General features: G+C 44.0%; 4 protein-coding genes across 16 annotated transcripts; 1 reads left to right on the plus strand and 3 right to left on the minus strand.

Annotated features, from left to right (window-relative positions):
• The first annotated feature begins 34,922 nt into the window (after nt 1–34,922).
• tardbpa (TAR DNA binding protein a) lies at nt 34,923–40,065 on the plus strand. 3 transcript variants are annotated; one of them, XR_006032699.1, is made up of 7 exons: nt 34,926–35,749; nt 36,051–36,214; nt 36,313–36,453; nt 36,715–36,885; nt 37,043–37,127; nt 38,061–38,207; nt 39,188–40,065. XR_006032699.1 is itself a non-coding variant. In XM_042097048.1 (6 exons), the coding sequence occupies exons 1-6, from the start codon at nt 35,509–35,511 to the stop codon at nt 38,153–38,155; spliced, it is 897 nt and encodes a 298-aa protein (XP_041952982.1). In that variant the 5' UTR covers nt 34,925–35,508; the 3' UTR covers nt 38,156–39,058. The 3 variants fall into 3 exon arrangements, 2 of the variants coding, with proteins under 2 accessions (XP_041952981.1, XP_041952982.1); XM_042097048.1 differs by lacking the exon at nt 39,188–40,065 and having other exon boundaries at nt 34,925–35,749; nt 38,061–39,058; XM_042097047.1 differs by lacking the exon at nt 39,188–40,065 and having other exon boundaries at nt 34,923–35,749; nt 37,043–38,204.
• Nucleotides 40,066–40,160: 95 nt separating this feature from the next.
• On the minus strand, nt 40,161–42,001 carry sst6 (somatostatin 6). The gene is made up of 3 exons (XM_042097062.1): nt 41,930–42,001; nt 41,276–41,468; nt 40,161–40,938 (listed from the first exon to the last, which is right to left on the minus strand). The coding sequence occupies exons 2-3, from the start codon at nt 41,429–41,431 to the stop codon at nt 40,744–40,746; spliced, it is 351 nt and encodes a 116-aa protein (XP_041952996.1). The 5' UTR covers nt 41,432–41,468; nt 41,930–42,001; the 3' UTR covers nt 40,161–40,743.
• Nucleotides 42,002–44,124: 2,123 nt separating this feature from the next.
• On the minus strand, nt 44,125–51,175 carry pgd (phosphogluconate dehydrogenase). Its single transcript, XM_042097045.1, has 13 exons — nt 51,025–51,175; nt 50,172–50,247; nt 49,861–50,040; nt 49,705–49,770; nt 49,488–49,606; nt 49,245–49,314; nt 49,017–49,151; nt 48,652–48,841; nt 46,799–46,929; nt 46,529–46,662; nt 45,714–45,813; nt 45,208–45,330; nt 44,125–44,784 (listed from the first exon to the last, which is right to left on the minus strand). Exons 1-13 carry the CDS (start codon nt 51,117–51,119, stop codon nt 44,665–44,667), a joined length of 1,539 nt encoding a protein of 512 aa, XP_041952979.1. The 5' UTR covers nt 51,120–51,175; the 3' UTR covers nt 44,125–44,664.
• A 1,711-nt stretch (nt 51,176–52,886) lies between these two features.
• kif1b (kinesin family member 1B) lies at nt 52,887–121,483 on the minus strand. 11 transcript variants are annotated; one of them, XM_042097023.1, is made up of 50 exons: nt 121,177–121,463; nt 119,355–119,504; nt 102,261–102,337; nt 101,912–102,091; nt 101,361–101,426; nt 100,695–100,873; nt 99,412–99,523; nt 98,538–98,615; nt 97,961–98,026; nt 97,644–97,661; nt 97,115–97,190; nt 96,620–96,698; nt 96,300–96,442; nt 95,640–95,681; nt 94,836–94,895; nt 93,244–93,377; nt 90,540–90,619; nt 89,399–89,474; nt 87,588–87,667; nt 86,946–87,052; nt 86,399–86,482; nt 86,031–86,211; nt 85,760–85,832; nt 76,165–76,267; nt 75,185–75,333; nt 73,936–74,114; nt 73,033–73,179; nt 71,615–71,866; nt 69,870–69,988; nt 69,453–69,538; nt 68,855–68,984; nt 67,929–68,079; nt 67,571–67,661; nt 66,990–67,108; nt 66,611–66,666; nt 64,248–64,356; nt 64,032–64,098; nt 63,811–63,895; nt 63,507–63,612; nt 61,393–61,507; nt 61,024–61,157; nt 60,860–60,921; nt 60,376–60,521; nt 57,534–57,776; nt 57,311–57,382; nt 57,000–57,121; nt 56,544–56,696; nt 56,182–56,374; nt 55,864–55,982; nt 52,887–55,642 (listed from the first exon to the last, which is right to left on the minus strand). In XM_042097023.1, the coding sequence occupies exons 2-50, from the start codon at nt 119,458–119,460 to the stop codon at nt 55,600–55,602; spliced, it is 5,448 nt and encodes a 1,815-aa protein (XP_041952957.1). In that variant the 5' UTR covers nt 119,461–119,504; nt 121,177–121,463; the 3' UTR covers nt 52,887–55,599. The 11 variants fall into 11 exon arrangements, with proteins under 11 accessions (XP_041952957.1, XP_041952960.1, XP_041952962.1 ...); XM_042097026.1 differs by lacking the exon at nt 95,640–95,681; XM_042097028.1 differs by lacking the exon at nt 94,836–94,895.
• Between the last annotated feature and the right edge of the window lie 413 nt (nt 121,484–121,896).

Genomic DNA, 121,896 nt, shown 5'->3' on the forward strand with positions numbered 1-121,896 from the left:
CCATATGTAAGGCCTACCCAGAGACTGCTACTGATTTCCAAGCAAAGGCAATATTAGCTGAGCATCAGTTCCGCCATCCACTTCATCTGTGTTTACCTGTGTCTCCAAGCGACAACTGTGGTGATGACCTAGCATATCTATCCAGTGATAATATGCTAAGTGTGTAACAAACAGGAACCTGACCTGTCCTGGAGCATGCTGGGAAAATGTCCTACCTCTGCACTCACACACACACACACACATACACACACACACACACACACACACACACACACACACACACACACACACACACACACACACACCCTCTCACACTCTAAGCCCCCCAAGTGTCACGCTGGAAATCCTCCGTCAAATAAAACAAAGTGGGGGCCACATTGATGCTCTGTCTTGTTTTATATGATGGCTTGAAATAAATGAACTTTAAATGGAACCTTGGCAAGAGCATGGGGTATTGATCTGTCCGAGCTCAGAGCTGGAGTTTAAGGGCACATCTCTCTCTCTCTCTCTCTCTCTCTCTCTCTTTCCCACCCCCCTCTCTCTCTCTCTCTCTCTATCTGGGCAGGCCTGTAACCGGAGTAATGAAATTGATTGGGCCAAGGAAGGGTGACAAGGCAGCAGAGTCAAGCCCTTGATGTAAGGAAACAAGAGTGGCATCTAATTGGGGTGTAATATAGGTCTTTAGAGGACATTAAGCACAGGAGCGGTGGGGACGTGAGGCCACTTCACAGAAGGCAAGGGGTGGAGAGGACTGCACAGCATCCCTTTGACACTCTGTGGTCAGTTGTGGTTTGTTGACTGACTACCTAATTGACAAAAAAAACTGCAGATCAGCAAAGAGCCACATGGTATTATTGCTGTGTCAGTGAGTTGTATCGGAGCATTCTTTTCAAATAAAACAGATGTGCGTGTCATATACTGTATGTTTTGGTGTTAAACATTTTAAGGCTTCATTTGGTCTTTATTGTAAACTTTTGAGCAATGTCACTGTCAGTCATAAGACCGAAGGTGTTTATTACCTACTCTATGTCAACCAAAGGCCTTAGGGTTGATCAATTCAGAGGGTCCCGACTCCCGACTGTGATACATCTAAGTCTGTGTGTCACATGGGCATAGTGAGGGAACATCAGACAAATACAAATGGCCTAAAGAAATATTCGCACTTTGTCCATGATCCCAAGACACACTATACATTACCCCACCACCACTTCAGTGCTGTCTATGTGCGGCCCCATGCCTGTCATCCTCTAATGTTGTACACAGTTCTGTACACTGGTGCACTGGTCCTCCGTGACACCATACAGGCGAGGCACATTCGTCTTCTATGCAGAACAAGTCTCACTCAACATTGAGGGGGAAAAAGTTATGGCGCATTACAAGCACTTAGTGCAGTGATATCAAGGTTCACCTCTGATTTCCAATCTCGGGCCAGGACGAGGGGTTGGGGGGGCACCATTAAAAAGCCATTACAAGTCCGTATTTCATATTCCAGACCCATGTTTCAAGGTGTTAAAAGCTCAATGTATATTTCCGCTATATTTAAGCTGTGGGACATCCGAGTGGCACAGGCACCTCGCTGGTAGCCATTGACCTTGGCCCCGACAGCCTTCATTAGCTTTTAGACACTTATCAGTCATAACTGGGCTTGTCCTCTCCACCAAGCTTCCTCCTTCACTTCACTTAGGCAGGCAAATAATGGGCGAAATCCATTTATCAGCCATTTCCAACAAGTGCGCGACATTAAGGAAGTACCTGCTTTTTTCACTTTAAGTGTGGCCAGCGCACCCTCTAAAAGATCACCGCACTCTCCAGGCCTGGCCAAGGCAGGCCGCTCTCACGAAAATGGCTTCGGTTTATGTTTTGTATTTATTTATTTAATTTCAATCAGAGCCATTTTAGTTTTAAGTGTCTTTAAATATTTATCCCGCCAGATTTTTTTTTCTTCTTGCGGTGAGATTTCTGTTTATGAGCACTATGTGGGGCCTCACTCTATTTTTTGTTCCTAAACGCATCTCTATTTTGTTATGATTATTTAATGCGGGCTGCTACTTTATACTCACATGTCTAGGAAAACATTGATCCTGGACGCAAATGAATCTAATTATGGACCCCTCTCCTCTGTGCATGATATTGACTTGTTGTGAAAGGTGCTTCTCCGGTTGGGGGAAATGTCTTTGGAATGCAAGGTGCAAAGCTTGCCCTGACAAAGCTAACTTTTCACCATTAAATGGTCAAAATGCAAAACAGAGGGGTCAGGAACGGATGCCACCTGCATACAAAGCAGACAGGTGGAGCTGCTATGAATCTAAGCTGCTGTACAAGCGTAAGCAACTGCAGGTGTTTGATGCAGTCTGTGTATATTTTCCTCCTCTCTCTTTCACTTCCTCTCTCTCTCTCTCTTGCTTTCTGAGCATCCATTTTGCACCTTTGCCAAAGCATCAGTGATGCACTTTGCTGAGTCTGAGCAAAGCACTGCATTAAGCATACAGTGGGGGCGATGCATCATCTCAACCCTGTAACAATTCAAGAGGAGGAGGAGCCGGGAGGAACATAAAAGCCACACTCTTCTTCTCTCTTGCATCTCTTGGGCGCTGAGCTGTCAATCCGCAGAACAAGGCCCAGGCCGGGAGAACCGGCTCTGCACCATTAGCAGAATAACTTAAGCAAAGCTAGAACCTCTGTTCTCGACACAGAAAACCGATGTTTCGTCCCAATTGCCAGGGAAGTGGCCTAAGCAGGCACTTGAGTCACCTCGCATTTGTGTCGATGCCGTGTCCCACGGTGGCACCCCCCACCATCACTACCCCCCCACCCCCACCCCCACCCCCACCCCTGGCACTCCATGAGCGCCTTTTGACGCCAAGCCGTCCCTTTCAACAATTTTCAACAAACCAAATTTCTAAATATTCCATGGCTTTGCTTGTAACCGATTTCTGTTTGAAATGGTCATGATTATTTCATTCTGTAACATTAATGGAAGTACATTTAAGGGGGTGGTGGGTGGTTAGTCGGGCATTTGCAATTCATATTCCCTTGCATGATTACATTAAGAGTGTGTTCTGTCGCGTTTGATTAATGTATCTTATTTTACACAAAACCGGATTAAAATATGAAAACTGACAGAAATGAGGCCATTACAAAGAATGATCAATTTTTAATAAACTACTCCAGAAAGGGAAAAAATGAAGTGGTGTATGCAAGGAGCTGCTCAGAAATTCAGCAATCACAAATTTGCAACATTCACAATCAGTGTTTGACGGCAGAAGACGTAACTAGGCGCCTATGTTTCCAGAGTCTGTGCTGGAACACAAGGCCCAATTAACATGAAAGCTTCTCAAGCAGAGTGCATTAAGTTGATGGTGGAGGAATGAGAAATTCTATTGACTGACTGCATGCGAAGTGGGTCTGCATGTACACAAGTGTTTTTACGTGTATTATTCCTCTGTGTGCCGAGTATGTAAAACACTGTTTTAAAAATCCAGTCAGATCAGTTATATTTAAAACATGGCCTGCGACCCGTGCATGCACAAACCTCACAGGGAAAAGATATGTTTGGAAGCAAATGCGTATCTCACTATGCATGTGGTTGGAAATAAACACAAATAAAAAAACAGAACTAAATTCCAACACATCTTGTCATTCAATAGCCTTTAATAATATGGCCAATCACTTGTAACCATCAGCAAAACATTTCCTGTGTGTTTGATATTACATATGTGTGATATTTGTATAGAGATTATCGTCTCGACAAACAAAACAAACACAGTGACTGGGCCCATTTAACCTGAAAACTTTTGCTCCATTCACTTTTCAAAGTAAATTACATTTCCAACAACAAATAGAGAGAGTGTGTGCACGCATGTGTGTGTGTGTGTGTGTGTGTGTGTGTGTGCGTGAGTCAGTGTGTGAATCTGTGCAGTGGTTCACGCCGGTTTTCCAATTCCTCTATCAGCCATTTAGCCTGACCGTGGGTGACTGTGAATTAAAAAGGTGGGCCTTTATGCGCGACCCCGCCGCACAAAAGGCTACGTCCATAACTTACCCAGACAGGCGGCCCATTAGCCCTCAGAGCCAGGCCATCTTTACATAATACGCTCCTGACTAATCACTGGGCACCGGAGTCGCGCCGCACGTACATCATGTCAGTGCTCTGACATTTTGGGGAGGAATTAGACAATTGCTCAAGACTGCACTCTGTGCTACAGTTAGTGGCACACAGAGATATGCAGCTTTGCCCTCTGTGTGCAGTTGTGCTGGAGTAAGTGCATTTGCCATGAGGTGCGTTTCTCAACAATTTTTTTGTATTTGTTATGTTTCACACACAGACTGAATACATATGTGTGTTTCAGACAAGCTTTGAGAGATCTGTGTTGAAGAGCAATGAGGCCATGGAACAACAGGACTTTCTCTTCTCTCTCTGGAACAGAACAGTAACTTTTAGCTTCTGGACCAGGCTGAGGTGAAATATGGCACTCGAGTCCTCATGTTCTACTTATCAAGTCCCCTGCCTCCTCCAGTCTCAGACAGAGTATCAGCAAAGCATCTGGAGATGGTTCGCATGCGAGGGCCTCCTGTCCTTAAAAGCACACGTGTGAGTGTGACACTGATTAATAAAATTGCTTCCAAAAAGCCAGTTATTAATGTGGAAGATTGATTCTTTCTTTTCTTTCTTTCTTTCTTCACTTCTTTCTTTTTTTTTACTTCAGGACAGCAGGCAGGCGTCAACAACAATGTGTGATTTGCTAACAGGAACCACATGGGTGGAGAGAGGTCACCACCGTGCTACAAGACACGGCGCTCCCAGCGAGAAAACCAGAGTCAGCTGCCTGCTGGAAGGAGTGAGCCTTCTCCTGGAGGATCTCTGCATCCCCAGCTGCGGGATACGCTGGGAGCACGACACAGGGAAGAGCAAGAGCACAGCAGTTCCACAGTGTCCTAGTTTAGCCTGACTGAGGTACCAATACCCTAGTATGGCCATGTTAGAGAGAGAGAGAGAGAGAGAGAGAGAGAGAGAGAGAGAGAGAGAGAGAGAGAGAGAGAAAGAGAGGGTTTCCATAGTCTGAGATCTATCTGAAAGATAAAGAAACACTTTCTGGAACCGATTAGGAAAGGTACTGTATACTCATAACTGTGCAGTTGTGGCAGTTGTGATACTGCATGATAGAGCAACATTTTTTCAAAAAAATCTTAGTAAGTCTTACCATCAAAGGATCTATTCTAAAAAAAAACACACACACATACAGTATAAATTATGATGAATCAGTTCGGTTCACAACAAGTTCACTTCTTCAAACAAGTTGCCTCACAATAGCTCTCTTTAGTGCTCAGAGCAGTAAAAGGTGATGAAGCTTGTGCCCATGTGGGGAAGGAGTATGGTCTTTATATCTTGGACATATCTGAGGTTGTAATGTGTGCTTGGAGAGGGCCTACATCTGTCTATGATCTCTCTATGTATCATTCCTTTTCACAATAAATGTCAACAGGCCCGAGTCTCTTTTATATGTTTTGGTCTTGTCCTTCACATTTTCAAAGTTGTATCCATGGTCCTGAATATACCCCTCTGGAACTACAGAGCGAGTGACACTGATTCTGCCATTTCAACTACAATAAGACTTAAAACACATTCTTCCATAGACTCACAAAAATTAATTTCTATCAATTAAACCTCGCTACTATTCTCTTATCAGTGTAGATTTATTGTTGGGTAGCCTAATTTATTGTGATGTCCAAGTCCAACATTACTGTTTCTTTCACGCATGCAGTGAGTGATTTGGATGAGTCAGACAAGCTTGCCTGTCTTCAGCTTAAAGTTAAATGAATACCATCGAAATTCTAATCAGTAAAAGCCTATTTTTAGCGGACATTTGTTCATACAGTGTTGGCTACCTCAACTCAACAAGCTAACATCCTAACATCCTAACCTAAGTTTAGCTGTAACTGATGTCTCACTGATGAACTGATGTTCACACCTCATTTACATCTCGAATTCTTTCAGGGCCGCACAAAAGTACCTACCCTGAGGGCTAGTCCACACGTATCAAACCGATCTTTTTTCCCTCCGTCTTCCCTGGAACCGTATCAAGCATATTCGTGTCCAAGCGGATCCATCTCAACACGACTCAACACGTTACTTCATATCCTAGGCCTATAGGTGGCACTGTTTCTGTTACAGAAATTGACCAAAGCTTGCGCACTGTAGGCTATACAAACAGACAGAATAGGCTACGACGAAAATGGCTAGTGCAAGGAAACCAGAATTGTTTGTGTGGACTGATAGTGAACTGTCAACTGTAGTCAACTGTAAAACTAATAAACCTAATTTTTACGGTTTGTGAAGGGTGCAGTCCCGTCCTTTATTTGGCTAATGCAGGTACAAATAATCTCCTTTACTTTCTTTAGTTGTAGTAGTCTGCGATTCACGTGAGTTTTGGCTATCACCGCAAGTGCATAGGCTACTAAACACTAGGCCTACCCAAGTTCTAGGCTATTCCGTCGGCACATAATATTGCTATAATACCTTCGTTAGTAACAGTCAGATACTTTTGCCTGCATCAAATCGCACATTTGCATTTAGTGCGCATCTACCATAGGCTTAACATGAGTTCTAAGTGTCTTTGTATGCTCATATCTGACTTCACTAGACTATGAATGCATCTATTTATGTTGTAAGACATGTAAATGAATGACACCGGCACTACGCACAAATAAATTTAAACTTACACCGCACTTCCCTAATAACTTCTGACTAGTTCTCTCGCGTCACTGACAGTAGCTAGAATGCATCAAGAAAACACAGGGAAAACACTGTTCAGTCCACAATGTCATGATAAGCTATTGGCGCTGCGCAGCACCAGTTGTGATATTTATCCTACTGAGTGTAATCGTAGGTAATGTCATGTATGAAAACTAGTATTGTTAGGCAATACTATAAGTGTCAAGTCCAGGGCAGCTGAGGTGTGGCGATGACATCATCAATATGCAAGTATGCGGTTTCGCCGTCCAAACGAACTAGCAAGCGCTACGGTTTCAGATTTTTCCACAATGGGACCAGGTTTCAAAAAAGTGTGGTTTCGGGCAGTGCATTTACAGGATTCGTTTGGACGATCGGCCAAGACGATACAAAACCTGTGTGTTTAACCCAAAAAGCGTCTCCGTGTGGACAGGGCCTGAGGCAGGTACTCCGTTCGGCCCCGTAGAAGTTCCCGGAACGTCGCGTTACCGAGCCGTTCGTGTAAAGGAAACACGCACAAACATTCCCGTTCCAGGTGTGGAACAAGGCCCAGTTCCCTGAAAGCATCTTAAGCCTAAGAGCGTCGTAAAGTCTCTTACTTTCCCGAAACCATCGTAGCTTAAGAGCGTTGTGAAAACACTCTTAGATCTACGAGTGCTCCAGAGTTAGGCGGGTCAATATATGAAAAAAAAAACACCTAACCTCAAAAGTTGGTTTTTCAACTGATTATGATGCCTTTAGATGTACTTAATAACATATTAAAAATCTAGTAAAATCTGACCTCAGTAAAGGGGTCATTTTCAAGATGGCGTCCAAGATGGCCACCAGAAGCTAATTTGGGATGTCTTGAATTTCCCCTTGAGGATCAATAAAGTATCTACCTATCTATCTATCTATCTGAAGCATTAATCAACCTAGGAAAGTGTTTTTCATGTTTAATCAGATTTAGAGGTCACTGATTCATATATGTCACACTAAAGTATCAGTTCATAATTTTCAAAGACTTATAATTTTCAAGATGGCATCCAAGATGGCCACCAGAAGCTAATTTTGGCTATTAGGCATTATTCAGCCTAGGAAAGTGTTTTTCATGTTTAATCAGATTTAGCGGTCACTGAGTCATATATGTCACACTAAAGTATCAGATCATCATTTTCAAAGACTTAGAATCTTCAAGATGGCGTCCAAGATGGCCACCGGAAGCTAATTTTGCCTATATCTGACGCATTTTTCAGCCTAGGAAAGTGTTTTTCGTGTTTAATCAGATTTAGCGGTCACTGAATCATATATGTCACACTAAAGTATCAGATCATCATTTTCAAAGACTTAGAATTTTCAAGATGGCGTCCAAGATGGCCACCAGAGGCTAATTTTGGCTATATCTGAAGCATTATTCAGCCTAGGAAAGTGTTTTTCATGTTTTATCAGATTAAGAGGTCACTGATGACTCTTCATCTCCACCTTTTTTAGTGTTCTTATAGTAGGACCTGAGAATGCATGATGTTTTCTCTCTCAGTGTCACCATGCCTTCAAAAGCTTTCCCTTCTGTGAAACATATGTCATTCCCGTACCGCTCCCTCAGTTTAGCTTTCAGATACTGATCACCGAATGGAATGGAATCAACCTCAATCAAATACTCTTTCATGTTAGATCCAAGTACAGAGACAGACAACTGTAGCCTAGAAATCTAGACGCACCCTAGCGGCGGCAAATTAATTTGCTCAGCCTGTACGTCTAGTATCAAACCATAGGGATTTCTATTGGCTGACGCCGTGGACAGCGCTCTATTTTGTTAGAGAGTCTTAAGGCGGGCTACATTTCAATGATATAGGATGGGCCGCCAGGCTAAGACAACTGTTCTTAATTGTGTGCATTTCTGCAAGACACTCCGCTGTTTGTGTAGAAGATATGGATTACCTTGCACTGCTGCCTGTGGAACGTGTCCAAATGAACAATGTGACAATCCACACAAGTTCCTTTCAGAGGAGTCAGAGGATGATGAATAATGATATAATAATTATTTCTGATCTACTTATGCATATAGTTTAAGATTCAGTTTAATTAGCTCCACCCTAATGATAGATGCCAACAATTATTGCTCTACACAAATATACAATGCATGCCTATACAGTACATGGGTCATGGTTCATTAAAGTCATAAAACAGCCACTTACTCGCAAACTCTACATTACAATTCTTGAATTTCCCCTTGAGGATCAATAAAGTATCTATCTATCTATCTATCTATCTCTACATATTGTACATGAAATATAACATTAATCAACAAAATAACATTTCCATCTTCCTCCACACCAAGCATAATACATACTCTATTCTGTATAGGCAAATATAGTGTAAAGCCGATACATTTTGGCATATACAGTCCAGGGAAAACAAATGAAACACCCTAAAATATATATTTTCTGAAAGCATATAATCTGTAGATAAGATATAGCACCATTTAAAACATGTCCCATCCTCCATGCCATGAACAATGCATTGCCCCCTATTCTGTATAGGTGAATCTAGTGTAAAGGGGATACATTTTAGCCTACATTGTCCAGGCAAAACAGATTAAACACCCCAAACCATATATTTTCTAAAAGCATATAACCTCTAGATGAGATATAACACCAGTTAAGACATGTCTTATCTTCCTCCATGCCATGGAGATGGTTAATAATCCTGTATTGCATTTGCTCTGTATTAAAACACATGGATTTTAATTTATGGCTGAAAAAGGTAGAGCATTGAAACATTTTCAATTTTAACATTTAAAATCCTATTCCTGTTTAAATTGACTATCATTTGATATCAATTTCACCCCTGTAGGCTGAATAGTAATTGAGATATAGCCATTCTAACCTGTTGACAGCCATTTTGGCGGCCATTTTGAAAATGACCCCTTTCCCAAGGTCAGATTTAACTAGATTTTTAGTATGTTATTTAGCATGTCCAACAGTACCAGAATCCATTAAAAAACCTTTTGTATCAATTTTTTTGACGTTGAACCCTATATTGACCCGCCTAAGTACTCGTTACCGGCTAGTCTTCTCACTGAGGTCACCAACAGGGCATAGGCCTACAGAGGAATTACAACTTAGAATACATAATCCAATTTACGTTCCCATTCTTTATTGTGTTTACCTAATGAATCAGATTTTAGCGTGCAAAATAGCATAGCTATTTAATGGTAGGCTAATAATAATATGTGATAATCATAATAATGTGATGAAAAGCAGACAAAAATGCAATCAAGTTATGAAACAAGACGTTGCCAGAATAGTTTGCCATTATCTTTGCTATAGTGAAGGCTATATTTTATTAGGCCTATGAGGTAAAAGCAGAGAAAGGAACATGTGGTTTAGTCTGTAGCCTACTGCATCAAAATCTAAGCCTAACCATTTCCTCACTTTCTTACTCGACTTCTTTCTTATCTTCAAACATGTTCTTAAGTGACACCGCGAAAAAGTATTGCATGGTGCAATCTAATCTTAAATAATTACAATTATTTATGTATGTGTGTGGTATATAACCTAGTCTACTTGGGATGCTGGGCCCAGGACTATACTGTAGTTTTGGACTGAATAAGATCAACGTTACACATTTTTAGATGCGAGAAGATGAGGATGGGTTACTCTGTGAGATTTACTTAACTTGCTTTGCTTTGTAAACCTGACGTGATCGAGACAATCCATGGAATACAGTAACTCATGTAGTTTAAGCTATTATTGAAGTATTCAGAAAGAACACAATGTTTTTGTGTGAGTGCATGAGTATGTGTGTGTGTGTGTGTGACAGCTTGCATATACAGTATCTCTGTGAAATAAACCAGTTCATACAGAGCCCTTTAAGTGGCAGTGATAGTGTAGCTACCGATGGCAAGGCGCTAAAAGCCATAGCCTAACATAACATGATCTAATTGCATTAATGAAAACATTATATGCACCTTTCATGTCCTACATTAGAGGTCTTTTCTGGCTGATTGGATTAGCTATTCATATTACTTTTATGTCTCCCCAAAGGGTATACTACAACTAAATTATTGAAAGATAACTTGTGAATTAGGACTCTGGTTGCAGATTTTTGTTTTTAAACTTTACAAAAAAAAATGGCTCCCTGTTCAGCAGGATGTGAGTTAAGGCCTGCATAAGTGTTCTGAAGTATTATCTTCCTTCATCCTATTCCATTAGTCCTAAACTAATGTGTGAATGACTGGGCAGCCAACATTGAAAAATTGAAGGTGGCAAAGGAACTAGCATGTTCCTTAGTGGTTGAATGATAACAGAATCAATGCAATGAGACATCAAGACGTGACTCTTACCCCCCCCCCCCCCCCCCCCTCTCTCTCTGTCTCTGCTAAAGGAACTGTGTAATTCAGTACATGTGCTATTACCATTTAGCTATTTTTCTACCAAGAAAATGACTTCAGAGGAGTAGTGGGAGGATAAACTCACATGAAATGATAACAGGAGGATAATTGAGCAGCTTAAAAACAGGAATCTAATTGTGCAAGTCCCTCTGGGGGCTAATATTGAACTATCTTATAATAGGCCCCGTAATATTCTCCCTGTGATTTATTGCTAAATCCCAGTATTTTTCAATACATTATAGTTTCTAAATTGTGTTTAAATTGAGTGTGGATGGGCTGAGACCATTAGGAGATGCAGAAATGAAGATGTTATTTAAATATTCATGCAGTCTGTACCTTATTATTGAATCTGAACACTAACAAAATCAATATTAAGTGCAGTTTGACATAAATGTATTTATGAATTTCGACTATCTAAGTACAGCATTTTTTCACTTAAAAAAAAAAAAAACGGAGAGTATAATGTTGCCGTGATATCAAAACAGAGTGTCGGTGTGCATTAGAGGGCCAGGCTGTTGAGTTGTATCCGTGAAAACTCAGGGGCGTCCGAGGAAAAACGCTTACTGGGCAGAAATGTCGCGTTTTACAAACATCACTCAATTTACAGCCCTGTGTTACATTGTGTTGGCCTGCCACATGTAGTGGTTGAGTTGAGATGTGGTTGTCTTGTTTGTCCGAACGATAAGCTCATAGCCACCCTGCTTGCATTAGGGACCCAGGGATTGGGGATGGCGTGTGTAACTTGCAATTAAAGCTGATGTTTCCATGTGGCCTCACCTGCCTTTTCCCTCTCTGTTGTTGTCACTCTGTCGTTTTTATTTAAAAACACTGTGACCAAAAATCCAATCAGCACCAAGAGTTAGGGAAAAGGTCTGAAATGGTAATCTGATTTGTGTTCTCCCTCTCTCTCTCTCTCTCTCTCTCTCTCTCTTTCTCTCTCTCTCTCTATTTCTCTCCCCCTGTCTCTCTGTGTCCTTTCCCTGTGATTCAAAACTCCTCTGTGCAAAAATCCCTGTTTTTTTCCAGTTTATTTAGGCAGACACTTCTGTGTTTCTTATCCAAAGTATATAACATAACTCAGCTTGGATCAAATTGAAGTGAAAGCAATTTACATAAGTCCTTTTAATGGCTTTTTGTCCTTTTGTTTATAGAAAATCTTGCGAACGTTAAAAGGCTCTTTATTGGGGCAGAGCCATGTCTCTGGATGCAAGATGATGCAGTAAAAAGCTACGAGGGCTAAAAAAGCACGGCATCAATCCTGAGAAAGCGAAAGATACCATAAATCAGACATCGCACAGACCCCCCCACACCACACACACACACACACCCCACACCCCACCTCTGCCTTTAAAATCATCTAAACAGATTCAAAGAGCCCGATTCCGTTTCAGGCTGTCTATAAGCACATCTTGTAAAATCTTTATGCATAGAGAATACAGTGTCAAAGTCCCGAAGTATGAATTCGAAGGCAGGCCTAGTTGCAGGCCTCTTATTTCTAGTTCTCCTATGCACACCGGTAGGTTGTTTTTCTTTATTATCTCCAATTCTACTTCTAATTAGATGAAATAGCATCCTCATTTCTGTAACATTCACATCCGCCCAGAAGGAACAGGCAAGGAAAAACAGGTCAACAAGCTCAGAACTAGCCCCATACACTTACGAACTCCATGTCATCACTTTCTCCCGTAAGAGCAGCGTCCCGCGCTGTCCACCACCAACACCGCCACCAGCCCCCCGCCCCCCCCCCCCCCCACCCCCACCCCCTTCAGTTCAGCCGAGCACTGGTCAGGATGCTGATGTGAGCGGCCATGTCAGCTTGGACAGTAATGCACAAAGTGGGGACGACAGGAGCAGGATTGTTCATAGAGCAAGGAGAGCACGAGTGGCAGGCCAACACATCAAAACAAAAACAGGCTGCTGAGGATTCAGCTCCTGCCCATCCTTTTTTAGCCTTGCGTGGACCTTCAGAGAGAGCAGAGCAGTGAGCACAGAGAGGAGAAAGAAAAGATGAACATTAACTTTTTGAATTATGCTCATATAGATGTTATGATAAATATATGTTATAATACACCACATCAACATGTAAGATGATGGGGCTCTGCTTTGTTTTCTAAGAGTAGTGTTTAAGGCCATAGTTGACATCAGGTATTTCCAAAAAGTGCCGTGGCATCATATGCATCATCTTGTTAGACTACCCTGTTCCAAAGGGTAAATTAAATCATAAAAAAATACTCGTCAGTCCAAATGAGGGAACAGAACAATGTAGCAAACAGGCTTCATTACAGATGAGCAGCCTTCCAGCCAGCCAGCCAGCCTTGCTATATCAGTTCCAAATTCCACCCCTTTATCCTCATCATACATCTCTTTGTATCCTTGGGCTTTGAAAAAAAGAAACATAAAGCAACAAAGTGATGGAAAGGATGCAATCTGTCACTTCCTGTATTATCAGATAAAAGTCTTTAAAAGGCAAAAGGTCCACAGATGCTCCTTTTATCAGCCTGCATTCTTTAAGGCTGGGCCCCAGGATTAGCAATCTAAAGAACTATATATTACTCGCAGAAGAGCTTAGTGAGCAGAAAGCAGGCCTTCCAAACATAAGTCAATTTATATTAGAATTTCTATACACGCATTTTCTTGTTACCGTCAATATGCAAAAATGGTGCTTACTAACAAATAATGCATAATACACCGGTGCGGGCACATCAATAACTGCATCTGAGCTTTAAGAGAAAATGCAAAAAGGGGAGTGCATAAAGATGGGTCATATAAAATATATAACACATTACACACGAAAACATCAAAAATATGAAGCTTGCTCTTGGCTCGCCAGGCAGCCGGCCATTTATCTCAGCACAGACTGTGGCTCAAAAGGAAATAAATAGCTTCCTGTCTGCTCCCGTATTTCATTGAGTTACGCAGTTAGGCCTACTCTTTATGGACGACTCTTACACACAGACCTCCAGAGGAGAGGATGGTGGCGTTGGAGGTGGGGGGGAGAGGGGGATAGAGAATGAGATAGAGAAAGGGAGAAGGAGGGAGAGTAAGAGAGTAAGTGAGAGAAAGAAAGCTAAAGTGAAAATGGGGGGATGTATGATACAAGGTACTAAATTGTCTTATTCACACATCCTGTCAGGGAGTTATCCTATTATGTACATACACACAGACACAGCAGTGATACTCTCCATAGAAAGTCTCTGCATGATTGGCAAGCACAAGCAGGCCTGCTGTTTATTTAAGGTTAAAAAATCACCAGTATGTCTCAGTCAGTGTGGCTGCTTTACCAGAATTCTGAACCAAGATTTATGTCCACATTTTCACCTTGTTTAAATGGAAACCTTTAAAGCTTTGTCTATGTACATGATTCCCATGAAACAATGATTCCCATAACACAAATCACTACACATTTTTGACAAGGCAGTAGATTTGGCTGAACAAATGAAACGGAACCATGGAACGATTAGATAACCTTAGCCAGGCCCAAAATAATGACAATAAATTAGATGAATGAAATTTTCCACAGCTCTCATATTGTGAACTGTTTGGAAATCAGCAGGCTGAAGTGTTTGAACCTTTTTTCCAGCAATTTAGGACAGATGTCTCTCCCCACACATTCACGCTGGTTAGGAAAGAAGCTGTTTACCAGCTGATGGTGTGTGTGTGCGTGAATGTGTGTGAGTGTGTGTGTATGTGTGTGTGTGTGTGTGTGTGTGTGTGTGTGTGTGTGTGTATGTGTGTGTGTGTGTGTGTGTATGTATGTATGTATCTGTGTGTGTGTGTGTGTATGTATGTATGTAGTGTGTGTGTGTGTGTGTGTGTGTGTGTGTGTGTGTGTGTGTGTGTGTGTGTGTGTGTGTGTGTGTGTGTGTGTGTGTGTTGGGGGGGGGGGGGGGGGGTTACCAGATCTTTCCTCCCACTGGTCTGACATTCAAGAGCTCTCAATTATGTATGAACAGCAAGCAATATCCTTTACCATCAAGCCCACACAACATATTCCATCTTCCAGGGCACAGATGCCCAATCAAATCCTGGGCATAATTATGACTTATTAAAAATGAGCCTGCACATGTTATTAGTGGGACTGTAGTTGGTCTCAGTGGCTGGAATTAATGCACTCTGCCGGATGAGAACTGTTCCCATTGTCAAGTCAAGCAAGACAGACAGGTTTGTGAATTCGGAAGCCCCCATGGTAGCAAGTTTAAGGGGTGGAACATGATTGCAAATAATCAGACGTGCTCATTAGTCCGAACGCACCTCAGCGGATGGACACGGAATTAAATGTGGGTGATGAGAAGAGATCTTCACTAAAAGAGGGTCATACAACAGAACAACACTGTTGCCTGGCTTCTATCAGCATCAATAAAACATTTCTCTGGGCGTTGCATCCTCTGTGGAAACATACACAATAAACAACTTCAGTGCTAAAAGGAACACGGCAGCAGCAGTGATGGTGGAGGTGGGCGAATCATGTCTTACTGGAAAGCCCAGTTTCTGCCATTCAGTCGAATGCCCTTCCGTGAGTGTCGAGCCTCGCTGTATATATGCCACGCAATTGTAGTGGGAGTACACAACCCAGCAGAGGCGAAAAACATCTCAAACAGCATGTTTATCTCCCTCGCAACATGCAGGCATCAAATATAAATGAGAACACCATCCATTATTTCAGCCTCCAAATGGCAAAATCTGGATTATGCTTGGAGTATCCTTCTGTTTTAAAATAAATAAATAAAAAGAGGCACTCAAGTAGGGGCCTTTTTTTTTTCTTTGTTTCTCTTTCCCCCTTCTCCTCCTGAGGTCACAGTGCTGTGAACGTGTGTGTGCTGTGCTGCTTGCAGAGGCGCCCAAGAAGCTCTCTAACATCAGATATAAATAAATGAAAACTTTTCAATTAGGCGCTGCTTCTTTTTTGTTAATTCAAATGATTTTGTCACATTTCCGGGGAGAGCATTAATCATTCACGAGACTTCCTCTCTTTCGATGCATCCCCTTCCCAGGTGACTTCCCCCCCCCCCTTCAGAAATGTTCCAATTTTCCAACCAAGTCATGTCAGATGTGATTTTTGTGCAAAGTCGGTAATTAAAAGTAGCATCAATCTGATGTGAAAAAAAGCCTTGAAAAATTTAGTATGAAGAGACAAATGGAAAAATGCACGCTGAAACAAGGGAAAGCGTCTCTACATTCATAGTTTTACAATAAATAATGGATGTTTTTCACTGAATAACAACCTCCCCTCCTGCTTCCCCCTCTCCACTTTAGCACTGTTTGTGCCAGTCCCTATTCTGTTGTTTTTAAAGATTTGTGAAAATGGATGTGTTGTTTTCCTTTGTTTCTCAAACACATGTACATAGTGCAGCTGAGCTAGTCAAATGGATTTGCCATCTTGGCAGAGGGGAGACTAGTGTGGGAAGCACTTTTATCTGCTTGTACTTTTCCCCATGGATTTGCTTAGGGTGTGATATATGTCCTCGGATGTTTGTACATATACTTGAGGTACGGGTAGGAGGGAATACCAAATCAATGCAAAGAAAGGTACATAGGAATGAGTTTGATTAATTCTAAGAGGTGAAATCAAACTTCTACAACTTACTTTTATCATAAAGAAATCTCTCAAGTTAAAATGGTGTGGTGATCCTTCATATCAAACCTCCATCCTGTAGCTACTTGACCTCAAAACATAAATACTCCACAGAACAATACAACTGAAAGCAAAACAAGCAGATGTTAATCTAAACATAACGGACACATATCTCTTGGAGGGGGGAAAACGGCTAGTCTCAGGTTTCAGGACTACTAGGAAAAAAAGTTAATAGCACTAGAGTGTCGCTGTGCTTTTTTTGCCCTATGGCCATTGCCAATAAGCACAACAAAGCCATCTCCAAACCCGGGTGAACTCATTTGAGGGAGCACAGGGAGGAGCTGACTCTCCTGACAGCTGACCTGCTCTTTTCATTATTTGTGACGCGTGGAACAAACAACTTTGCTCCTCTTTGCAGCGTTTCACACAATTTAATTACTCTGTAATTCATTATGTGGGGTAAAAAGGGGACTGACCTCACGCAAACCTATATTTGCTTTTTAGGTTTTGTTAATGAGTTATGCGCTAATTAGCTCGCTCCTCTTTGTGAGAGGCTGATCTGAGGGTTCATGTTTTTGTTTGCTTGGGTTGATGAAAGTGTTGCATATTTGCAACTGTAACACAGAGGAAAACTTTTTGTCTTCATTAAGGCAAGACAATTAAGAGTTTGCCATGCAACAGAAGTACATACACTTTATTTAGGCTATACCACCTAGAGGTGATAAGTAGAGGTGATCAGAAAATACTGTCTATATAGTTTTCCAAAGAGAAAAAATGTCAAAAAATAATTTGTTTCATATTTATCCACTCATCTTTGTTTTTAACTGTATAATTGATCAACCCCATTAAACAGAGTGCAACAAAGCCAACATAAAACCTAGGGCAGAGGAACAGTAGCATTCTCCTCCTTCATCTTGTCTGATGTGTCCTTTGGCAGACTTCCCTACTGTATTATGTACATTAGTAAGGAAATGTGTGGTAACTTAACAAATGCACACACGGAAACCAAAGGCACAGAATGTATTAAATTAATGCTCTCTTTTGCCTTGGGGCAAAAATGAAAAGGGACCCCCCTATGAGTTCATTTTTCACGGCTTTGGTTATGTATTCAACACCCTAATTGAATTTCAATGTAAGTTTTACAAAGTCTTTATTATAGTGACTCTTGATGCAAATGGAATGTGATCTATCTGGGGACCCTTGGCCATTAAGTCATTTCATTGTGACATGCACTTTCTGCTCACCTCATGCTTTTAGGCGTATTCTTCCTCATCTAAACTGTCAAGCTTTTTTCCCCTTTAGTTATGGCTGTTTATGTGAACCCTTCCCAACAAAGTATCCTGAATTAGATTAATGTAACAGGATTCATGTGATCTAGTGGCACAAAGGTACTATTCCTTAAAAACAGGCACGAAGGTACTATTCCTGAACATTTGAGCTTTTCTCTAGGTACCACCTCTAAAATTTCCCCTTAAAAACACCCCATGAATGTGTTTTGTACATCCAAAGCTGGTATCACAAAGGTACAAACATACAGAACAAAGGTTCTGTATTCTTAGCCTGGTTCTGAAAGAAAAATAGCTGGTTGTAACTTAAGTTACTCCATTCAAAGAAGTGCAAATATGCCATTGATGAGGGCATCTCCTTGAATGCAGCGATTGCCTACTCCACTCTCACACAGGGATAATAATGGATGCCTTAAGTAAGGTTATAATGTGCCATTTAAGTATGCATGACATGCACAAATATATATATAGAATGAGCAGAGTGCCCTAGAAAACCCTAAAACACGAGCACACAAATGGGGATGCCAGCAAAGTTGGTAGGTGCTTATGCGCATAAACACAGGGGCAAAAATGTGAAAGGTTCACCTCACTGACAATAGCATGGCTTGGTAAGACTGGTGTCAATGTTCTGAACTTTTCAAAATCTCATCTCACCCACTCAGTCAGTTCTGTTTTGATGTTCGCCTTGAAAATGTCACCATGTCTGTTTCGAATAGTCATCTGTGTTCGCACTCTTTTCGTCCTCGGCTTCCAGGGCCGTAAACAAAACACATGCGTGGGTAAAACGCTGGAGAGGGAGGCTTTCTTTCAGCCGTCCCTGCGTATCTGTCCGCACTCCTGCTATTAATTGTTCTCGTTGGCTCTGAAAGACATTATCAATCCCCTCACAGCTCGGCGAGAGCGGAGGAATGTCCTCCCTTTAACTTCTCTATGGTATATATTTGCTGCAAATATGAAACACCAGTGCCTGATAATCCATTGTCACAAGTCAACAGACCACATGGAGGCTGGCGAGTTTGTGTGTGTGTGTGTGTGTGTGTGACTGATGTAACTCTCTCTGTCTCCACCTAGTGCTTCAACTGCTGGCCTCAGTAGCAGCTATCATACTAACACATGCACACACAAACTAACACATGCAAATATATACACACAAATAAACAACACACATACAGAGAGAGGGGGGGCACATGTATGTGACATTCTGTCTGTGCTGACAATCTCATGTTATGGTAAGGCATGCATCAAGAGTACATTTGGTCACATTTTAAATGCAAGGAAATATTAACAATAGAAGTATAGGTAGCAGAGTTACCTATACTTCTATTCTTCAAAAAGCCTCTATAGTTATTCGTTTCTGTACACTTTTATGTGTGCCTTCTAATTTTTATTTCATTTTACTTTTAATCCTGCATTGCCTCCCTATTTTACCCTATGTTCAGTGCTTTGAGTATATGATAAAGCGCTCTACGAATAAAATGTATTATTATTATTATTATTATTATTATTATATTTATTATTGTTTCTTACTAATTAATTTCCCTCACGGTTTATGTTTATGATTGTTATCATTCTGTTCGTTCTATTTAGTTTATTAATAATTGCTTTTTTATTTAAGACGTAAGACTTTATTATAAACTGTTAATTTGAATGTTAATGTAATGTTTATTGATGTCATTGTAAGTCACTTTGGACAAAAGAACCATACACATAAACATAGAAGTGCACGTTTTAGACAGGTTAATGGCCCAGATATAAAAAGTCCCATTCTGTAAGGCCAGTTCCCTGTTTCTCTGACGACTGTCCCAAGAGGGACCATCTGAGAAGTTGCCCCCTGTCGGGTTCCAAGTGTTCCTAGCTCTTTCCTAAAGATGACCAAAAACAGGATGACTACATCTCAAAAATAGACTTTCCAGTCCATCATTAATTGTGGTTGAGTGCATGTGTGTGCGTGTGTGTGTTCGTGTGACTCTTAGTTCGTACAGGGTGTGTGTGTGTGTTAGTGTGTGTATGTGTGTATACTTGTGTACACTCCCTGAAACTGAGACTGATTTTGCCAGATAAACGAGGGAAAGCTGCTTGACCCAATATTTCCTCCCCTGTTTTGTCAGGAAAGGGAAGGTTATTGTAAACGAAGGTTAAGAGTAAATAATTCCTCCGTTTCCATGGCAAAAACGCAAACACGGCTGTCCGAAAACAAAGGATGAAAAGACAATAAATCCTGTGACTGTCAATTTTGTTTAGTTTTAGGGGTCTTTTGCGGGGAATTTTCATTTCAAAACAAAAGGTGCGTCCATTTTTCCACAGAAGTCGGAAATCAGATGTTTAACTTTCTTTTTTTGGTCGTCTTTTTCTTAACAGGGCCGGTTTCAACATGTGTATTTTCCTGGCAGAGCTGCACTGATCCTGTAATGGATATGGTAACATTTTGCCATTGTGTCAGGAGATGTGCGTCGTGTTATTGTTTTTAAGGCCTTGTCAAGCTCTTGTCTTCGTGACTTGTTCTGAATGCTTTCCAAACATTTAAGCACATTTTGAAGTTGAATCTCTGCATGCCCATCACAAACCTGACAGCCCATTTACACTGGCAGACTTTGGTGACATATCCCCAACACAAGCGTGGAACACTACTAGAAAGTGACATAAAAAAAAAGGATCCATAACAGCTACACCGACTCAGTCATGTACTCCCCTCTATCCCCAGGAGAGGCGCTTGTTGGAGATGTGGTCGCGCCACTCGTCATGCTTAATGCAAGAGCTAACAGCCGAGTCCTCAGCAGTGTGTCGCCCTAGTGTGTGTGCAGCGTCGCAGTAGATTACCGGGGCTCTGTTGGCCTCTGCGAGACATGATTATTAAGAAGTAGTATTTTATCTTGGCACTTTGTGCCGTCTTTGTTTGCGCTCTTCCCAAGCCTGCGGATAAAAGAGCAGCCTTCTGATTAAGATCTAATTGTGAACATTCAGCGGGCCTTATTATCAGCCTGTTGCCTTATGCCAAGCAGTTAGGGGGCTTTGTTAGTGTTGGCAAAGTGCTGCGAGAGACTAATTCGGCTACCAGTGCGGTGCAGAAGTGCCGGGAAAGGCAGCCACATAGGTGGCATAAGAAACAAGCCCCCACCAATCTGTATCCCCCCCATCACCCCCCCCCACACCCCAACCCCCTCCCCCCAAACCCCTCTCTGTTCGACATCAACAGCAAGAAACAACAACAACAGCTACAACAACAAGCAGGAATTGATGGCGAGCGTTTATTATCTGCTTTAATTGCTCGTCATCTGGAGGATCTGACAGTTGTGGTTAATGAGAGGGAGAGAGGAGGTGCGGATGGCTGGCAGAGGGGGCTGCATGGCAGGCAAGCAGCATGAGGAGGGGGTGGGGGGGAGGTGAGGAGAGGAGAGGAGTGGAGAGGAGAGGTGAAGCGGGCAGGTCTGGAAGCCTGGCGCAGAGATGGCGACGGGCGCAGGGCGAGCTAATCATTTGTTAATCAAAATATCAGTGGGGGAAAAAAGGCTTAAGTTGTGTTTTCAAGGGCTCTCCAAGCGTCTTGTTAACCTGGATGTCATTAATACAAACAAACACACATGCACGCACACACACACACATTCGCACACACATGTTCACAAAGGGGAATTAGCGCCTGTGAATAATCAGATGGTTAACACACACAGGATATCGCTGAAATTGAGCCCCTTCCTCAATTTCTCATCTGGGCTGCAGACCTGGTTGCAGGCCAAGTGAGACCTCCCTGGCACTGTACAGTATCACGCACACACGCGCACGCGCACACACACACACACACACACACACGCACACACACACACACACACACACACACACACACACACACACACACACACACACACACACACACACACTCACACCAAGCAGAGTTCAGGAGTCCAAGTATGAGAATCAGACCCAAATTAACAAGGCCTCAGCCTTTGGATATTCTTGCAGCCTTATGCAAACAGACAAACATTGGACGATACTTTAGAAGATGAGAGAGGGTATTTGATTTCGAAGTAGAGTATCCTTTACACCATAAGAATAAAGTGATTATATTGCAGACAAATGTGATCTGGCTCCACTATAGCAAGCCAAAATGGAAGGCTGACATGAGAAAGAGAAACAATGGTTTGACCTTTTGAACTTTCTATTACAGTTTTCCACTGAGTGCTTTCATAAATAAAAATAATACTTGGTCTTGCATTAGCAGGAAGGAAATGTAGGATACGTTAGTACTGTTCCTGTAATCAACAGGAAATGGAGGATTACAGATAACTTGACATGATAATATCATTCTATGAATGACTAGTATAAGGAAACTTTTCTGTAGAACTTTAGTGGAACTATTTTTACTGCTGACCTACTGTATCTGAACTAACAGAAACTGCACAAAAACACTGTTCCGTGAACTACTTCCTTACTTCATTGTGATGTGGGCAGTTTGTTGCAGTTCCACCTCATTTGAAATATAAAAAACAGGTTTCCAAGCTCTGGTTCTCACAAAATACATACAGTATAGAGCAATACTGATCTGACTCCCCATCTTCAGTATGCCTGATCAAGTTTCAAAAGCAAATCTATTTCCAAACCTTCAGCATACATATAGTACTGTAGCCATATTATACCATGGATTCTGTTACTTGAATCACTTGTGCACTGAGAACTAATTAGATCCAGAGAAGAGGGGGGGGGGGGGGGGTTGCTAGCGCATGGAGAGACACAAACCTTTCTGCGTAACATGTAAATACTATCAGTGTTTGGGAGAGCAGGCAGAGATATTCTCACAGTCTCAAGCCGGTGGGGAAGCTGAATTACTCTGCTCACCACCAATGCCTATTGCAGGCTCAGGGAGGGAAAAATGCATATTCAGCCTTTTCCTCACCAAGAGAAAGGGTAATGCCAGTAGGCAACACTCTCCCCCCAACACCCCCCCCCCCCCCCTCCCTCAAAGCAAAACCACCACCGCTAATCTCATTCACAAATTTCCCATTCAGAAAGCCGGGCATCTCTTAAACATGGCACTTCCGCCATGCAAGTCATTTCTCCAGCACTGATCCCACCACAGCACACATGGGAACAATTAGGGGTGCAAGCGCGCGCGCAAGTTTGGCGAGAGTCCCTAGCAACCAGCTGCATCTGTTTTTGTTTACCTTCACGTGCTCACTCGATAATGCCATGAGCACATCTGCTACTGTGCAACGTCACCGTGGTTACATGCATGGTTGACCCGTGATTCTGTAATTACCCGGCAAGTGAGATGAAGAGGTAGCGCAGAACCGCTGGGCCCCTACATCCCAATCCAGTCTCTCCCTCTCCCTCTCTCTTTCCCTCTTTCTCTTTCTCCCTCTATCTCTCTTTCTCTTCTCTTCTCTCTCTTCTTCTCTCTCTCACACACATTCCTTATCTTTCTCTCTCCATCTCTCCCTCTCTCTGTCTCTCTCTCTTTCTCCATAACATCCCTCCATCCCTTCCTCCCTGCTTCTAAACACGCTTGTTCTTCTTCTCCCTCCACTGGGAGGACTTGAGGAAGTACATCGTGGGGAACCAACGCTGTGACCAGAGGCAGAGATCCTCGACAACAACATTACAATCTGTGACCTGTACCGCATGTTACAAGGCCAAGGATATCTGGAGATTTGGTCATTGGCTTACTTATATTTGGAAGCCGCCAAATCCCAGCCAGGTAAGAGTAAACTTTCCTAAACGACCCCCCCCCCCCCCCCCCCCCCCCCCCAAACACACACACACACCTCATCCATATGTTGTGCAGCAGATGAACCTCTGAAACGTATTAACCTGAGTGTTCTAAATAAGCGTGGTGTGACAGGATGATAATTATTTTAAGCGAGACGCAGGATCTGAGAGGCGTGTGTGCTTCCCTCCACAGCAGCAGCGTGGGGTTCGGGGTGGCATGTTGAGCGTGTCCCAGATGTGCAAACCATATGCTCTGAATAGAATTTTTAAAAATGGGGGAAAAACACACACACCAACACATGAAAGACACTGTGCCACTGAACAAAGGCTGACACATAGTCTACACAGATAATATAGTGTCTACGGTTAGTCACATGTAAGGCAAAGGATAGCGGTGGTCTTTGGTGGTCTTGTTTAGTTTCCTGTTCACCAGTTTGTGGACCAGATGCCAAACAGTCGCAGACAAGCAAAACATCCTCAACCCCTACCCCTATACTGGACGTGCATAGAAACACAGACACACTCATACCTCTTTTTGATGGCTTTGTTTTGCTTAATGCGAGAGTCAATTGGGTGTCGCGCCTCAAACCAAGGCCAGGCGGGTTTGGTAGTTCCAGCTTGAAGTACTACAGTCAGACCAGGATGAACTCGCACACCAAATACTGGCGATTTATCTTTGATAAGTCCACTTAATTAAATCGACAGCATTTGGTGTGCGACCATTGTTTTGGTACACTATGCAGGAACACTATGCAGGTTTAGGTATTTTTGGCGACTGTAGAGCTCCCTCTAGAGTCGCAATATATTTATATTTTACTCCGCTGTTGTAAATAGCAAACTTAGCGTGACTTATGTCCCTGTACACAATGAAAATGATTTTGTTGTGGAGGTGAAGGATTAACAACAGGCAAAAAATATCTCCAAAGAGCTATATCTACTGACAAGGTAATGTTTCACGATTCTCGCGAGATTTGTCAGGCCGCCGTTCTTGAAGTTGCATGGCTGGATTTCTCGGTAGCAATTCGCTAGGTCTATAGCTAGTTCGTTTACCATCAAATTGGCTTCGTAAAGGTGAAAATCTTGCATAGTGTACCTTTAATGAATTAATATTAAACACCTTTCTGCACTTCAGTGGTGTTGACCGAATATGGCAGCCAAAATGAATAGCCAATTAGATACTTGACCCTACTTGGTCCAGTCTCAGGTGGTGCCATGGTTCACTCAAATTGTGTTTCAGGTGTACTGAAACCATTATGTCTCCATAAGTAATGCCCACAGATATTTCCCTATTGCATATATCTTAGTGGAATTTCAAGGCTGCACTCAAAATACCCGACCATTTGGCCAAAGTAATTGAAATTACTCAAGCATGGACAAAAAGCCCCTTGGAGTCAGATTCCCCTACTGCGCTTCCCTGATACATCTCAGCTGAGGTTCACCGCCAGGCAAGCTACACTGTCTTCGGAAACACACAGTCTCCTGAAAGATCTGTAATTTAAAGATAGATAGATGTGGTTTTCATATATAGTATCTGGGCAAAATGCATCAAAATCTTCAAACATGTTTTATTCTTGTGAAAATATACATTGAAAAGAAGGCCCTGTAATTAAAAGTTGTGTGAAGTCAGTCCTCAAATAATGACTGAAAACATGAACAATGGCACCCTCTGCAGTCAAGATTCAGAACGGCTGGAGCTCAATAGGAACAGTCACTGCAAAACAAGTATAACAACAGAGAAAATGTTCCACTTTTTTCTCTTTCTGTGCAATGTATTTAGACAGGAATCCTAGAGTATCTTAGGCATGCTGCATGTTGCTATTACCACCATCACTCTTCTAAATACCAAACAGGGCCCAGGAGGTGTTTATGCACGTTCCATGGCTCATACTCAACCCAAATGATTGCATGTGTACATTTTTTTCTGAAGAAAAAATGCATTACACTAGGTTAGGTATTTAGTGGTTACGGTATGTTTAGTTTATTCTCCAACTGATTACACAGATGTGAATGGAAATGGCTGCTTAGATGTACTTGATTTGTTCTCTTTTCCAACCTTATTGGAAACATCTTTGTTGTCTTTATCGATGATCAATATCATTTAATCACAAAGTCCACAGACAGCACAAATAATCTTGTTTTTTAAAATGCCATTGCATCTTTGTGCTGTGTTATGCCAAGTCTCTTGTGGAAGCCATACAGGCATCAGGCAATCCTGATCTGCTCTGTGCAAGGTGTCCTGAATCTGTTTCATGTGCAGACATGCTGTACGAAGACATATTTACTGAACTGCTGGCCCCAATCTCTTTGGTGAATGTCTGCCCCCAGGCAGTGGCTGGTAGAGAGGCATAGCCGTGCTTATGCTTGCTGTCATAATCAGCCATCACTGTGGCGACTGTCGCCACCCACTCATCTGTGACGGCAGCGGTGAGGAGAACCTGCTGTCTGTTGTTGCCGTTTTGCTCAACTGGCAAAAAGGTCAGGTCATGTTTTTTTTTTATCTACGTGAATGATTTGAGTTTCTGCTTTGTTTCAGATCTGTGGCCTGCTTGAAATTTAGCGCCACTGTTTATCTTAAGGGTGAAACTTGGATGAGGGGACGGAGCTGTTTATGTGTGCAACTGGCTTTTCTGTGATTGCAGTGAGGGTAGTTCTGGTTTGTCCGTGACGTTACCGGTACCTTTCAAAGGCTGAGGGCTTAAAGAACGAACAGTACTAGATGCTCGGTCACTGATGGAGATCTCAGCCTGTGCAGTTAGGTTGCTTGGGCCAGTTGGTACTGTCTCAAAGTGTATCTCCTCATCTTCAGGTTGCGAGTGTGTAGGTGTGGACAGGGCCCAGTGGTGTGGTTCAGGGACATTTGAATGGTTGAGGACTTGGGGGGATCCATGGTGTTCCACTGAAGAGGTCAATTGCTGTGTATATACTGCTCTTGTGTCCTTTGTCTGCCTTGTGTTCCCATACAGTAGATTTGCTGTGGTCATTTTTGACCTGTGGGGGCTGCTGTCAAGGGATGTAAGCTGGCTAAATGGTGTGACTGCACTTCTTTCTTTCTCATAGTGGGTCTCTGTATTAAAAGAAGGACTGTTCCTTGCAGGTGTACTTGTGTGCAGGATTTCGTTCACGTCCGTGGGTCTTCCATTAGGTTCTTTGGTCACAGAAGAACGTGATGGAACAAGAGTTTGAAGGGAGTCAGCTGTTGAGCTGCCAGGATGCAGTTGCTCGACTGAAGGCCCAGCAGGGGCATCTGACTGATCTGTGGTTGCCATCACTAGCTTGGTGACGAAACCCTTAAAGGGCCCAGGGGTCTGTGGATAAGTGGTGCTGGCTGCCCCTTCCCTCAGCTCCGTCTGTGGCGCATGCAAGGCTGAAGAAGGTGAACCCACCTCTGTGGTCTGCACTTCGTCCACAGTAAATGCGGAGGAAGAGGGGAACTGTGGACTTTGATGAGGTACAGTTAAGGGTTGAAATGGTGTGGTAAAAGGCAAATCTGTGTTGGACACCCATGTCCAGTCTGTGGTCTGAGCCAATGATAACATTGTTTGATGGTGTCTTTGTGTCACACTGATAGTCACTGGTTGTGACACATATGCAAACATAGTGGTGGAGTCTTGTTCAGAAGTAATAGTCTCAGTAGTCTGTGAAGATGTACTGATGGATTTGTCTGGCTCTTGGCTGGCTGACTTGGTGTAAGCCAACAAAATGTTTGAATTTTTTTTACCAATCTGATCATCAGTGTATCTTGGACCATGATTTTTTTGCATGTACTCCAGTGATGATGTCTCAGTAAAAGCAGCAGTCTGATTACCGGTATGTGTTGTCCTTGATGTGACAGCAACATTACTTCTCACAGTTGCTATTGGAGTTGTTAGAGCCGTCTCAGAGGGTCTTGCTTTTTCCTCGGTTTGTGGAGAAGCTGAGAACTCCTGGGGAGACTGATGGGTCATTGCGGAGAATGGGAATTGTGGGTCATACTGTTGACTCAATGTTCTGTCCGGTGTCTGACCCGTTCCTACGGATGTTTGTTTCATGGCTTGTGTCCTCACAGCACTTTCATCCACTACTGGGGATGACTCAGTATGCTCAAAGGCACTGGTGTGGGTTTGCTGCTTACTTGTGAAAGCCTGGCTGGTCTTCAAGGTTGTACTGCCTTTCACATCTGAATGTTGGCTTCCAGTAGGTTTTGCTGTTGTGTAATATTCTTGATTGTATTGAAATTGAGGGGTGACAGGCATTGCAGATGTGGTCATGTTTTTACCTGGAGCTGCTGTTGCTTTTGTCAAAGAGGGGGTGCCCTTGGGAAAGGTCTCTGTAAACATCCCATCAAGACTCAAGAGCTTTGGATGAAGGTGTACAGTAACGATGGACTGTGTAGGAAAAACTGTCAGGGGAAATTCAGGTGTGGAGGAATGCTGTGACTCCACGAGTGCGGGCCTGGATCCTGAGAAAATCACACAAAGTGAAAAATTCAACATTTCAGCTCTTCTGCATTGTGGAGTAGGTTAACAATTGCGGTGTTAGTCGAAAGTCAGTCAAAAGTATTTTTAAGAACTGTATACTCACTCATGCATGGCAGTGTATTCTCCATGGTCCAGTGCATTTTGTGATTTGTCTCTTTAAAGGAAAGTACCACATCTACCCTGAAGAAGGGCTGCAGGAACTCCTTACCCACTTCCTCTGCACAGCTCTGTGTGAGATTTAAAAAAAAAGGTCACCACCACAGGAGCTTTACTTAAAACATTTGCATTTACTCTTTTAGCACTGCATACACTTTTATCCAAAGTGACTTACAAAAATGAGGAATAACGTTCAAGTTTCAATGAAAAGGAGACCTTAGGTAGCGAATAATACTACAGTACATCAATCAATACTATTAGCAGAGGATGAGAGTGCAGAAGTAACAGTCAAAGTGTAGTCAAAGGGGAAAGTGGTAGGAGGAGGCAGAGGAGGGAAGAAGGGAGAGTGCAGGGTACGTGCATGTTAGGTGTGTTGTGTTGTTAGAAGTGTTAGGAGAGGAGGTACCCTCGAAAGAGTTCGATCCTCAAGAGCTTCTTGAAGATAGAGAGGAACATCCCTGCTCTCCTAAACAAGAGCTTCTTGAAAATAGAGAGGGACATCCCTGCTCTCCTAAACAAGGCCTCTGTATATGATCTCATGTGCTGGGCCCTTGCTTCACATACCTTCTTGTGCTGTATGGCTGAGGTAGGGATCACCAGCTGAACAAAGTCACTGTTCTCAGTCCAGGTAAACATGTCTGTCTGGTGCACTACCACACTGCTGATGGTCAGGGTCTCATTCTTATTCCCTCCTCTCTTCGTCAAGCCCATGCGCCGTTTGAAGATGTGCAGCACTGTCTTCTCAGTCACAGACCTGGACACTGCAATGGTAATTCACAATCTAACACATCCCTTGGACACAAATAATGGCATATGCAGTGGCTTAAACATGTCTCATGGTTTTGTGTCGTATTTTAGAATGCATGATCAGCTTTTGTATAATCTCTGTAGAGTATCTGCAATAGGGTTGCCACCTGTCCAGGAAAATAAAAATAATAATCCTGGACACTGAATGTCCCGGATTTTTGTACATGATGCGCAAAATGTGTATTTCAGTTTAATTGAAGCGTGCCTACGTCCATAAACGCAGCCTTATTGGCTCTACAAAAATGACGTAGCATAACATGGGTGGTGGTGGTGGGGGCACGCACCGTGGAGGTTCATTAGAAATGGTAAGGTGGAGACGGAGAGTGTGTGGGACAAGGAGAGACAGAGAAAGGAAAGTTTATTCCACATAAGCAAAAAAGCAGAACCTAATTATGTATTCCCCCTTTTTTCTCAATACTCCCCCCAGGTGTCCACAACTAAAAACTGTTGAAAATATAAATATCTGCTATTAAATAAAGCAATTAACTAAACAAATAACTAGAAATTGTCATTCTTACTAATTTTAGCTATACAATTGTCGCTTAGAATGACGGTTTTTATCTTGGGTTAGATGTGCGAAAGGCACCGTTGCTTACAAACAAAAAGGCCGATTGGATGGTCAAAATGTCCAGGATTTTTGTCAGACACAGGTGGCAACCCTAATCTGCAGTGATGTTTTCAGTAGTTTGATGTTTACCAACCATCTGGGCAAGTAGCCTCCATGCTGTATGCATAATGTCCACTGACCAGCTTGAGAGGTAGGAATTCACCTTTGGTTTCCATTATCTGAAGAACACATACTGATTTGAAATAACAGGAACATTTAAACTTTTGCCATGTATCTAATACAGTAACACTACTGCTGCTGTTGCCCTGAGAATACAGGTCGGCTGTATTTCTTTCAATGGTCACTAGATGGCCACCTTTCCACAAAACTACAGTTGTATATTTGGTCATTCTGAAGGGGGTGAATTGAGAAAATCTAGTGTCTCTCAATAATTTGTTTGAGTAGGCCTAGTTGATTTCATTTGATTGCATTTAATTTCTGTTGATTTTACTTCTTTTTTGTTATATTTAATACAATCTAGCCAACATAGTCTGCATTTATCATCACTTAGAAGAAAATGATTTCCATTTTGAAAACAAGGACAAAGAAATTATATTTAAATTGGATTAGTGGCCTACAATATGTGGCTCTAGGATGCCATTACAAAGTTACTTACCAAAATAGGCCTGAGGATTTCTCTTCTTCGGCCTTGAACGGTGATGTTTGATTGTCTGCGCTCTACATTTACTTGTATAAGACTTGCATCCTCCAGAGCAACCACAAGATTTCCCCTCAGAGCAAGAGACCATTGAAGCTAAGAAAGCATGTATAAAATCCTGATCCAAAATCAATATCCCATACCAAAAGCTTTACATACATACACACTGTTTTCTTTGCATACCTCTTTATTCCAGCTATCCAGTGGGATCTCCCTGGTCACCTTTATAGTTAATTAAAATGAATAATGAATAAATAATTTAATTATATCCTAATCCTATTTGTTAATTATAATTACACTATATATTCAGTTAAAAAACACACCTGTATAAAGGCTGGGTCACACTTGATATGCTCTCGGTTTGGTAGAGATATAGCTGTTGGACACTTCATGACATAGTTGTGTGATCTCCCCCCAAAACGGTGTATTCTCTTAAGCAAATTGAGCTCCATTACATAGCTGCCATGCTGGGGTGGGGGAGAGAATAAGGAATATTCAACTGAATATAACACTTTCTGTCATAAGAAGGACAGAACAGTGACATCTGAATAACTGGTCTAAGCCAGAAACATTTCTATGAACAAAAGAAATAGGTCTCACATTTTGATGACCAACTTCTATTACCTGAAGTTGCAGAACACTCCATTAGAATGACTCTCATAGAAAATGAGATAGAAAAAAGGGGCCACCACAGCTATCTCACCTGAAGTTGTACAAAGCAACCACTGTACATCACTCTGAAGATGTAGTTCTTATCCGGATCCTTATGAAGAGCAAATCCACATGCAGCCAGCTGCTGGTTCAGTTGGTCCAGAGAAGCTAGACTGACTAAAATTAAATGCAGAGAACTAAACTAGCATATAGTGAAGATGCAAAACAGGGCACTGCTAACACTGCAATTAGCGGCAATAATTATTAACGCCAATTGTATCTCTATCTACGAAGGATAATAACCTTGCAACATATTGTTTAACTAACAATAAAGACCATATTGGCCTAAACCAAAAGTAATACACATAAATGTATATGGGGGTAGCGTAGTGGTTAAGGAGCTGGGCAGCATGCAGTAGCCAGAAAAGTTGTGGGTTTAATTCCCGGCTTCTACTGTTGTGCCCTTGAGAAAGGCACTTAACCCCAAATTATTCGAAGGACAATGTAACATGCCCCTGTAATATAATTGACCTATGTAAGTCACTTTGGAAAAAGCGTCTGCTAAATTAATAAATACAATAAATAAATGTAAATATGAACTACAAAGTTATATTACAATGACATGAATAAACTCTTCAGATACCATGAATTTTAAAGCAGAAACCTTTTTCTGAAAATGTGGCATACAACCTCGTAAAAGAGATTCCAGTTATGATTGTGAGTGCAGCACTAACCCTGAAATCGCATCATGCCTGAGAGCCATAGCCTCAGTCCCTCTATTCTCACTCTGTGGATCCAAAGTTCCATGTATTCTGAGAAGCATTCAACATCTCCCTCTACACAATTGATTAATAAAAAAACACAAAGATCAGTAGACTTACTATACATGGGTAGTTTCACAACCTGGGTAAGTGCTTTGTTTCACAAGGCCTTAAAACTAAACCTTATCATTATTTACGATTTGTTTTTAAATCTACATCCATTGAAGGATTTTAAAAAAAATCATGGCAAATGGTCATTGACCAGTTGGAGTGGACATCTGAAAGAAATTTATTTTTTTTCGCCATCAGTATAAGGTTGAATACATACATGTACTGTATAATGTATATGTAGGCTACAATACAATATTTGCAGTGATTATTATTTTTCATTGCATTAACATAATTTAAGTAAGATTGGTTAAGTAAGTTGCATTCATCATATATAATCTACTTTTTGTAGCATATTTCTGAAAAATGTGTTGGAATGGACAAAACTGTTAGATGGAAAACTTAAGTTTCACAACTAGCCTATAGGTATATCAGTTATTATAACATTCAAATTGTATGTGGACATTTTGTTGGTAGGTTGTTACTTGATTTGATGCATATGTGAAGTTTCCTCTGTAAATACATTCAACCAGCTCAGCTGTTTCTGAACTTATGTTTGACAGACATTAGAACTGCATTTCAAATACCCACCTTACATTAAAATTATGATAATTCTCTGCTTTCTTCGACATCACACTTAACATATTACAAAATGTCCTAGTGTGGTCCAGTTACTACCCACAGAAAAAAAAAATTTAGTAGAATGTGCTGAAGTGGTGTAGTTTTAAAAATGAAACGTCAATTTGAGGATGGAAATGACTGAAAGATGTGTTTTGTGTCAACACATACTTTTTCTTCCTCTGATTGTCAAGGAGGTGTTCCTAAATCTAGCCATTAATAAAAACATTAACTTATCCGTGTGTGCAATACGTCAAGTGTTTTCCCTGATTGTGAAACTACCCATGTATCACTTACAAAGGTCGTCAGCGATCATAACCAACACAAAGTAAATGCACTCATGAGTGAAACAATACAAATCTAAATAGAAACAATTGATTTGTGAGCAATTATCACTTTTATATGTGAAAAACATTTTGACAAATGGTTTAGATTATTGGATAGGCTATATCTACAATGTATAGAAACAATAATCAACATATCATAATATAAAACTTAAACACTGAGGAAATAGCCTACCTGAGACTGTAACAGGTGAATCTGCAATCCAATCCCTGTTTTCAACACTCAGTGGGTATCCTGACACAGCCGACACAAAATATCTTAAAGAATAAAATGAAATGAAACATGAAATATATGAAAGAACAATACAACAGCATTTCAGTAACAACAAAAAACTATTTAGATTAGCCTACAAGAAAATTATGAAAATCCCAGACACGGATAGCTCCATGGCACACAAATGTAGTCAATGGTTGAGAGAGACATGGGTCATCAGCATTTAAAGGGGTTCCACACCAGCTGTGTTTGTCTTGACAAATCACAAGTAGGCCTACTACAAAGAACCAGAGGTGTTGCTGTGAGTAGGCCTAGCCTAGCCAGTTAGTTTATTGGTGTAGCCCAGTGGTTCTCAAAGTGTGGGGCGGGCCCCACTACTGGGGAATAGAGACATGAACAAGAGGCCTTTTTTTTGTTAATCTTTAATAATGCCGCTTTCTTTTTGACAAGATCATAGATTCAAAACAAAATAGCCACACCCAAACATAACAGTCATAAACAGACTGGCATATGCGCGGTGGTCATATAGGTCAGATTTTTTTTTTTTTTCTTTTCTTTTTCGCATGTCCAAATTTCCATCAAGGACACTGAAAGGCCGGGGTAGACGAAACTTGGTGGGCATGTAACCCCATATGGATAGCATGAAACCATCGTTTTTCGTTTTGATCTGTAGCCCCCCCGCTGGACTGCACCCCCCGAAAGGAGGGTAGGGCAGACACAGTTTTCTGTGAATATCTCGAGAACCGTAAGGTTTAGGAGGACCATTTTTTTGTATGTTGATCTCAAGGGGCCATGTCAACCCATTCCATAACCACTCATTTCATGTATAGCGCCACCTAGTTAAACACAAAAAAGGAAAAATGAGGTGTTGTAATCGCAGGTATCTGTGACCTAACATAGTCAAATGACACATACTCACACAGTAGACATATGTACGCATGCATGCACATGCACAAACACACATACGCAGGCAAACACACAAGCACGCACACACACACACACACCCACACACACCCACACACATAAACATAAACGTGTACACGCACACATGCACACAATTCAAGAATTTCTCAGAATTATGAACAGGCAAGATGGGGGTGGGGTTGTATAACATGAATTTTACATGTGAAATCTATGAAATAATCATGTTTTGGTACTTGTTGTCTAGCAGATACCAGTGAGAATTGAGTGTGGATAATGCAATTTAGTGAGACAGTTAGAATCATATAGGCATTTCAGCGTGATTTATTTTTGTGGAAAAAATGTGCTGGACTTGGCGGCGGTCATATTTTGTACAGCTCTGCGGTACATCTAGTTAAAATAGCATCTTATCCAGCAGACCAAGACAGGAAATGCAAAGTAGAACCAATTGTTTTTTTTTACATTACCATTTGCCGAGTTCATGGGGTCAGGTGGGGCTTGAAAATTGACAGAAAAGGTTTGAGAACCACTGGTGTAGCCTGTATACGTTTAACAAATACAGGATAATGGATTAAACATTAATTTATTTTGGAAAATGTGCTTGTAGTTATTATTATTATACTGCCTCAATATAAATTGCGCATCCATGGCGTGACGTAGGCCTACCCTACGTTTTTCGCGTCGACACAAATCAAACCAGGACGTACATCGACCGCCGTTGCTAATATAACCGCGTTCATGTCATTTGAATTTCATTGGGTCAGATGCTTGTTCTTAAAATGCGTATCTTGAATGGTCAGTTTCTTCTATATTACCAAAGTCTGTAATATTGTTTTATATTATTCTGGAATATGATGACTCCATTCTCACAATTAAGAATCGATATTTGGTTAAAACGGAAAATGCTGCAAGCCAAACCCTCTTTTTTGTACAGTGGGACCTCCCCAAATGATGATGTAATTCCTTCAATGACACAAGGGTGGCCATTTTGTTAGAAGTTTTAGGGAGCGAATCGAGAAGCTGCCTCCGTTGTTCTACTTTGAATGCAGCAAACCCGCTGAAAAACTTGTGCAACCTTCGTATCAAGATTGCGTTCAAAATCGTTTCAGATTTGCACCGCTGCTCCTGCAAAGAAGCGTACAATTATCTGGTTTCGTGAGCTGGTAAAGAGCGCGAAAAATATCCTGCCATTCATTTCGAAAGCATGGTCATTGTTAGCCGCCTAGCTTGATGGCTTATGCCTCTCATGGCCGCCGGTGGTAGAATTTTATGAAGGAGACTCGTTCAACGCACACACTGCAACCAGATATCCAGTCCGCGCAACAGCGACCTGGAAAGTGATTATTTAAAGACGAGCATTGCCTGCTACAGTTTCATTTATTTGCACGATTTATCTTTGCAGTGTAGCTTAAATTAGCAAGCTAGCCAGTTAGCTACCAGCAACCCTCGCGTAATTTAGTGCGGAGGATCGAGTGGCAGGCCAACCCGTACGGTTAAGGAAAGAGGGTTTTAAGTTGTTAACTAGCTTTTCAAGTCGTTTATTTTCAAAATGGCAGAGTGTTACATTCGTGTTGCTGAGGATGAAAACGAGGAGCCAATGGAGATTCCATCTGAAGACGATGGCACCGTTTTGTTGTCGTCTGTGGCTGCACAGTTCCCCGGAGCCTGCGGCCTGCGATACAGAAACCCTGTGTCTCAATGCATGAGAGGGGTTCGCTTGGTTGAAGGAGTACTCCACGCACCCGATGCTGACTGGGGCAACCTAATTTATGTCGTCAACTACCCCAAAGGTAGAGTGAATTTTATTATGTTTTCAGCCAAAATAATACTGATACAGCTGTCGCTTCTTGGGGTCAACGTTGCGTTCAAATGAACTTGCGTCCTTTGTATTGGGGCCTGTATCTAGCAGATGGGCCATATTGTTGAATGGTTGCTAACGTTACTTCTGCGGCGCTGTTGTCGCTATCAGTTAAAACGCGCAGATTCTTGTTTTGTTTTGTTTCTATTTATTTGTTTTTTCTTCTGTGATAAAAGTGTATTATCAATTTGTTCTATGAAGACTAAATGTATTCTGGTGTCATTCTTGCGCAGATAACAAGAGGAAGATGGACGAGATGGATGCTGCTTCTGCTGTGAAGATAAAGAGGGGCCCCCTGAAGACCTCAGATCTAATTGTTCTCGGCTTGCCTTGGAAAACATCAGAACAAGACCTGAAGGATTATTTTACTACATTTGGTGAAGTCATCATGGTTCAGGTAAGATGATTCACCTTACGCACTGTAATGTTAACTCTGAGGGAATGCAACGAGTATACTCGGACAGAAGTGTGTGATTTACTTGTAATGCTTTACAGGTCAAACGAGATGTTAAAACCGGCAACTCCAAAGGATTTGGCTTTGTAAGATTCACTGAGTATGAAACCCAAGTGAAAGTGATGTCCCAGCGGCACATGATTGATGGAAGATGGTGTGACTGCAAACTGCCAAACTCTAAGGTACAGTAGGCTGCATTACTAACCTGGCATTCCTTCCATTACACTCGTATTCCTTTCTGCAAACATTTATCCAGAATGTCCTGGATTTTCTGACTTCACAATGCATTTTTTATGAAATTGGTCAAAGTTAGTACATTTCCTACAAAAATGAAGGATATTTGTGTACTTATTAGCACTTTCAAACCCAATTTCTGTTTCTACTGCTGGTGTGAAGTGGATAATGGATCGTGTGGTGATATGAATGGTACTGATGTGCTGTAGGCTGGCCCAGATGAGCCCATGAGGAGCAGAAAGGTGTTTGTTGGCCGCTGCACAGAGGACATGACTACTGATGACCTAAGACAGTTCTTCATTCAGTACGGCGAAGTCACAGATGTTTTCATTCCCAAACCCTTCCGGGCCTTTGCCTTTGTCACCTTTGCTGATGACCAGGTAAGTTCAATGGTTGCACTAGAATTCACCTGATTACTTGTATTATTATTATTTTTTTTTTAAGTTTGTCTGCGGAATTGATTCTACTGTGTAATGATCAAGCGTCTTGGTGTGTGTGTGTTTGTCTCCGTGTTTGTCTCCTCTCCCCTCCATGTAGGTTGCTCAGTCCCTGTGCGGTGAAGATTTGATCATCAAGGGGACCAGTGTCCACATCTCCAACGCTGAGCCGAAGCACAGTAATAGTAGGCAAATGATGGATCGTGGGGGTCGTTTTGGGGCTGGATTTGGGGGGCAGGGGTTTGGCAATCGCAGTCCCAATAGCGGGGTAAATTTCGGGGCACTCAGCCTGAACCCAGCCATGATGGCGGCGGCGCAGGCAGCTCTCCAGAGCAGCTGGGGCATGATGGGCATGCTGGCTAACCAGCAGGGCCAGACACCCGCCACCGGTGCCAACGCCACTGCCCAGAGTACCGGTAGCCGTGAGCAGGGTCAGACCTATAGTGGTAGCAACAGCAATTATGGCACCCCAAGCTCAGCTAGCCTGGGATGGGGCACGGGCACCAACTCTGCCTCAGGCAGTGGGTTTAACTCTAGCTTTGGGTCTAGCATGGAGACTAAGTCTAGCTGGGGAATGTAGAGAGGTTTGTTTTTTGTTTGATTTGAGTTTGTTTTCTGAAAGTATTCAAATTTGTAGATTATATGGTACATGGGTAAGTACTTAGAGAGGGAGAGGGAGAGAGAGAGAGCTATTTGTAGTTAGATGCTATGTTCATTGTGTTTCAAAAAGATGCCTAGAAGTTTTGTAAAAGATAAAACAAAATGTTGGTATTCTTGTTAACTAATTCCCTATAAGAGTTATATAGAGTGGTTGAAAAGTTGTGGCGTGGTTAAATGTATTTAGATACATTAATTTTGGTTTCAGTGATTACATTAATTTATTTTGCTATGTACGTCACATGATTTCTGACAAAGTTATTTAAATCACACTCAAATCATCAAATTTAATTTTGCCCTTCCCAGTTCATGTTTTAGATAATGTAACTTAAAACATTATAAACTGACCCTTGGTCAGTTAATTCGGAGACTGATTTGAGTTCTGTTGTGTGTAGTTGCTTTTGCATTTTCGTTTGTTTGAAGCTTTTTTAAGGTGAAGCCTTCACAAATCTCTTCTGCAGTTCATCACCTCTTTTCCAATTTCCCTGGAAGAAGCCCATCGTTGGCCGCAATGTTCGAGCGAGCTCAGTATCAGTACCCCTCTTCCCATGTGTAAATGCTATGCCATCAAAGAACACAGCTTCACTCTGCATTTACTGTGTTAGACGGTGGGTGTTGCCTTTTTATCCCCTTTTCAATGGATGCTTGAGTCAAAAAAAAAGGATTAAGTCTGTCAAAACAAATCAAAAAAATTCTGCTGAGATGAACAATGAGTGAGATGGTGGTGATGGATTGTTGGTTGACGAAGAGTGAGCGACTGGGTATGAACGAACGGACTGAGAGAGAGAGAGCGAGAGAGAGAGACAAGTGAACGCAAGTGTGAAAAGAACTGGGAGGCTGTGAGAAGAAACTGTGTTTGAGCGAGTGTGAGCGGGATCCGCAAGTACGAGTGCTTTTTTTCTCCTTTTTTTTTTTCCCCCTTCTTCCAGGACCAGCTGAAGGACACTACATTTTCAACTTTAGAATTCTATGATCTTTCATCCTTTCCCTTCTATTATCTCTTAATATGACAGGTTAATGAATATAACAAAAGAAATAACATGTAGTGGACTGTTAAGAAAAATCTCTAAGTATTTGTATCCTTTCTGCCTATATATATATATATATACACACATATAATCCGATGTGAATGTTGTATGGCGTGTGCTTATATTCTCCCTGTTACTCGCTTGTTAGTGTGAATATGTGATGTGATGCTGTTGTTTGTGAGAAGGGCGTGGGGGGGGGGGGGTTGCCTGGGGTGTGTGTTTGTTTGGGTGAACTTGAGCTCGAATGTGAAGAGGTGTGGCGAACGAGAGCTATTTCAGTGTGCACATGGTGGATGCCGTGTGGTGGTGGTGGTGACAGTTATGAGAATCCCTATTGATATTTGCTTTTGTTTAGTGTGTGTTTTTGAATGCATTTTATATGTTTTGTGAAATCAAAGGGAACTCTCAAATAAAATTAATTTGAATAGGTATTACGACTACTTGATATTGGCTTATTCTCTGCCTTGTGATTTTCCCTTTTGTGGTTCTTCTCTTCTTTCCTTCTCTTTTGTGGCTTCCATTAATTGAACTGCCCAAACTTATTTAATTCGCATGTGTAGGGACCTTGGACATCGCAGACCCAGATTAACATCAGATCCCAGAGTGAAGGCACTGTTCGGGGAGCTGAAGACTGGAGTTGGTGTTGTGTTGGGTGGGCGACTCTCCCAACATGATCCAACTATGGAGACGCTGCCGAATGCCTTATACCTGAAAAGGGACTTCTACGCATCCATGTATCAAGATTCCCAGGGGAAACCTTTTAATGAAATTTGAAATGGACACTTCCAAATTGGGTGGAGCTCAAAGCAAGTCCCTTTTTAAAATGCGAAGGGCAGGGTTTGGGAGGGGGGGTGTGGGGATGGGTTGATAATCATCGGAAAGGGATTTTTAAAAATTGGGGTAAAAACAAAATGGGAGCGGAATGTCAATGTCTGGTTAATCAGTCCCACTCCAGTGACTCATTTATCTCCGTGACCCGGAAATTCTGTTTTCAGACATTGTTTTTATTGTTTCTCAGCTGTATTTCGCCAGATAATGTTTTTTGGTCTTGCTTTTGAAAGACATTTTTATGTTTGTTTTTTTTTTCCTTCTCAGTAATGTTTTGGTTAAATTTCTCATCACAGTACAGCCATTGGTTATTGTAATTTAAAATGGTGAGATTTTGCAGGTTGCAAAGGCATATTTTTTCATAAAGTAATCTGTAGAACTTTCCTGTCTCTTGTGGTTGGAAATGTTCATGTTGAGTCAGTCAAATGGTCTGAGATTCTAGGCCTGTCTTTGGGAAGTCGATAACGTATGATTGGAATTTCTTAGGCAAGTTTTGGATTTTTGGAGAGGCTAATAAAAGATTTCTGCAGGAATGCCATCACATAATGTATTGAATTTCAAGTCTTATTTTTAGCCCTTCAAAATATAAAATAAACATTTAACTTTGTAACTGCTTGTTGATTTTCTCCGTTTAGATTTTGTTTGGATAAGCTGTAGAAATAATTGTCAAGTACATTTGTAAGAGCCTCTCTGTTATGTTAATTATAGTTTACTAGCAAAACAGTGTTACATTTTGATGATACAAAAGTCGTTGAATCTTTGAATGGGTAAAACATTTAATTTCTGATGGCGGCCGGTACAATAGGACCCCAGTAGCTACCTTTAAAAGGGAGTGAAACAGGAGCTAAAATGGGTTAGTTCGAGGCCTCTCGAAAAATGTCATGATGGAGATGGGGAAATACTATCATGCCTGAGCAAACTTTTACTTTGTAATGGTACCTCAAAGTTGGTCTGATTTCAGTCAGATCAGTTTCTGTGATATATTTGATCCAAACAGTTAAACCATACAAAGAGTTTGAATTTAAAACAGAACTATAGAGATGAGATACACAGATCATATGGATGATGGCAGTTTGATGCTGTTTCACCATGGACAATCATGAATGTGACCAAATCCATGCAAAAACATAAAGGTCCTGCAAGGCCATGCACAGAGTTACAGAAGACAAAGGACTCCAGCAGTAGATGCTGGTTAGTCACATGCTTTCCACTCAGATCCAGAGTGGACACGGACTGCCAAGGTGCACCCACAGCCATCCTCTCCTCGCTAACCCTTTCTTCCCCCCCATCAGCAGGAAGAGAAGGTCTTCCAGAAGAAGTTCTTACAGGGCGAGCGCTCTTGTGGGGTCGGAACAGAGGTCTCCAGGGTACCGTTCAGAAGACCCTCATGGTCGTAGCTGGTCAGGTTCTCCTCTGTCAAGTTCTTCTCTGTCAGGCCAGCCAACATCTTCAACAGCAGCATCCTCTCCTCAACAGCCAAACTCTGGGAAAAGCATTAAGCAGATTTAAAGATCAAACCAAATGGGAGGCATTCTTGCAATAAATAGTGAATAGATATATTTAATTAACAATATTATGGTAATTCAGAAAGCTCAATCCACTTAAGGAGAAAAGAAAGAAAACAAAACTAAATAAAAATGTTGACAATGGGTAGAATGTAGTGTCTAAATAACAAATATCTGCCCTTAATATACTGCTTTGCTGACTGCAACCTTACCACCACCCAACAACTAATAGTCTTCACAACAGTACAGTAAATGAGGCTTTAATTCTCGCCAAATGGAAAGGGGACTATTCCCATAAGTGTGGTGTGGACCCACCTGATTGCTTAGCGGTTTCTCCTGCACAGGCAGTGCTCCGGTCTGGCCTCCACACCACACGATGAGAATCAGAGGGACAAGGCTGGTCAACACTCTCATGGTGATCCAGGCACTCTGTGCTACTGAACAAGTGTCTACTCTGATGAGTACTCCCATGTTTTTATAGACCCTCACACAAGGAGCTCTGACACAGCTGTGGAGATTCATTAGGAATATTTGATTAGTTATCCATTTCAAGGAGTTGTTAGGCATCAGTGTTTTGCTGGAACATAAATTAATACAGTGTAGCAGTTTTCTCTTGCTGGGACAGATGTATTCAACATAACTTCCCTCATCATGAATAAGTAATAGGAAAGTGAGTCAGTCCTTTCCATTATTAACCAGAAGAAAGTTAACTCAGCCTAATTCCAAAATAAGTTATTCAGTGTCTTCTGAGATATGTTTCATTAATTCCTTATCAAAGGGATGTTTTCTTTCACAACAAGAAAAACCGTGATCATCTGGTAACAGTAAATGCAATGCTGAGAGCCATCAGGCTATGCTATCACATTATCAAAACATCTAATCTTATCAACAGTGGCAGATTTAAATAGCATATATTCATATATTACATATATTCAAGAGATGCAGAAATAAATATATACAAACCAGTACCTTTTGAGAGTTAGGTGGCGGTCTTTGTGGACGATTTCACTGGGTCGTGGATGTATCTCAGGAGAAGCACAGTTCATTGTTCTGGGCAGACTTCACTCTGACAGTGCAGCAGCCTATGCATTATTGATCGAGCAGAGCAGGCTGGTGTCCATTTACCCCCCTGCCCCTTCACCTGCTACCGTCTCCTCATGCAAGGGATGATTCAGCAGCATCCATCCACCCACACGCAGCCATTTGAGTGCTCTTAACAAGGTTGTGTTTTTATTTACAGGCCAGGCCTGTGAATTCTCTTCAGGACACCTGACATCATTAAGTGGAACCAAGTCTCTTATTCCTGTACGGGTGTAAATGCAGAGATGCTTTTTCCTGTGCAACTAATTGGAAATGTTTGTGTGTGTGTGGACTTAAACTTAACAGAGCAGACAGGGCATTAACAAAATACAAGACAAAGCAAAGGTTGGGGGGTGGAAGGTAGTCAAAAACAAGCTGGTGAATAGAAACAGCAAGACAGTGCTAAGTGGACCACTGGTGAAGTGTGGGAGAACACAATGTGATGTTGTCACCATGATGTACTTTGTCCTTACAAAGAAATCACAGCTGTTTGTCGAAACCGTGGTTTTGTGTCTTGATTGTGAAGTGGGCAGGATGTTCTCTTGAGTGGAATACACATAAATAGGTGAAGGAGAGAACAATGGCAAATGAGGATAGAGAAAGCAGACACGAGGGCCATATTGGGTATACCTCTGCAAAGGGTGACCATAAAGAACAGGTGGTCAGTGCATTTTCAATAAACGGTGCTAGAACAAAAATCTACTGCAAGTGAAGTATCTGGTGTAAACTGGACTCAATGTAAGCTATCCTGTGAAGTTGACCTGATAAAACAGAATATCTCACAGAAAATATTGTTTATAGTCATTCTAGTCAAGAGAATCCATAACCATAAAGCCATAAACTATACAGCCCCTGAGAGTAGCTTCTGAATGTTCACATGCTTGTGAATAGGTGCTCAATAATTGACATTTCCTCTGCAGGTGTCTTCATTTTGTACAGCCACTGACAGTTGACTGTGAATCCATCTGAGGTGAAGTCTATACCACTGAATACCATGGACTTTTACCTGGCACACAATACACTTCCCTTGGTTTCAATTTAAAAAGGCACACATTACATCGACATATTAAGAACATAGTGCCAATTATGACAATCTACTGCAATTAGTTAGGAGAAATTAAACCATTACACTAGTTTTACACTAATATACAGTATACACACACACACACACACACACACAAGTACATTTGCTAGTTTTATACAATAGACATATTGATGTTCACCTCAAAGACTCAGGTATAAAAAGCACTCCACTCAATTCCAGAGTGCAGGAGGGATATACTGCATCTTCTTTTTCTAAGGTAGTAGTTGAAGCTGCAGCAGCAGTAGCAGTTTTACATTTAATTACTGATAGTGCCTTGTGTAGAAGGGACATAATCAGCAGAGAATGTAAGACACTAACAGCTAAATACAATTTGGGTCAAAGGTCTCCAAGCACTGATGTCATATGACACTGTTGTTAATGCTATATGACTTAGCGCCATCTTCTGGTTAAAGTTCTGCTTACACCTTATACTACATAATCAAAAAAACTGAATCACAGACAAGGGTCTATTTTAGAACCTCAGATGGCACAAAAACCATTACAGCTATAGACCCAATTTATAACAAGATTGCAATGAAACAATCACAATCTAACATTTTTAAATAATATAATATCATTCTATCCATACTTTTAAGGAAAAAACTTTAACTTAACAAATAGTGCAATATAAAATGTTATATCATTTTTATATTTTGTATACCTGTATATTTTCCAAGCATGGTATTATAAAGTATAAGATATCACTCCATATTTATTATAACTTTTTTTAAATTATGCAAAGAAGTTTGACAACAAAGTTTTATTCAGTCTATGATGGTCAAAGATAAGAAGAGATATAGGGTTCCTGAAATGTCATATTCACTCAAAGCAACACAATAAGTGTAAAGTAAATTCCTTTTGTACATATATAGACCACGCTGGTCATGTGTAGCTGAAAATAACTGAACAGTAAAAATGGTAGATAAGACCCAAGCAAAAATACAAAACCTGAAACCCTGTTTACTTGTGAGGCAGCTTGAGTGAAGAGGACAAAAGCTAATTAGAAGGGATTTAAGTCTTTATTTAGCCTAATACAGTGCAATGGTTAACCGTAATCCAGGGTTAACGTTGTGAACTCTGGGGCAAACATGATTGGAGCAACATAGACTGTCAGCAGATACAAATGTGTGTGCGTATTTATGTGTATGTGTGTGTGTGTGTCCACTTTAATGCCCCCCAAACACACACACAAACACACAAATAAACCCCCCTGAACTTCCAACACATGTTTTTCCAGTGACGGAGGGCCTACAAAAGCTATCTATGTCTGGCTACACTACTGAGGAGTTAGGGGGAATGTTTACATTGCACACGTGTACATACTATGATTTTGTCCACTCGGTCATAAATAGATTTCTGAATCAATATCAACACACCTTAAGAAATGTCAATCAGATAAGGATAAAATGGTGGAATTCTCATTGGAAGCATGTTCCTTAAGAGTAGGAATGTCAGATTCCTAGCGCCATCTCTCTGATCCTCAGTGGAAGCTGTATTTTTTTCTTTGACTCCTTTCTCCGTTTAAGTACTCTTGGCCCCTTTAGGCGTTGTAAGATGATGAGGAGACGGTTCCTCCGTGGCCTGTCCAGTTGGTGTGAATGTAGGTCCCAGGGTTGGACAACAGCTCGTAGGTGTGGGCACCAAAGTAGTCCCTCTGAGCCTAATGGGTTTTGCACATACGCACGCACACACACACACACACACACACACACACACACACACACACAGACACAGACACAGACACACACACAAAGTAAGCAACAGACAAAACAAATACTGACTCAGCAGCATAGTAGTTTGTTCAGAATTTTGTCTACAAGGTTATGGCTCTTGCCTTCAACTAAAGAATTTCACTACTATGCCCTCAAATGACCCATCCCCTTAGAAAACACCATCACCAGTTATGACTAACTGATCATGTGACACTTTCTAAGCCCCACGCTCTGCCATATGGTGAGAGGGGCTTTTTGGTGTTAGCCCTTATCTGTCTTTTGTGTGTGTGTGTGTGTGTGTGTGTGTGTGTGTGTGTGTGTGTGTGTGTGTGTGTGTGTGCATGCATATGTGTATGTATTACGTGATTTACCTGCAAGAGGTTGGCTGGAAGCATGTCGTGTCTGTATCCATCATAGAAAGACAGGGCTGTGGTGAAACAGGGCATGGGGATTCCCCGCTGCACTCCGGTGCTTACAGCGCGACGCCAGGACTCCTGCACCATCACACACACACACACACACACACACACACACACACACAAAATGAAAATGGGAACATCAAACTCATCCCTTTCAGAACATTCTCAAGTGTTCAACAACATATGTATTGCAGGCTACACTTAATTCAACACTGAAATGAAATTCAACAATTATTTTTTCATATTTTCACTGAGAAGTCACCACTCAAAGAATGTCAAACGTAAGGTCAACCAATTTACAGTCCCAACGATTAGTTACTACAGGTACAAGTCTGAACAGACTTCTTCACAGTAAGGACAGTCAGTCTCTGTATTTACAGTGGCAGCTGCCAAGTGCTGATCGGGTGAGTGGACTGGTGGTATTTATAGTGAGGGTTGGGCTGCTTCCCCTTCTTTACCTGGCACTCCTGCACCGCATTACTGAAGAAGGTGTCCAGAAGCAAATTCTGCAACTCCGAGTCCCGGTCAAAGGCCTCTTTGATTTTACCCAGGAACACACTGGAGACAAAAACAAGAGAACTGCAGATTTAGAGGAGTCCGAGTGTACAGATGGAGGAACACTGTGTGAATGGCATTCTGTTTTCTGTCGTTTTCTCTCACAGACACCAAGGGCACCGTGGGCAGAAGACTGAGGGACACTTTCTCATGTTGTAACAAAAAAGCCAGCACTTCCACATTCTTCTCTGCCTATGACTTTTCTAGACATGCCTCTTCTTACTTCCTCATGTAGGCCTCCTACTACATTGCATCACACCAGAACAGGAAGGCCAAATCAAATATTCCCTCATTGTGTCACTGTGTCAGTAAATTCTCACTTCATTTCCTCACAGCTACAAAGTTGCTCTATTCACTCATATTTGTAAAAAAAAAAAAAGACTAAACCAAAGTACATAGAAAAATACATTGGTTATTACAAGATAATAATAACTAGCAACAATATTTTGCATATACTGAATAAATACTTACAATACTTATTGTATTTCTGATGAGCTATCAATCAGAAGTATGTCTATGTCCTCCATTCACTCTCAGTAAGTCATTAACTTGCACCATGTCTGTCAGGTGTGGAGCCGTCTGCCGAGTCAGTGTGCCTTTCTCATGGCTGCATGTGATTTACTGAATGACCACATGTCTCTCTTCCGATGGACCTCACAGGCTCTGAGAGTCGGAGTTGTAAGTATGTGTGTGGACAGGGTTGTGCTGTTTTGCCCACCTGCGGATGATGCAGCCCCCTCGCCACATTAGGGCGATGGCACCGTAGTTCAGGGACCAGCCAAACTCTTTGGCCGCCTGCCGGAGGAGCATGAAGCCCTGAGCGTACGAGATGATCTTGGAGGCGTAAAGGGCCTGAGGAACACACACACACACACACACACACACACACACACACATACTTTCAGATCAACACAGCCCAGAAAATGTTAAAAAAATATAAGACCTTAAAGGGAAAGGGGAAACAGGCCAAATCTGAGTCCTTCAGTACCTTCCTGATGTCCTCCAGGAACTGTGCTTTGTTCCCACTGAATGTGGACGCAGGGGGCCCTGAGAGGCTCTTGCTGGCCACCACTCGCTCATCCTTCAGAGAGGACAGACATCTGGCGAAGACAGCTTCTCCTGTTGGGACACACACAGAAAAAAACTCAGTCAGCTCAGAATGTGGCAACACTCTCAATCTGAAAAAGCAGAGTTCAGTGTTAAGTAACCCTCTTTATTCTCTGAATATCTGTATTTTTTTTTAAGCCTGGGAATACCCATACAACCTTTCGGAAAATTTGGGATTTGCTCTGCAGGCCATTGAAGCCCGTATATATGACGTATTATATGACATATTCTCAAAGGTCATCTTTTGTTATTAACTGAGCCCCAGGGCTCATTTCAGAGCATGGGTGGCCACTGTGCAAGTAAACATTCAGGCAGGGACATAAACAGTCAGGGACATAAACAATAGCCCACAATGCCACAAACAATATGATTGCATCAGTCCATTCATCGATGACCATGTCTTTTGTGAGAGGGGCTATAGGCCGTGCCTCTGTGACCAGATACTACCCTTCAGTACCAGAGTAAACATCATACTCAGGGACTTGGCCTTGTATTGTTTCAACTTCTTCATAACCTTGGGAAATTACTGAGGACAGCTGGACTGATGACCCAGTCTGTGGACATTTCAACATTAAGATGACATTAAGGGGTTGCTTCACCATCAGCACACATGGGCTTCAATATTTAATCAACGTTTCACAAGATGACAAACGCCGTCACTGCCGCTCAGGAGCCAACAAGATTAAGGTTACCAGTGACTAAGCACTACTTCTCAGGCCATTGTAAAGAAATGGGTGAGCCACAGTTAAACAAAGCAATGGAGGTCTTAATCTATAAGTGAAGGAAAAGCCAGTAAGCATGACACAGCAAAAACAGTCCCAACACAGTAATGCCAAAATGATGCAAAGTTAAAGTGGGAATGAATAAGGGACCATCAGGCTGAGTGTAGAGAAAGAAACAGCGAGAGAGAGAAAACACCCAGTCACCATGAACTAAGCACCTATCTCTCCCAGGAATGCAACCTACTGAACGCCACACACACACACACACACACACACACACACACACACACACAGTCCCCGCCTGCCTGCTCGCTTTCTGCCCTCTCTCTCTCACTCTCTCTCACTCTCGCTCACTCTCTCTCACTCTCTCTTTCTCTCTCTCTCACTCTGCCACAAACAGACCCTCTCTGCAGCCTGGCATTCTAAGCACAATGCAGCCTTTTGTTTTCCAGCATATAGTGCTGCATAGCAGAAGACCCTGTAGAGGGGTCACTCTCATGCACTACTAATGTAAGCCGGGTGCCAGTTAACACAGCATACCTATTCATATAATTGCACATATGCACAGGTCAGGAGATCTCTTAAAGTTTCATACTTTTAAGTTTTCAGGGCATGAAAGGGGTCTTAGAGGAATGATTTACAGCTAAAAGTTGGCATAGGTCAGGAGTAACATTATCAGCTGGGGCAGACATCCTTAGGGAGGTGGATCAGTGTATCAGTGTGTCCACTTTTGTTGTTTAGGGACACTGTGTGTTAATCACTGACATCACAGCCAGGGTCATTTATGACACTGCCAGCATCACAGCACAAGCCAAAGGCGCAAGAAGAGAGAGTCCAGAAAATCCCACTTATGTCACATCAGGATGAGGTGGTGACCAGCAAAGCCCTCAATCTGCTTAGGGGGAGGCGGCCATCTCATTCATCACGTTCCAATCGCACTGGCTATCCTGAGCCACCGCAGTGGTTACACTAAACAGCCTGGCACTAGGTGTCTGGGGCAGTGGCACCATACCTATGAGGGTGACGGGGGTGCCGTACTCCAGTGCTGAGATGGCGGTCCACTTCCCTGTGCCCTTCTGCCCGGCGCTGTCGCGGATTTTGGGCAGCAGGTGGGTTCCGTCGGCATCCTTGTACTTGAAGATGTTGGCCGTGATCTCGATGAGGAAGGAGTCCAGCTCTGTCTTGTTCCAGTCATCAAAGACCTGAGAGGGCGAGACACAAGTTGTGACGCAATCTTGAATGAGGTGGCAGAAACACGAACTACACAATGACACAAAGGCAATAATGCTATGGGTAAGACAATAAGGAACAAGGAAGTCAGAAAGTAATTCTATACAAAAGGCTGAGATTGCGGAAGATATGCGAGGCGGGACTTACCTGTGCCATCTCGTCATGGTCCATACCCAGAACGTCCTTCATGAGGTGGTAGGCTTCACAAATAAGCTGCATGTCTCCATACTCAATGCCATTGTGGACCATCTTAACAAAATGCCCTGCTCCCTCATCTCCCACCTATGCAATGGTGACAGAAGAGTTCAATTTAACAACCCCCTCCTGTGCCTTAAATATATGAAACCCTTAGAGATTCATCACTACTGTACTTACCCAGTCACAACAAGGTTCACCTGTTCCCACTTTGGCAGCAATGCTCTGGAAGATATCTTTTATGTGAGGCCTGTAGAAAAACAAAATCGTATTGCTTGAAAACATATTTTGCTTACTACAAATATGGCAACTGGTCCATACAGTTAACTAAATTACAGCTCTCTGCAGCGGTTTCCGGACACCATTCATTAACAACATTGTAATTAGCCGTCTGGTCCGTGATGTCATTATATTAGTACTCACCAAGCCTCTTTGTGGCCGCCTGGCATCAGCGATGGTCCATAACGAGCGCCCTCCTCCCCTCCACTCACTCCACTGCCCACAAACAGCAGGTTCTTCTCTTTGAGGCTCCGACAACGGCGCTACAGCACGAGAAAAAACACAAAACAATTGCTCACGTCTTTGCAAGAAAGAGGTTAACATATTCAAAATTTCACGTTAAATGTTGTCGTCAACTCACTGTTGTGTCTCTGTATTCAGAGTTCCCCCCATCGATGATGATATCGCCAGCCTCCAGAAGAGGAACCTGTGAGGAGGGAATGATGAGGTCACCAGAGGATCATCAGCAGTACAAACATTACAGCTTTGGATGCCACTTGCTAGCTGCACCACCTACCAGTTTGTCAATGAAATCATCAACAGCCTGGCCTGCCTTGACCAGAAGGACAATGCGGCGTGGGGTCTTCAGTTTTGACACCATGTCCTCCAGGGACTCGGCACCAATAACCTTGGTACCTTTGGCCTCATTCTGTAAGAAGTCGTGTACCTTGGACACCGTCCTGTTGTATGCACAGACCTGAGCAAGGACAATAATAAGTAAGACTATAGTCCCAAAAAATGCCATGCCAACTTTCAATGAATGACCATGATTGAATATGATGCGACTTGGGACACTTGTTGGCAATATAGCTTTGCCTCTTCACTTACCACAAAACCATGGTCATTCATATTCAGAATCAGATTCTGACCCATTACGGCCAGGCCAATCAAAGCAATATCTGCCCTGTGAAAGCAACAAACATGCATTAACTTCCAGCAAACACAACTGTCAGCAAAGTAGGAAAGTTAACCTACAACTATCGCAACTACTTTGTCATGCTTGCTCATCATTATTATTGGCACGATGAATATAAATGGAATGGTCAGACAAGACCCAGGCTAAACGACAGCGGGTTTTAATCATGGATGAGCTCCAACATCTTAACATATTAGACATTTGCAAATATATCCATCACCAACATCAATAGGTTTGTTAATATATTATATTTATTATCAATATGTCTTCCCTCTACACTTCACATATTTTTACCCAATGCATTTCAGGAAGCTTCTGAAAGGTAGAAGCTATTGTTCCATTCCGACAAGGATATCAACATATAAAAACCTACTCTGGCCCCAAAGATGCGCTCTGTCACGTTTTGAAGTCATATCGCATGATCTCGTTCGGAAATGTGGCTGAGTATCCGATTTGCACATTTAACCTACATTTTGCCGGCAAGGTTTATTTTATGACAAATGAAAATTGCGCAAAACGGGTAACACAACGTAAATTCACGTGTAGCTATTTCAAAATAGTCTGCTTTAGTAAGCTCGTTAAGTAAGTTAGCCTGAAGGCTAGCTTACAATCAACTCGCTTGATGTTAGCCAAACTCCGTTAATGTTAGCTGGCATTTCACTAACTACTGCTGTCAGTGTGATTATTGAAAAGAACATGGTTGCATATGCCATACGTTAATATATGACAAAAAAATCACATTGCAACCAAAGACAGCATACTTACTGTGCCATGGTTGCTGATGGGTTCCGTCTTGAAGTGATACTATCCCACACGGATCTAGCTACTTGTAATACACCCTCCTTTCCGTACTTCCTCATTCAGAGCACCAATGCACGTCTGTGGTGTGGCTAGCAAGAACATCCCATCCCACATCCATGCAAGCGCAACAAGAGAGACCTAGCTGTCACATGACGCATAACAGCCTCAGTCTCTTTTCGTTGTCTCATTGGTTCAGGCATGCTGAGCAGACGACTGAAAAATCTCATTGGTCAATGGCCTCTCAATATTGTTCCAGCTGTATCCACCCATCAAACCTAGGCCATATAGATTAAGACCTACTTGTGAACTGATGTGAACTTCTCTTGTAGGACCATTGATATGAAATAGGTCAATGGTTCAATGCCCTAATTGATGGACTATTAGTTAAAATTAGTTATTAGTGTCTTTCTTACACATAAACAAATGTGGGTTGGTGATACTCAAAAAATATGCATCAACCCACATTGCTCATAGTCCCCCTCTCCAATTTATCCTAATGTAGCCCCTTTCAACAATAAAAACAAAAACAATGCTTGAACGTTCTATTTGGTTCCTAATCTACTTCCTCTGCATTAAGATAACATACGGAATGTTATAACGGAAGCCTTATGGGGCCAACTATGATGCTGATAATGGAACTCTCTTGAAAGGGTCTATGTTTTCCTAAAAAGGTCAAAAAAATCACCGCTCATCTGTTGAGGTGCTGGATTAACAAGTAACTCAATAAAAAGTAAAGAAAAATCTGATTCGTTTTTCACATGTGTTTTTACTCTGCCTGAAGAAGGTCATCTGACCGAAAGCTTGCACATAGAGTAAAAAAACTTGTTTGCAAAGACTTGAGTGTGCGGATTTTTCTTTACTTTCTATATGTTTTCCTAAAAGAAAAAGGAAAGCTTAATTGTTTCAGCCCAAGAGTGTTTTGAATAATGAGACAAGAACAACTTTGTTTATTATTCTGCCAATGCACTGGTTGTACTTTTATTGTTACCTCATTCACTAAACAGTTCAATGGTGCAAGATTACCATACACAGAATTAAGATATCTGCATCACACGTCTAAGCTATACAGCAAATGGATTATAATTATTACAAATACAGGAGACATATTTACACTTTAATTCAAGCTCCAAACAACATGTAGGATATATTTACAAAATAAGTCTGAAAATGAAGCCAATCTGACAAATAATGTACAATGTTAACGTCTTACATTTTATCCTGTTTGCCTCAAAGTCAGTGGGAAAGTACGATTTTATTTATGTATTTTTTTTTCTTTTTGTCCTAAATGATTTTTCTGAAGGGGAAAAGGATGCTTTTCTGCTACTTTAACTTTCCAAAGGCAATATGGGAAGCATTGTGACAGATGAGACAAGAAAGCAATGATATAAAGCTGCTGATGTGTACAGTTAGGCAAAGTCTGATATAATCTTCATACGTTATTACTCCCTGATATTAGTTTTTTTTTTAAATCTAACAAAGTAGCACTCCCTGTAAAACCTTTCTAATACGGCCCAGCAATAATAAAATAAAATCTAGCAAGGTGTTGTACTGTTGAATGGTAAAAATAAAAAACTCAACTGTTTGGTTTAAAACATAGGCCTCAGTGACAGGAAGCACTCAAATAATAAAAAAAGCCTAACATTTCCTGAAGAGATCCATTTCTGGGGTGCCATCATAGCTTATGCCACTCCATGTTGTGAGTTGGTCAACGCTTAAAGTACATTCAGAACCCACGTGAACGGGCTAAACCGGTCACACAGCACGCTACCACTCTCACCCCTTCCCATTCAACCACACCGTCTGTGAGAAACAACTGAAACCAAGTGCAGGTTTGATTTGATCCGTTAGTTAGAACCATTTATTATGTGCAAAGAGCTGCAAACTAATATATACAATGCAAAACAATAAATACAGTCAATGAAATGTCCACTACACATTAGTAACCCAAGCCATTCAAAACCCTTGAAATTCTTTGCTCTGGTGCTTTTTCAAACTGTTCTCAAAGATCATGCTCGTCATAGATTTGCTTCGGTGCCACATGAACAGTGTTTCACCTTAAAATGTATGCAATTTGAGAGAAAATTTATTTTCAGTGCAAACACTTTCCACAGATGTTAAATAAATCCAACAGCTTGGTGAGCCATTAGGCTGGTCAACCCATGGTCAAAACCAACAGCTGTTTTCATCTTTGTTCTGTATAAAATGTCTTTGTGAATGTACAACTGCAAAAGATTCAATGATTCAATGCATATCAATCCCCCTGATTTTTACAGGGTAAATTGCGGCTGAATTGTGTGGCCAGTTGAAGAGATGGTGCCTTTAGATATCCATACAATCAGGACAGTCAGGTTTGAAATGCAGGTCCTACTGGTTGGCTGGCCAGAGTCCTGCTGCAACCTCCGTCTGTGCCCCTCACAAAAACCATCTCTCATGTGGCACAGAATAAAGACAAACCACATAAAAACTACAAATTCAGCTTCAGGTGCTGGATCCACATGGCACTCAGAGCAAGGATTTTCAGAGAAAAAAATAGTAAAATAAGCTCAGAGCATTTTGGTCATCCCTTTTGTTGTCTCCACTCCACTCCGCCACACTAGACACTCTACAGTAGAGTTAAGCATTAGCTTCTTGCATTAGCGACTTCAAAAGAAATCCCATTTTTTTCTAACCAGACAGTGCGGAGACCACCTGAACATCTACTATTTCATTATGCTTGGTAAATGAGCATTTTAAATGTGCAAAACAACATTAAATATCACTGGATAAAAAGGAACGAAAATGCCCTTCTCACAAGTTTTTTTTTCTTTCATTGCAGATTACTTGAATGAATGAGTGGGTAGTATAAAACAACGGTGTTAATAAAAAAATAAATTAACAGTATGAGTACAATAAGGAAATACAAGGATAAGTTTCAAGAATGCTTATAAATCAAGGAATTTGCTGTTAAGTCATCTGGTCTGTCGTGTACTGTATATTCTAAAGGAAATCTGGAAATCTGGCCTGATGCCCCTGGTACAGTACCCAGACTAGGGGATTAGGACTTGGGGTTAACTAGGACCTGAGAATACCACAGGTCAACAGGGAATCTCTCAGATCCTGACTACAAGGTTAATATGATGTTCAATGAAATAACAAGCACATGTTAAGTTGCCAGGTCCTTAAATCCCTGGTGTCTGAGATATTTTGAGAAGTTCTCCCACTATCATCAACAACTCGGGGTGTCAAGTCATATTTCTGCCACTGGATGAGCTACTTTGATCCCAACTTTTTCGCCATCAGTAATATTCCATGATAAGGAAAAAAACGCGTAAGTGCAAAAGGAATGTCAGGTCTTTATAAGTAGTGGTTAAAGCACAGTAATCCTGAAAAGTATGTACAAATGACATTCCCTTCACAGTCTTTTCCTCTTTGTTCTTCTGTACGTTTGTGTTTCGCTATCTAATGCAAGTTGAATGTCTACGATGTTGAGCGCACCGCTGATAACCTGGCTTTGGGGGCAGGGGGAGGGGTGGGGGTGGGGGGGTTGGGAGCTCAATTGCACTGGGGTAGAGGGAGTCTGTTCAATGACGTCTGGGAAAAGTGGATGCGACAATGATGAACATACAAACCTGCTGTCCCTCTGAAACACTCTGCGGTGCCCCTTTCCCCTAATATGTACACAAACTAGGGAGAGAGGATCAGGTAGCTACCTATGCCACCGGGGGAGGCTTGTATAGCATAGCAAGTTTAATGTTGCAGTAACATTGGCGAGAAAGATAGAGGCCCCTTTAGATCTCCTAATTCAGCGCGTCAATTTAGATGATCTATTGATGTAAAAGCTAGACTCCATGAGGTTTACTCAATATCACTAGCAGCAACATTTCATGCACCAACACTCCATTTTACATAGGGGCGAGCGGATTCCCTCCCTCTTATTTTCCTTATACTATTGTTATTATAATTACTTAATTGTTTTCTCCTTCAGACTTCTCATCAATAATGAGTGAGGGTGTTGGCGGGTACTGATAGTGCCCTTCAGATTTTTTTTTTTAGTCAGCAAACCTAAGTCTTCCCCTGAGCACTGCGGCTGTTTTCATGCTGCCAGACGAGGGTTTCTGCCTGACGGATAACACTGATGAGGACGATCTCTACAGATGAATAAAAAAAACAAGAGCAAAGAGAAAGTCTGTTCTTAAGAACCGTGCACACACAAATAGACTACTACAACATGCTACTAGCTAGAAGGTTTCTTTTCCTGTTATGACAAATAATGTAACAGGGCCAAAACAAGAGGGAGGGGTCAGGGACAAATCTAAATGAAAACACGGAAGGCAGGGCAGAGAGAAATCGAGAGAGGAGGGAGAAGAGTGAAGAGGGGGAGAGGAGGAGGACGAAGCAGGTTATTTTGGAACTTAAAAATAAAGTTCATTTGCTGGAGTAGAGACTTAAGCCACAGGTCAACGTACAAGAGAGAGAAAAAAAAAACGTCAATAATCACAAAGATTAATAAGTGTTAACACTTGTTATGTTCAAAGGCCAGCCAGAGTAAGAGGAGGCCTGTTAGTTCTTCATCAAGCCAGAACGCCTCCTCGCCAACTTTGACCTAGAAGAAGAAACAAAACAAAACAAAACAAAAATGAATCCATGATACATAAATCATACACAATCTGCAAACCTATTCCCATATCGCCCTATTAGTATCTTCTTTCCTTATGGTGTTTGAGACCAGGCTTTGTAAGATCATGTCCAAAAGCAGCCACAACACCTGTGCCACTGAATAGTTATCTCATTGTTCTTCATTCAGTCACTTAGGGAAGCGTTTACCTTATTGTTCCTGCCAGCAGTGGGTTGAAGGCATAGAGCCAGTCGTTCATGTCTTTGTCGTTGTTGGCTTGTAACAGGATCCCTCTATGCTTGGTGCACACGGCAAATGTGTTGGGAGTCTGCAGAACAGGATGTGAAAAACAAAATGTACTGTTATTAGAGGACAAAAAAAAAATGTTTTGAGATCACAGACATTTTTTCCTAGAGTCCATGAACACAGCAGATACGACAAATGAAAGAAAGACTTGATGACTTGATCAGTTTGGAGTGAATAATAGCCACTGGGTGACGAGGTCAGTTGTGGGGTCCTGTTCTCACCTTCAGCATGGCCTGCTGGTCTTCGCTGTATTCCACTTGGGCCGTGGACAGGTTGAGCACTCCCCTCTCCACGGGGTCCTTGTCACTGTTGTAGATAAAGACGTAGGGCCGGCGCACCACCACAAAGTGCTTCACCCACGAGTTGGAGCGCGGCTCCATGAAGCTCAGGAATCCCTTCTTGGACACCACCGCCCTGAGTGGAGAAAGTTGCCAGAAAACATTTAGGAAGACTCAAATGTTTTCAGCATTCTCAGCTAGATAACATCAGACTCTACCCTGTGAGCTATGGATGGTTCAATAATTATACACAGATACACAATTTTGAAAGGAAATATGCTCTGCCACATTAGCGGATTGCTTACCCAGGCCTCATCTCCTCTATGTTGGGTACCAGGTTGAGGAACTCATGCTTGCCGGCGCGGGCCAGGTAGGACGTCTCCAGGGTGGGCACCATGGGGAAGTTCTCATAGTCGGAGCAGCCAGGGCTGGAAGCGCGGGAGTTGTTCTCCGGAGTCCTGGCAAAGCAGGAAGGGAAGAGAGTAGGACACTGTCAGACGCTGTGCTCTAGTCTGGTGTTTGTTTTCAGATGATATGCAAAACACTCATGAAATCACAATGTGACAATATGGAATTTTGTTCTGTTCTGTGTATGTTACTTTAAGCAACTTTAAATGAAGTCAGCTGCCTGAGCCTCCTTTAAATAAAGTAGAATGTCACTCTCAGAAATAGACACTCATTGGTCTGAGGGCTTAAGCAAGTGGTAATCGGTGGCAGGTCTGTGGGTGTGTGTGTTGTACGTGCAGGGAAAGGCTGCTTACTTTTGATCCGTGGAGCTGCAGCGAGACTCGGACAGCGAGGGGCAAGTGGAGGAGGGGGTGAGGGTGGCACTGCTGAAGCTGGTGACCGAGGGGTCACGACCCATGGGGGAGATGTCCGAGAGCTGGCAGAGGGGAGGCAGACCGCAGGGGCAAGAGAGAGAGGGAGGTAGAAGAGGAGGACAGAAGAGTGTGGGAAGGGGAAATGGAGACAGGAGAAAAGAGACATACAGCAAGAGAATAAGTCTTAATCAGGATAGGTGATGCTGACTAGGATTGATGGTGGTGTTGGCTGTGAGGACGTTCTAACATACCTTGCAGTCACTGATGCTGTTGCACACCTGGTTGTACTCACTGTTGAAGGTGTGGGTCATGAGACGCAGGCACTATAATAAGATTGATACATGTCAAGACATTACTGACAAGATTCTAGCCCATTCTATTATGTACACGTTATTCTACAAGAATTCATTCATCTCTGTCAATGTGATACAACAACAACATTTAAAAAAAGCAAGAGTCTTCTCTGTCCCCTACCTTGGTGGCCAGCTCTTTCTCCCGGTCCACCAGGCTCTCGATGTCGGCCGAGTCGTAGCCACTGCTCTCGCTGGGTGTAATGGCGCTCTCGAAGGTGGTGCTGGAGATCTGCGAGGAGATGCTGGTGGATGTGCTGAGGGTGCCACTGCTCATGCTGGGCGACAGTGACTCGCTCAGCGACTTGTGGGGCGCCGTCTCAGCTAGCTTCTCACGCAGGAGCAGCAGGTGACGCGTCTTCTCCACCTGCACACACAGAACACCAGGGGGCGGGGCAGGAGCATGGACGAGGGGTGTGAATGATAGAAGATTGTATATGGTTTTAAGCACAGTACAGCCAATGGAAAGAATTATTATTGTCTTGCATGGTGCCATATTGTCGAACAGAATACTCCAGACTGGTTGACACTAGTTTCTGTGAGTGACAAGTGTAAAGAATGTGAAAAGTTTTACATAGATATTCGTATGTGTGTGCACAGTTATGTGTGCTACACTCAGTTTTGACAAATATTCTCTGGACTGATTGACAATGGTTTCTGCAGTAGCCAATTACATTCACTGTGTGTTTTAAAGGTACACTATGCAGGTTTGGGTATATTTACTTTAAACTGAGCTCCCTCTAGTCACGATATATTTATATTTTACTCTGCTGTAGTAAATATCAAACTTCTCTTGACTTATCCCCCCTGTACAAAATGAAAATGCTTTTGTTGTGGAAGTGAAGGATTAACAACAGGCAAAAACTATCTCCAAAGAGATATATCTACTGACAAGGTAATGTCTCTCGCGAGATTTGTCGGGCCGCCGTTCTTGAAGTTGCACGACTCGCTACGTCTATGCTGCATGCTTGCACAACATCTTGCATAGTGTACATTTAAGAGATGCATGTATGTGTGTGTATGTGTCTATTAGAGGGTGGGAGAGAGTCAAAGAGAGACTTTATGAATAGTGTTGGCGTGTGTGTGTGTGTGTGTGTGTGTGTGCATTAGAGAGCAGGAGAGTTTCAAAGAGAGACATTATGAATAGTGGGTGATATGGTGTGTGTGTGTGTGTGTGTGCGCGCGTGTGCATTAGAGCATTGGTTCCCAAAGACTGGGTCGCGACCCACGGGTGGGTCTCAGGAGATTCTATTTGGGTCGCCAGCACAATTTATGTTGTGTAATAGGCCTAACTTATACCATTTAGCAGGAAAGTTTTCTATTAGGATCTAGTTTGTTAACTACAGTCACGGCCCTATGTGCAATTTTGCATTTAGAATAGCTCTGAAACTGGGGGGCGAACGCGTCGCAGAGGGGACAGCGTGGACATCTCACTCGCAAAATGAAACATTTCTGTGGGGCGCCTGCCATGGACCTCGCAGTTGCAAAATGCAAGGGACATGAATCAGCCTTTTTGCACAAACATTAACGGACACCAGCTCTTCATCTTGACTGATTAAAATCTAGTTACCGTGCTGTCAACTAAAGCAGACATGCATATACCAGACATGACTATTCAATTTGCGTAATAGGCTGTAGATATTTTCGATTGTAGATGCACTCTTTAAAGTTAATAGCAACCTCCTCACATTCCTTAATATTTCGGATTTAAAACACACTACAGCAACGCTATTAAACGCTATTATTTCCTCTCGTTTTCCACCTCGTGAACTACAATAACAATACAATAAAGGCGCATTATCTTTAGGCTATTGCGCAAAAGCCTATAGTTCCATTCTTACAACACAGCCGGTCACAATATACCGTGACAGGCGTATCTTTTCGGTAGTCATTTCCAACTTTACACACTGATGATGCTCAAAATGCAACACAACTGTGCTCAAAGCAGGATGAGAAAAAGCTGAGGTTGTGTGTTTGTACAAAACTTTTTTACAGCTTTGAAAATATTTAACATTGCAATGCGCCACCGTATGAAACATTCACATCACAAAAAAAAAAAAAAAAACAGGTTCTCTCATAATTATGAGATAGTTATTTAGGCCTATAGTTTATTTTGTGCAGCTAGGCTACTTGTTCAAGTGGCATTGATGAGTTAAACAGTCACATATTTTCCTACACGTATTATATTGAGAGAAAACTCGTCTTATGTAACCCTTTCGTAAATGGACTGAAGTTGGCTCTAAATATCTACTTTTATCGATTATGCTAACCGTTAGCATCTCTATGGGATTTCTCATAAAGATTAGCCATAAGCTAACACATTGGTTTCTATTCTGTAACTTGAAATGCTAGTCTAAATGATTGCTCTAAAACAAAACATCGAAGGAATTAACTGAGATGTACTCTGTTGGTCTGCTTAGTTTTACAGTGAATCCTAACTAAAGGTTTGAAAGGAACTTCAGATTCAGACTTTCTCTTGGGATGCTGTTAGGTCTATCTTCTCTAATGTAGCTAGCTAGACCATGTCATTGCCACACACAGAATTGGAAATGTGTCATCATAATTATCTCGTAATTATGAGATAATTATCTCGTTGAGATAATTATCTCGTAATTATGAGATAATATGTCAATTATGAGATACTATCTCGTAATTATGAGATAACCTGATTTTGTTTTTTTTTGTCATGTGAATGCAATGCGCCACCGTAGTTTCATGTGTAATTGAGATTGCAGAATTGTGGGAAACTGAGGAACTGCATCACCAATCCCTGTAATTGTAGTGGTAGTAGGCCAGACCTAGTAGGCGCTATTATTTGCTCTGAAGTGAATGGGTCGCGATGGTCTGTCATTTTTAAAAAGTGGGTCCCCAGAAAAAAAGTTTGGGAAACACTGCATTAGAGAGCAGGAGAGTTTCAAAGAGAGACGTTATGAACACTGGATGATATAGTGCGTGTGACCTCTGACCTCATGCAGCTGTTCCAGCTTCTCTAGTTCCCACTGGTGTTCCAGGATCAGGCTGTCCCCCCGAGGCCTCCAGCCCGCCAGGTTCTCCTCCCCACGCACATACGCCACCGAGGTGTCCAGAACCTTCCGTCTCCTTCGCTGCATGCCTACGGTAGAATATTACATACACATGACGATTAATTTCAGGATTAATTACACCTATTGAGGAAATGAATGAGCGTTCACACTGACAAACCATAAGGAAAGTCTTTCCTTGTGCTGATGAATGTCTAAAGTTTGATAGATTTTGATTGGCTGTCAGCTATTTATCATTCTCAAAATTGCCCTCACAATGATCCCCAACAATATTGTTTTTCATGTTGTCTTTAAAGTTTATGTGTGCACATTTTCATAAGCTAGAGCGATACTTTTTTGCTTTATCGTTATGGATATCGTTCTTTGTGTGAACCGCTCTTAATAACCCACTAGTGGCCAGGGATCTTACCTGGACTTCCTGTGTCAGACATCTTGCACAAGCTCAGCTCGTAGATACCAGTCACTCTGTTGCTGTGGGAGAGAAAAAGAGAGGGGAGGGGGGTGAGGCTTTGGGCTTGGACTGTATAGTGCAGAAAAAATACAGTGGATCTCTGTTGATATTGATTCGTTTACCAGTCGGGAGTCTTGGAGTAGCCTGTGCCAAAGAGGTTCCGCAGCGAGCGGGGAGGGGAGATTTTGGCGTCTCTGGAGTAGAACACCATGCAGATGTCTTTGGTAATGATGGCGGGCTGGATGCAGTGGTCAAGCTGTGGGAGGCAGCATACTTTATTAGCACACACATGAAGAAGTGTATCTGAGAAAGAAGCATGAAGGTATGGGATCACAATGAGGAGGGAAAACCAGATGCAAGGCCGTACAACAACAACTGATTGATACTGCATTTTATAAGACCCACAAGAAGCTGTTCAGTTATTGCATGGTTGATTTAAGTTTTTATCTAATGTGTGTAGATGTGATGGGCCCATGGAACAGGAAGCTGACCTCCAGGTATGCAGACAAGGTCATGTAGATCTTCTCTCCGTATGGAGTCACACGGTTGAGCAGGAGAGAGTTGTGCAGAGAGCTGTCCCACACGGCCTCAAAGCGGTAGAAGGTTCTGGAGACCACAGAAGAAACATTCAGATTATTTTGTCTAGACATGGATCTTGATTTTTTGGGGGGGATAGTCTGCTCCACAAGTCTTTGGGTTAGTGCATCTGATTATCAATGTTTGTCTGAATGTTTCTTGAAACAACATCACTGTAAACAGTGTTTTAAAAGGACTAAAAACACTGAGAACAGCAAAGGGTACTAATGGTGAGGGCAATGATTGGTACTTCAGAGGCATCAAGAGTGCCACAGTCAGTGGCGTTTAGTTGCCTGCTGGCCGTTTCATGAGGCCGTTTCATCAAGGAAGCCTGTGAGGTTTAAGCACAAATACTCGAGAAAAAGGAAGCCATTTCCTTTTTTTACAAAACCTCTCTTTTGAAAGAGTCTTCACTTCTTCAATTTATTGCTACACGAGTGAGCCTATTATCACTAAACAGGACTAGCAGAGATATGCCACTGCCCCTCCTTGGCTTCTAGTCAACGTGACCATTATAGCACATTAACATTCTAAGAGAAGCCACACACCCAGCAAAGTCATTAAGCTGTAATGCTGAGAGTCATTTTGGGTAATCATATGGGTGTGGGAGAAAGGGAATGGACTGTAGTCTAAAATGGAACATGAGAGAGAAAGCAACAATGAAATCTGTAACTGTCAAAAACAGACACTGACAGGTTTTAAATAAGTGACTGTGCACCTGAGTGTGTGTGTGTGTGTGTGTGTGTGTGTGTGTGTGTGTGTGTGTGTGTGGTCTGTGACTGACTGATCAGACATGCAGAGAGCATCTGCATCTGTCTACAACTAAAGGTGAAAGTGATGGATTCTGTGCTGATGACTCATCCTCAATCAGTCAGTCAGTCAGCCAGCCAGCCCACCCCACCCCCCATCCCTTCACCCCTTACTGAGCATGTCCAGAATGTCTCAGCACCAACAGAGAACCAATCAGACAACTGATTTACAATGCAGACATATCACTTATTACCAAGCACAAATTATCAGCTAATATATGATAAACTACTGATTGTGAAAAAATGGCTACATCAGTGTTAATGGCACAGTATTCCACTTATATGATTGCCAATCTTGGCAAAAGCATTTGAACGGACAGTGACCAACACTGCAAAAGGACATGGTTGCAACACAAAGGGACAGCTGCCATTTTAAAAGAGGTTAACTACACAAAACATCTAGTACGACTATCAGGTCTGGGAAGGAGCATAAAGGACTTTGTGTAGAAAGTTCTTTATGTCACAAATACCTAGGAATATCCTTATCAATACAGAGCCTGAGCAAAAACAAGAGTCCAGCCGCAGCAAGAAACAGAAAGGAAAAGAAAGGAAGAAAAGCAGACACGTCAGGCAACAGAAAATGTTAAATAAAGCAAATAATTGCATCAAATTAAATAGATAAAAACAAAACATCATACGATGCAATAATGCATAAGCGAGACACAAGAAAAAAGGCAAAACACAAGACAAGCACATGGATGATGATGCATTGGCTACATGATAAACAACGTCAGAAAAAAAATGGATGTTCAATTTGGTTTTTGACCACCAGGTGTCTCTCTTGTCTGAGGACCTTTGCTGTGCTGTTCCTTCTGGACCACCGTCACGATGATATAAATATGTCTCCGCCTCACTACAAAATGTCCTAATCTTAATCATAATCACAAGCGCTACTAAAAATAGAAATAGAAATATATGACTTCATCTGTTTCAAATTAACCATGACAACGCAATTATTCAGAGTATTATTTCGCCTCCTTATTCAAAATCTATTCCGTCTGCATTCCGTCTAACTACAACGGTCAACAGCAATTCTTACAACTACCAGGACACCTGGTTCTATATACAATACACAAACATAATAATCTAATGTATAACTTTACTGTGTAATGCATAGGCATAATGACCCATAAAGAGAGGTTGCTGCTTTGTTGAAAACTATATGTGTCCACTGAAATTGACTGACTGCTTTAATAGTGCGTATCAGGTGTGTTGAGTACCTGTTGGAGTTGTGAGAGGACTTGATGTTTTTGGCTGATATGATGTTGAGTGATAGGACTGCATCTGCTGCAGAATCGTCCACCTCTGCCTTGTTCCTAATTCGACCTGTTCAAGCATCAATTTATCAGTCATTGTATATACTCTTAGTCAGATCATTTGATTATGTTACTGTATACATAATATGGCAGATGAAGATCTGTTAAACCAGAAATCCAAACAGAATGGTGCTATTCACTATCAATCCCTATCCACACGCAGACAGAGCGGAGAGGAAAGAAAATGGGTGCAACGGGTAATACGCACCAACCACCAGCTCCCTGACATCCTTCCAGTGCAGCTCACTGCCCTTCTCATGGATGAGGGTGACCGTGATCCTACGCTGGATACCCTAAAGAACACAACACACACCATTGTATTTCTCAACTAGAGACGTTTGTATAACAGTGCAGGAGATGTTTCCCTACCAGAGATGTTTGTGTAACAGTGCATGCTATGTGTCCTCCCCTCCACTAGGGGGTACTAACCTGATGCAGCAGGTAAGTTCCATGGCAAGGCAAGCCACCTGAGTGATCCACTACAGCTGGGATGTACCTGGAAAAATGAGACACAAGTAAAACTAATTACACACGACAAATCTTTAATGACCTCATACTGAATGTGAAGTTATGTCAGTTAAGTCCGTTTATATAAGAGCAGAATTGATTTCATTTCAGGCCGGCGCTGGATCAGGTCATGCTTACTCTCCAGTTGGCTCCAGCTCGCTGATTTCAAACCACACCAGCAGGTCGTACTTGCTCACACACTGGCCCAGGTTGGACTTGCTGATGGTGTTCAGCTTGGTAGCAGGAACTGGGGAGATAGATGGAGAGAACGGCGCATGAGAAACCAACCAGGAAGGGAAAACAATGACATTACCCACCACGGAGAAGACGGAGCTGTGACTGTGGGTCAGCAAGGGTCACACAACCCAGTGGAAACATAGCCCGCGGCAGGACACCGCAAACCCTTCCCAGCCCACCACGCTGCCTAGCTTAATTTATTAAAACATTGATGAGGCGAGACTCAGTTGCCAAAATCCATACTAGCTGTTACACACTACATTGTCGGGCCATTTCCGAGACAGACAGAAAAGAGCTCCTAAGCACATCTCTGGCTGTTAAGGGGTGAGTAACGTGAGGGGCTGAGATGGGAGATAACGGTGGAAAAACATATTGCTTTTATGTAGCGCTTTTCAAGCCACCCAAAGTGCTTTGTAGAGAAGGGAAATGGATGGTTATGGTGGCTGGTGGATGGAGGTGGTAGGGATTAAAGAAAATGACTTCAGACGCTTTTTATTAGTCTCCATCAGATCCACAGACGGTCTGCAGCCCAGCAAAATCAATGTGTCCTGACGTGGTTTATGTGGACAGCTGACTAGCGAGCCACACTAAACCCTCTGGTTTAACGTCCAGTATCTCTAGTGCAGTACCTGTGTAATGGAGTCGTCACGCCGACAAAACAGAATCATTACAACACCACAACTTCTTTGGAAATCTCGCTGGGGACTACGAGGGAATCCTGCATCTGCTGGGGACCAACTGAGCTAGTGAACACGGAGAAGGCAGCTTCCTTTGCACAAAACATCTGACATCAAACGGCATTACCGAGGGAACGAGACATCAAAGAGTCAGCGACTCTGTGACAATGACACGAGACAGCTGCCAACAGTGGGAATGCTAATATCTACCACTACCTCCAGCTGAGAAGGGGAGTCGACAGAAGGGATAAGCAGCAGAAGAGACTGATCCCTTTTTTATCACTTCACTTCCTTTCTTAACTAACACAGCCAGGGAAGGAGGGAAGGAATCACAGCCATGGCAATATCTGTTACAAACTCCACTCTCATGCCCGCCATACGGCTTAACTACTTCAGGGCAGCAGGGACAGGGACCTTTGGGGGGGGGCACAGCCACTGGGGTACACTAAGCACACATCACGGGGTGGCACTACACAGGGGGCAGCGCGCTCTCGCTCTCTCTACACCCTTGAGTGTGCCAAGCGGTACCAACCATCGTGCTTAGGCAATGCCTGGGCTGGGCTGTTGGGCACGGGCAGGAAGGGGAAGTGGGAGAGCTGGTCGGCGCCGTCCTCCAGGCTGGCCACGGCGGTGGAGGCCAGCGCGTTGGCATGCTCCGAGAGCGTGTCCAACACCTGCCCGTGCACGTACCCGCTCATCAGGTACCTGATCAGCTCGATCTTTCTGGCGTGGTCTGACGTGGGCGGAGGGGGTCATGCAGCATGAGGGGGATGTGGGGTTAGTTGAACGTGATGGAAAAGGGTGGTAGGAGGGGGTGAAAAAAGGAAAACAAAAACATTAAACATGCAAGTGTTATGAAATGAAAAATAAAGATGGAGATAAAGGGTAGTGATAATGGATAATTATGTTCCAGGGTATTGCATTTAGTCCAGAAAATTATAGAGAAAGAATCCATATCTGTTTTTTTAATGTAGCGCCTGGTATGGCTCTCCATGTACCAATGAGATCACAGACTGTAGACAGTCATCACACTTTTGTTTGGATGGTGTTTTTGTTAAGGTTGTGAACTCATCCACCCTGACTGCTAATCGAGTTTACACAGGAGAGGCTCTAGCCCTTAAGGCAACATCCCTTCTGTTTGTGTTTGATTGTCTGACGTGCTTTGCCACCTCTGGTGCTGGGGTTGCTCCAGTCTCTCCCCCTGCTCACACAACCTGCGGCCCTGAACCCCCCTTTGTGATCAGGAGTGCCCAGGAGGGGGAGGAGAGGAGAGGAGAGGCCTGCCCATTCACCGCTTGATCTCGCCCTCATCCCGCTTTAATGACTCATGTAATTACTTATGATAATGCTCAGCATGGAAATGGGAGAGACTGCTCGGGGCCGGGATTATTCAAAGCATGTGTTTAATTATGCAAATAGTACATTCCTCACTCCTCTCCGTACCACTGCTCTGGCTGGAGAACAGCACAAGGGGCAGGACATGGTCCTTTTTTCAAATTTCCATACTTGGACAGGCAGAGATAACAAAAATACTTATATAAAAGTGTGTTTTGGAAAAATAAAAATGGTAAGGCTCTGGTGACCTACCTGGTTTGGACAGAGGCATTGGTGGGGGGTAATACTTCCTTGAGGACTGGATAGGGCTGAGGAGGCAAAAAGAAGACTCATTAGAGGTCATTAACGAATCCATCTGAGGAATAGGGATGCATATTTATGCAAAACATCAAAGCAAACCTCCACTGGAATGTGAAGTGTTCTTATCACTTGTTCACTAACCACAACAGATGCTTTTTCTACTTAACCATGCTCTCTCTTTTCTAGCTGTCTAGCTCTCTCTTTGGCCCATGCCTGAATTCTGAAACGTTTAGCCCTGATGTTAGTCTCCGCAGTGACCCTAACCGGTTTGGTCTTGATGTCCAGATCCATGTGTGCTGTATTGTGGGATACAGCGGTCAGGCTGCCTTACCTGAGGAGATCCTGGCCATGGAAGTGGAGCGGGTGCTGCTGATAGTGGCCGAAAACCTCGAACACTATGGGCTTGGTCTTGATGTACTCGATGAAAGACTCGGTGACCTCCACAGAGACCTGTTTTGGGGCAGAGGAGAGCTCAGGTCAACAGGGATTACATCACCTTGGCGCCCAGATTAATAACATGGGATCAGAGAGTATCTAACACCAAAACACTGGTGATGGCCGAAAGCTGCTTATATAAAAACACTGCCCTTGCCTCACAGTTCAAACCACTTCTTCACAGATTTGTTTTTTTCTTTGGGTGTAGTGAGGTGACATTTCCAGGGCAGGGATATTGATGCTCCTGGTGTTTTTCCATTCCTCTCTTCACACTTTTACGTCCTCCTCCTCCTCCCTCATCTCTTCTCACCCTTTCTTCAGAACTCTCTCTCTTTCTCTCTGTAAAGTTCTCATTCCTCCTTCAGGATTATCTCCCTCTCTCTCTCTCTCTCCTCTCTCTCTCTTCTCTCTCTCTCTGAAGTTCTCACTCTTCGACACGCTCACAGACACAGCAGGCACAAAGGCTGAGTCACTCACATTCTGGACGTGGTAGAAGCCCAGTGGGGTGCCTTTGCCGGTGTTCTTCAGGGGCTCTGTGGAGAAGGCCTCATCATGGCGGTGGAGGAAGCTGCGGGAGAGGACAGAACCAAAGGCCAGTTACCACATTATAATAAATAACACCTCACCTGAACACACTGTTGATAATGGGTTGCCATAGCAATGGTGCCAGTGGTAATAGATAGAAAGATAGATAAATAGAGACAGACAGACAGATAGATACTTTATCTATCCACGTGAAAATGCAGACATCCAGTATCTTATATGACACACATACACACACATAAACAAGAAGAAAAACATTGTAAAGATGGAATCACAATTGTATCAGACTCACTTGAACTGGCAGAAGATGTCGGCGTACTCAGGCAGGATGCCACTAGCCTGCAGGACAGTCACGCGGAAGGTAAAGATGCTGCCCACTTCCAGCTGGCCCGCTAGACCCTCGCCATGGACCAGCTTCCCCTCCACATTGCCCAGCTTCAGGTCTGATGGGGACACAACACAAACGCAAACACACAACTCAGAAACACGAGTCCAGACACGATAGACTAATATAATGCTCTAGCAGGTCAATATGAACTGATCATCATCAACTGATCATGAAATGATCATCAAAGTATTTTATTAAGGTTAAAATAAATAAGTACATAATGTCTGTAAAATCAGTGTTCTAGATGCATTAGTTATTACTTTGGTATGAACATTATGAACAAATTATTTAAAAGGAAGGAATGCAAGCTGATGAAAATGTAAATATAAGTACCTACTAGTAACTAACTAACTAACTATAAAACATGTTTTTGGGCTGTTAGGTTTATGCACGGTCAACCAGCCGGCATGACTGAAACGTTGAGTCAAGAAATACTGCACACTCATCATGTTCCTGAGCTGAAAATACATGTTGGCCATGTTTTATTGAGTGGCCATATGAGGAGCAGATTTGCGGCGTCACTCGCTTTTCTTCGTTGTGGTAACATGGCAGCAACACCACACAAGACATACCACAGAACTTATGATGATACAACCTATACTTCAGTACGAAGACAGGACCACCACTTAACAAAATCCACAGAACTTTTGGACTTTTTTAAGGTCACCTGCACTCCACCCCCCCCCCCCACGTCATTACAATAACTAGGAGCTTTATTTGCTGCATGTCTCGCACATGTCTCATAAAGTTAATCAAACAAAGACACGACAATGTCTGGGCCTTCAATAGGGACATCTGCCCGCATGCCACCACACAAAGCAGGCACCTACCCATTTCATTCATCCTGTTCATCTCCTCTGAGGGTGTAATGACCTCTGAACTTTGACCCTGGCCCTCCACAATGCGCAGCTCCTCCAGAGAGATCCCAGAGCGGGTCATGGCCGTGGTGGAGAAATCGGCCTGTGAAGGGAGGAAGCGAGGGAAGAAGAGACAGAGGAGAAGAGAGATGGAGAGAGAATGTGAAAGTCCACAAGAAATACATTAAGATGGAGAGAGAGAAAGAGAAAGAGAGAGAGAGAGAGAGAGAAAGACAGAGAAAGAGAGAAGTATTAAACAATAGTAAATTGGCCCAGCTGTCCCCTGACATAACAAGTGATAAAGTATTCAGTCAATGGGTAGCAGCACAGGCTAATAGAAATGTCAGGATCTACTTGTTCAACTGAAATTTAGGACAGAGGCCTGAACCTATGTGAACTCTACTCGGGCGCTTCTGCAGTGAAAAAGCCTCAATCCCTCTATTGTTCTGCATTACTGTCTGAAGTGTTTCACAATGTGCTCCTTGGATAAGGAAAACAATGCCATGGAATATGTTACAAACAAGATCCAATTACTTTTAAAGGCAATAAACAGTTGGCCATTCCTACTCACCTTTTTGAAGTACTCGTCATCAAAGGAGATCTTAGCCGTGCCTGACTGCCTTACTCCTGAGCCATAGTCTGGAGCTTCCTCATCAGCTGTGGAGAGTTAACAAAACAATAAACCACACTGCTTGTCTGCACTAATTATTCTCTGAAAGATGTACATTTTCATTCACAAAACAGAATTGCTTCATGGCTAGTTTTCAGTGTTGAATATTTAATTTTGAAATGTATTACCTGAATATATTTAGAATCTAGTACAATGTTGTTGGATACAATCAAACGACATACAGCCAACACCAAAAAGGTATATACAGCCGAATACAGCCAAAAAAATCTAGACATGTTTAATACAAAGACTTTTTCAAATAGCCGCATTGAATCTATCCACAAGTTCAGTGTCCACCGTGAAATGAGCAGCACTGACCTGCAATGGCCTGGACCCCTACACGCAAAAAGCCCCGCACGTCGCCCTTCTCCGTTACTATGGCAACACGGTGCACCAGGGGGACTGAGTATAGCAGGTTGCTCAGGTACACAAAAGCCCTAGAGGAGGTAGAGCAGAGAAAGCCTTTTAGCTATATGTGCAAACACAAACACACACACACACACACCATCAGATTCTACTCTAATGAAGTTAGAGCACGTCAAAGAAACAAACTCATTAGGACACAAGACTCTATTACAAACAGATGTAGCCTATCTACGTGTTACTTGCGATGACTCAAACCCAGTCACAGAAAGGGCAAAGCAATCGTTTAAGTCATTTCATTAGAATGGCCATGAGCGTACTGGGAAAATGGATTAACAGAACAACTAAAAAACAGCTGTACACAGGTCTAGACAAATCAAGCAAAAACTGGAGACACAGTATGGCAAATGATGTTTTTAAACAAAAAGCAGTAAAATAAAATAAGGTGAACATAATTAAAAGAGGTTTTGAGTCTGTTGAATGATATAATCAAGCTACTCAAATCAAGCTATTATGCTCCCTGGTAACAAAGCTGTAGTAGAGGCTTGCATAGCACTAACACTGGCGGATGTGAAGTGATTTGTACAGTGTGTATGTGTGTGGGTGTGAGTATAGAGATATGAGCGCGAGAGAGAGAGAGAGAGAGAGAGAGAGAGAGAGAGAGAGAGAGAGAGAGAGAGAGAGAGCAGGATAGAGAGAGAGAGCAAGAGAGAAAGAAAGAGAGTACCATCCCCCTCCTCCCACGAGATTCAAGGCCATGAGAGGAGGAGAGGAGAAGAAAAGAGTTATCACACTGCCAAACCAGTGAAGTCACAGTGACGCAGATCCCATGATGACAGCACTGAAGGCTACAACACACGACTCTCTCTAGCCTCCCTCTCTATTTCTCTGTCCATCATTCAAGAGACTCAAAATAGCCTTTTATAAATGGAAACCAATGACATCAGTATAGAACACAACAATATAAATATATATATATATACACTGTATATAAAAACATAAAAGCAAATAAAATAATATTACATGGATGTGAAAGCAGGATAGATGAGAAACACGATGAGTAACAGATACAGGAGAACCAATGAGGATAACACACGTGGATGAGTGTGTGAGTGGAGAGGCCCAGCCCAGCCCAGCCCAGCCCAACCCAGCCCAACCCAACCCAACGCACACAGATGGAGACTGGTTAATGCAGCTGGCGAGGACGAGGGGATGGGATGAAGCAACACTCTGGGCACAACAGAAGGGGAGGTGGGGGGTGAGGGTGAGGGGAGGCACTGCCAGCTCTGATCTCCGCTCTGTCTGACTTTGCCACTGACCCTCTGACCTGATGTATTTCTGGCTGAACTAAGACACTAATGGTGTGTAGTGGTCTTTCCTCCCATTCAAACCTGGGACATGTCTCACTTTATATTTTTAAATGTGTTTTAGTATACACGTGTATGATTTTCCCTTAGTTAAGAACATATGTGCTAAAAGTAGTGTGTAGAGTTTTGCTGTATGGCTATGGATGAAACCAGTGCATTGACTCTCAACACTGACCTATGGGTCAACTCCCTCCCTGCTGCTGCTGCAAACATGTACTGAATATGGGCTTGACCTTATGTTTGAGAAGAGCCAGCGCCTCCTCCCTGACCTCCCTCAGCCTCCCTCTCCACCCCCTCCAGCCTCCACCCCTCACAGGCCCATTTAGCACCAACCTTCCCACCAGGGTGAACCAGGGGGATCGGTCGTAGAAGGGGTCCTGGCCGTCGCTGAACAGGTCCGAGCCCTCCTCGGTGCCAGCGTCTGAGCTAGTGTCGTCAACAAAGGCCTCGTCATCCATGAAGTCCTCCATCTCGCTCTGGCGCTCATCGGCCAGCTCAGTGATGTCCGAGTCGGCCGTGGAGAAGGTGGGTGAGGGCGTGCGGTCGGCCAGATGCTCATTCACGCAGCCGTGGAAGATGGGGGAGCTGGTTTGTGTTGGGTGGGGTGGGGTGGGGTGGGGCGGCAACAGAAATGCAGAGCAGTAACAACAGTGGTTAGAAGGAACAAAGAGAGAGAGAGAGAGAGAGAGAGAGAGAGAGAGAGAGAGAGAGAGAGAGAGAGGCAGATAGAGAGAAAAAGTAAGAGAGCGAGAGACAGACAGAAGGAAAGTGAGACTAACAGACAGACAGACGGAGCTCTCATCAACGGTCACAGAGCATGTAAGCAAATGGACATTCCTTCCCAGGGGCAGACATGGAAAAAAGAACTGGCATTCAAGAACATTCCATTAGCACAGAGTAGTCATATTCTCCTAGACCTCACAGTCACGTTTTTTTTTTTTTTTTAAATGGAACCATAGTTTACAATATAATTCTAATTTAAAAAACACAAATGGGTGCCTATGAACATAGCTATGGCAGAGCAAATATGATGTGTGAGTTTGAGATGTGCTCTAATGAAATATATGGATGCTCCAAAACACAATGGCAGGGCAATGTAAGAATCCAGAAATAATAGACAAATAACCAAAGAGTGACACTCAAAATAAACATACTTGAATAAAACATATGTGCTTATAAAAAATGACAATGACAGAGGGGCAAACTAAAAAAAAAAAAATACATGAAACCTTGAATGAAAACAAAATAACTGAAGTACAAATAACAAAGTAAGTCAAAAGAAAAACACCAACTACAACAACATAAGAGGGACAAACACAAAACTGAACAAAGCAAATTATTATTTATAAACTGTGTGTGTGTGTGTGTGTGTGTGTGTGTGTGTGTGTGTGTGTGTGTGTGTGTATACAGTATACATAAACATAAATGAGTGGAAAAGAGGTGGATGTAGATGACCTAAGGCTTGCAGGATAAATGAGCTTAATGAATGATTCATGAAGACCCCCCCTTCACCCCCCTTCTCCTTCCTCCCCTCTGCCTGAGAGAAGGGAGAGCGCACCACCCACCCCTGACTCGGTGTCTCATTAAACACTCTTACATGCTTACGCTTAGAGTCTAAGTAAATACATTACACACACACACACACACACACACACACACACACACACAAACACACACACACACACACACAGATGACTTCAGCAGCATCACAAATCATAGGGCTCATAAGGTCATAGCGAGCAGAGTCCTACCTGCCCACCAGCTTGAACCAGTGGAAGCGGTCGTAGAAGGGGTCGCTGCCCGTCAGTGCCCCCTCGCCGCCTTCCTCCGCTCCCTGGTTGGACGAGGCCATCTCCCCCGCCCGGTCGTACATCTCACGCATCTGTTCCAGACGCTGCCTGCAAACCCACAGCAGAGCATGGTTGGGTCAGTGTCACACAGACTGGACTTTAATAAGGGATTTTATTTACAGAAAATTTACATCTGGAGTGCCAGAGTCAGACTGAGCCTGGCAGAAGGTCACTGGTTCGGTTTCCCAGCGGCCAAAGAACTAATGCATTTTTCAGACTGAAAGTGTAATGAATGGCTACAGCTGGAACTGTCTGCTAAATGGCTACGTATAAATCATAGCCTTTAAATGTAATTCAATGCTGCCATTGTGGGGGAGAAACTTCATTCTGCAATTAGACTAATATGGTTAGGGTCAAAGGCATATTCCACAAAACTCAAAGTTATGGGCCAAGTACAGCGTTGAATGCTGGGCTGTGTGTGTGTGTGTTCAAGTGTAGAATGTTTTTTAATGTTTACCACATGTGCTGGTAAAAAAAAAAAAAAAAAAAAAAAAAAACACATTTTTTAAATTGGGAGAGTCTCTCTTTCATTTGTCTCACTCAGATTTCTTTCCAGCACCTCAGATTAACTGATGGCTGGATGTGATGTGCCTTTTTTGACCATTCATGTGCTCACTCATGTGTTCATTAAGTATTAATAATAATTTGGATTTGTGTAGCGCCTTTCTCCAAACAGAGGAGCCAGGAATGCAATGCACGCAGAAAATAACTGACAAGAAACAGAATTGACAAGAGACAGAGACACTGTTGAAGTGCAGGCCTGCGTAGGCCACTGTGGGTGCAGGCCAGCCGTTCTCTGCTTACTTAAGCTTCTCCAGCGACCAGTAGTGCGTGGCGCCGTTCTTCAGGTCCTGCACCTCCACGGCCACCACGGTGCGGGGGAACGGCCGCAGGTCGCGGTCCTTCTCGGGCTCGGGCGGCAGGAGCTCCGGGGGCAGAGGCGAGTACAGAGTGTCCGTCAGCAGCACAAACTGGAACTGCACCTGCAGCAGGGCAAGATGGAGGGGGCAGCAGGGCAAGATAGAGGGGGCAGCAGGGAGATGGACAGACACAGATGGAAACAGACAAATAGTAAAAAAGAGAGAAGGATAGAGACAGACAAATTGGGGAAAAAGAGAAGAAATTGTATTAGCTCATTCACCTGCTCAGGAGTATGTGTTTTGTGTGAATCTAGCTGTTGGCTCGAGATGCTGTATACACTGATGTATCAAAATGGAGCGTTCTCACTCTCTGCAGTTTTGCTGCACCCGAAACTGTACTACAACCTTCCCCATGGTAATCCTTCAGTTTTTAAATGCTTGATTCTATTCGGCCTCATTTCGGTTCAACCACTTCATCCATATGAATAAATGCAAATTTAGAAATACATTTTTTTTTTTAAATCCTATCACCCACACTGTCATCACACTACTCAGAATCAAAACCCCAGAGCACAAGGCACTTTTTGACTTCCATGAAATATCTTTCGCTCTGCCTGCTGCTAGGGAGGTCTTCTGAGGTAATATCTCCGGAGCGGGGGAAAGGTCGGGGTGTAAATAAAAAGCAAGCAGAGCAAGGGATCGAAAAGCACGGTGGGGAAACGAGAACATTTACTTTCTGTCTGACATTTATGACCTGGCTCCCGGAAGCTGCCATGTTCAGTAATCAGAGGATATATCACTGGCACTCCAGCATAAAGGGAAAGAGTGAAACAGAGGAGAGGGGAGAAGGGGCGAGGCGGAATGATCTAGAAATCCAACTAACAGGGACTGGATTGGGGGGGGGGGGGGGGGGGGGGTACTCTATTCATTAGAGTCTGGACTCCAACCATCAATCAGTGCTGATGAGAAAAAGCAGTTAATGCTTCTAGGGTGTATTTCTCTCCTCCAAAAGCCTGACAAAGATTTAGTTAATAAATGAGAAGATCCACAGTAGCTTGTGTTTAGAATCTGATTTGGTGTAACCATAGAGGCCTGGCATAACCATGATGTTCTTACAGTAGTGTAACAGGTGTGTTTAGCAATGCATTTCACAATATAAGATGGGGTGTAGGCATGTGATGTGTGGGCCATACCTTCTTCTTGAGTTCTACACTGATGGCGTTGGCCTCCTTGAGGTACACAGCATTGCCCCACAGCTGATCGCGCAGCGAGGTGAACTGGTGGTACCTCCACTTCCTGAAGGCCCACTGGGCCAATTCAAACTCATGCTGGGTCCACGGCACTGCAACAATGGGGTCACCACATGAGCTGACCCTTATCAACTCACATATACACTTAAATACCTTAAATTAGGATTCAACACATTTTACCCAAAGACAGTTAAATATTCTGTAATTAATAGAAACCATTCTCTCTTCTCTGGAGCGGGTGCAGTTCACTAGCATTAAGTTGGCAAATGTATTGAGTAAATTGTATCACTGGTGGGTCCTTCGATAATTGCACTTAGGCTTTTCGTTAGTCTAGATCAAATGTTTTTTAATTCCTTATTTGCTATTTGCTTATTTCTTTTCTCTGATTGTCTAAGATTCTGTAAAGTGCCATGAGACATGTGTAATGTTTTGGCGCTCTATAAGTGAAATTAAATTGAAATTGAAATTGCTATGATAAAATGTTATCACTGTCCTTTGAATGTATTTTTGTATCAATTTTTTTTTCCCAACATTATTGCGTTTAAACTAATATATTTTAATATTTTCTACATCTGGCAATACGAGCACCTTTTAGAGTTTTTTGTTTTTTTGTCTGTTGTAGAGGATGCACCTTCCCAGTAGTTGTGTGTGGTGCTAAACCTAAATTACAAAATCTTTTTTCTTTCCTGCTCTGATGAGGGCCATGCAGCCGAAACATTGACAAGTGTGTTTCTGACTTGGCCAAAAATAAACAGGTGTGATAGAGTCCAGTTCTATAAAAATTGTGTGTGCAACCTCATCATTGCTTTTGGGTTGTTAGTTTGGAATCATTTTAGAGTTTATCTGTCAGAAAAACTATGTTACTTGAGCTGTCGATTTGTTTGTGTTGTGAAAGATAATGATGGGACTAGGCTTTAAATTACCTTCCTCCTCCTCCTCCTCTTCCTCCTCTTCATCGGGTGTTTCCGCAGCGAGTGAGCGGGTCTCCACCTGCTTCTGAAGCTCCTGTAACTTGCTCTCGTATACCTGTGGGACACGCGTGGTCAGAGGTGCAAAGAGAAGCAAACACAATGCCCGTCAGTGCACACAGGCCAGCAGAGGCCGTACAGACGGGAACAGACACAACAGCTCAGAGCCGGAGAGGCCTCTGGAACATTCAACAATTAGTCAGAAAGCTCTGCTGGAGGGCTTTGGTATTGAACCTGACAAGTATTATACAGTAGAGGCTCCATTTACTTGCCAATACGGTTTAAAACTAATCAGTAACTAGGGGAGAAGTCCTTTTATGCTTATGGTTATGGGATTTGGCAGACGCTTTTGTCTGAAGCGACTTACAAATAAAACAATACAATAGTTAAATTAACAGTGAACAGTTTTAAAAAGTTGGTAAGACTACATTAATGACAACAGCAATAATAAACAATCATGTCAATGCAATAAATAGCCTAATGAAAATAAACAAATACTATAATATAATATACAAACCATAACTCATAAGATACGCTTAATTAACTACGTGCATGCTGAGGTTTTAATTCAGGTTTGGAATATGGCTCTTTTCAAGCCCACTTCTGATACTATAATATACACATTCTCTTCCATTGTAAGCTCATCCACTAACTCGGCTCAGCAATGTTGAACAGAACTCTACCCAGAGTCAATTTACAGTTTCCCCAGCACCAACTCTGCTCTCAGCCCTCTGGGACTACATGTGAATGGTGAGGAAGATCATGTGAAAGCCGTGCTGTGGAGGGTGTATAGGATGGGTGGATGGATGGTGGTGGTGGTGGTGGTGGTGGCAGTGGTGGTTTGCACTGCGCCTGTGTATCGCTCGTCTAACCCGGAGGGGGCCCCCTCGGACGCCTCCCATCACTTGGTCACCAGCCGGGATGGCGGTGAGCTCATCCTGTTTGTTCAGCTCTGGCAGCAACAGTGTGGCCTTTTGATTCGCTTCCAGAGCGTTAACCCTTTCCTGCCCGCGACACTGGCCCTATCTGCAGAAAAGATGGGCCCAGTCCAGCAGCACAGGCCCTGTTTACAGTGCACGATGCCATGGTGACCACTGTGGCAGAACTAGGGCTGACCCTAATGACGCTTAATTACCATAATGCGACATTAATGAGGCATGACTCTGAGGGAAGCAGTAGGCATGGGAGGGAAAGGGACCATCTGAGAGGCTGTTTACTATGCAGTCATCCAACATAGTTTGGCACGATAAGGACAGCATTACACAGATATCTAGCAGCTATCTGGATCTGCAGTGCTTTGGGTCCACTGAAGCTTACCACTGGACCGCCATTGGAATGAGTAATAATGTGCAATCATTTTTTAAAGTAAAAAAATCAGTACTTGTTCTCACATTAAATGCAATTTTCTTTGGACCAGAAAGTGGAGTTATTTCTTGAGAGCTAATACATCATTTCTGACCAAGACCATGGTGGCTTGATTAGGCTGCTGGCAGTAAGCCTATGCCTTGAACTCTCTGGACAGGCTCTTATTTCTGTCTTCTTTCATTATGTCTAGTTTGGTATTTTTGTCGCCCCTAACTAAATAATTCAGAATGTAATCTTGGGCAACCAGAGTTCACCGAGAAATATGGGTCAGATCAGCATCCATGTTGAAGTCCACCGACTATACCAACATTACCTAGATCCCAAAGACATCAGTAAGCTATCTTTACACACATCTTTGGATACAATTTGGCCAAAGTATGTGTGCACTGACTGGTACAACCTTTGGTTGCAAGTATAAAATGAAGATGGGTAATTAAGCCTTTGAATTAACTTCAGTCTGATCAAAACCACAAATAAAGGGCAACTGTTTGATGAGAGGCACAAGGACACACGTTTTCACTGTGCTGTAACTAAACAAATGTGTACAGTATCCACTTATTTATGGTGGGAAAAACAGGTTGTAAGCTAGCCAGCTAGCCTGTGCTCGTTCACATTACTAGTGGTACAGGAATGGATGCATATGATTTTTTAACAAAACGAAAATATGGACACACGGGTGTATTAACCTTAGTCTACCAGCTTCAAAATGGCCTTCAAAAATAGGCCTAATAATGAGTGAATCAAGGTTGGGAAACTGAATATGATATATGATAATAATAATTATTGCAGTATACCTCAACAAGTCTATAATTAGCTGATGAAGACCACCAATACACAAAGCAATTCAAATATGCCAGTTTATTTGAGTCAAACCTTTTTTTCAGTCAAAAATGTCTGTAGTGTATACTCAGCACATAGTGAAACACAATCGCTGACACCCTTTGTGTTTTGCCTTTAAACCCAGCAGAAGTCCTTGTGAACAAGTTTGTTTCATTGCACAAAAAAGTGCTCTGGCAGCTTTCACAGAAGCATCTTGGCATTGGCCGTCCTGAGGCACTCGTTTTGCCTCGTGGTAAACAGTCAGACAAACAAACAAACACTGAACAGTAAGTATATTATAGATATATATATACTTTCAAAAGAACAATATCACTGTTCATTTTTTACAAGGGCACTAGCATCCTCCTGGTTGTGCTTGGAGTGGCCTTCAGCACCGGTTAACACAGTATTGTTCATTATCAAAGGCAATATTTTTCATGGGGTGGAAACATACAGTACATACTGAAAGGCATGCGTAGATAGTCAGATTGCGAGTGTCCAAGCGCTTATGTAGTCTTGCTCAGAAGCCATGCATAGATTGGGTGAGATGCTAAAGCAGCATTGTGTCCTTTGAGGCACTACACTGGAAGAAGCAACTAAGGCAACATCTTAACTGTGACATAATAGTATTGATTCGTCTGTTTCTTTGTAAAAAAGTCCAGCATAATGTGCTTATCATCATTAACATGGTTCGATTTAGCAGTGGTCCAGACGCAATCATTAAAACATCAATGATTAGGGAAACACTGGAGTTCAATGTTTATAAGGCAGCATAGGAAAGCAAGGGAGCAATAAGGGCAGCTGGGTTCTTAACCCTTCATCTTCTACTGGACCTCACTTCACGGCAAACAAGCTTTGGTTAAACTGTGTGTGTGGGGGCTATGGTACTCCACATATGGACACAGATATTTATGTGCTGGCTGTTACGCTTAAGTTTGAGCACAAGAAAGAAGAAAGTCATTTGTGCGGCTTTTGGACGAGGGCTAGTGAGTAAGAAAACCATGTCCAAAGGTGAAGGTGGGTATGAGCATAAAGAGAAAGATTGCAGCATGTGAAAGAGACAGTGGCATAGCACAGGCAAATTATTCACTCGGTTCAGTGAAACTTATCTAAACTTTCTTGATAATTCAAAAGTACCCCCCCCCCCCCCCCCCCAAAAAAAAAAAGATTCATTCATCCTGAAAACTCTTTGCTCTCCACGCTTTAGACGTGCATAGACTTGTCTTGTTTTCCTTTCAACGTTTTTGGAGAGGAGTTTCTGGAAACCATGGCAACCCTCTGTTAGACTTCCTCCCCTGGGAAGCCCTGTTTTGTGCGCTCCCTCAACGAGAGCCCCCCCCACCCCCCACCCCCTCCGCCACAGAAAATAAATGTGATTCAAATCATGCTGATTGTGAGTGGGGGATTCAGTAGACTGTTCCAGAACATTGCCTACATCTCCATGGGAACAGCATGGCCAACCCCCCCTGCATAACAGTTCATAGTGGTGTTCCAGACAGTGGAGAGGCAACAATGTGAACCAAACCATGACTAGCATAGTCATCTCTTTCCCTTAGAGTGAGGTCTAGTTTTCTCTTTTTAAAAATCTAGTCTTTATAACAGACATATTCACTAATAAATGCCACACTGGATGCAGGGAGCAGATAACATTATGTCATGTGACTGGGTAAAAACTATGCTTCAATCTTCAAAAAAATTGGCAGTCAAACCTCAGAATCCCAACATAAACACTAACAAAATGTCTCTCAGCATCAGTCATTTTCCTATCAATCAAAAACGATTTAACGATCAGATAACAAACTATGACACCGATATGGTAGTTATAGGTGAGGAATTTTGAGGCTCCTAAATCAATCACTTTAGTCATACATTCTATGTGTGGTGCATGGCTGGCAGTTATTAAGGATAGAATACAAAAACAGTGTGGGAGTTCTCCATCTCTATGCCTAGTTTAACTGTTGGGAAGACTACTGTTAGCGATACATTTGCGAATTGCTAAGGCACTTTTTAAAAAAAAAGTTTTTTTGCCTTAAGCACCTCCTCAATATCCTTCATTTACTTCAATAAGGCAGATTCCCAGCTCATAGCATTCCTATATATCAGTCAATGAGTCTAGCCTCAGTTGTTATCTTTTTAAAAAAGACCTCCTGAATTAGGCCACCAGTATCAGTAACTACAGTGAATTAATTACAATAGCTGTCAGGAGAAACAAGTGAACAGACACACATTTGAATAAGCTGCATCTCTGTAACAATATGATCATACCAAACATTCAAAAACACTAAGTTGTGGCTTTTCTTTCCTTAAAGTTCTTGGGCAGCTATTACGGCATCTTTTGGACATCTTCAGGACAAAAATGATTGAATCTAGCAAGAACATTCAATTTTGACCATAACATTGAAATGAGTAGACTTGTCTCAACAAAAGCAGGACCTGCTTCTAGCACCTAGTGATAATATCGAAGTATTTGCTCTTGAATGCCTGCTGCATCAATCAGAACTCCACTATTTCAGGAGGAAACACATCAAAATGGTGGGTGACAATGCAGGTGATAATCAAGATGAAAATCACTTGAAAAAATCATGGAGTAAATAAAACAAATGTGACATTGATCCTAAATATTTTAAAAATAATCCAGGCTTTGCAACACCCCACCTGTTTGTCACCTGTTTGTTTGCGTCCCTTAAAACTGAGCACTCACTTGCTGTTTGAGTCCAAACAACTGTAACAGTCGATTTGAATGGGGAGAGCAACAATCAATATGGCAATACTGAGACTGTCGCATACTGCTGCAATGAGAACCAAGCAAAACACCTAAAACTGACTGTTCAAAACAAAGCTACAGCTGTAGCAGGATTCATTTCAATGAGGACAAGCCATCCAATGCAGTAATGATTCATTCTTTCTATGAAATAGTGGCCATGTTCGTGGCGGGCATGCGTGCGTGCGTGTGTGTACTGTATGCATGTGTGTGTGTGTATGCGTGTGTGTGTGTGCGAACACATGTATGTGTGGCAATATGTATATGTCTGAATGTAAAGATTCTTTAATCCAGCACTTGGGCCCTGTGTCCAGTCTACTCAGCGATGGGTCCTCTGCTCTCACACTGTCGTTTCCCTGCTGGCCTTCAGGTTGGGGGCGGACAGTTGCCGACGCATGCGGGGCGGAGTGTGGAAGTTGTTGCAGTGGGGGGGCTGGTCAGAGCGGGGTTGCTGATGCTGGTGCTGGAGTTGGTGCTGTCCCTGGAAGTGGCCGCTGTTGCTGTTGTTGTGGTTGTAGGGCTGGTATTGCTGATGGTGTTGATGGTGTTGATAGTGATGGTTTTGGTGGTGCCGTGGCTGGTGTTGGTGCTGGTGGTGCTGCTGGTGGTGGTGGTGGTGCTGCTGCTGCTGCTGCTGGGACCTCCTGTCGCCGCTGCTGCTGCTGGACTCTATGTAGCTGACTGGGCGCTGGCGGCTGTTCAGGGAGTTGCTGCGGCCCCGCTCGTGCGACCCCAGGCCCTGGTGGCCGTGCCTGTGGCCCTCGTTGTGACTCTGGCTCCGCTCCAGGTCTCGGCTGCCCCTCCTTTGAAGCGTGGGAGTGGGACTGGGACTGGGCAGAGGCGGAGGGTGCGACTGGACCACGATCGGCCGCCTCTCCTTGGGCTCTCCTCCTCCTCCTCCTTCCCTAATGACGACTCCCAATCCTCCTTCACCTCCGGAGGCACCGTCCTCCTCCGGCAAGTCGTCCTTGGGCACCTTGAGCTCGATCACCTGGCTGTCGGTGATGATGATGTGTGTGCCAGGGCTCCAGGAGTTGCGGTGCTTGGGGTTGCTCTTGAAGGGGAAGCGCAGCTTGCGGTCCTCGGGCGGGATGAAGCGGTGCGGGCCGCTCTGCCTTCTCAGCTGCCGGGTGATCTCCTGCTGCTGGAGGCTCTTGAGGCGCGCCTGCTCCTGACGCATCCATCGCAGCCGGCTGCGCTGCTGGCCTGCCTCCTCATCCTCCTCACCACCTCCTCCTCCGATTTCTCCTCCTCCTCCTCTTCCTCCTCCTTCTCCTCCTCCTCCTCTTGCGCCAGGCTTGGTTGCCCGGTCCGCTTCCCGGAGTAGGCTTGACGGACCTGTGTCCGACCTGGCCTCCACCGGAGCCTTGCCCTCGCTAGAGCTGCGCACACGGCCCTGGACTGGTGGCTTGTCCAGCAGGCTCTCGCCACCGCCGGTGGAGATGAGAGGCAGCACCTTCTCCATCTTGACCATCTTGTTGCGGAGTGCGCGGATCTCCTCGTCCTTTGTGTTATTCTGCTTCTTCACCTCGTGCAGGATATCCTCCAGCTTGTCGATGTGCACCTTCAGGTCGCCCATGTCGGGGAGCCCAAGTCCGAGTCCGAGTGTGCCGCGCCCGTTGGTCGGAGGCGGTAGCAGCGCATCCTCGATGCGCTCATCGCCACCCACGCCCACTGTATCCCACACGTCCCGCGCCACTGCTCGCCACGAGTCCCGCTCGTTGGGGTCCTTCTTGGTGTACGTCGCGCATAGCTCCTTCATCTTCACGATGGCCATGGCCTCGATCTCCTGCCGGCTATGGCGGAAGTCGTTGAGCGCCACCTCGTAGCAGATCTCCTTCACCGCTTGGATCTTCAGGTCCGAGATGGTGACCCACTTGGAGTCCTTGGTGAGGCGACGGCGCTGCGGGACCTTGTACACCTTGACGGGCTCGCGGCGTTTCCCGCTGCTCGGCAGACCGCACTTTTTCACAATGGTCTGCAGCTTGCTGGGCGGCAGCTTCTCCCGCAAGGAGGTAATCAGTCGCCAGCTCTCCTCACACGAGCGCTTATCAGAGTCATCGCCACTATCTGAGTCACCGTCCTTGAGGGGGAACAGAACAAAAACAAAACAAAAAAACAGGGGGGAAAAGTTCCGAACAAAAAGGGAAATTAACATGGAGAAATCCAAACGAAAAGGATGTAGCTGATTTTAATAGAAACAGGTAGTAATATGTAAAATGGGAGCCTAAAAAATTTTGAGGGGCTATGGAAATGTTATCATCTATAGTAAGCGTTTGGAGATTGCAAAACAATCTTTAGACTCTATGGTCTCTTTATAACTGATAGCTGTCCAATATTTCTGACTTAAGTAGAGACTAGATAATTTAGTTTCATTTAAAAACACGAGTCAATGTGTGCCATTATACTACACTATACATTACACGCTAAACTAAATCCGTTCATATGAACACACATTGTGTGGTTGAGAGTAAATTACACCCACACAAGAGGAATATAAAAAGCTGTTAAAAGCTTTGGTAAAAGGCAAGGAAAATATTTTTTGAACAATACGGTCAATATAGCTCCCAAAGTTACATATTAATATTAACGTAAAAGGCAAATATGGCTATAATGGTTTTAACAAAAAAAAAAGTCAACAAAAGGAGGTGGGGGCATGTCCTGGGGGCTAGATGATCTGCCTCACTTCTGCAAAGTTACTCTGAGTACTTCCTGTTTTCCTCCATTTTTGAAACTTCCACCCCACCCTCAAAAAAACATGCTTCAGAAAAAGGGCATGCAAAAAAGGGTAGCTGATCTTATTCGGAGAGCTTATCCCCCGACTTTAAGTCCTTGGGAAAGAAGAGCTGGTTTATAGAGAGGATCTAGCGATAGCAGTGAGGTTAGAAGACACAAGAACTGCATGAGACGTTAGAGGAGGTCGGAGGAGGAGGAGAAGGAGGAGAAGGAGGAGGAAGGGGGAGAAAAACGAGGTGGGGAGAAAAGAAGTGAAGAAGCTAGAAGACAGGGCAGCCTGGAGCTTTTTGGTTAAAAGCGTCGGTTTCATCCAACTACAGTTAGGAAGTTAGTTCAGAGAAAATGCAGTTTCTCATTTCTGGTTCTCTCCTCGTGCGGAGTAGGCAAGGCACAATACTTCAAAATCAGTCAGATCGAGCAGATGCTGTCAAGAGGACAGGACAGGTGGAGGCCTTTTTTTGTGGCAGCGATTAGGTCACGGGTGGAGACGGGTCCATTCATCGTGTGGTGCTCAAGTGAAGATAGTGAGTAGTGTTGGGTGGAGGTTGTGTTTCTACTTGAAGGGATGGGGGGGGGGGGCATAACAAAGACAATGAGGAAAAATCACCATAGCATTGGAGTGCTTGTCATCATTGACTTAACAGACCCCTGAAGGGATGTATGTGTTTGTGCGTGGCTGCGTGCCCACTGCATCCGGCCCCGACACAGACTTTTGGACGACACATGGAATTGCCCGGCAGAAGCCAATGAGAAACCACATTGTCACTACGTCTTGGCAAAAATAAGAACACTACAGCAGAGATCTGTGGTTATCGTCATCACAATGCATTGTAAACACCGGCAACTGCATTGGGAAGCTAAGAACTCAAGATGAAAAACAGAAAGCTAAGCTAAAACAACGACTTTTTAAAAAAAAAGCAGACTTGTCATCAAACCAGCCCAACTTAAGTCTTAAGCCACAAACGCAGTGACACTAGGATAGCGACATAAGGCCTCTTCATAACAAGAAAATCAGGAATCGGTTAAGAGAGAGGACATGCTACACAAACAAAAACCATGCAAAAGCAGCAAACGGAACCAAAGCAATACTCTATGGGCGGGAGCTCCGTTCCCATTTGAAAAAGCCAATGTTAAGGCTTACATTTTCAATTCAGTACAAATTGAAACCTGACTTCGTATTTAGTTTATTCTCAGATGCTGTTGTGCAAGGTTCTGTCTCAAATCTAAGAGAAAATCAACAGGATTTTGATGATAATCCACAACCAATTTCTAATCTTCATCTTTGGCATTGATTACTCAATATCAGTCCATTCTGGGAACAAAGGTGGTATAAGCTTTGACCCTCTTTGTCACCCCTATTAACAGCTATTAACAATTAAGAGAGAGTGGAACTCCATGCAAAGAAGTCAGCCATGCATTGAGAGAGGAGTGCTTAACACACAGCACACACAAATAAAAACACACAATCTCTCAACACACACACACATACACACACACACACACACAAACATAAATACTATAATCTAAGGGAGTCAAGAGAAATCAGAGTGCAGAATTAGTGCTGGTAGGACATCAGAGCCAGTGGGGAGGCTCTGACTAAGATGCTGAGCGACCCACTCATGAAATCATTCTCCACACAGGCAGAATGACCTGCATCAGTGCACTCCCTCCCCTCCCTCTCACAAGGACTTCAGTGATGGACGCAGCAGGTCCCATGTGGAAAAGGACTTAGTTACAGTCACTTTCCACAAAAAAGAGAGATACCACTTTGGATCAGTCTTCTTGAGCTACCAAAATGCTATTCTTGGCTATTGTCATTTTTTGGGATCATATCAGATAGCAGAAGTTCACTGAAGACTAGGAACTTACCAGTCTCTGTTGCTCAAGAAGTTGGTCTGCCTCTTCTTTCTCCTTCTTGTACAAGATCTCCATTTCAGTCAATCTACACACAAAAGGAAACAGTGTAGGTTTTCTTCTGCAATTTTTGCCCAGAAGTATTGAAGCCCGTTTAGAAGATTGCAATGTCACAATGTAAGAGAAGACCGAGAGCACAGAGCCAAGGCCAAAGCGAACACAACCTTGACCTTGACCACAATTTATGTTGGTCATTTAACAGTCGCAATATCAAAACTAGCCATACCTCTTCTCCATCTCCTGTTTCATGTCAATGCCCTGTTTCTCCAGCAGCTCTCTCTGGGCGAAGGTCCAGTCCACAGGCTCGACGGGGGTCTCAGCTGATGGGGTCTTTTCCCTCTCAGCGCGCGCCTGCTCTGGGTGGTTAAAGCGGAATACGTGGTTCTTCCCCATGATGATGCGGTTTCCTTGAAGAGAGTGAACAGACAGATTCTTAGGACAGCTTCGTAGAGACTCAAGACGTTGCCATCAGCTTTTGAGTCTTAAGATTCTCAAGTGAGCTTTGGGATTTATGCCGCATTGGATTGGGAATCAGAGGATGGAGATGGTAGTACGTATGAGTATGGACATCTCTATTAAATAAAGGTGACCTACCTGACCGCAGCTGTACAGCATCAATGACACGTTTGCCATTGACATAAGTTTCAGATCCCTCACAAGGCACCAGCGTGACGATCACTGCAGTACAAAGAGAGCCTTCAGGGTCAGGGTAAAGCAGGCCAGATTCAACACTCAACACAAGAGGCTCCAAAACAACCCATTCATTATTATCCATGTGGTGTACAGATTCCTCTATTTCTCTGTATTTCTCAATGTCAGTCGGTAGAAGAGAACATTGCTGGTATTCCAACAAAGTTTTCTTTTGGTTTTCATGTGTTGGCCTCTTTTTTTTAGAACCATTCAAGAAAACATAGTTTCCACTGAAAACGAACGGTCTGTTAAAAACCACAAGTGTGTTGCGTTGGGACAATCTTATAAAAACATTCTCAAACTGTGAGGTCACTGCAAAGATGACTGAGATCACTCCATCGACCCCACCCAACCCCACTTGAGTTTTGTTTTGCCGTTTGACCACTGCCCCACCCAAACTGTGCTTCAGTTCTTTTTTTTTATAGTGTTATAGTTTTGTTTTCTTTCTTACCATCTCCATTGCCGTTCTTCTCGCTGCAGAAGATGCAGTGCTCCTCTTTGATGTGGGCTCCACTCAGAACAATGTCCTGGCGCCTCTCTGCGTCAGCTTGGCCCACCCTGTCAGGAGGGAAGGCAGCCATTTTAGAGACGGACGGACGGACGGGGGTGGGTGGGGGGGGGGGGCTACGTGCTCACTTCATCCTCCAGGGAGAGTTATCAAGAGGGAAGAAGATTGACAGGGGAGTGGATGGCAGGAGGAAGAACAAAAGAGGCCATCAAAAGAAGACGACACGCTTTTCCAAAAAGCCCCTGCGAGCTGCATAAAAATGCCAATTTAAGCCTGGCAGATAAGAGTCAATTTAAGTTCTGCTTGAAACTTTTGAAGGTTTTGTTTCACCTTTCAGCTTATCAGGGCTGTGTGGCTGATGTAGCCCTTTCAGGCTAATCCCAGGTGGATTTCAAAGGAGCTCCCTGCAAACGGGGTTTAATAGTCCCCAGGAAATGGTAATAACCACAATGAAAGTATTCTATTTTGAGTCACGAGAGATGAGAGTGACGTTCATTTGGGGGATTTCAGAATTACAGAAGTTATGAGCTGCTTTGCCATTGAAGGTAGGTATTACAATATGTCTTCCTGAGCTGTGCTGGATACCTTGTGATGCCATCTTTGATGTAGTACAGTAGACACTCCGACATGAGCGGGTCCTCATTCAGGTTGACCAGGTGAGGAGTCTACAGAGAGGGAAGAGTACCGGGTGGTGATCAGAGGGGTTCAGACCATTTTTAGCAGTGCTGACCTTGATACTGAGCTATCAAACATCAACTGCCCACTAGACACTAAACATTCTGCTTAAAGATAGGTTTGTGGTCCTGGAACGGATGATATTTACATGAGTGAATGTTAACAAGAGTCCCAACTCTAAACACAGTTGACACTACTAAAAAAAAAACTAAATTGTGACAGTCTAAGAGTTCGGAAGGGGGTGTAAGAGACTAGTTCATGAAAGATGTTTGACAACAATCTCATGCCACAGGGACACAAACTGCACAGGATGGGATCTTCACAGGTGAACAGAACTACTCTTTCTTAGACTCTACAAAAGCACTGTAAACAACACCAGTCTAACTCCGCTAAAGCCACCAACCTTCTTGGGTGAAAAGACCCCATTAAAGTCTGCGAAGAGATCACATGGTCTCTCTACGAAAAGCTACGTGATGCACAGACAGCGAGTGAATGCAGGAGAGCAAATGAGATAGAGAAGAAGAAAGAAATGTTAAAAAAGAGGACAAACAAAAACAGTCCACAAAGGCAGTATGTGTAGAACAAAGCAAAAAAGATGGGGGAAAAAACAGTGGTGAGTCATCAGGTTTTGTGGATCTGGATAGGAATGTGTAATATTGTATTGACTGCACTAAAGCACTCAGTGGGATGAAGGTTATTGGGGTAGATAATGAGATGACAGAACTGTGCACCCTCATGATTTAAATCACAGCTGTGTGACACACTGACGCATCCGTTTCCCTGTACGTGAGATGGGTTAGCAAACCTAACATGGGGGGGACAAAGAACACTGCCTGACTAAGTGCATCCATCTATTAGTCTGTCTCTCTGTGTCTGTCACCCACTTTCAATCTTTCTTACTTACTTACTTACTGCCCCCCACTGATCTCTCTCTCTCTCTCTCTCTCTCTCTCTCTCATCACCTTTCCTCACAATAATGTAACCTTTTCTGAACAGTCACTCTTTCTTCCACAATATCTCCTTCACATACTCAGCCTCTAAGTTGCTGTCAGGCATGGCTGTGAAACAAGAACAAGGGGGTTCATTTTCACATACCTCTGAAAGAGAACTCGAAATATACCCGAGGATTGTTATGGCTGAGCACAACCCCTCGAGCACTGCCTAGTTACAACATTCACTACCTATGGATCTGGAGGGTCTTAGAAATGCTTGGTTTTCAGTACCTCTACAACAGCCACGTCAAAACTGCTCTAATGTGGGGAATCTTAGAGAATCTTAACCTATGGGGTCATCTAGAACACCTATGACTGCACACAGAGGGGAAATCAGTAACTTCACTAACCTTGTCCATTGCAAAACTATCAAAGTCTTCACCAAACAGTGATGTTGGTCTTTCGGGATATAGCTATAACATAATTATGGGCATGGAGAAGAAGAGTACATACGGGAAGTGATGTAAGCAAAAAGAAGGAAGTTGACAGTGAAAGCTGAGGGGAGGATATACACGGTGAGAGAGAGAGGTAACTGCTGATGGGCAGACTGTGGTTAGTGAGGCCGCCCAACTCAACACCTCCTCAATAGACAGCACTAGTATCATCGTCTGATTGTATGCAATTCTTATTTAGCGGTGGTTTTCCAGGGAAAATATCTTGTGGGGCTAGAAATTACAGAAAATAAGACCTTAGGTTTGACCAGCGCCTTTTCCCAGAGAGCTCCTTTACCTTTTTCGGAGAGAATACGCCAAGCGTTCCCCCATCCTCTCGGATTGCCACGCCCATTTCAGCCAGGAGGGCCTCCCTGAAGAAGAAACGTTTTGAGAGAGAGAGAGAGAGAGAGAGAGAGAGAGAGAGAGAGAGAGAGAGAGAGAGAGAGAGAGAGAGAGAGAGAGAGAGAGAGAGCAAGAAACATGACATTTAATTATCCTGTGTGGCATTTACAATTGTCAAATTACACCAGCTGCTTCCTGTGCTACACTGGAAGCTTCAGATGTCAACAAAAGATGCCGGTGCCTGGGTGCGTAAGAATAAACTCGATTTCCAATCCCAGTGCTGTCATTCTTCTGAGACACCCGTCTGGACCGAGTGACTGTATTACGGATTATGTCGCTCATCGGGAGGTGTGGAGTCAAAGGGAGCAGCAATAATGCCTGGTGACATTTGCATAGCATGCATAGAATGACATACTGTATGTCTGAGTGTGTGTATGTATATATGCTTGTTTAAGTGTGTGTGTGTGTGTGTGTGTGTGTGTGTGTGTGTGTGTGTGTGTGTGTGTGTGTGTGTGAGAGTAAGGGTGTGTGTGTGTGGGTGTGAGTGTGTGTATTCCTCTTGTACATGTCTCTGCATGGGTCAGGGTGTAATGCAGGGTGCTGCTGCAGCAGCCCACAGAGCCAGGCAGTGACAGGCACCAGCTGGGCCTGTGAAGGCAGGGCAGGAGTAGTGACCCTGGAGTGGGACAGACCGAGAGAGGCAGCGGCGGCGAGCTTCCAGGCAGCTAAAGTGCTACACTCTGGGGGCATGAAAATGGGGGCTCATGAACATGCTCCCAGAGTGTAGCACCACAGCTGCTTGTAAGCTCACTCAACAACCTAGCAACTCCAGCTAGGTAAAACCGATGGTTTATATTTATTTTTTCATACTGACAGTGCTCGGTGACCTTGAGAAATGGAGATCTATGTGAAACTTTGCCTGATTTCTCCTTTAAGTCGGTCATACCATCTTAAATGAATCCAACAGTCGGGATAGTAATTCTAAATGGAAGGAGGTGCACCCTTGCAACAAAAGGGCTTCACCCCATATTTAAAAAAACGGCAGGTCCGGTCATGTAAAACTAGGGGACCCATGTCTCTCTTGTCCATCTTACCTCTCCATTCGGATGGCCTCAGTCTTGCGGAGCTTCTCCTCCCAAGTTTCATTAAGTTCTGCGATAATTTTCTCTGATTCCTGCATGGGAACGGGGGGGGGGGGGGGGGGGGGGGGGGGGTGACAGAGGCATCAGCATTTGGCCCTTCAAATCTGCTGTTATCTAAATTGTTTTTTTTTAATGCTGCACTTATGCACTTAAGGCAAGGGCAAACCTCAAAGTTTAGAGGGCCTGTGCAAAAAAAGATAACAATAACACATACGGTCTAATGATTATACAACATAGGATATACAGTTGCTACGCAGTTTGCCTATGCAAAGTTTTCTTCTGAATTCGTCTGCATTCGAGTTGTGTATTGGGTAAGCTGCAGCTGTAGCTAAATGACAGAAAATGCAATAACTCAGCAGTCAGCAGTTTTCCTTCGAGTATAAAGAACGGTTCCCATCTTGGGTTGCAGAGTCATTGATTTGGACTCACTGCACCCTCCATCAGAGTCCAGTTGCCCAAAACCTTCCTGCAGTGCATTCTGCAGTGGCAGTGACACTAACACTAAGGTTCAACAGTCAGTAAGCTTGAGCAGAAAGTTCTAGATAAAGCATTCACTGGTAAACAGTAAAAGCTCCTGGACCATTGTAAGAGGATTACTGCACTTTTGAATGCTAGAGCATCTGCCAATGAATCGTGATAAAACTGAGGAGAATGCTGGGCACATTCTAAAATGAAAACAGCTAATTTTGAGAGGTTTAGTTTGCATCCGACCTGTATAAAGTTGGGGGGAAATCTGAAACAACAAACTTGAAGTCTAAATTGCTCAGACAGGCAGAAATAGGTGCATATTCTTCAAGCGCTTCCATTGTGTTCCACTATCATTGTTCTGGCTTAAGGGGAAATCTGAACACACTAAGCTACATCCCATCCTGGATCCTCTTCTAAAGGGTTAAACCATCTGTTGTCCTGGAAGGCCGCATTGTTTGCTATCCTTAGCCTTATCGGCTGCACCAGGAATTCTAGAGCACCTTTTCACCGCACGTTTACAGAGAAGAGTGGTGGACGCTATGAACTGAAATGGATGCTTCTCCTTCCCTCGTCCATATTGCTGATCCAAAGTTATATAAGACTGAAACCTGTAGAGTTTGAATGGTTAATGACGTTCCTAATGGGTCTGAGCACCACAGGAAGGAACAGCATGTTACTTTCATGTGCCTAGCCTGAAAATATGTGTGCCATGACATGATCAATCTGAGCCCTCCATATAAGGGTAACTAGACCACATGCATGTGAATAATTTACACCTGCCGGGGTTTTCTCTGACTGAGGATAAACGATTGGTGTGCTGGCTTTGAGTAGACAACTGAATACAGTTGCCACTTAGGGAGAATAGGGTTGTCAAATGTCATGTTGAGAGCCACTGCTAATTACCGACACAGGCACTTGATGAAGAGGAACTCGGAATTGGTAAACACAAATTAAAGGAGTCATCTCGCTCATAGGAAGTGATGAATCATAGCATACTGGACTCTTGTATTCCAAGGGGATAAGAGGACACTTTGCACACATCACACTTTCTAATTTCGTTTTTTTTTTCTCTTTTTTTTTTCCATTTACACGTGTTAGCCACGAAGGCCAGGTCTATTTTCGTCTGATTTCCTCCCTGACTGCGTTGGAAGCTGACGTCACTGGGTGACTGAGTGCCGTGCACCGCTGTATCCATGGAAACTGCAGCTCCTAATGGCTGTACATTTCCTTGCCCTTTCATCGACAACAAGAGGTATAGATGAGTAAAAGCAAGAGTGGAAGCTAGTTAAAGATAAAATGACAGTATACAAGAAAAGCGTACAATTATGGCAATTATGACTAAAATATCAATTAGGACAAGCAACATACTTATTTGAAAAAAAGATCCTCCTCTAAATTGATTAAATGAAAAAGGACAAAACCCAGAACCCAATCAACCACTATATGGGGGAAATTATGACATATGTAACTGGTCACTCCTTTCCTTTCCATTTCAGAGAACTAATAGCCTTTTCACAAATCATCTGCCAACACAACAGCAATGTAAGCAGAGATCAGCCCAGGGACATCTCCCTGAGGTTACCATGGTGATACAGCGCACCCCTTGCATCCTTAATCAGCTGTCTACTCGGTGAGAGATCTTCATTTAAACAGATCTCATCCGGGGCCGACCAAGAAGACCAAGAACACCACATAACTCCACACTTGTGGAAGAATATCTAAAGCCATGCCAATAAGCCAAAAAGTAGTATACATCGCACACTGGAGGGTATATTTTGCTGACTTTATTTGGCGTGAACAATGCGTTTCGCAATTTGCTTCATCAGGTTCACGTTCCCATGCCAATGAGTGTTTTAGCCTTCCACTACTTACTTAATAGGTTCTTTCATGGACCATCATGAGCATAAGGCAGGTTGCTACTGTAAGCTTTAACCTGTAACTGTGACCATACACAATGCAGCAAAGTGGACGACCCTGTTCTTTTGTGAGGTATAATAACCCCAACCCATTTCAGCAGTACTCACAAACCCATTCTTTGATGTGAGTGAGACCCAGTTCTAATCAGTCCCACCAAACTCGATGCGTCACCAAATCCTAGCACCAGGTTATTTGATGTGATCAGTAAGCTACTGAAGGGACACCAGGGTGCCATGGACTACTGGGGGGGGGGGGGGGGTCTGTGAAGTACCTTGAGCCGCTCGATGGCCTCTTCTCCTCCCGGCGTGGACATGATGCGCTCCTGGATGCTGGAGACGGATGTCAGGCCCACCTGGCTGCAGAGCGAGCCAGAGGACGGGGAGGCTGTCAGGGAACCAATAGGGGCTGTGGAGAAATGGCCAGGGCGTTGGTTCTCTGAGGCTAGTAAGTATCTATGCTGACTGTTGTGAATATCTTTCAGGTCTGAGCGACACAGAGGGAAGGCACAGCGAAGATCCACAAGGAGAGGTGGAGACAGGTTTGGAAATGTGGAAGACAGTAATAAGGGAGGTTCGGGAGAGGGAAAGACAAAGAGAGAGAGAGACAGAGAGAGACAAGAGGAGGAGACCATGGTCAGACACAGAGTTTCACGGCAAAGGACACAAACAAACAAACAAACAAACACAAGAGAGCAATGGAGGGCAGTAGTTTTCACTCCAGGCACAAAACTAGCAAATTTGAGGAATGTATGGGTTTGACCTTCAACAAAACCTCATGAAAATAATGCATTTTACAGGTGTACGTTACAGAGGAGTTCTTACAGCCAGAAGGGGCTTATATTCAGGGGTGAAAATGCAGTGTTAAAGTCCTGCCCCTAATGTTGCCCCATGGTTTTTGGCCTGGGTGAAAACTGCCAACACTCTGTCGAGAGAAGAGGGGTGGGGGGGGCATGAGTCTGCAGAGAGGCCAAGGGGAAAGGGTGGGGGAAGGGGACAAAAACAAAACATGCTGCAGAACATCAGGCTTTTGGTGCAGGGAGGTCTTGGTCCTGCACACAGGCACACACAGTCAAATATCCTCTCCAAAACACACACACACACACACACACACCTAACTGTGACCGTGCCCACCATCGCTTCACAGCAGCCAGACAGCATTGGGACACTGAAGCCTTTAAAGCAGTTCAGGTGAGCAGGACAAGCTTTAGCACAGCCAAACCTCCCTCTAGAGCCCTGAGGTTCCAACATCCGTCATTTCATTCACCATCATCGGGAATACGGCCACTCAGACGTCTCTCGGAAAAAATGGAACTCTCCGGAAAAAACAACCGGGTTGACATGACCACTGGGCAGCCATGTATAAGTGTACTGTTACAGTGGCTAAGAAGGTGGCCAGAGAAGGGGGCAACCACAGTATGACCGTTTCACGGCTTGATTTTCTGTTCCATTTTTCTAGCATATGATGAGAGTATGGAGGGGGGTAACCAATTGCATTTTCTGCTTGGTGTACATCAAGAATTCCCAGACAGATGTATACACATTTATATCATTTTGTTGGCACTAATGCCTTGTAGTATTCCAATGGAAAGGATTGACTAAGGCTATATCCTTCGGAAATGTGTATGAAGATAAATTGAGGAGAAACCAGGGAAATAACAATGGAGGAGTCAGAGGAATAGAAACAGGACAGGTATAATTGGGGAAGAACACAACAAAAAGGACAAAGCATTTGCCAGTATCATCTCAGAGAGCACGCCAACAGAGACATACCATTTTCAGGCCAGACATCACACTATTAACCATTAACTGGCTCTAAAACTACCTCTAAAAGTCTAGCCAAACTCAGCACGGCAAAGAAATGCACCTGTCCTTCTGTAGCTCACTGCCTCCATTTGAGAAATCAGAAGAGATTTAACATTGTCACCTGCAATGAACAATTGAGATAACAACACAAGCTTCACTGGCAAGAAAAGGTGAAAGACAAAGATTGAATAGAGGAGGTTATAGGGATAAAATGGGGGACAATGAGAACAAACAGGGGAAAGAGGAAAACAACCAATAAACCAACCAAACACTAAATATTAATATTAATATTAAAATGCTAATAGTTAAATGGGGCCTTCAGAAGCACAGATTAGTAACATAGCAATATTCAAGTATAATCTGTGTTGTGGGACTACAACTAGCATCTTGTCATACTGTTTAAAGTACAGCATTCAATTTGGAGCAAGCGCTAAGCAATCAAAGGGGCATGCTACAGTAGCCTGGCAGCCACCCCCCATCCCCACTCCCACCCCAAACCCCTTCACTAGTCATTTGTCTGGGACTCCCTGTGCTAAAAGCATGGGCGTGAATAAGGCATGCAAAGCCAAGAGGTTCACATTGAGAGGGGCCAGAAGCAATGATCAGCCTACTGGGAGAGAGAGAGAGAGAGAGAGAGAACGAGAGAGAGAGAGAGAGAGAGAGAGAGAGAGAGAGAGAGAGAGAGAGAGAGAGAGAGAGAGAGAGAGAGAAAAAAGAGAGAAAGAAAGAGAAAGAAAAAAAAAGAAAGAGAGAAAGAAAGAAAGAGAAAAAGAGAGAGGGAGAGAGAGATCAAGAAAGAGAAAGCAGGAGTGCAAAAGCGAGAGCGAGAGGTCGATGGTGCAAGGCCCATCACACTTATACACACATTTGCTTCCACCTCCCGGGCACTCATCCCCCATTGGGTCCACTGGAGGAGGAAACACGAGGCAGAACACGAGAAGGGTCAGAGGTCAGAGATCAGAGGTCAGAGCAGGCTGACTGAGACACACACCTGTCCACACCTGGTCAACAGCTCACAGAGGATGAGCAGGAGGGTGGACATGAGACTATACTGTCTGTAGCATGCAGACTTCAGGAATAAACGGTATAATATTAAACGTTCCATCTACATTTCAACAAGACTATGCTGTATTGCTGACTTCTAGAATTCAGATAAACCTGAATGAGTTCCACTTCTTATCACTTAGATGACTTTGACCAAAGGCCCTCTATCAAATAACAATGAGGACCAAAAAATCCTGTCAACAGCTTAAAACTGAGCTCTTTCATGACTAAGTGTTTCTAGTCTCATGCAGAGGGTCTTTAGACAGTCAGGAAGCAGGGTGAATGGAAGACGTGATATTAGCACATCAGAGACGCTGACAATAAAGAGGTAGTTAGAGAGAGAGAATAGGAAGAGGGTGAGACAAGAGAGAGCGCCTTGCCAGTGTGTACCAAGCTTGTGATGGCTCTATATTTCCCGCCTCCCCAACCAAATGGCACGAGGCCCTGGGGCCAACAGAGGGGGCACTGCTGCCCGACTTACTGTCCAGGATATCGCCCAGGCCCTGGGCACGGAGCAGATCCTTGAGGCGGTAGACCTCATCCTTGAGCTCGCGCACCAGCTTGGCGTTGGGGTCCTCGTTGATGACTGCATTGCACTTGATCTGCTTGGCACGGTCTGCATACCTGTGGGCAAGGTAAAGGAGAGAGAGGTGTTGACAGATCCGTCAATTCAGTCGGGGCAGTTGGGGGGGGGCTAAAGAACTGATGAACGCCAGAGAGAATAAGATCAGCGGACTGTAGGTAAAAAAGTAGAGCGTAAAGTAGGGCTCTACAGACAGGGCGTGGGGGGGGGGGGCTTACCGCAGGGTGCTGAGGGTTTCGTCGTAGTTGATGTCGGCCGGACTGAGCGCAGCCACCATAGCGGTTCGGGAGTTTCCACCTAAGCAAACACAACAGTAATGTTAACCCTGTGTCACTCCAAAGCACTGCACGGTTACCATAATAACAAACAAAAACAAAATGCTTAACCTAGCGTCAAATCAGGAATGCCACCGGATGGATAGCATGCATACAGTCAGAGCACGTGAAATATTATCATAAAGAATCTGTGCTGACAGACTATTTGGCAGAATACTACTGCATTGCATTATCAAAACATCAACCAACAGGAGACATGTACAGAACCCTTCGCAGGAGAAAGGCAGAGCTGAGTGCAGATGTGGAAGTGAGGTCAGATTATTGATAAGGAGAATAGCAGCTGACGGCTCTCATCTCACACATCTCTTCTCAGCCAAAACCACAGCTACCCTCCCCCATACACACACACACACAACTCTTTTCCATCTCCTCTCTTACCCAAGTTCTCCCGCAGCAGCCATGTGAGCACAGAATCTCTGTAAGGGATGAAGTCTGACTTCTTCTTCTTCTTGCTCTGTTTTCACACACACACACACACACACACACACACACACACACACACACACACACACACACACACACACACACACACACACACACACACACACACACACACACACACACACACACACACACACACACACACACACACACACAAAATGTAGCCTTTATTCTCTGTTGCAAGAGGAATGGAAGTGGATTACAGGGCCAGAGCTCTGTAGCGTTCAGTGTTAAGAAGAAAGACGAATGGCTGAAATGCATTAAGAGAGTGATGGGTTGATATATGGCATATCTCCATGCTCATCTTCATGTTTCTTCTATGGGTCACACTCTGGGTCACCGTGTCACACATAATGAAGGTTAGGTGGGGTGGGGCAGTGAGGGTCAGAGGTTTATGAGAGTACAGAGAGCAGGAATGAAGGGATTTATTTATTTATTTATCTATGTATTTATTTTGGGGGGTTACCTTGCTGGTACAGTTATCCTGAGCAGGGAAAGCATTGGCAGAGAGAAGAGAAAGAGAGAGCAGTCCACGTTACAGGCAGGAAAAATAAGCATGCACATACACACATCCACGCACACACACACGCACGCACGCACGCACACACACACACGCACGCACGCACGCACGCACGCACGCACACACGCACGCACGCACACACGCACGCACGCACACACACACGCACACACGCACGCACACACACACGCACACACGCACACACGCACACACGCACACACATTTCGCTCATGCTGAGAGGCCAGACTCCCTTGAGAGGTACTCACCACCTCAGCCAGTGCAGAGATAACCTTCCCCAGCGTGGTCAAGGATTTGTTAATGTTGGCTCCCTCCTGTGAAGTCCAAAGAACAACATGATTAGCAGCCTGCTATTTAACTATTATCTCTATTCATGCTTTCCACTCTGGGTGATAACCATGTGGCAACCACAAACATATCCCTAAGCTACCAAGATACCACTAACATGACCCTCGTGTTTGATCCAACAATACTACAACAAACATCAAATTGCTTCCTGTCATATGGCCGTCTGCAGATCTTGACAAACAAGTAGTACTAAGGCACTGCTATGTAAGAACAAATGATTTTATAATAAGAGGGTTAACAAAATGTAAAGCAAACAAGGTGTGGACAGCTTATGTGGTGATTAAACAAGGGCGAGACTAGTGAAGGGACTTGTTATGTCTGAATACATGGGTTACATTAAGGCTACATTAAACGTACCTGAAGTGGTGCATACCTAGATCTACAGTAAACAGGAATGTGGAGGAACACACACACACACACACCTAGATGGAGCTCCCGCGTAAGGAAGTGGCCTTGCAACTGTATTCCGAGTCCTACCTTTAGCCTTGTCCCCTTGGCTCCTGTGGAGTCAGCACGCTCGCTGCCTGCCAGATCCACCAGGCTGATTTTGCTGACCTGAAACAAGAGGAGTTCAGGAGGCCGTCAATGTAAACGCAACTGACACAAAGGTAGAGATACGACAAACACGCCACACCCCATTTCTCTATTTATCTTGAGATCAACCTGTCAATGCATCTGCAGGTCAAATAAGAAAATAATTAAAGGTCAGATCAATCTAGTAAAACAAAAGGGTATTGACTCCTACTTAACCTTCCCCTCAAGTGAAATTTCACAAATTGAGGTGATGTATGAAAACAATCACATCCTACAAACCTTAACATAGCAGTTTGATGAAGACAGATCAAAACAACAACAGTTTGTGAACTACTCGAGGTGAACCTTGTGGTCTGACATTCTGCAGGAGACTGTTATGCGTTGTCGGGGAGCTCTACATTATTCCCAGATCAGGGGGAATGTTGTCATTATAACCAGAGGGAAATAGTTTCCTTCAGGCCTGAAGTGCGGCCAGCGCAGTGACATGTTGACACAATGGCTGCCGTGTGCGTTGAGAGCACAGGCGCTGCTTTGTGCAGCCACACATCCAGACAATGACCCCTACAATGGCAGGAAGAGTGGGAAGCTCTGCTATGCTGCTGTGGGACAGGCAAGGTGGTGGAGGTCAGGGTGGTGGTGGTGGTGGTGGTGGTGGATGTGGTTTGACTGAGAGAAGAGGGGTGGTTGTTGGGGGGGGGGGGGGGGGGGGGGCAGATTTGTATTTTGCACCCAACTAAGAGTGCAAGAAGGGGAAATAACACAGGCTGGACAGAAATGCCAGAGGCCTGGCGTGTGGCCCGGGGGAGCGGTGTCTGACCTTTTCAGTGGAGAGGTCGGTCTCGTTGTCGTGCTTCTTCTGCGTAAAGACGATGGTGAAGACCGCGTGTGAGCGGCTGCTGGTCTCGTTCATGTTGGTGGCGGCCACCGTCCTGGGGGAGGGGGGTAAGAGCAGAAATTGAGTTGTAAGAACAGGAGCGCGCTCACACACACACACACACAAACACACACACACACACACGTAAACAAGCCAGAGGTCATTGAAGAGAGAGCAACACCTGTCTTATTGATGGGGAAACCTGCCCTGTCCAGCAGACGGATTATGTCAGTATGAAAACGGGACATGACCTAATGGACATCACTCATGTGTTATCAACCCCGGTAAAATAATCTCCTCGTCACCACATAAAGATGGGGACTTTTTACCAGGGCCTGACTCATGTCCATTCAGTGATGATGTGTTACACAGACACTGAGGCGTCAGAAGCTTTGATGTTCTCTTAGGAGGTGAGGACAGTAGTCCTGAGTGGGAGGTCACTGGCGGGCGGTGGGAGGAGGGACAGGGATAAGGCTGTGATGGACGCACTGAGAGAGTGACCTGCCACTGCCACGTTACCACAAACACACATTGTGACTCAGCAAAGCAGATTAAATATTCTCTCCCCCTCTCTCTCTCTCCCCCTCTCTCTCTCTTTCTCTCCCTCTCTCTTTCTCTCCCTCTCTCCCTCTCTCATACATAAGAAACAAACAGACACAGGTAAAGTCTGTCAGCACATCCCGAGAGGAGTACGAACTCTGTGACCTCGCCCCTCAGTCTGCAGTATCAGTATTCACGTTGGCGCAGCACAATGCTTCAGGCTGGCTGAAGAGCCAGCGCCACTCTGGAGCCAAATCAGCCTCGTTTCGTAGCCTTCAACAACACACAGGGACAAACACTGCGGCTTGTTTTTCCCCTTTTTCCCTTCTTCAGTAAGAGCATGAGGAACGCACCCTTGAAGTTCAAATGAGCGCAAAACAACAGGAACAAACAAGGCAGCCTACTTAATATTCAGCTTCTTTCCAGGAACACTCCTTACGTCAACAACAACAAACACTAGATCTGCACCCTACAGTAGTGAAGGAGGGATATAAACAAACAAACTGGAACCAGTCAAACAAGCTGCCTAACTATCTGCCTGTGTCTATCTCCATGTCTTCTTCTGGAACATTCTGTCAAACCTCACTTCATAGAACTCTCTCCCCCTGTCTGATTTCTCCATCTCAATCTCTCTCCATATCTGTCTCTCTCTCTCCCCATTTCACTCTCCATCTTGCTCTCTTTACCTGGCCTTATTTCCAGCGTCCATGAGGTCGGCGATATCGGTGTAGGAGGTGACGGCCAGTTTGGACAGGTCCTCCACGTAGGGTCCCAGCAGTGGATGCTCACGCACACGCAGGTTGCCTTTGTTCTTGGGGTTGAGCAGGTCCCGCACGCGCTCACAGTAGATCTCCATGAAGCTGACCTGCATAGAGATATGGACATGGGGTCAACAACAGCCTGCTATTCATCTGTTACCCAGCAACGGTGTTAAAGTAAAGAATAAACTAAATATTCCTATTCAGCAGTGGTATTTTGCCCAGAGCATCACTCACACACACAGGCACACACACAGGCACACACACAGGCACACACACAGACACACTACTAAATAAAGAAATCACACAAACCTTTGATTCAGAGCCATTTTAATTTGTAATATATTGGCTAGGATGTCTACACACATCTATCTATGTTGGGGCCATTAGCATTTGAATGGCGCCATGTAACTCGGTCCACCGAATGCCATGGGCGGCAGCCAATCTCTTTCGCCGAGAGGCGGCCTGAGAAAGGCACCATTACCTCATGGCTGGGACTCATTCCTGGCAACGATGCCGCCCTAAGAGCATGGGCAGAGGACAGACTTTGATACTGATGGGGGGGGGGGGTGGGGGGGTACACAGGCTACTCACCTCCACCGAGAAGGAGATGTCTTCATTGTTGTTGTCATTGATTTTCTCAAAGAGATCTTCGCAGAGCTGCAGCAGAGAGGGATGGTGGTGGGGGATGGGGGAGAGGAGGGATGCATTAGACGACAGAAGAAATAAAGAGCCCGATCGATAAGACACAAAAATATCTCAGACGCTGGAGGGAGCCACACTTGCAGCCCACTCACAATGGGAGCCGGCTAGTTAGAGCCAGAACTAACAAACAGAGCGGAAAAAGAAACGTTCCCCTGTGACTAACACTGGCTCGCTGAGTTCAGACGTAGCAAACGACTTAACAGAAGGTGCAAAAATGAACATACATACATCTCTGCATCTATGTGAGAGAGCCACACACACAGTGTGTGTGTGTGTGTGTGTGTGTGTGTGTGTGTGTGTGTGTGTGTGTGTGTGTGTATCTCCAATGCAGACTCCATGAGTATGATTCATTATAGTATCATATATGTGGCATGTCTGTATGTGTGTAGGGTAGTGTCTGTCTGTCTGTCTGCATCTGTGAATGTGACTCAGAACAGTACCAGAGGTATGATGCCTTCCTGTCCTTCTTCCTGTTTGCCCATCATGGTGTAGGACTTGCCCGCGCCCGTCTGGCCGTAGGCGAAGATGCAGACGTTGTAGCCCTCAAAGGCATGCTGGAGCATCTCTTTGCCGATGTCATTGTACACCAGGCACTGTGAGGCGAAGCTGGGGTCCTCCGGCTGCAGGGGAGGTAGAGAAACACAGATGTTGAGTCTCCATTACAGTTTGAGATTGTTTAATGACAATAACAATGGCATTTGTGTTAGCTTCGCTAATGCTAACAGCTAAGAGGTAAGGAAACATAAATATCAGATGAACTGCAGATCAGAGAGAAGTATTATGACTCACAGTAGTGTGTGACCAGTAGGAGTAATCAAAGTTGAAGGACTTGGCTGCTTCTTTGGGGTTCTTGGGGTTTTGGATAGCTGGAAGAGAGAAAAAGAAACACAAGGTTGAGATGGAGGACACAGGCATTCAATCAATGACGCATGTCATCAACTCTGTTTGGCAGCTAGCTACCACAGACAACACCACTGACATCCCAGAGATGTTAGAACCACACTGACCACATACTAGCCAGAACCCCTCCATGGTAATCATGCCTTAAACAGTAGAAGCAGAATCAAAAGCATTCTATACCAAATAGGGAAGCATAATGTGCTACCATGATATCTAACGAAATAGAAATCAACTACCTGCTATTTGATATGCTGTGACTGCCCTAACAAGATAAGAAATGAGAATGTAGATCAGCTTATGACAAAGACTGCTGCCAGATAGCATGGCATGGAATATCCTGGCATTGATGTTTATTTAAGGCTACCAATCACATAGAGAGAAAACCACAGGTGCATGACTTCATCTGGTAAACAAACGACTACTTTCATTTTAGGCCCCTGAGGATGTTATGACACCGCTTCAGTTTCAGGAACCGAGAGGCCCTGTGTGGCTGGGGACTATTGAGCTTAGCTCAACAAGGGGCAGTGGAATCAGGGCTGTAAGGAATAGTGGGTGCTGGGATGTCCTAGCTGAGGCACTGGATTTTCAGTGCCTTGCAAGCTATGTGAGAGATTTCTACACTGTACGCATGTGCTGTTAATAGAGAGATGTGAGTGCTCTCCCTTGAGGACAAGAGGCTGTGAAATGGTGAGATCACTGGGGGAGGGGAGGGTGTTTGTGAGGATCAGAGGGTATATGAAAGTGCCTGTATGAGTGTGTGTGTGTGTGTGTGTGTGTGTGTGTGTGTGTGCGTGTGCTTGTATGAGTCACTGTACACTATGTAACTTAAAGCATGCTCTCTCGGTGAGAGTGTATGCATGTGTGTGTACACTTGGCAGTGGTAAGCCAGCATTTCCTATACTGTCCACCAGCCTCCCTCATCTCCATCAAAGGGGCCACCCATTCAGTCACTCCTTAATGAACTGGAATCTGTGGCCGCGCCAGCTATGCCATCCCTGCTGCCCACAGAGCTGCAGCACTCTGCGCCGGCCGGCCCGCGGGCTTAGAGAGGCTTGCAGCGCGACAGGGCCTCTGGGTTTGGCAGGAATGCACCGGGGAGATATATATAGCCAGAGTGCAGTTGTTACTGAAGTCCCAGCTGACAGACTGCAGAGGAGTGTGACCATGAGTGTGTGTGTGTGTGTGTGTGTGTGTGTAGAAAAAGGGGGTAGGTAGGGGTGGGGTGGGGGGGGGGGGGGGTTGGACTTGACTGCCATGCATGCCACCACTGGCCGAGCTGGGATTGGAAATACGGAGTAGAGGACAGGGGAGGGGGACAGAGTCATAAAATAAATATATATACGGACAGGAGAGACTGACGAATGTGATGAGCACGCTCCTGGGGGCCTAGCAACGGGCCAAACAAAAAGGCAATAGCAACCCAGCGAGAAACAGAGCACATGAGTGCGACAGGCGAAGCCGTCTGGAAAATAGCCTGACGTGTTCCCACTTCTCTATGACTACGCCTACTTCTACATCCCCTCTCCTCTCTTTACCTCCTGCCCCGTCTAATGAAATGATGAAGAACAGGCCGAGGAGGAGGCGGGGCAGGGGCGGCCAGTGCGGATGACTGTTTAGTGGACTCGAGAGGAAGAGGAGGAGAGTGCATTGTGTTCGATGGGGCTGGGGAATAAGCAGCCTCTATGACGTTAACACTCTCCCCCCCCCACCCCCACCCCCTGCCACAGCGTGCAGGGCCACCACCCCCCGAGGTAATCAATAATGCAAAACATACGACAGGAGATCGGGTATCGACCTTTCTCTCGAACAGGTCAGACACAGGTGTGTGTGTTCATACTGCGCACACACACACACACACACACACACACACACACACACACACACAGCATGTTGATGCTCCAGTGAGTCTCACTCGTGGTCAGGTGAAAGGGCAGGTTGGGGCTCAGCTGCCTTTCTGGGGCTTGGGTGCGATCGCGGAGGCGCGGCACTAAATTGGGCGAGATTTCACCTTCTGACCCAGGACCTGCATGAGCACAGAGGAGAGGAGAGGAGAGGAGAGGGGAACGGCAGGAGCAGGTGGGAGAGGAGGGGGGGATTTATGCTGTCCTGTCCTCCTTCCCCGCTCCTCTCTTTTTTTCCTAGAACAAAACCCCATGGAGGCCAAGGCTAAAAGGAGTGTGGAGGGGAGGGGTGGGAGGGATGGGTGGGGGGACCATAAACCAAGCGCTGGACAAGCTCTCTTCATCATCAGCCATATTAAAACAGCCAGTAAGCAGAGGGGGGCAGATGGAACTGGAAATTAGCCCAACACCATGATAGGGTACAGGACAGGACCGGACAGTCACTTCACATGTTTCATGGTCAGATTCTCACATCAATCAAGAACATCAATCAATCCAAAATGATGGGACTTCCCCTGTTGCACATCAACACTGCAACACTACGGAGTAGACAAGGAATGAGGTGACTGCTCTTCAAACACTCAAACACACACACACACACACACACACACACGTCTATCAGTCATGCTTTGTAAAATCTCCCTCAGTTGGCGTTGCTGTAGGTTTGCCTCATCTCTCTGTATTCAGCTCATCCCGCTTGTTTGTCAGACATGTCTTATCTCCCCTCCTCTCCTCCTCTCCTCTCCTCTGCTGGTGGGGGTGAGTCATGCTCACGACGCACCTGCCCACTCATTCTCACACGATCTGCTTGCACTCACCATCCTCTCTCAGTCTCTCTCTCTCTCTCCATCTGCCATCTGCCATGCAGAGTCAGTAGTGGTGACTGCAGTCATTCTACACAAATCTACATTGCTCGATGTGCCCTCTGATCGACTGATCTAGAATCAGATGAAATATGGTGAGACAGATCTGTGGGCCTTCTCTCACACTGATTTGAGGCTGTATGTGCTAATGAGTAGAAACACACTGAAAGCCCAAATCTTCTCTGGCCATAACATGTGATCCGCATTATGAAATGGAGGTATGATGGAGAGTTTATAGTAGCATTTTGTGAAGGGCAGTTTGCACTGATGCGCCACTGATGGATTTTGTTCAATCACTTATACCTTATGAAGGACTCGGAGGAGATGGGGGAACACATGGTCAACAATGACGCACTTTCTTTAGAATGCATGAAAAACAAAACAGTGGATCAAAATGGATGTATTTTGGGGGAACAGATTCACTGGACATTCAGCTGGCATTGGCAAGTCTGGCCCACGGACAATGCACCCCAGACCTGTGTTGTTCATTTTGTGACAATCTGCGTCATCCCCTTCGCACGCATCGCTCAACCATGGCAACAGGTACAGCAGACCTGAACCCTTGTAACCATAGCAACTTCCACGTCGCAGAGGGTGTGTGTGGGGGGGCTGAACGTTACAGCAGCACTCTGCATTCCGACAAAGCCACACTGCAAGGTTTGCCCAAAAGGCTCCCCACTCAAAGTTACTGCTTTTATGTTTACTGACAATTATAATGCAATTATGCGCTAAAGCACATTTTCAGCCTTAAAAATCCCCTAAAGCTGACTGAACATGGTAGAGACACACACAATGACGGCATTAGGATTTGTAACTTAGACATTAAGCTACTTAGCATTCTAGACATCCATAATTCTTTGATGGGGGAACTCCATGCACAAGCTGCACACACTCCCGCTCTGTTGCAGCAACAACTATGAATTACTGCCATGTAATAAGAACTAGCGAGTAGCCACATCAGCTCACAATCCAAGCACAGTCGGGCCTCATTAAAATACTCTAGGCCTTTAATGTGGTTAGCAGTACCCTTAAAATGGACATGCAATCCTCATTACACAGAGACCACATGATACTAACCGCTATGTGCTAATAGAACTAACAGTGCTAAGCAGAGACTGCAACACAATGCTATTCAGGTTGCACACCTGGCCGCTATGCTCTTGTCCTCAATGCACCATTAAGTGGAGAACCCTTCATTATGTTCATTTCACAGAGTACGTGTCAATGTGTCATCTACTGCCCATTAACAGTGTCCTGACCCCAATCCGCTGCGTGGGCCAATGGTTGTCGTAGCAGCCGATCACATGACCCCCCCCCCATCCACTCTCCAGCCTAACTAACTGGGCCTGACTGCACACACAAGTTGTCAGGGTGGGGGAAGAACGGGAGGGAGAGGGAAGTGAGAGTGCGATTGCAAGTGTGAGAGCGAAGCCGAGACTGAGAGAGGAGCAAGAGTCTCCAAACCACCACGGGGAGGACATGCTTCTCCCCCTCCTCTCCCTCCTCTGCCTCACTCACTCACTCTAGTTTCCAGACACACATGCTGCATTCACACTTCACAATCTTCCTGTGTCTGTGTGTGTGCGTGTGCGCGTGCGTAGAGAACTCAAATCTGGTCCTGCTGTGCCAAGCAAGGACAGGCGAGCAAGCTCAGATGTGCACTAGGGATGTAACGGTATGAAAATTTAACCTCACGCTTATAGTGACCAAAATTATCACGGTTTTCGGTATTATCACGGTATAAAAAGACGCAGAGTGGCTACATGATACAGTACACGTTTTGCGGTGAAAATGTTCCGCCTTTTAAAATCAGGTGTAGCCTAACCTAATCCTGATCGCAGTTAAATCCATCAATAAGACAACAGAATCGTTTCTTTTGAAGGGGGACGATGCCTTCACTTTCTTTTATAACTGTAGAGGTGTGTAGGGGGGCGTTTTACCAGCTCTGTACTAGTTATACTTGGAAAAAACATAAGAAGGGAACCATGAACCAACCCTCAGAGCCTTCCAAACCCCTCAAATAACTAAATAACTCGGAGTTAGGTTCCAGAGCATGGCGATAAGCTTGTCGTCTTCCATGGATGGCGCAAGGTGACCTGAGAATAGTGGGGATGCCAGGGCTTAGTGTGTCTGAGCCCAGTAACCCCCCCCCCCCCAAACAGCCGCCCACTGCCACCACCACCACCACCTCACGGAGAGGGAACATGTATCGGGCGAGACCCGTTTGTGAAAAGAGAGGCCATGAAAGACACAGAGGAGAAGTAGTGTGTTTAGAAAAGTATCCAGAGCATGTTAAGATTAGAGACTTGGGCAAGGCAAGCATAATAAGCAAGTGTGCATTACCATGAGGCATAGGTATTTTAATGGCCTCCCTCAGGGCGTGTGTTTATGTCTGTGTGCATGCGTGTCTGTGTGTGTCTGTGGTGACATAAGGTTTGTAGTTTAAAGGTGCCATGTGTAATGTCCGCCAAAAAATCAATTCATACTCCACATTCCATAAAAGATGGGGCAGTATACCTCCAGAAAGTGAGTTGGTCTACCCTAGAGTAACAACCGAGAAACGTGTATTGCAGTTTGGCTGGCGGTTATGTTGCCCGCATACCGCCTCCCATGGCCGAAACTGGTATTATGACACCTGTCGGGCTGTGGCTAGTAATTTAGCATGCTAATTCAGGTTGATATCTCTGCAGCACTATACCTTGTCATTTTTTTAATGACATCATCACCCTTATTTCTTTCTAACCCTAACCCTCATTCTTTTGATGTGTGTAGCTCATTTTTTGGATATTTTTACCTCAATTCTTACACATGGCACCTTTAAGGTTTGAGAAAACCCCCTTCTCCCATGCTTCAGAATCTATCCTTCTCTCTCTCTCTACACACAATCTCTCAGATTCCCAGCTCCACTTGGAAAACCAATTAGCAGCGGAGATGATATATATGATAATATATGAACTGAGGATACAACTTGAGCTCCAGGGACACCGATACACCCATATGGACACAGGGGGCCCCTCCAGGAGGAAACCCAGAGGGAGGGCAAGCTGTGCTGGAGCTCCCCGACCCACATGCCCGGCGTGCCGGACGCGGGGCTGCTTTGGCAGCGGGCCCTACGGTCCGGGGACCAGGGGCCCCCTACCGATTCCCCGCACAGGTGGCAGAGTTCTTGGTTGGCACTCAAACGCTAAGCTAAAATGAGCTGCTGACCCACTGCTATACACACACAAACACACACACAGAGAGTCATGGAGAAAACAGCTGATCTGCCGTCACACCATGTAGTCTGGACACAACATCTCCAAAACAGAGGGGGTGGCCATAGAGATCCGTGTGTGTCAGAACCCCAAAGGCTATAGCAGCAAAACCTTTAGAACCCCATTGTGTCGGAACCCCACGAGGCCTCCACTTTCCATATGGCAACTCAATCAAACCAAATAAAGCTCCATCCACATTCGGCACCTCAGCACTCTTTAAAAATCATCTCTCCAACCTTGTCCTCGGCAAATGGCCCAGATGTATGTACAACTGAAATGATATCAGTCCGCTTTTAGTACACTCAAGATAGAGGTGGAAGTGGGTGGGGGGTGGTGGAGGGGGTTTCTTGAGTTACATAGACAAGTTGCTGTTGGTTTTTCCAAATAAAAATTTGGCACCGCAGAGAGGTTAAGCTTCAAAAATGAAATGTCAGCTAATCATGACACCATCTCACTTAATCAAGTTGACCAATTAGGGACCTTCAACAAGTGGTTTAAAATAAAAGTCTCTGGTAAGCCCTAAAAATGACTGGGTCTCTGCTGACATTGACCACTAGGGTTCTCGGTCCGCTTCTATGGCCGTGTCCCGCTGGGGGTGTGAAAGGGAAAGAGTAACAGGAAGAGAGAGGGACAATGGCGCGGACGAGGGAGGAGTGCGGGAGACAAGGGCAGTGGTGGGACGAGGCAGGGCCCGAAGAGTGGAGCGTGAGCTCATCTGTTATGACAAGGCTTCATCCTGGCCCCGTTTCCTCAGACGAGAGGGGACTAAAACTTTTCCCAGCAGTCTCGATGGTGAGCGGTTCCCCAGAGAAAGAGAAAGAGAAAGAGAGAGTGGGTCAGAGAGAAAGAGAGAGAGAGAGAGGGAGAGAGAGAGAGAGAGAGAGAAAGAGAGAGAATCAAAGATTGAGATAGTTAGATCCTGATTCACAAGCTCAAAAAAGCGGGAGGATTTAGGATGTGTGAAGAACCAGGTCATTGATAATATTTCCCCATAACAGCTCTTATCTCCTCTGTTGACATTCCTACAGAGTGCATTTAAAAAGACTCCACCGGTTAATGAGTCATAAAAAACGAGCTTTATGGCCGCTGTAAGCAAAACAGAAACAGCATCAGAGGGAGCGGCAGGTGGGGCGCCTTTCCTGCCTGTGATGTCTACGAGAGGATCAAACTAGCCGACAGATACGCTACAAAGAATAAAATCACAGCATGAGATTGTTAACCTGTGAGGCCATGGCTGCTTCAAAGCAAGTCAATGAGAGAGAGGGAGAGAGAGGCCAGGAAAGAAGGGGGAAAATGGCTGTTGAAAAACAACTGTGAGATGAGAGGAGAGAGGAGGACAGGAGGAGAAGAGAGAGAGAGAAGTGGGGACTGTCCCAGCTTCCCACTCGCAGAGGCCTGGCTATTTATACAGCGGCAGGTGGCAGATGGTGCCGTGCCCGCTGACAGATTCTCACTGACAGGAAGAGAGGAAGAGAGAGAGAGAGAGAGAGAGAGAGAGAGAGAGAGAGAGAGAGAGAGAGAGAGAGAGAGAGAGAGAGAGAGAGCTGTACCCCACAACCTTCCTGACTTGCAGGACATTTTTCTGGTGGCCTGCACCTTTGTCCATGTTCAGACTGAAGGAAGTGCCCCTGTAGGACCTCTTTCAGAGCCGTTTGCTTGCATGTTGAATAGAGCAAAATAAATTATAGCTTGTTGCGGTAACCACCACTGAAAGAACACAGCCAAAATGGCAGCTGAAATATAGGCTTTAATTTATCATACTGCCTCTGGTATTTAGCAATTTATCAAGTAATTACAGTTGCCATGGCCTCATAGCCATTTAATCGAGTGCAAATTTATATTCAACTGTCGACTCAACCTCAAGGGTAAGCCTAACTAATTTTCTAGAAATTATTAGTTTAACAGTCTAATGTTGTGTTGTTGTTGTTGCTGCTGGAGAAATGTTGTAGGTCTGAATCTCCAGCACCACAGTGGAAAACCAAAAGACAAAAAGGACCAAGTAGTGGGTCGTTCCTGTAAACATTTTAACCACTTGAAATCCTACAAGTTCCTGCAAGGGAATGGTGCCTTATGTCTTTATGTCGTAGGCTAGGTGCCTAAACACTCAAATGTGTGGTCCACTTGGTCCATGTGTGCAGTCCACAGAGAGGCCTAGTAAATGTGGGGAAGAACATTTCAAAAGGAGGAAATACCAAAACCTAGAGAGATTCCAGGGCAAAGTTCCTGGATTGTTCATTGCAGAGGTCTCTCTTACTGATAGTAGCTTCTTGGCCAAACTAGGCTTTTTGTTTAGCCGGTCTGATTAACGGGAAAGTAATTCAATGTCCCTCTTCTCCATTCACTCAAACAAATACCTGCAGTAGTTAAAAACAAGCGATGAAAAGCCAAAGCCCCACATGCTCACAACGGTCAAATAGTGTTTGCACAGAGGGCAAACTCGAACCCATTCCCCCCCCTGAGTAAACAACAGCATGCAGGGTGGTTTACACCTTCCAGGGGAGAGCAGGGTATGGTGTGGTGGGGTATCTGTCACAGAGAGGATGCCTTGGAATCCTTCCTGAGGACATGTTCCAAATCTCAGCTGTTTACAGCTCCACTGGGCCGACACACAACAGCACACACGCTCCTGTGGACTCCCGCCAACCAGGAAGCAGCATGCTGACAGGTGCCCCAGACACCCAACACATCTACAGATCAAAACGCATCCATGTCAGGAGAGTGTCTGTAGAATGTGCTGGATCGCCTCTTTTGCCTCTTCCCTGTGTGTGTGTTCATGTTCATGTTCATGTGTGTGTGTGTGTGTGTGTCTGTTTATGTCTGTGACATGCATCCACGTGGCAGGAGACCTTTCCAGTGCACTGGTCCGAGCCGTGTCTTGCTCTAAATATAACACTTTCCAGGAGCATGGGAGACGTACAGTGTGTCAGTCTATTTTGATAAAGGCCGTTCACCTCACACATGCCCACTCTCTGGGCACAGGTTCACGGTAGCCTCAGGTTTCTCCCTCCCTACCCAACATCTGACGACAATCTCACCACAGGGCTTTTATCTCCTGAGAATTGTGCATCTGAAATGTCACGCCATATGAAGGGTGTTGGCTTACCTCCACACACATAGAAATACACCCTGCTTACGCTGCAGGCAAAACAGCAACGACCTGTGTGGAATTTCTCTAATGCTTTTGTAGAAAAAGTGCGCTAGGGGAGAGGCCCGTTGATGGCGGTCAGATTTGTTGGTTTTGTACAGGTCACCCCTCTTTGTTCTGCCCAACACAGACCCTCCCGCCTTCACCTCCCCTCCTAGTCAAACATCCCCACCAGCCAAAGTCACATGACTGACTGCACACGCTGCATGTTACTGTTGCACATGTACAGCTAGGAGCTCTTTAGAACATGAGATTCCACAACAGGGCCCCCTGCCTAACATAGGGATGACCTGTTTGACCCCAATCTGCTCTGTGATTGGGCCTCCCGAGTCGAACAGACACTCTCAGTGAAAGCGTGACCCATGACACACCCGACTCCCACCCCACCCCCACCCCACCCCGCCTATGGCCAGCATGGAGGTATCGGCGCTTCCTCTACACTGGGGATTTGAGCAGGGAAGCTGTAGTGGCAACGTGGCATAAGATGGTTCTGAGCTGACCGGGAAACAAGCACGCTAACGAGCATACTAGCTGTCAGATGACTAATTGCTTTGTTCTCCAGTGAACGGAAGTGATGCTTGTTTGCGTGTGTGCCCCCCTCTCTCTCTCTCTGTCTGTGTGTGTGTGTGTGTGTGTGTGTGTGTCTTGAGTAGCCATAGGCAACGGGCTCAGCATGAACAGCATGTGATTACTCCTTTTCATCAGGCAGACATTTTAACTAACAGAAAATTTCCACATATGGCCCTCTAAAATCTTCTTCTTTGGAGGTCATAGATAATGACTTTATTCATGCACTCCACAAACAAATATGTATGCATGTATGCGTGTGTGTGTGTGTGTGTGTGTGTGTGTGTGTGTGTGTGTGTGTGTGTGTGTGTGTGTGTGTGTGTGTGTGTGTGTGTGTGTGTGTGTGTGTGTGTGTGTGTGTGTGTGTGTGTGTTAGTTGTGTAAAACACCAACGGGTCTAAAACAGCCAAACAAAGTTCAGAGAACCCATGACCCTTGAGTGTGTGGGGAAGGAGAGGGAAAATGAAAATGTGTCTACTTTATCTGGCCTTCCGCGCCTGCTGAATAATAGAGAATGAATGCCAGTGCAGCTCACCGAAGACCGTGCCTGGATTACAAAGGCCTGTGTGCACTGTTGCTGCTTGCTGATACAGCTTCTTACTCATTCACTGGCCAGACCACAGAGGGGGAGGGAGGGAGTGAATGAAGGAGAGGAAAGGAGGAGGGAGGGAGGGAGGGAAGGAAAAGATGTATGGGTATCAGCAAGAACACAGATGCATGGATAGATTGAGTGGATGGATAGATGAGGACTGAGGAGAGAAAGAGAGAAGGGAGGAGACTTGCACTGCCATCTCTCAGTTCTTAGGTAACAAGCACAGCCTTGAGGGCTGAAGTCCTGAAGTCTAATGAACACACAACTTGGTCGTGGGAGAAAAAAAAACACCCACCCACCTTCATTCTGTGTGCTTAAGCTGCTTACACAGAGGACAGTGGACTTAGGAAAGAGTGAGTGGGCCGTAAGCCGCAATTTGGGTGCCAGAGGCTTGTTTTTAAAAGCTACATTTGATCTTTACTACATCTACTGTAGGTGACCATACTCCCTTCAAGGTTTACCAAGCCACACACTGCAATAGAACATGTAATCAATCAGATAATGCACAATCGGATTAATCTATCAGAGTCTGTCATCATTCTGCAAATGGACAAAAATCAAACAAGATCAATCGGGATAAAATGGGGAAACGATAATGCAAGACCTGCAAGTTTGAGCTGTAAAGATTTTATTTACTATCAAGTCTGAAACATCCAGGCAGTCGGCTTCTCCTTTGAGGGCCAGTCTTGTACTCTGGCAACGGGGGACACTAAAAGCGCTGAGATTTATTCGGTGTTGTGCCATCTCACTGGAGACGGGCTGGACGCTGGCCTGGCTTGCTGCTCTTATTAATTCAGGTAATAGATTTCACTTCGGCCGGGGGCGCAGCCAAGGCAAATTCCGCTGGGTCCTTTGAAGTCATTTCTGATGTGTCTATGTCTGTGAGGAGCGGAGCTAAGGCAGTGCCAAAAAGCAGAGCCGATACTAATCAAACACTGGATGGATGCACTTCTTCTGGGCCCATCTGCAGCCCTCTCCACACACCCCCATCCAGCAGTCCTCTGAGGGCCGAAGCTCCCTATAACACCCCCCCCCCCCCCCCAATCTAATCTCATTTAGCCTCCACTGGCGTGTGTGCCTTAAACACCACTGCCCCTGCAGCGAAAGGGAAGAAGAAACAGAGAGTGAGTGAGAGGGGAGGAGGGGGAGAGCAAGAGAGAGAAGAGGGGGAAAAAAATCCCATAATTCCTGGCCATGAGGCAGTGATGCTGCCTCACGCTCTTGTGCACGTGACAGCGCCTGTGCTCGGCACTTCGGTGCAGCATCTCCCCCCTCCCCCTTCATGCCTCGTCTTCAACACAGGTCTGAGAACAGCCAGTGCAGCCGCAATCAAGAGCACGGCTGAAGGCCGATGGCTGATAATGAGCACAGAGTCATGTGTATTTAAAACAGCCAGAGAGGACTGACTAATAGATATTATTTTGCTGAGCATCAGCATTAATCAACAGGGGGAAAAAACACCTTACAAAACACCTTAAGATGCAGAATTTCTTGCAGTTACATTTCAGAGTGTGGGATAGTATCCATGCCTGAGCTATGATAGTGTGACTATTTTTATAATTTTATGATCATGCATTTTATGGTCACAATGTGTGTCAATTCTTTCAGATGGAACGTATTAGGAGGCGTCTCAAAATAACTCCTGCCATTTTACTTGTGCCTCATTCATAACTACAGTTGTAAACCCTCCTGAGCTGGCTGCAGTCAAGACAACATACAAGGCAAGAACGAGAGAGAGAAAAAAGAAAGTAAGTGAGGGTGAGGCAGAGAGGGGCTGTAACTGTTCACTCACACGCAGATTTAGGCATCTTAATACGCTCGTCAAATAATATTTGGAAGAGACTTCCAGGCTAATTTAGGCTTAGCTTGGACACAGCACAGAGAAAAACTTTGTCACCCATTCATCTAATGAATGTTGTTCTCCTCATAAGGATTTCAGCATTTCAGCAATTAAATAATCCAACTAAATTTTCAGGACAGGGCATTCCAGTTGGCATGAGAACCAGACTGAGAAAATAGAAAATATAAAGAAAACCATTTACATTGCTTTTAGTATTTATTTAGATTTAGATTAACGACAGCCCTGCTACGTATCCAACTATAAAACCAAACAATGGCCGTGTTAAAGAGTTCAAGCATCTAATTCGCATAGCACTGTGTTGGATTTAGGGCTGCTGACCCCGGCTAGACCCAGCCTGAGTTACGACCGTGAGGACCAGGGGTTGGACAGATGGGGCTACACACGCGAGTGTGAAACCACACCGTGAAAGGAGAAATGCAAAGGCAATGTCACAGCAGCCATTACCCTGATGGAGCAAACCAAGCCCACACAGAGGTGCGTAATAATAAACTACAATGACCACAGCCATGAGCATGAGAGAAGGTACACAGCTGCTGGGTCTGGACTTAGAGCAGCGTAAAGGCAATCTAGGGCACCTCTATATGCAGTGCATACACTGCATTCTCGCTTATGTAACAGTCCTGTCGTGGTGGATGGAGACAAACAGAATATCTGCATCTGTGACAGAAGTGTTGGTGCATAGAAATATGGGATGTTGCTTATTCAATGGCAATTACAGGGGATCTAGGCAAAGACTTTAGCACAAATAAACAGGAAATGTCACTATTGATCTTGAAAAAGGAGCCATTGCAACATGCTGAAATACTTGTGCTTAGCTAGCTCTCCTAAAATGGTCTTGAGAGACATTGGAGGTCAAAAGGTCAGTGGCACTGATACAGGTGACGGGCTATAACAACGATTTATAACACTCTTACCCAACGTTTGTGAAATAAATCAATTATAGCCCTTAAATAGCAACAATTCACACTCTTTATTGACGTATGGACAGATAGACGTGCCTCTAAGTATAGACACATTCTTTCTCCGTCAAGCAGATCTCTGGTTGGTCATTACAATTCAGGATCAAGCCAGCCACCACTATTTCCATCCCCATTTGCCCTGTAGATGGGACAGCTCAGCAAGTCTGGGTCAGGCCCCAACTGTGTGCTCCACTGTCTGCCAATACATCCTGCTAACCTGAATACGGGCTTCGCTCTGGACTAGGTCTGGAATGCTCTTATGTAGTGGCTGCAGGCGGTGGGGACAGTGACGGTGGACGAGGTGGCGGAGGAATGCAACACCTTGAGTGTGGGCGGCTCTGCTCGAGCACCTGGGAGGCTCGTGGGGGATTAAGCGCCTGGAGCCGACCTCAGCCGAGCTCGGGGATTACGCTGCCTAATCAGGTCAATCGGCCCGCGAGCACACGCGTTCACTGACAGCTCAATATAAAGACATAACCTTCCATTGGACTGCATTCATATTCCTTCTCCTCACCACATAACCTTCTCTGTCTACCTCTCTCAATCACTCCATCTCTTGAGATGTGACAATCACTCCATCTCTTGAGATGTGACAATCACTCCATCTCTTGAGATGTGACTTTCTCTCAGTCCATATTCCAGCCCATCACCAAATTCCTTCCATTGCTATTTCTCTCCCTAGGGCATCTCTCTCTTTCCCTCACCTTTTCTCTCTCTCACTTTCCCTCACTCTCTTTCTCTCTCTCTCTAGCGTGTAACACAACTCCTCTTGAGCCTGCTGGGCGTCTGCACTCACCAACTCATGCTCCATTCATCCCAGTTCTGACAACTGGCTGTCCATCAGTGGCAGAGCCATTCTTTTGCTGACATCCCCCACCCCTCTCTCTCTCAGGTAGTCCTCGTTCCCAGCAGACAAGCTGTCAGATCACCTTGTACCTCCATTTGCCAAAGATGGAGAAAGTCTCCACTCAATAGAAAATGGTGGCTTTTGCTGTGTTGTCAGAATGAAGCATTCTGACCCTCTTAAAAAGGTCATAAGCCCAGACATCCCTAATGCAATTATGTTTTGAAATCAGACCCTCAGACTTAATCAAATAATCACTTCACCACAACTATGCCCACTACCATCCCCCATTCAGGCTCACACACCCATATTGTTTGGCAAAGGGTAAAGGAGGAGGAGGAGAAGGAGAAGAGAGAGAGAGAGAGAGAGAGAGGATGGTCCTCACACATTTCCTGCAGGGATTAAAACAGTTGCCATGATCCAGCCACTGACCAGCAGGCTGCCATTCTGTCCACTCACTATCACACAAGAAATCCAATAGCATGACAGTAAAGGACTAAAAGGCATCGCAGTAGTTCAGAAAGAAACACACAGGCACACACAGACACACACAGGCACACACAGGCACACACAGGCACACACAGGCACACACACACACAAGAGCTAGTCAACATCAGTCTTTCTTTAGAAAAAATATTCCACGTCCATTTGAAGTAAGCTTCAATCTTTAGCAATTTATTTTTAATTTAGCAAACCCTCCAAAGTGCAATCCATAAACCTGTGCTTCTCTTTTATACTCAAAAATTTGCCCGCAAACTTGGCCTACTAATCGAAACTTTCTAAGGATGTGTGAAGCACCTTAAACCACAAGTGAGGCTGAGGTATTTCCTGCTTCTCACCAAACATGCCTTTGGCGGGTATTTCCTGCTTTAAGCGAAGCAAGCCTTTAGCAAGGCCTCGAAACACACATCAATACCACCACCACGACTAAGGCACCAGGTCAATAGCACCCAAGGTCGCAAGGATGTGCAGTTTGCTTTGTCCATTTCAGGGAGACTTTCCCCCAAGGGTCATCACATTTAGGAATGGACCGAAGAAATACACTTGTGTCAAAGTTCATCTTGTTTTGAAAGGGGTTCTATGATTTCAGAGGATTAAGCCAGCTCGCCCAAACCAATGCAACAGGACAAAACACCATTGTAACACTGTAACACTGCCGGGACAAAACAGCCTAGTAACACTGCTAGGCTCAGGCATCCTCTGGTAGAATGTGCTTATAGTCAGTGATATGAACCAACCTCTGCAAGGACACACAACCTCGAATGTGAGCATGCAGCACGGTCACATGACCTGGAACTCGTCCTCGTTCCATCCAGACCTCTACCCTGACACACACAACCATTTATGTTCACAACAGTCTCTCTCTCACACACACGCACACTCGCGCACACTCACACACACAGTCACTCACACACACACACGCTCACACACACACACAAACCACTGCTGGGTGTACCTTCCGCATTAGTGTCCTGATGAGGAAAGGTATGGGCCCAGGGCCAACTCTCCTCTACTCTGGGGCCTGCGTGCACCGTAAGCGAAGAGCTAGAAAGGACTGCAGCCTCTCCTCGCAGGCTCTCACCGCCCTGCTTCAAACCCTGCATGCATACCTCTGCATCAGACACCTCTACTGCAGGCCAGCCTGTCTGCTGGGACACAGAGAGGTTCCACCAGCTACCAGACACTTTCAATGCAAGGAACATTTTACAAGGAAACACGTGTGCATTGTAGTATGCTTTGCTGAAGTTTTATAAGGAACCAAAATCGGCTGGAACTCAACATCCACATTGATACAATGAGGTTTAATTTGGCACAGATTATTGAACCTTGTAATGAGAGGAAATGCTTGAGCATGACTATCTCTTGTGGATCTTGTGATTAAAATATGACTTTTCCTGTAAGTTATACAGTCTACGGTCTTAGTTGCAAAAGAAATCTCTTTGAAAATATATATTTTTAAACCATAAACAGACTGCAGAAATCTGCATTATATGGCACTTGCCAGTACAGATTCTAGCTGATGATTCATACTGGGTGGGCACGATGATTCACTAACTTCAAACGCACGTCATATGGCTGCGTATGTCCACCCTGGCTCATCAAACTACATGTGTTTTTCCACCTAGGTCAGCAAAGACTCCCATCCTCAGCCAACAACATGAGGCACACACAAATATAAAGTCTGTGCTTAGATAGATAGAAGATAGATAGATAGATAGATAGATACAAGCTTAACACAACTATACTGATTCTGATGTGGACGTCTAATAATAGAATAAATGGATCACAAGACTTTATATCAACAGGAGTACTTCCACCTCCCAAAATTCTCATCTATTGACTAAATGATTCAGGATACAAAGGTTCAGGATATAAATATAACATGACCTCATGACCACCCAGAAGCAAACATAGCAACTTTATTGGCTGATCTCAATGTGGGCACAGGGCAGATGGTGTCTTAGACATCAACAATGACATACCCTTGACAGCAACTATGTCTGAATTGTGATTCAAGAGTTTCTCAGCACACACACACACACACACACACACACACACACACACACACACACACACACACACACACACACACACACACACACACACACACACACACACACACACACACACACACACAGGGTGGAAGGTTGCCAGCCAGGGGAGGTGAGAGAGTGGCTTCAAAATGGACCAGCTCAGCATTCCTGACACACAGAGGTCCTCCGGCACCAAATCCTTTCCTTCCACCTCCTCTTTCCAAAGAGAGGAGGGAGGCTAATTCACAGGATCTTTTTCACAGCCTTTTAGCATCAAACTGGAGATATTCTCCTTTTTCTCCCCAATTTACAGCTCTTCTGATTAATTCTGGTTTTCTTAGGCTTGCTTGTCTTACTTTGGGCTGTGCAATGTTTTGAATCCATGCAGTTCAAACTACTCGCAAAAGAGAAAGAACAAAGCCCATTTAAACATTTGTGTTTGGATAATAGAGAGGGCACTTACTGGTGGTCTTGCCTTGCATCTGAATGATGCATTGGGATTCTTTGCTGGTCTCCCTCGAATTGAAGGGGCGCACTCTCACCGCAACTTTCACCGAGGCCCCAGACATGGTTGCGACTGTGGGGTTTTCACACCCGGGTTATTCCGCTTTTCCTAGGAAAAAAAATTGAAGACCTTAAGATTTTCTCACAATCGACAAAATCATTAAATGAGCCAGTTATGACACAATTACACAGTTATACACATAATAAGGTTCAGTCTATAGCAGTAAGTGCCATAACAGTAAAATGTCACCAAGGGCCTGCAGCAAATAATCCCCCCCCCCACATTCAACAATCTTGCTTGACTGCAATCCTTCACTAGAGCATTGAAGCGCCGAACAACTGCATTATTGGGGTTTCTGAATTGTGTTTAAATCAGCGTTTATTATAGTTGAAAGTTACTGTAGGTCTATGCATAAAAGTCAACACAAAGGCCCGATAAACAATGAATGATGGCACATAGTGAATGCAGGTAGCCCCATGTGTCATGAAACTGTCATGTCAGGGACAACAAGACCAAAGGAATGCGAGAACACACTGAGCATAAACTGCTATCAATGAGAACCAGTACGGCTATTTAGCAGGATTGCACACACTTCATTTGATCTGTATGTAACATTACAACGGTCTGGGATCTGTGGGTTGCTCTCACTCGTTTCCATTCCCGAACTGTATTTCTCTGGCTCGACTCGTAAACATGGCTGCCGCTAACCTGCGGCAGGCAGGGATGGGCCATATCTGGACATTCCATTTAAGCACTGCCCGGCACAGGCTATACAGACTATAGCTTGTAGATATTTGACAAGATGATCATCCATATATGTAAACACGAATATTTTCGTGCAAGACGCAAATTCATCACCTAACTGACCTCAACTGGCGGCTGTCTTTTGGGATATAAATCTCGAGTTTGCATTGCTCAAACGCTCCTACTGCTGTAAGCCCCAATCTCTTTACATTTGCAACAATAATGTTAGCAAAACCCTCATGATAACCTTCTTGAAAAGAGATGTTGTGATCCTGTGCCCTTGTAGACATTCCCTTCCTAAAGCATAGCTACGCCCATGAAATTCAATCCGACTACTTTGGGCAGGAGAAGAAACGGCTAGGCTAACCAGACAATAACACTCAGATTTGCCATTGCAAGAAGAACTAAAGCATCTTTTAATATGAACTAATCTGCCAGTGGAATTACAGTCCAGATTGTAGGCCTGTGTTTAACAGTTGCCTGTAACATACGTATCCTACAGATGTTGAGAAGAAATCTGTAGGATCCTATGTCGCCTTGCGGTAGGCTAGCCAACATAGAAGCCTATGGCTACAGTGTTGCAACTTCATGCGCCGGTGATTTTCAAACAAATGTTGATACCTATAAGTCATCTATGGCTGCAAATCCACACAACAGCTTTAACGATTAAACATGGGAATGCAATTGAGGTTAAGATTTCATCTGATTACAGTATTTCCATCATATTTTTAGCCCCACAAAACTCTTCAACGCCCTTAATAGCATAACAACTTGACGGGGCACCATTTACATGAAACGTCACATAACATTGCACAGGAATAATACGAGGAAAAACAAAACAATTCTAGCTAACCTAGCTTACATCCCGTGGAGACAAATATGGTTCCTAAGCATTTGACCCAAAACACCTCCCTGCCATCTTGCAAACAATGCTGCAATACAAAATATAGCTATAACCTTAATAATGCATCTTTGACAAAGTGTTTCTGTCTAAATTCATTAGAGGGGTAAGTAAATAGGCCTAGAGATTACTCACCTTAGACGATCTACGAGAAAAGACTAGAACACCATAGAAAACCAGCAGGATTTGGAGGCTGAATGACGTCTAGATCAATAATCAGAGTATAGGGACATAAAAAGATTGTACAGTTCCGTTTTTGTCACATACACCCATTATAGCAATGCTTCATTCTCCACCATACGGGCTTCCACTGCATTCGGTGCTTTCGGCCGAAGGTTATTTTTCCTTGCGAGATGAGCGGTGCTGGTGGATCGGTTCACTAGCTAGCTATGGAGATGGTTGAATGCCTTGATTTACTGAAAAGATTACGTCAACTCTCGCTTCGCCGTGTTGACTGTCAGCTGGGTAAACCAATTGTATCGGGTTTGTCCTTGTGCGTTGTATTCATCATCCAATGACTATCTTCAAAGTACATGAAGGGTTGATACTTTCGTCGTGACGCAATACTGCAGGATTTCTTACGGCCCTCGCACCATTATTACTAGATCGTCTGTCTGTGGTATGAAAATACGCCACCTGGCAGAATCTTGAGGAAAGTGTAGGCTAACCGGAGTTCTTTGGTGTTTTCAAAAACCTTACACTTTATGTTAAAACTTATGAGATGTTCTTTATCTGATAACCCATATCAGAAATGTAAAATATTTGCCTAGTGATAGCCTACCCTTAAACTCCAGATGAAAATGTAGCCCAAGTATGTAGACTAGACTAGGCCTAAGCATCTACCAATAGACAATT

The sequence above is a fragment of the Alosa sapidissima genome, chromosome 7 (assembly GCF_018492685.1).
Source record: "Alosa sapidissima isolate fAloSap1 chromosome 7, fAloSap1.pri, whole genome shotgun sequence".
Classification (NCBI taxonomy): Eukaryota; Metazoa; Chordata; class Actinopteri; order Clupeiformes; family Clupeidae; genus Alosa; species Alosa sapidissima.

What these genes read in the sequence shown, in the direction of transcription:
- tardbpa (XM_042097047.1), top strand. Translation starts at nt 35,509, where the DNA reads ATGGCAGAGTGTTACATTCGTGTTGCTGAGGATGAAAACGAGGAGCCA. An exon ending in GCAAACTGCCAAACTCTAAG is followed by an intron (nt 36,454 to 36,714) that starts GTACAGTAGGCT and finishes GATGTGCTGTAG; the next exon opens with GCTGGCCCAGATGAGCCCAT. An exon ending in TCACCTTTGCTGATGACCAG is followed by an intron (nt 36,886 to 37,042) that starts GTAAGTTCAATG and finishes CCCTCCATGTAG; the next exon opens with GTTGCTCAGTCCCTGTGCGG.
- sst6 (XM_042097062.1), bottom strand. Translation starts at nt 41,431, where the DNA reads ATGGGAGTACTCATCAGAGTAGACACTTGTTCAGTAGCACAGAGTGCC. An exon ending in AGAAACCGCTAAGCAATCAG is followed by an intron (nt 40,939 to 41,275) that starts GTGGGTCCACAC and finishes TGCTTTTCCCAG; the next exon opens with AGTTTGGCTGTTGAGGAGAG.
- pgd (XM_042097045.1), bottom strand. Translation starts at nt 51,119, where the DNA reads ATGAGGAAGTACGGAAAGGAGGGTGTATTACAAGTAGCTAGATCCGTG. An exon ending in CCATCAGCAACCATGGCACA is followed by an intron (nt 50,248 to 51,024) that starts GTAAGTATGCTG and finishes TTGCTTTCACAG; the next exon opens with GGCAGATATTGCTTTGATTG. An exon ending in CTGAATACAGAGACACAACA is followed by an intron (nt 49,607 to 49,704) that starts GTGAGTTGACGA and finishes CTCGTGCTGTAG; the next exon opens with CGCCGTTGTCGGAGCCTCAA.
- kif1b (XM_042097022.1), bottom strand. Translation starts at nt 119,460, where the DNA reads ATGTCTGGGGCCTCGGTGAAAGTTGCGGTGAGAGTGCGCCCCTTCAAT. An exon ending in GAAGAACGGCAATGGAGATG is followed by an intron (nt 86,483 to 86,945) that starts GTAAGAAAGAAA and finishes TTTGTACTGCAG; the next exon opens with TGATCGTCACGCTGGTGCCT. An exon ending in CCTTGTCTGCATACCTGGAG is followed by an intron (nt 61,158 to 61,392) that starts GTCAGCTTCCTG and finishes TGCCTCCCACAG; the next exon opens with CTTGACCACTGCATCCAGCC.